Source organism: Mustela nigripes, chromosome 6 (assembly GCF_022355385.1).
Source record: "Mustela nigripes isolate SB6536 chromosome 6, MUSNIG.SB6536, whole genome shotgun sequence".
NCBI classification, from domain to species: domain Eukaryota; kingdom Metazoa; phylum Chordata; class Mammalia; order Carnivora; family Mustelidae; genus Mustela; species Mustela nigripes.
Genome location: NC_081562.1, coordinates 100,245,482 through 100,383,196, shown reverse-complemented (window position 1 = coordinate 100,383,196; position 137,715 = coordinate 100,245,482). Strand labels below are relative to the sequence as shown.

Sequence of the window (137,715 nt, the reverse complement as noted above, 5' to 3'; positions counted from 1 at the left end):
TATTTTCTTTTAAAGATTTTATTTATTTGAGAGGGAGAGAGCATGGGGGTTGGGAGAGCAGAAGGGGTGGGGGAAAGAATCCCAAGCAGACCTCATGCTGAGTGTTTGGAGCCCGATGCAGGGCTGAATCCCACAACCCGGAGATCATGACCTGGGCCGAAACCAAGAGTCAGACACTCAACCGACTGAGCCACCCAGCTGCCCCTGGTAGGTTTTCTGAAAGAATCGAGCTGAGAATCGGGCAGGCTTATCTTGGAGGCAGGGAGGCAAGGATAGGCAGGCTCAGTTAGCCAGGGGAATCTATCCATTTCAGGGAGCCACAGTGGGGAGGTGTTCCTGCCTGATGCAGAGCCCCTCTTGCTCTCTCTCCAGTGGTCTCCATTGAGGACCCCTTTGACCAGGATGATTGGGCTGCCTGGTCGAAGTTCACAGCCAATGTAGGGATCCAGATTGTGGGTGATGACCTGACAGTGACCAACCCAAAGCGTATCGAGCGGGCCGTGGAGGAAAAGGCCTGCAACTGTCTGCTGCTCAAGGTCAACCAGATCGGTTCGGTCACTGAAGCCATCCAAGCGTGAGTGTCCTCTGGCTCTTCCTGACCCAGCAGCCCGTTGCTACAGGAAACCTCCGGCCAAGTGCTCCCAGCCTTGTCCTGGCACAGAGGCTGAAGAGAGTGGGGAACCTGTAGTCACTTTCCACCCCATGCTTTTTGGCCCTCCCAAAGAGCTTTGTGCCAGACCAGTGTTGGGGCTGGGAAGGGAGTACCCTGCATGAGGGGCTGGGGGTCAGTGCTGGTGTGTGGCTGCAGGTGCAAGCTGGCGCAGGAGAATGGCTGGGGGGTCATGGTGAGTCACCGCTCTGGAGAGACCGAGGACACGTTCATCGCCGATCTGGTGGTGGGACTCTGCACAGGCCAGGTGAGTGCAAGGGAGAGCTATGTGCAGTTGGTGGGTTCTGGTCAGGTGGCTGGGTCTCTCTCTTCACGTGTTTTTGGGTGTCAGGGGAATGTCAAAGGAGTGTTAAGTTTTCTTATAGGAGACGGAGGGGGCAGCCACTGAGCTGCTTATCTTTGGGCACATTTCAGATAAAGACTGGAGCCCCGTGCCGTTCGGAGCGTCTGGCTAAGTACAACCAGCTCATGAGGTGAGGATACCGGGGAGCTGGGAGCCCAGGGCCCAGAGGGTTAAAAGCTCTGTTTGCTCACCATCCCACTTCCAGCACCCAGGGCCTGGAAAACAGTAGCTAGCCAGAAAATACTTATTTTGGAATGATGGCTTTACTGATCAGTGGCTCCCATAATCATGTGGGAATGCCCATGCTTGGGCCAGGACATCGAAGCAGCTGCTGTGATGGATTTGGAGGATAGGGGGCCCCCCTGGAAAAAGAAGCAGGATCCTCTCTGCTTCCCTGACTCTTTCCTCTCTGGCTCCTCTCTCTCAGAATTGAAGAAGAGCTGGGGGACGAAGCCCGCTTCGCTGGACATAATTTCCGCAATCCCAGTGTGCTGTGATCCCTCTCCTTGCCCGGAGACTAGGAACCCCTTTGCCACTCTCCTGGAACCTCCTTCTTCCTGTTCTGCTCTGTGACATCTCTCCCCGGACCCCCTGCTGACCTGCTGCACTCTTCCTTGGCTTGTCCAGCCCCAGCTGTGTGCTCTTCCCTCTCTGGGTTCCACACTCTCCACTTCTCTGTCCTTTCTATTCTCTCTCCTCAAAAACTGGCCATGGAACTGAGGATTATAAGGGAGTCCATGGAAGAACAGTCAGGGTCTGGGAAGGGTGCATCTGGGTCGGTTGGTGAGGCGTGTCGAGAGGGGTTGTATGTCACTGTGTGTGTCTCTTCCACCTGTCTTCCATGTTGTGTAGGAGTCAGGAGGCGCGGCCAGCCAAGGTGGAGGGGCATGCTGGCGGCATGATCGTGCCTTGCCCAAGCTCTTAGTGGATTATTTATTCATTTATTTATTGTTCATTTGTCTTAATCAATTCCTCATTTCTCCCTAACTCCAGTATTCAAACCTGGCCTGACAGGAAATGAGTGTGTGTGTGTGTGTGTGCGCGCGCGCGCGCAATGTGGCCAGAGATTCGGGGATGGCCTGGGGCTGGGAGGTCTTGCTGGAATGGGAAGGGTAACAGAAAAGGGCCTTGCTCATCAGCTCCTTTGTGTCCACCAGCCCTTAACTGAAGCTGGCTTGGTCCAGAGGTAGGGCTGTGGGCCTGGGGGCTCTTTCCCCTCACTCTCTCCTCAGCCCCGGCTTCCCTGTTCTTCCTCCAGCTGCATCAGAGAAATGTCTCACTCCCCTGTGCCACATTCCACAGTTGCCACCACCTCTGTGGTGTGGAAATGAGCACCACCATTAAAGTCTGAATCACAGTGCTTTGTTGTGTCTGAAGAGTCTTACTCTAGTCCGTTTGAGAGGAGAGAAGATGGAGCACCCGGAAGTTGGTGAACCTGCATAGCAGAGCTGGGGAGGACCCCAAAAGAGGAGGAAACCGAACAAGTATGACTAAGATGATGGCACTGGCTACCCATCCCTGGCCAGGTGGGGACCCTGCTTCCCCTGCCTTGCCAGCAGAAGCCTGGCCCCAGGACCGAGGCAAATGAAGGGTTCTCAAGTCTGGAGTCTGAGCATTCCTAGAAGTGTCAAAGATTTTGTGCGTGTGCGTTTTTAGGAAGAGGGGTTCAGAGTGTTCTCAGATTCCTGTAGGAGACCAAGCCATGGACTAGAGAAGTTCCTATCTAGGCCTCTCCTCACGGGCCATTCCGAGCTGCACCAGCACTGAGTGGGCATCACCTATGAGATGGGGAACTAGGGAGAGAAGAGTGGAAGAGTAGAACCAGAGGACACAGAGGAGGGTCTGAGGAAATGGAGTCTTCTGGTAAACTGGGGAGTCAGAACCACAAGTGCTGGGTTGGCCTGCATAGGGCCCCCACGTGCTGCTGGAGACCCACTATCACTCTTCAGCTCCAAGGGGGCCCTGACTGACTTTGACTGGGGCCCAGCAACCACCCAGGGGGAGAAACCCTCTCCTAGGGCTGGGACACAGAACAGTCCCAGCATGTAGGGGCTACACATGGGGAGTTGTGGCCACTAGAGGGAGGCAAGGTTCCGCTGGACGCCATACTCACTCTGAGCTAGGGGTGGGATGGGAAGAATTTCAAGGTTGTCCCCTCTGTGGGCCTCCTGAAGTGCTTCTGCTCTGAGTTCTGGTCCTGTGCTCTCTGCCACTCTGCCCAGCTCCAGGACTAGAAGAGGATTTGTTCCTGTATGGGCAAGACCCATTTCTCTGTTCTTCTTTCTGTGTCACTGACACCTCAGCCATTTTCAGTTCAAAGAGCTTCTTGCCCCTGTTCCTCTATGCCTCTTAATTTCAGTGTGGACATCTCATCTTTCCATTTTCTCCTGTCTCCTGTCACCCCTTTCCATTTCCCTTGGGGCACACTGTACTTTTCTCTGGGCCTCTCGGTTTTCTCTGGGGTACATGATAGCCATCTTTCTTCTCCAACTCCTGGACTGACCAGGACTGTTTTGGACCTCTGCCCTTTACTCCCTCCTTGCTAGGTGGCCTTCTCTGGCAGCCATGCCCACCCCTAGGACCCCCCCTCCCCCGCTCCCGCCAGGTACCCGGTTGGATTGGGTTACAGCTAGTTGTCTGGGCCTCCCAGGCCCCTCTCCCCACTTTCCCTTTGTGCCGTTGCCTAGATACCAGTGGGTTGTGGGGGGCTGGGGCCATAAAGGGAGCTGGGATGTGTGTTGGTGGGGCGTGTGTGTGTGTGTGTGTGTGTGTGTGTGTGTGTGTGTGATGTACCCCAAAGCTGAGTGGGGAGTCTGGTCCTCAGGTCAGAGAGGAATTGGAGGTGGTAGACCCTGGCTTCTCTGATGCTTCTTATCTTCCATTCCTACCTCTGCCTAAATTTTTCTTTTAGGTTCAGGTGTGTCACCATCCTAGCCTATCCCTCAGTGGTTAAAAAATAAGAGAGAGCAGTTCAGCCTAGAAGGGAGACCGGGAAGGGCCTGGGCCATGGGCCCAGTGGGAGACTGCACTGGGAAGTGCAGAAAGAGAGGAAATGCAATGGAGAGTGAGGAGGAGGAGTCTTGGAACAAAGTTGTGGGGGTGGGGAGAAGGAGCTGGGGCCATTCTAGGGCACTGAGGAAGGGAGGGCAGGGATCAACGGGGAGAAGGAGATAGGGAGCTGGCCTGGTCTCTGGAGGGCCCTGAGGGATAAAAAAGGTGGGCATGGGGTAGAAAAGTGAGTGGCCAATACAGAGGCTTTGCAGAAGAGTGGTGATTCACTGCTAGGCCACAGAAGCCTTCTGGCTCGGGTTCTCCAGTGCTTTAGAATCTGTTAGAGCTTTTTGGTAGTCCCAGAACCTGGCTGAGCCTGGCCCAAGGAAATATGAGGCAAAACCCACTGAGTTGCTACAAATCCAACCTCCTTCCTTTCCAGAAGCCTGGTGGGAGCCTACCATTCAAGGCCCATCCTTGGCCTCTAGCTGGCTTGCCCCCTCACATGCCCTACTCCCACCCCCAATCTGGAGAATTAGTAAAGGCTCCCAATCCAGGCTCCAGCTCCAGCTCTTCCAGTTTCCCAGCCCGCCTCCCTCCCATTCTCTGGCCTTCCCAATCTCAGCTGCCAAAAATCACCCAGTGTCTTGGTGTCCTTTGTCCTGGGAGATGTTGCTGTTTGGTGTGGGGCCAGGGAGACAGCCCAGAAGAAGACACTGGTGGTGGACTGGTGGGGGTGCTAGCTTCAGGCTGCAAGACTGGAAATGGCTGGCCGGCTGACAGGGGGAGGGTTGAAGGAAGAACCTGTGGTCTGGGGGTGGTGGGGATTGTCTCCACAGTAGGAGGGCTGGGATTGGGGGATCACGATCCCTAGAGATTTGTCTCCACCTTGAGCCTAATCCCCACTGGACCCCTTCCCTGTGGCCCAGAGTACAATCTGTGATGACTTGGAACAGGTTTGAGAAGGAAAATGGAGCCACCACCAGACGTAAGGGCCTGAAGATGGTGCCCCGCTCCTATAAATGAACCTCTTCCCTACACGGGGGTGCTTGCCCTCTCCCATTTCTATCACTTCCTTCTACTGCTTTCTTTCCCATCTCCACTCTGGTCTTTCCCATCTCTGACCTCCCTTCATACTGCCACCAAAGGCCTTGTTTATCTTACATTTCCTTCTAATCTTCTTTACCCACTTCCCCCTCTGCCCCCACCCCACTGTATCCAGCTTTGTCTAGCCAACCTAAACCCTCTTCAGTTCTCTTGGAAACCCCCCATCTCCAGAATCCAGCCATCCTGGTGTCTCCCCACCCCTTTCCCACCCAGCTCTACAGGTCCCTAAGAATATACCTCTGCCCCCACCTCCTTCATCCCTTCATAAGGTTCCTCACCTTTCCCCTTCTCTCCATGCTGACATCTCTGGACTTTCTCCAGCTTTCCATCATCACCCCCCACCCCTTCTTATGTTCTCTATTCTTTTCCCAACACCAATCACCTCCAAACTACTCTCTTCCAGAAACCCCATCCGCATATATAAATGTCTACATCTTTTCAATTTCTTCCCCTCCCCATGACCTCAAGCTTCCATCCCATTCTCCGGCATCATAGCCCCCACCTCTCCTGCTACGTGTCACCCCAAGCTTTAGTCACCCCTCCTTGTCACATATCTCACTACCCCCCAAAGCCCCCACGTAGCTCCATTTTCACAATGTACCCCTATTAGACCAATCTCTGCCACACACCCAACAACCTTCCACTTCCTCTCTGCCACAGACCCCCTCGGCCCCAAACTTCTCCAGTCTCCCCCCTTCTCTGCCCTTAAAACCGATAGCCCCTCCCACCTAGCCCTCTCCGGTTCCCCACATTCCGCCTCGGCGAACCCCTCCCCGCGCCCCAGCCCCCTCGGCCGGCCTCGGCCAACTCACACAGCGCCTCCCCCTCTCCGGATCCCCCTCTCTCCCCCCTCGCAGCTTGCCTCGCGCTCCCTCCCTCGCGTCTCCCTCCTGGCCCCTCTCTCCTCCGTTCCTCCGCGCTCCCTCCTTCTCCCTCTTCCTCCCTTCTCCCATCCCCCTCTCCCAAGCTCCCTCCCTTCGCCGTCCGCTTTCCTGTGCGAGTCGCCGGACGCGCCGCCCAGCCCGCCCGCAGCCCCGCGTCGGGCCGGGGCCTCGGGCCGGGACCCATTTAGGGGGCACCGCTGGCTTCGAAGAGGGGCTAGGAGGGGGTGAGGCGTGGGGGACGACAGCCCGGGAAGGGGCGGGGGCCGCGGGCGGAGGCCGCCTAGGGGGGCCGGGGATCGCGCGAGTGCGGGCTGCGCGGGGCGGGCGCGGGCGGCAGGCGGGAGGCGGCGGGTCAGAGCCCAGCGGAGGGCCGGCCGGGCCGCGGGGGCGAGCGGCGCGGCGGGGGCGGGCGGCGCGGCCCGGGCATTCCGGGCGGCCGTGGGGGGGTGGCGGGCCTCAGGAGGGGCTGAACGAGAGCGCGGACCGGGATCTGCTCCGAGGGGCAGGCGGGCGATCGGGGCCAGGTGGGGGAAAAGGGGGGGGATGGGGGCCGCCCTCCGGGGGGGCCGGGGCCGTCGTCGCCGCCGTCGCGGCGGCGACTGAAGCCGGGAAGAGGAGAGGGGGGCGGGGGAGCGGCGGCCGCCGCCCCCCGGAGGCGCCGGAGCCCCGAATCTCGCTCGGAGCCAGCCAGCCGTCCCGAGCTACCACCAGGTAAGACCTGCTGCCGTCCCGGCCTCGGGCCCGCCCGGGTTCTGGCCCGCGGCTCCCCACCCCCCACCCCTCCCAGTTCCCCCTCCCGCCGCCGCCGGCGCCTCCATTTGTTATTTTCCCGACCCGGTACCCCCACTGCGGGCTCTGCCCGGGCTGAGGCTGGGGTTGGGGGGGTTCAGGGGGTGGGGCCGGACCCGGAGGAAGGATGGGGGCCCGGGCACCCGGAGGACCGGGAAGGTGGAGGGAGGTGGGAGGGTCTCTCAGGAGGAGGGCTGATGGGGCAAGAGGGTAGCCAGGACCCCGGGACCAAAAGAGAAGCACCGAGGTGGAGGGTTGGCAGAGGAAAAAGGTGGGGGGGATGCCCGCGAGGGGGCTTCGGGCGAAGGCAAAAAAGGAATGGAGATATGGCAGCGAGGTGGGGCATTAGGGCTCCAGGAAAAGGCCCAGAGCCCGGGTTTCAGAACTCGGGGTTGGGGGTGCAAGGTATAGAAGGGAAGTGAGAAATGGGGAAGGGGTGTGGTAGGTGGAAAGAGAGGATTGTAGCTGATGAGGGAGAATGGAACCTGGGGAAAGGGAGGCTCTGAAAGGGCCGAGGAGAGGTCCACCTTCAAGAAGCAGCAGCAGAGGTGTTATTGGGTGGAAGTGGGAAGTGGATGCCTTTGTGATTCGATTTTCTTTCGCCCACTTCAGGTCCCCTCTGACCTTGTTTTTCCAATCCCAGCCACAGTTACTTCTTGGAGAGGAGCCCCCTGGGGTGGAGTAGTGTGGTCCCCCTAGAACTAATGAGGAGGAAGATGGGACCATTGAAGGAAGAGTTAGGGAGAAAGGGTTTCTGGGAGGGTGGAGAAGGAGGAGAGAATTGAACAATCTTATAGGCACTCCAGGCAAGTTGTGACCACCTCCCTCAAATCCCCCTGGAGCTGTGGTTTCTGTGGAGGGGGTCGTATCTTCATTTCTGTTCGGATCTCAGAGATTGCTCTTTGTGCAGCGTGCTTGTTTCCACGGGGCAGGCACTCTCCAGCTCCCTTCCTGGAGGGTGCCATGGAAGGGTAGGAGTTGCTTTGGCAACTGGAGGGGGAGTGGCTGGTAGATGGACTCCTGGGATAGACTCTTGAGGGGCAGGTTCTACCATTTTGTTGCCATAGTAGTGATCCAGTGGGATGTCCTATAGGTGGGGGTTCAGGATTTTGATGGACCTCAGCCTTTCACTTTCTCGTTGGGACTCTTGGTTTGTTCTGGAAGGTGTTTCTGGTGCGGCTGGTGGATGGGAGGTTCCCCAGGGGGTCCACCCACCTTCCATCCAGTAGTCTGTTGGAACAGGTAGACATGTTATTTTCAGGTCATAGGTGTTGCTCCCGGTTCCTTCCCCTAGGCATGGTGAGAGCATGGGAATGCTCCTGTTGAAGTTACACCATCTTTCGGTAGTTCTTTCTGGCCTCTGCCTACCTTATTATTAGGAACTTTTTGTATTTGGTAGTCCTTTTGCTTCTTTGCACTGATAGTCTGACATTTTCTTAAGCTTGAGTCTCCCTGAGTCTCCCTCTCCCTCTTTCCCGGACATCATGATAGTGACCCCTGCCCTCAGCTAACCTTCGACCTTCTATTTCCCTGACTTTGTGGGAGGGACTGGGCTCTCCAACCAGCCCATCCCTTGTGAGGGTGGCCCAGGGGAGAGGGCAGTGGAAATACTCTGGAACAGGAGCCAGGATAACTGGGTCTAGTCCTCACTGTACCTCTAACTGTGGCCTTGGGTCAGTCACTTCTCTTTAAGTCTTGGCTTTGTTGTAAGATGAAGGGGTTATAGATAAGATGATTTCTGAGGCCCCTCTGACAACCTGGCATTCTAAAAAGGCTTAGCTTGGTGCATTGTTCTCTAGGAGTCACTTTGGACTGGTTTGTTAGTCTGGCAGGTCTGGGCCAGCAATCCTGAAATTCACCCTGCAAGCCTTTCCCAGAAAGCCTTGTGTCTCGATTGTGTATTCCCTCTGACGTCCTTCTCATATTTCTCCCTTCTTTTCCTGTTCTTAGAGACTCTTTCCCTTTTTCTCACTTTTGCATCTCCCCAGTCTGGTATTTGTCATTTTTCTTTTGCAGTAAGGCTGTGAAGGGGAATGTGCATAGTGTGTTGCCGGATACACAGTAGGTGTTCTTGAAGTATTTGTTCCACTGACAGGCTACTAGGGCAAGATGGAGTATAGCTCACCTTGATGCTAAAGCATGCTCTAAGTTCAGAAACATCATGTACAGCCCAACCCTAACTGCTCTCCCCTTGCCACTCCTTTCCCCCAGGATTACCTACACTTTTATGACTGCTTTTCTCCTTCAAAGTTACTCACTGATAATTTTATCAGATTTTATCTGTTTAAAACAGTGGCAGTAGGGGGAGGGCATACTTATTGCTGTATTTTTCAGTTCCATTCATGCATTTCTCTGAGCTTTTGGATCTCCTTGCTCTAACTGACTTGGTGAATGGATTCTGAGATTGGGGTGAGACATGGGGACTCTCCTCTAGTGGGGCTGGCAAAGACACACCAGTCACAAATAGTCATCTTTGCTGTGCTTTCGTTGAGTTTGTTTTCCCCTTCTCTTCTGTTGGGTTTTGTTCTTTGGATTTTGAGGGGGTTTGACAATGTCTTAAAACCCATTTACATAACAATTCCAAAATGTGGTACTAGTTGTAGTTGAAGAAAGATGGCCAGTTTGCTGGGCAGAGCATGGGTTTTAAGTTCAGCAGACCTGGAGCTGTGTCTCAGCTCTTTGTGACTCTAAGTAAATCATTATTTAAGTTTTCTGTAAAGGTTAGGTTCACTCCTCACGGCCTGTCTCAGTAGAGTTCAGCGGAGATGAGTAATAAATAATTACTCTGTATTCCTTGGGAGAAACATGCTATCGACTGTGAAAATGCCATTTACCTAGCCAGGCCTCTGCCTCAGTAATAAGTGGCTAAGTTTACCCTGTTCCTATCAAAGCCAGCAGCATTTTATTCGAAAGACCTACTGAAGTGAGTGGGCTTACAGGTCAATGGCAAGGACAGAACAGAGCACCCATATATATGTGACACCAGTGGGAGAAAACGGTGGGAAGAGACTGTTTTTGCTCTCAAAAGACTTCATGGTCAATAATATGGAAGAGATGTGACACTTAGCTAGAAAAACAAACAAGTGTGAGTGAAAATAGCTGGCTGTAGATAAAGGTACAGATACAGACAGGTGGTGTGTCTCTGTCAAAGCCAAGTGGGGGTACAGACTCAGAAACTGGTAACTTTGTATTATTGTATTATGTGCTCACTGATCCTCACTGCTTGGGTTGGTAAAGTGAAAGTCCTGACTTTCTAGCCTAAGGGAACCCAAGCACTAGACAGGGGGCCTCAGGGGGGCTCCCAGAAATGAAGTTCTGCACTTTGGGAATACCCAGGTTTGGGCTTGGGATTGGTAGGACTGTGTGCCTTTGTGTTAGAGAACAGGACATTCTTCTCCCACCTACTCTGATGTGAAAAGATTCTTTTCATATCTCTGGGACTGATCTGAGCCTTCTGAGAATTCTCCCCCCTCCCCCCCTCCCCAGCTTCTGATGAGACTATAGCAAAATCTAGAAGAAACAGCATGGGCTTTGAAGTCAGGGAGACGTGGGTTTGATTCTGGTGCTGTCACAGGCTTCTGTATATTCATCACACAAAGTTGGGCAAATCACAATCTCAATCTTTGAGCCTCAGTTTCCCCACTTGTATAATGGAAACAAGAATACTGGAGGGTTGGTTATAAGTATTCAGTGAAATTGTAAGGGCTTGACATAAGACAGCACTCAGTAAATGACTTACTATCACAAATACCTTTTTTTTTTTTTTTTTTTTTTAAAGATTTTATTTGACTGGGGTGCCTGGGTGGCTCAGTCATTAAGCGTCTGCCTTCTGCTCCGGTCATGATCTCCGGGTCCTGGGATCAAGCCCTGCGTCCAGCTCCCTGCTCAGTGGGACGCCTCTTCCCTTTCCCACTCCCGTTGCTTGTGTTCCCTCTCTCACTGTCTCTGTCAAACAAAATCTTAAAAAAAATTTTTTTTTTTGAGAGAGAGAGCACAAGCAGGGGGAGTGGCAGGCAGAGGGAGAAGGAGAACCAGGCTCCCTGCAGAGTAGGGGGAGCCTGATGTGGGACCTAATCCCGGGACTCTGGGATCATGACCTGAGCCAAAGGCAGATGCTTAACCAACTGAGCCACCCAGGTGCCCTGAGCTACATATCTTTATGCTTCCTGGTAAGGTTCTGTGGAACTCATGGACACACAGGTATTCCTAGGTATCATGAAGGGTAAATAATGTGACCTCACAGGTCCATCTGAATTTTCTACTTTCTCCAGAGATGAAAGAGATGATGTTGCAAGCAAAGTCTGCTTCACTTGTAGATAGCCTGGGTGGCCCGCGGGGCAGGCCAGCAATGTCTTGGAAGCTTGTGCCTCCTGGCCCAAAGGCCCAGGGCTGGGCTGCGATAAGCTCAGTGATATCCCCTTCAGACACTGTTCCCCAGTTTGGAGACTCTGGTGGTCTCTTCTAACAGGCTTCACTGAAAACAGATCCTGCAAGTTCCAGGTGCCTGCACTGGACACTTGGGAGATCCTGCTGCCTGCTTCCCAGACCACAGCTGTGGGGAACTTGGAGGGGAAGCAGAGAAGTTTCTGTATTCAGCTGCCCAGGCAGAGGAGAATGGGGTCTCCACAGCCTGAAGAATGAAGACACGTCAGAATAAAGACTCAGTGAGTAATAGCTGAAATTAGAGACCTGAATGATGAAGGTTGGAGGAACTAGGGCTGAGGGCCTGGAGAAGTAGAACAGAAATAAGACACACCATGAAGTTAGGTGCTTCCTTCCTTCTCCCTCAGATGTCAATGAGGAGTGGACGGAAGAAAGAGGCCCCTGGGCCCCGGGAAGAACTGAGATCGAGGGGCCGGGCCTCCCCTGGAGGGGTCAGCACGTCCAGCAGTGATGGCAAAGCCGAGAAGTCTAGGCAGACAGCCAAGGTATTCTGTCCTTGGGTCCTCCCACAGGATGCCCAGGCACTGGAGCTGAGGGTGTATGTGTGTGTGTTGTGGGGGAACTTCCTGTCTGGCAGAGGGTGATGGTGGAGGCTTTGGGAGGTAGAAGACAGGGATTTTCTCTTTTTTCTCTAACAGAAGGCCCGCGTCGAGGAAGCCTCCACCCCAAAGGTCAGCAAGCAGGGCCGGAGTGAGGAGATCTCAGAGAGTGAAAGTGAGGAGACCAATGCACCAAAAAAGACCAAAACTGAGGTGGGAGACCCTAGCAGCCATCCTGATGCATTTTCTGACCACTGTTAACTGAAAATTTCCTTTCACTCACGATTCCTACTGTAATCTCACCTGGAATATGAGAGGCCTGGTGCTTATTAAAGGAGTCCTGTCTGTAACATGTCAGACAGGGATGTAGCTAGGCCACTAGATGACCAGGCAGGGCCAGAGGGGACTGGGAGTGTGGGGGATTCTAGGCTTTTTTCCCAGGTCCTGGTTTTCATGAAGGGGCTGGGGAGGAGATTAAAGGTGAGAGGTCTCAAAAGGAAAATGCAGGAGTGGTCTTTTTAAAAACCAGAGGTTTCTAGCATGTGTAGTTAATGGGATGAAAGATGAGAAGAGGGTGGATATAAGCTGGTGGAAGACCGGGATTTGGGTTTAGCTGTGGATGGGGAGAAGGTGCTTGAGATGGACACTTGAGGAAAGAATGGAGTTTCCCAGGGAGGGAAAGAACACTGGCTGAGAATGTGGGGAGAGGGAGGGAATCCCCACATGGTAGGTGGGTTGAGCAAGAGTATTCATCACATGGTACAGTGGTATGTTGGGAGAAATGATTTTGTGCAAGGGAGGCCCCAAATGTAGGGGGAGCAAGGAAAAAGAAAAAAAAACTGGTCCTCCTTCTTCTGCAGCAGGAGCTCCCTCGGCCACAGTCTCCCTCTGATCTGGATAGTTTAGATGGGCGGAGCCTCAATGATGATGGCAGCAGTGACCCTAGGGATATTGACCAAGATAACCGAAGCACGTCTCCCAGCATCTACAGCCCTGGAAGTGTGGAGAATGACTCCGACTCGTCTTCTGGCCTGTCCCAGGGCCCAGCCCGCCCCTACCACCCACCTCCACTCTTTCCTCCCTCCCCTTCACCGCAAGACAACACCCCCCGACAGCCAGAGCCTGGCTTTGAGCCCCATCCTTCTGTGACACCCACTGGATATCATGCTCCCATGGAGCCCCCCACATCTCGAATGTTCCAAGCTCCTCCTGGGGCCCCTCCCCCTCATCCACAGCTCTACCCTGGGGGCACTGGTGGAGGAGTTTTGTCTGGACCCCCAGTGGGTTCCAAGGGGGGAGGGGCTGCCTCTTCAGTGGGGGCTCCTACTGGGGGTAAACAGCACCCCCCACCAACCACCCCCATTTCAATATCAAGCTCTGGGGCTGGTGGTGCTCCCCCAACAAAGCCACCTAACACTCCAGTGGGTAGTGGAAACCTGCCCTCTGCTCCACCACCAGCCACCTTCCCCCATGTGACACCAAACCTGCCTCCCCCACCTGCCCTGAGACCCCTTAACAATGCCTCAGCCTCTCCTCCTGGCCTGGGGGCCCAGCCACTACCTGGGCATCTGCCGTCTCCCCATGCCATGGGGCAGGGTATGGGTGGACTTCCTCCCGGCCCAGAGAAGGGCCCCACTCTTGCTCCCTCACCCCATCCTCTGCCACCTGCTTCCTCCTCTTCTGCCCCAGCCCCCCCAATGAGGTATCCATATTCATCCTCTGGTAGTAGCTCTGCAGCGGCCTCTTCTTCCAGTTCTTCGTCCTCTTCCTCTGCCTCCCAGTACCCAGCTTCCCAGGCACTGCCCAGTTATCCCCACTCCTTCCCTCCCCCGACAAGCCTGACTGTCTCCAATCAGCCACCCAAGTATACTCAGCCTTCCCTTCCATCCCAGGCTGTGTGGAGCCAGGGTCCCCCCCCACCTCCTCCCTATGGCCGTCTCTTAGCCAACAGCAATGCCCACCCAGGTCCCTTCCCTCCTTCAACTGGAGGCCAATCCACAGGCCACCCACCAGCCCCAACACATCACCATCACCACCAGCAACAGCAGCAGCAGCAGCAACAGCAGCAGCAGCAACAGCAGCAACAGCAACAGCAGCAGCAGCATCATGGGAGCTCTGGGCCCCCTCCACCTGGAGCATATCCCCACCCCCTGGAGAGCAGCAGCTCCCACCATGCCCATCCTTACGCCATGTCTCCCTCCCTGGGGTCTCTGAGGCCCTATCCAACAGGGCCCGCACACCTGCCCCCACCTCACGGCCAGGTGTCCTACAGCCAAGCAGGCCCCAACGGCCCCCCTGCCTCTTCCTCCTCTTCCAACTCCTCCTCCTCTTCTTCCTCTCAAGGATCCTACCCATGTTCACACCCCTCCCCTTCCCAGGGCCCCCAAGGAGCCCCCTACCCCTTCCCGCCGGTGCCTCCGGTCACCACTTCCTCGGCTACGCTTTCCACGGTCATTGCCACAGTGGCTTCCTCGCCAGCAGGCTACAAAACAGCTTCCCCACCTGGGCCCCCGCCCTATGGAAAGAGAGCCCCGTCCCCAGGGGCCTACAAGACGGCCACCCCACCGGGATACAAGCCAGGGTCGCCTCCCTCCTTCCGAACAGGGACCCCACCCGGCTACCGAGGCGCCTCTCCGCCCGCGGGCCCAGGGACCTTCAAGCCAGGCTCGCCCACTGTGGGGCCAGGGCCCCTGCCACCTGCCGGGCCCTCAGGCCTGTCATCCCTGCCTACACCGCCTGCAGCCCCTGCCTCTGGGCCGCCCCTGAACACCACGCAGATCAAGCAGGAGCCCGCTGAAGAGTATGAGACCCCCGAGAGCCCAGTGCCCCCGGCCCGTAGCCCCTCGCCCCCTCCCAAGGTGGTAGACGTGCCCAGCCATGCCAGCCAGTCAGCCAGGTGAGCCTCCGGGCCGGGGTGCGGTTGGGCCTGGAATTGGGAACGACAGAGCGAGGCAACGGAAAGAGCGGTGCGGGGGAACCCCACTCGTTTTCGTGGTGCTTTCTGAAGTACTCCAGAACTTGGCCTCGCCCTCACGATCTGCGTGGGCGGGCTTGGGGGCAGGGTCACCGCCGGGCCGATCTGGCAGCTCGCCGGGGCTAAGCGCGCGCCGTCCTCGCGCCTGGCAGGTTCAACAAACACCTGGATCGCGGCTTTAACTCGTGCGCGCGCAGCGACCTGTACTTCGTGCCGCTGGAGGGCTCCAAGCTGGCCAAGAAGCGGGCCGACCTGGTGGAGAAGGTGCGGCGCGAGGCCGAGCAGCGCGCGCGCGAAGAGAAGGAGCGCGAGCGCGAGCGGGAACGCGAGAAGGAGCGGGAACGCGAGAAGGAGCGTGAGCTGGAACGCAGCGTGGTGAGTGCGTCACTACATGCGCCATCCGCCTTTCTGGCCCTTTGCGCCGCGCAGGGTGGGTTGGGGGGGGCGGTCATTGCGTCCCCTTTCGGAACGGAGGAGGCACGGCAGCCCGAGAAATCGAGACGGAAGGATTCAAGCGGGAGGAATCCTCGCATTCCTGGGTCTGGGGGAGGACAAATTGAGATCAGAGTATCTGCAGATGGTAGGAGGAGCCAAAATCCAGGAGAAAGGGTTAGGGAAATTCCCGCTTAACTGAGTTCTAGTAAGGTGAAGCATTTTGATTTTCAGCTGGCGAGACAAATGAGTAGCTCAGGACCAGCTGCCTTTTTCCAGACCTGCCGTTTTGACACTGTTTTTCCCCTGTATTCCACAGAAGTTGGCTCAGGAGGGCCGGGCGCCAGTGGAGTGCCCATCTCTTGGCCCTGTGCCCCATCGCCCTCCGTTTGAGCCAGGCAGCGCTGTAGCTACAGTGCCCCCCTACCTGGGTCCTGACACTCCAGCCCTGCGCACTCTCAGTGAATACGCCCGACCCCACGTCATGTCTCCTGGCAATCGCAACCATCCCTTCTACGTGCCCCTAGGGGCAGTGGACCCGGGGCTCCTGGGTTACAATGTCCCGGCCTTGTACAGCAGCGACCCAGCAGCCCGGGAGAGGGAGCGGGAAGCCCGTGAACGAGACCTCCGTGACCGCCTCAAGCCTGGCTTTGAGGTGAAGCCCAGTGAGCTGGAACCCCTACATGGGGTCCCAGGGCCAGGCCTTGATCCCTTCCCCCGACATGGGGGCCTGGCTCTGCAGCCTGGCCCACCTGGCCTGCACCCTTTTCCTTTTCATCCGAGTCTGGGGCCCCTGGAGAGAGAACGTCTAGCGCTGGCAGCTGGGCCAGCCCTGCGGCCTGACATGTCCTATGCGGAGCGTCTGGCAGCTGAGAGGCAGCATGCAGAAAGAGTGGCAGCCCTGGGCAATGACCCGCTGGCCCGGCTGCAGATGCTTAATGTGACCCCCCATCACCACCAGCACTCCCACATCCACTCCCACCTGCATCTCCACCAGCAGGATGCCATCCATGCAGGTGAGGCTCCTACTACTTTCTCTTGGTTCCTGGCAAGTGATTGGGCTTTTATGTTCCTCAGGCCAAGACTTCCCTCCTCTAAAGTCTGGCATGAGCCTCTTTCTGGAGATTGCTCCCCTGATCTTTGGCACCCTGTCACCCCCCATCTTCTCATGCCCCAGCCTTGCCACAGGGACTGTAATAATGCACAACCTACCCCACTTCAGAGTCTAGCATTCCACACATGGTAGAGGAAACCTTGGAGGGAATGCTACCTTTCTGCCCTCAGACCACACCTCCCAACCCCCTTCACATACCTGTTTCCTTGCTCCTTTGGATTAAACTCTGTTACCATTTCTTGTGATCTTTCCTCCTTCCAAGTGGAGGTGTTTTCCCCATCTCTAGATCTACAGCCTTCCAGAAAGAGCCCTTATAGCTTTGGCTGGGGGTATCTTGGGTACTAATTTACTGTCCTTTTGCCATATTATTGTCCAGAACATTGCCAGATCTAACCTTACAGTCCTGGTCATTCTGGGCTCCCTTGTGCTTTCTCTCTTAACCTTCTGTATCTCTTCCTGTCTTACTTCCTAAACTTTCTAGTTCCCTCTATCTCCTTTAAGCCATCCATATCTCTTTCCTTTTCCTCAGACCCCTCTGACAAACTGTAATCTCCTGTTATTTGGCCTCTGTGTGTCCCTGTGTTCCTTACTCCAGTAAGGTCTTGTCCTGGCCACCCACCAGTCCCCTAGTTCTTCCTTTGCTCTTCCTTGTTCCTCACTGGGTCTTTCTGTGTTTGATTGTCCATCTCTTCCCGGCTTGGATCCATTTACCCACGTGCGTGGTTTTCTCCAAACTTGCCTTTCGGTGACACCTTTCTCTTTACCTTCTAGCCTCTGCCTCGGTGCACCCTCTCATTGACCCCCTGGCCTCAGGGTCTCACCTTACCCGGATCCCCTACCCAGCTGGGACCCTCCCTAACCCCCTTCTTCCTCACCCTCTGCACGAGAATGAAGTTCTTCGTCACCAGCTCTTTGGTAAGGATGAAGGTGGGGATGGGGAGGATCTGATGAGATAACGGCAGGAAGGAGGAGATTGGATGGTGGGATGGGCCTCTTTGGGATTGGGGAGGGGATGCAGAGGTACCCAGAGGAGCTGGGAATAGAAGGAGGGCTGAGGCCCTGCCCAAGAGAGGTGCGGGTTGGAGTGCCAGGCGGAGGTTTGAATCCTCTCAATTGCTGGCAACTTGCAGGACTGGCTTTTCCCTATAAGTGTTTTAGTCTCCATCGCCTCTGTAGCTAGCTGTCTCCCAGTCCAGAGTAAGTGCTCAGCATTCCCTCGGTCCTGTGTCTCCTGCCCTTCCTGCCCACAGCTGCTCCTTACCGGGATCTGCCAGCCTCCCTCTCTGCCCCAATGTCTGCAGCTCACCAGCTGCAGGCCATGCACGCGCAGTCGGCTGAGCTGCAGCGCCTGGCCCTGGAGCAGCAGCAGTGGCTGCACGCCCACCACCCGCTGCACAGTGTGCCGCTACCTGCCCAGGAGGACTACTACAGGTGCGTTGGCTTCCTGGGGTGCGGAGGGTCGGGCTGCGGGTTCCTGGGGGGGGGGGAGCCCCTGCCCCACTTTCCAACTCTGTGACAGGGGGCCTGGGCAGGGTTGACCTCAATCTCATGGCTCTGCTCTTCATCCCCTCTCCACCAGTCACCTGAAGAAGGAAAGCGACAAGCCACTGTAGGACCTGCCATCAAGAGAGCACCCATGGCGCCTGCATCTGGACCTCCAAGGCCTCCCTCCCAGCCCGCCCCCCAGAGCAGAGGAGGGAGGAGTGTTGCTCCTTTGCAGGGTTTCAGCAGCTGGGCAGAGGGAGGGAGGAAGGGACAGAAGAAGGCCAAGGCTCCTGTGGTAGGCAGAGGTGGGGAGGTGGCGTCGGGGTGGGGGCAGAAAGCGCACAGTATCTTGGACCAGGTCCCTTTTTCCTGTCCCCCTGCTTTCTTCCTCCCCCGTGCCCAGCCCTCGGTGGCCACCGCCCCTCCCCCGCCCCGTTGGTGTGATGATTTCATCTGTTAGATGTGGCTCTTTTGCGTAGCATCGTGTGCTGCCCCTGCCCGTCCCCAGTCTCTGTGCGCGCGCCCCTTCTGCGATGTATGCCCCTTGCCCCTCCCCCACATTAATAATTTATATATATAAATATCTATATGTCGCTCTTTAAAAAACATCCCAACCAAAACCAAACAAAAACATCCTCACGACTCCCCAGGAAGATGGCTGTGACTGGTTCTTTGCGGGCTCTGGGGGCGGAGTTGGGGGTGAGGTGGGGGTGAGCAGTGCCTGGAGAGAAAGCTGTGGAACAGGACTCCGTGGGTGTAGAGACGTGGAATCGCAGAGGAGCTCTCGGCAGGACGCAGGTGCTCCGCTGGAGCGGTACTGCGGAGCTATTCCCTCCCTGCCTCGCAATGCAGGGAAGTCCAGACGCTGGATGCCCGGGCGGGGTGCGGGAAAACAGGCACGCCTCTGATAGAGTCAGACCTAGGAAGCCGCTCAGACTTTGGAGGCCTTTCTGCTGCTGACCCCACAGCTAGGAGCCACCAGAGTCCAGAATTCTTTTTTTCGAATAGATTGAGAAAGGGTCATGAATTGGAGGTGCAGGGCCGTATTTTCATTGGGTTAAAGTGATTAGAACTCCGGAGTCATAAGTACCCCATGGTTTGAGGAGGGAGCGGGCGACCATTTCAAATGCCTAGAAAAGAATTGGAAGGCGCTACGCTGGTGCGCGCACTTAGCGTCACAAGGCCATTTTACGAGAGCACAAGAGCCGCCTTAGCTTTCAGCGTTCGTCGCTGCGAATCACTACGTTCTCAAAAACTGAAGGGGGTGTGACCAGCCGTCCTAGCCAATCAGCTTCGAGCTCATTTGCATAAACACCAATCCAATGTTCCCAAACTCTAGAAATGGGTAATATAAATGAGCTCCCTTCCCCCCCGTTTTTTCTTTTGAAAGTTGTAACGTCCTCCATCGCTTATATAGCAATAGGAATTAGAAAAGGTCACTCTGAGCTCACCCTCACCAATAGTGGCGTTCCTGGATACCCCATGTTCTCTCCAGGCTACTTCCTGCAGTGTTACAGCTCTTTTAGAATTTGTCTAGCAGGTTTTCCGGTTTTAACCGGAAGACCCTCCCTATACGGCGTTTATAACAATAGATCTTTTTTAGTTCTAGTGGGTTTATTTGTTCGGTCACTTTCGAATGTCCGGTGGTACGCGTCCTAAGTGATGCTCTCTTTTCGAAAGCAATTAGGTATTTGTGGCGTGCTGCGCTACGCCCCCCGGCTTCCGGCTGCAGCTGATGCTGCTTCCCTTCCATCGGTTTTGAGAGCCACTCTTAAGAGGCATCTCGTTTCTCCTGAGCATTTCCTTGGTTTCGCTGCACGTGCAGCTTTTGTTACCCTATGGCGTCCGCCTCGGCCCCACCCGCGGCCCTGAGCGCCGAGCAAGCCAAGGGTGAGAAGCATATTCTGGCCATCGCGTGGGCTTCCTGCTGGGGAAGGGTGCGGGTGGAGGGGACAGAGCGAAGGGTGTGGTTGCACCGCCGGGAAATGGGGGCACAGGGTTCCACCCTCTCTCCCGCAGGAGGGGTCCTAGAGCGAGGGAATCTGGGTCGAGTTTAGCGGGTTACTCTGGCTTTAGTCCACTAATTTCCTGCCCTCTTCCCTGCGTTCTCGGCCTGGGCCCGCCGGCCGTGCTTCGACTCCTACCCGGGGATGCGTCTGCGGTGCAGTGGTCCTGGCGGAGGTAATCCAGGCGTTCTCGGCCCCGGAGAACGCCGTGCGCATGGACGAGGCTCGGGACAACGCGTGCAACGACATGGGCAAAATGCTGCAATTCGTGCTGCCCGTGGCCACGCAGATTCAGCAGGAGGTTATCAAGGCCTATGGCTTCAGCTGCGACGGGGAAGGTGGGTCGGACGAGGGTTGGTGGTGGCGTGGGTCCGAGAGAGGGCGCTGGATCCCACTGGGTCCCTGAGCCGTCCGCCCTTGCCTCGCCACACGGAGGCAGCCACAATCCGATGAACAGTATTGGCCATAGGAGCCGCGGGTCTGTTCTGAACTTGTGCCAGGTGAAGTCCTAAGTGCTTTTTGTACTTAGCAGTAATTATATTGTTATCCCACTTTAGGATGAGGAAACAGACTCTAGTAGTAAACTAAGTGCTCGAGGTCACAGCAGAGCTGGAGCCGACCCCTCTTCTGATGAGTTCTAGTGGGGTGTCTGCATGGCAGTATGCTTCTGCAACCCCTCCAGGGGATTTTAGCTGTCTCTGTTGGAGGGCTGGCTGGTCAGTTTCCTTGATGAGATCATGGTGTTCCCCAGGGTTGCTGATTGATTCAGCCCGGCTGACCCAAGGCCATCCTGTGTTCAGGTTATAGACTTGGGGCCTTATGCATGTTCATACCACGGGTTCTTGTGAGTAAATTGCCAGAACGGTTCACCTGATCACGAGAGGCAGGGTGTTTAGGGGTATTTCATTCACTGTTTTGCCTGGTCTAGACCAGGAAATGGTGGATCCAGACTACCCAGGACAGAGGCCTGCTTGTGCCTTGTTTTGTTGACAGCTACCTGACCAGAGGGGTAAGAGCCAGTGACTCATGCTCGAGCTGCCCGCCCCCCACGTCTGGGCATACCTGTCCCCTGAGGGCGTGGCTTGATGCTCCACTTCCCCTTGCAGGTGTCCTAAAGTTTGCCCGCTTGGTCAAGTCTTACGAAGCCCAGGATCCTGAGATTGCTAGCTTGTCCGGCAAGCTGAAGGCACTGTTCCTGCCCCCCATGACATTGCCTCCCCACGGTCCTGCTTCTGGTGGCAGTGTGGCTGCCTCCTGAGGGTCGGCCCTCCCACTCGGGGAAGACCTTCATGTTCCAGAGGATAATAAACGTGCCTGTGACTTAGCCTCCGTGTCAGTCTTTTGTGACCCTGACAACCCCCACCTCCTGGCCCCAGGTTCCCTCTGCCATTCTAGGCTGCTTCAGCTCCCTGCCCTGATCCTTCATAAGCTCCTGCTGGGAACGACCCTGCCCCGGGCAAGATGGGAGGAAGGACATGCCCCTCAAAACCTTGGAGGAAAGTGGGGGGTTGTGTGGTGAGCCTGCACAGGTGCCACCTCCTTTGAGGAGAGGGGCCTCCTGGGCTGTTTTGGAAGCCCCTTAGCTTCTGGGAGCTGGGAGGCTCCCCCATTGGTCGGTGCTCCCTTGGCTGGGGTTACTTCCTGGTCTTTGTCCCCACCTCACTCCCCCTCCTTCCAGTGGCTCTGTCAACTCGAGCTCCAGGTGGAGCTCCAGGTGACTCCTCCCCTCCCAGGGGTAGGGGTGAGGACAGGCTGGCCCTGGATGATCCAGTGGGACTTGGGGGAGAGGCCTGCGGCTGTGGGCAGTCTGAGGCCAGCCCCTCCTACCTGTCCCTTCTCCAGGGATCATTAAACCAGGGGCCTGCTGCTGTGGTGTCATTGGCTTGGCAGGCTTCATTGAGGAGGAAGTTGCTGAGCTCCCTCTATTCCTCCTCACCTGTTTGGGCTGCTGTGCACAGCTGCGCCCATACTCGGCCCTACCCCTCGTGGCCCTCTGCCTGTGACTCCCCCGTTCATCTGGGGAGATGCTGTCCCATGGGTAAGTCCCGTCCCCCCCGGGTGCCACAGTCTCCTATTAGTTTGGGAGAGAGGTGCAGGGTGTATGCTCCCCGCTGGCAGGTGTGGGACCATGAGCGTGACCTGCTGCGTACCTGGCCTGGGTTTTCTTCCTGTCCCTGCCTCAAGATGTAAGGAGCTCCAGTCTCATACCCCTCTGCTTCCTCCTCCTTGTCTCTAGCACCTTCCCTGTGACAGACGCATCTTTCTTCTCTCTCCCTTGCTTGTCTCCCTTCACTCTCTGGTCCCCCTGGTCCCCTGCTTCTGCTGTCTGCTTACCCCAACCCCTGGGTAGCGCATATCACCTGAAACATACCCTGTCTGAAAGGCAAATCGGAGAAAACTCCCTGCTTCCCACGGAATTTCCTGATATCTGGGGTTTGCTCCACTTTCTTTCAGGGTCTCTTCCCTTCCCCCTCCCATGCATCATCCATGCAACAGACGCTATCGCGCATCCCCTATAGATCAGGTACTTAGTAAGGTGCTGACAATAATTTAGCGAAGAAGACAGACATGGTCCTTGCTCTCAGAAAGCTTCATTCCAGTGGGGGGCATGGACCCTTCATTCCAGTGGACACTTCATTCCAGTGTCCAGACGACACAGAGAACCCAATAAATAGGACTAATTTCAGATTTTCAGAAGTGTCATGCAGGAAACGAGACGGCTTCAGGTGCCAGCAAGTGTCTGGGGGTGCCAATGGCATTGTTAACTGGAGGGATCCAGGAGGGCTTTCCGGAGGAGGGGACAGGAGCGCCGAGAGCTGGATGATGAGGCAGAGCCAGCCATGTGGTGCCCATGGGCAGAGGCCCTGCTGTGGGCACACGGGACCAAGGACAGGGTGCAAAGAGAAAGCAGGGGAGAGGGAGGCAGAGACCTGAAACGGCATGTGCGGGCAGGATGGTGTGTCCGTGTGTGGGTGTCTGCCCTGGGCCAGGGACACGTGTAGATGGATGTGGATGGTGAGGTGTGTGTAGTGGGCCTGTGTATGCAGATGCGTGTGTACTCATCTGTGTATGACGAGCAGGGTGTGCGTGTGCAGGACCGGAAGCTGATCTCGCCTGTGCATGGCCATTGATGAGCTTGTTTATTGGATGTGTACTCTGCACTCTGGTGTTGTGTCAGCCTTTGAACTCCCAAAGGGAGGGGCCAGGCTGTGGAACCCTGGGGTGGATCTCCCTATGTAGCTCCTCTTTCTGCCCCTATAGCTCTGGGAGGGAATTCGTGGTCTTTCAGTGGGACTCAAAATCCAAGATGGAAAGGGTAGTCAGGGTTAAGTCATCCAATAGACAGACCAAGCTTCCCAGGTACCAGAAGGAAGAGGGAGGGGAGAATCCATTTCTGGGGGTGTGTGTGTGTGGAGAACTGATGTTTGATATTTGAAAAAGTAATAAAGTAGTCATCATAGGAAACAGAGACTTTAGTTGAGCTTTAACACTCGGTTATTATTTTGCCTTATTTTTTATTGAGGTAATAGCATACATAATGTGCATGAATGCTTACCGTGAGGGCTTAACCTGAATTAAACATACGGCCTGATGAACATCAAGTCTCATCCACCTGTGCACACACCAACCAGCGTTCCCAGCACCCCAGCTGTTTCCTACAAATTGCCATCTCCCAGGCAATTTATTTGTTTTCATTAAAAGAAATACATACCCATGCGACAACTTTCAAAAAGGGAAATGGGGGAAGGAAGACATCCGCATGGCCAACAGACACAGATGCTCAACATCGCTTATCCTCAGGGAAATGCAAATCAGACCCCCTGAGATAGCACCTCCCGTTTGTCAGGATGGTTAGAATCAGAGAGATGAGAAATAACCAGTGTTGGTGAGGATGTAAAGAAAGGTGCTGGTGGGAATATCAGCTGGCCCAGCCACTGTGGAAACTAGTATGGAGCTTCCTCAGAGAATTACAAGTACAAATACCAGGTGATCTAGAAATTCCGCTACTGGGTATTTACCCGAAGAAAATGGAAACGGTAATTCAAAAAGATATAGTCACCCCTATCTCATTGCAGCATTATTTACAGTAGCCAAGATAAGGAAGCAACCTAAGTGTCCATTGACAGATGAATAAGTAAGGAAGATGTGGGGTACATATACAATGGAATATTACTCAGCTGTAAAAAGAATAAGATCTTGCAATTTTTTTTTAAAGATTTTATTTATTTATTTGACAGGCAGAGATTACAGGCAGGTAGAGGCAGGCAGAGAGAGAGGAGGAAGCAGGCTCCCTGCTGAGCAGAGAGCCCGATGCGGGGCTCGATCCCAGGACCCTGAGATCATGACCCGAGCCGAAGGCAGCGGCTTAACCCACTGAGCCACCCAGGCGCCCCAGATCTTGCAATTTTTGACAACAGTGATGGATTGAGGGGTTACTATACGAACAAAAGTCAGAAACAGATCCATAAACACAGAGAATAAACTGATGGTTTGCCAGAGGGGAGGTGGGTGGGAGAGGGGCAAAATGGGTGAAGGCGAGTAGGAGGTAGAGACGTCCGGCTATGGAGTGAATGAACCATGGGGATGAAAGGCATGGTGTAGGGAAGATAGTGGTATTTAAAAAAAAAAAAAATTAAAAAGATTATTTATTTGTCTATTTATTTATATATATATTTTTTATTTATTTGAGAGAGACAAAGAATGAGAGCATGAGCAGGGGGAAGGGGGAGCGGGAGAAACAGGATCCCCGCTGAGCAGGGAGCCCACTTTGGGGCTCTATCCCAGGACCCTGGGATCATGACCTGAGGTGAAGGCAGATATTTAACTGACTGAGCCACCCAGGCGCCCCTTGCCAGTGGTATTGTAATAATGTTGATGGTGACAAGTGGTAATTGTGCCATGGTGAGGTGTGGCATACCACATAGACTTGTTAAATCACTATGTTATAACACCTGAAACTAATGTCATGTTGTGTGTCAACTCTACTTCAATTTAAAAAAAGAATAGGGGGGCGCCTGGGTGGCTCAGTGGGTTAAGCTTCTGCCTTCGGTTCAGGTCGTGATCTCAGGGTCCTGGGATCGAGCCCTGCATTGGGCTCTCTGCTTGGCAGAGAGCTTGCTTCCTCCTCTCTGCCTACTTGTGGTCTCTCTCTCTGTCAAATAAATAAAAAGTAAAAAAATTAAAAAAAAAAAAAAAAAAAAGAACAGGTAGAGGGATGCCTGGGTGGGTCAGTTGGTTAAGTGTCTGCCTTCACCTCAGGTCATAATCCCAGGGTCCTGGGACCGAGTCCTGAATCGGGCTCCCTGCTCATCGGAGAGCCTGCTTCTCCCTCTCCCTCTGCCACTCCCCATGCTCGTGTTCTCTCTCTCTGACAAATAAATAAATAAAATCTTAAAAAACAGAAAACATAAAACAGGTATAAGGGAGAAGTAAATGTCACTCCCAGATCTCTCCCCCAGCCACCTGGGGGAGGGATGCCATCAATTCGAGCTTTCTGTGTATCCTTGGTCGGGTTGCTTTTCTCTTGTTTTGGTTTGGTAGTGTTTGTGTTTGTATGTGGAATTACAGATGGGGAACATCACAAGCTTCTGGTGTGTAGGGCTCTCAAGGTCAACCAGCCCCGAGAATATGAGCCACAGGCAGGGACCTTAGCCCCCAGGGGACAGGCCCCTAGTCAGAGTCCTGAGCTCTGGCTGATTCGGAGCAGGCCCCTGGAGGAGAGCCTATGGCTCAGGCACAGGGTGGACAGCACCGAGGGGGCTGGCGGCTCTACTCCCTGCCTGCTTCCCTAGAGCTGCATCCCCTCGAGTTCTGCTCCTTGGCTCCACTGCCTGGCTAGGGCACGGTGTGACAAAGACTTGGGACAAGAAGTAGAAAAGGTGTGAGTCTGACAGCTGTGCGGCGGTCATTTTGTCCGTCCCTCTGTCCCAGCGGCTCCCCAGATATCTGTGTCGTGGGAGGTGAGAGCACCTTTGTATGGTTTGTAAGCACCTACTTGGCTTTGGCTGTTAGAAAGTCTCCCCTTGGGGCGCCTGGGTGGCTTAGTGGGTTAAAGCCTCTGCCTTCAGCTCAGGTCATGATCCCAGGGTCCTGGAATCGAGCCTTGCATTGGGCTCTCTGCTCGGCGGGGAGCCTGCTTCCCCCCCCTCTCTGCCTGCCTCTCTACTTGTAATCTCTGTCAAATAAATAAATAAAATCTTGAAAGAAAGAAAGAAAGTCTCCCCTTCCCTGCAACCCCCAGTGGCCCTGAGCTCCCAGCCTCCGTTTTTGGAAGCCCTCAGGGCCAGCACACAGTAGCTAAAGTCACTGGCTTTGCGAACCAGTGTGTGGGTGACATCCCAGCGCTGCCACGTACCAAATGGCCAGCCCTACATTCTCTGAGCATCAGGTTCCTTGTCTGTAGAAGGGAGAGAGGCACCAGCTTCGCAGAGCTCTTATGAGGAATAAATCGGCTAAGGCTAAGGCACGTCAGTGACATCATAGCACAGTGCCTGGCATGGAGTGAGACTCCATGAAATGAGACTTGTCACTGTCACTGTCATCGTGAGTGTGGAGTGTGGACCAGGGTGGGGGAAGAAGAGATGGCGTGTGACTGTGTGGGTTCACATTTATGAAGCATGGCCTTCGCCAGTAGGGCGCAAGGCACATTTGTGTCCGTATTCCGTGTGTCGTCACGCTTGGGAGTGCTATGCTCCTGAATCCGATGGCAGATGTGTGGGAAGTGGGCCCCATCCCCACCCCCCACTGCCACCCTGCTTTGCAGTCTCTTCTGCTCTGCTCTAAAACGAGAAGTACAGTGAGTTCCCCAAGGGGTCGGCCGCGCCCCTTCCTGTCCCCGCCCTGCTGGCTGCCCCCGGGCTGTGGAGTGGCAGCCCCAGCACCAGGACAGGAGGCCAGGACTGTGAGGTAGCCTGGGCGCTCCAAGCCAAGCCGCACTGAGCCATTAGCCAAGCCCCAGAGTGTTCGGCCTGCCGGGACTGCCCTGCTCACCTCACTCCCCTGCACCCCCAGGATGGTGAGGTAAGGTCCTGGGACCCACGGGACGGGACACAGGAGGCAGGGGCGTCCTGCGGCCAGAAGGGCCATCTCTTCACTGCTCCCCGGGGGCCTGCAGGTGGTTTCACCGAGACCTCAGCGGGCTGGACGCCGAGACCCTGTTGAAGGGCCGTGGGGTCCACGGGAGCTTCCTGGCTCGGCCTAGTCGCAAGAACCAGGGGGACTTCTCCCTCTCCGTCAGGTAAGGGCCCTCCATGCCAGCCTGGGCAAGTGTTTTGGCACCTCATTCCTGGTTCCCTTGTGGCAGTGCCTGCTCCCCTGGGCCCCCACTCTAGCACTGATGTGTCCCCCACCACTGTGTCTGTCTGTGCCCATCCCTTCCCTCTGTGTGTGTGTGTGTGTGCGCGTGCGCCCCAGCCCATCGCCCCTATGTCCCCACCTCTACTCTTGCACCTACTGGCCTTACCACCCGGTGCCCCGCAGGGTGGGGGATCAGGTGACCCATATTCGGATCCAGAACTCGGGCGATTTCTATGATTTGTATGGAGGGGAGAAGTTCGCGACGCTGACAGAGCTCGTGGAGTACTACACCCAGCAGCAGGGCGTCCTGCAGGACCGAGACGGCACCATCATCCACCTCAAGTACCCGCTGAACTGCTCCGACCCTACCAGCGAGAGGTGAGGGACTTGATGGCCCACTCCCACTGCTAGGGCTGCCCCACTGCCTTCCCAGAGCTCTGCAGGCCCCTTTCTTCCACGTGATCCCAGGCCCGTGTCTCAGGGGACGGACCTGCCACCCCTTTCCCTCAACCCCCCGAGAAAGCAGGGGCCATGGCCTTGCCCTTCTTCAGGGTCCCAGTTGGCTGGTGTCCCAGGCCCTCCTGGGGATGCAGAGGCCTAGTGGCTGCATCTGGTAGTAGGCCAGCTCTGTTGTTAGAAAGCTCTTCTTCCTTCCTTGGAGCTGAATCTGCACAGGAGGACATTTAATGTCTTGTCTGAGCAGCGCGGTGATGATGGGTCTGCTTGTGGGGGCTCCATGGGGCTTGACCAGTCCCTTGACCAGAACACGGAGCTGTGGAAAACTGTGTGACAGGTTTGCGCGTGCAAGGGGCCTGGTACCTGGGCACCGGGTAATACTGAAGGTGTTGCCCTCCTCCCTCCTGTCCCTCTCCAAAGACGTGGTCCCCGGGACTGGGCAGGCCGCAGCACGTATGGTCTCCCTATAGCATGGGTGGGGGTGGGGGACCCGAACCCTTGGGATCACATGGTGGCTTCTTTTAGCCGCTGTGTCCCAAAGACAGCTCCGTCAAAGTGAAGGGCAGCTGAATAATTCCAGGGCCATTGTTTTTCACCTTCCTGGGGCCAAGGCAACTTGCCTTATTCTGTATGTGTGTGTTGATTGTTGTCATGATTGTGACCCTGGGCTCTGCCAGGTTTCAGTCTATCTGAGAGGCACGCCGCTCAACCCACATCTTTGTTCCAGTCACTGGTTAAAAGTTGGAACTGGGTGAGGCTGAGGTAAGGGCCTCGTGGCCACTGGACGCCACTCTCCAAGCCAGCCTAAAGCCATGGATCCATTCCCTTTGGAGCCACCTCTTTGAGGAGTGAGGCCCAAGCATGGGTGACTTTGTTCATGGTGGCCCTTCTTGGTGGTGGCCCCTCTCCCTCTGGCCCTTTTCCTCTGCTCGGCCTGCCACACTCATGGGGGTTTGCCGCCCAGGCCCTCTTAAACTCTTCGCGTCCTCTCTTCCTCTTTGCCCAAAGTCAGCATCTGCCCTGCTACAGGGTGGGTTGATGGAGGCCCTAGAGGAGGAGCAGGAATGGATGGAGCTGAAGAGGGAAGAAGAAGCTGGGCAGACCCCCCACCGCCCAGGGGGAGCCTGAGGCCCAGAGAAGCAGGAGAAGGACAGAGCTGGAGGCGGCTGCAGGAGAGGGAAGGACTGAGGTAGCGGCGAAGGCTTAGCTGACTCTGAGAGGCCCTTTTGGTTCCCCAGGCCAGGATGCCAGGGTGCCCGGCTCACCCCTGACCCTGGGATTTTGTGTGGGAGGCTTTCTCCATACCTCCCTTTGTGTTCCTTGCCCGAGTAGCTGCCCCTCCTCCTCAGAGGGAATTTGCATTTGTCTTGCCAATGGCTAGCTCTCTGCTTGTGGTCAGCCTGATATTTGCATGGAAACTTCCTCATCCTGGCCCAGGGAGACCAGGGTCAGCCCCCTCCCCATTGCGGGGTGGGGGTGGGGGGAGCTCTGGTCTTCCCTGAGTGGTGGGATGGGGTGACCTCCCCTACCCGCCAGGTGCTGCTTCTGGACAGGGCAAGAGTGAGCTGGGGCCAGACAGACTGGCCCCTCTCACCTCCCCCCATCCCTGCGGTTGGAAAATGCCCCCTCCCCTGGTCCCTGGGTTGAGGAAACCTCACACCCTCACTTCTCACTCTCTCCCCAGAAGGAGTTTTGTGTTTTTTCCATCACGTGGTTTCCTGTGGGGCTGGGCATTGTGGGGCTACAGTTTCCTCCTGGGAAGGGGGTGTGCTTCGGGGAAAGGTCCTAGTTCTGCTTTCTGCCCTTCTGAGCCCCTCCGAGCCCCAGCCTCATCTCCATCTCTGGGCTACCCCAGAAACCCACCCCCCCCACTGTTTCCCACCCCTCCCACCCCCAGGGTTGTCTGTCTTCCTTGGTACCCAGGGGGAGTTGTCCCCATTGTGACTCCCTCGTGACTCCCATCTCCATTGCTCTTTGTGGTTTGGCCTCTGTATTTCTCTTGGTCTCCCTCCTCTTTTCCTAATGCAGTCCTGACTTTCCTGAGACCCTTCCTTGGTTTCTCCCCTACAGTTCTTCTGGGTATAGCCTGCCTTTCTGCCTCTGTCTTATGCTCTCAGAGGCAGGCCTGGTTAGAACTCCCAAGGCTTCCCTATCAGCTCAGGGCCTTGGGCCAGTGTGATCAATAAGCTTCAGGTTCCTCATCTGTACAATGGGATGGTACCTACCTCTCAGGATTTTCGTGAGAGCAATGGACCTAAACACCGTGGTGGATCTGAGGGGCACCTGGCTGGCTCATTTGGAGGAGCATGCCACTCTTGATCTCGGGGTTGTAAGTTTGAGCCCCACGGTGGGTGCAGAGATGACTTTAAAAAGATATATATATATATATATATTTTTTTTTTTTTTTTAAAGATTTTATTTATTTATTTGACAGACAGAGATTACAAGTAGGCAGAGAGGCAGGCAGAGAGAGGAGGAAGCAGGCTCTCTGGAGCCCGATGTGGGGCTCGATCCCAGGACCCTGGGATCATGACCTGAGCCGAAGGCAGAGGCTTTAACCCACTGAGCCAGCCAGGTGCCCCTAAAAAGATATTTTAAAAAAAATATCGTGGTGGATTTTTTTTTTTAAAGATTTTATTTATTTATTTGACAGAGAGAGATCACAAGTAGGCAGAGAGGCAGGCATAGAGAGAGAGAGAGGAGGAAGCAGGCTCCCTGCTGAGCAGAGAGCCCAATGCAGGACTTGATCCCAGGACCCTGAGATCATGACCTGAACCAAAGGCAGCGGCTTAACCCACTGAGCCACCCAGGCGCCCCAATCGTGGTGGATTTGAAAGCATCTAGCACAGTGCCTGGCCCTGTCCCTCTCTGTGAACATCTCTGCTCAGCGTCTGCCCCTGGGCTTAGATGTCCCTTCCCCTATGTTGCCTTCTCTAGGTGGTACCATGGTCACATGTCTGGGGGGCAGGCAGAGGCACTGCTGCAGGCCAAGGGGGAGCCCTGGACATTTCTTGTGCGTGAGAGTCTCAGCCAGCCTGGAGATTTTGTGCTATCCGTGCTCAGCGACCAGCCCAAGGCTGGCCCAGGCTCCCCACTCAGAGTCACTCATATCAAGGTCATGTGTGAGGTAAGGCAGCCAAGCTTTTGATAGGGCCTCCTGCCAGGGCTCCTGTCTATACCCCAAAGCAGGGGTGGTGGCGTGGGTCAGCCTGGGCTTCAGTCCAAGGCTGGGGTCCAGGGAGGGAGACTCAGATCGTGCGGAATGGCCTGACTTGGCATCCCTCAGGGTGGACGGTACACTGTGGGTGGTTCAGAGACCTTCGACAGTCTCACAGACCTGGTGGAGCATTTCAAGAAGACAGGGATCGAGGAGGCCTCGGGGGCCTTTGTCTACCTGCGGCAGGTGAGAGGGGCGGGCCTGGATGTCTCCTTCCCCTTCCTGAGTGATCCTGCAGACCCAGAAGCTTTTGGGATCTCAAGTTGCTGACTTCTTGCCCCCTCCCTGCCCAGCCATACTATGCCACTCGGGTGAATGCCGCAGACATTGAGAATCGGGTCCTGGAACTCAACAAGAAGCAGGAGTCGGAGGACACAGCCAAAGCTGGCTTCTGGGAAGAGTTTGAGGTGCATGGTGGGGCCATCAGAGTGACTGGTGTGGGGTCCAGACCCCATCCCTTCTCTCCCCACCCCTTACACTGGTCTGGCCCACCTTCCCTCTGGGCGTGGATGTCCCTCCAGGGGCCAGCACTTTACTTCTTCCTCTCGCCCCTCAGAGTCTGCAGAAGCAGGAGGTAAAGAACTTGCACCAGCGGCTGGAAGGTCAGAGGCCAGAGAACAAGAGCAAGAACCGTTATAAGAACATTCTCCCGTGTGAGTACCCTAACCCCAGGGCAGCCTCCATCCCTCCCCCTTCCCAGGCAGTGTCACTCAGGAGACTCCCCTTCCCTGAGCCAACCTCCCCTCATCTCATACAGTCTCTATCCCCAGCTCGAGGAGGGTCCACCTCCTCACCCAGCCTCCCCTCTTCCAGAAAGCCTCTGCCCCACGCAGTGGAGCCTCCCCATACCCCACGTCCACCATCCTCCTTCCTCTGAAACCTTCCTCCCTGCCCCCCAACTCCCCAGCTGCCCACAGTGCTCTGACAGCCTCCTGGCCTCAGAGACAAGACTGGCCTGTGAGCTTAGGAAGGGTCTGCCCCAGAGGCTGGTGAGTGCCTGGCTGACCCAGGCCCATCTCGTTTCCTCCCCGCCCACTCCCAGTTGACCACAGCCGAGTGATCCTGCAGGGACGTGACAGTAACATCCCTGGGTCCGACTACATCAATGCCAACTATGTCAAGGTTGGTGGTAACTGCTCGTCGAGGGAGGAGAGCCTGGGCCCTGGGGATTCCCCATTCACAGGGGCACTGGATCCAGAGTCACGTAGGCACAGCCGACATGTTAGGTGGTGTGGGGGGGGGATGCGGGGGCCCACAGGCCTGGGGTGCAGCTCTCTACACTTGCTTCCAGAACCAGCTGCTAGGCCCCGACGAGAACACTAAGACCTACATTGCCAGCCAGGGCTGCCTGGAGGCCACGGTCAATGACTTCTGGCAGATGGTATGGCAGGAGAACACCCGCGTCATCGTCATGACCACGCGAGAGGTGGAGAAGGGCCGGGTAAGGCCGAGTCCCGTGTGCCCCTGACTCCCACAGCCCTCCTTCCCGGGGTGTAACACCCATCACCATGAAATCAAAGAGAATCCAGGTGCCAGGGCAGAAGGGAACCTCAGAGGGCAAGGTCCAGCCCTTGTTGGGAAACTGAGGCATAGAGACCATTTTGGGTACACACTGTCTCCCAGATCCCTGCTTCCAACCTGGGGCTCTCCTGACCACCAGACCCAGGTTTTATTTTTCCAATTATTTTTAAAAAGATTTTATTTAGGGGCACCTGGGCAGTTCAGTCAGTTAAGCATCTGCCTTTGGCTCAGGTCATGCTGCTGGGGTCCTGGGATCATTAGCATCTACCTCCCTGCTCAGGGGTGAACCTGTTTCTCCCTCCCCCTCTGCTCTTCCCCTTCTCGCGCTCATGCTCTCTCTCTCTCTCTCTCAAATGAATAAATAAAACCTTAAAAAAATTGTTTTAGAGATTTTCTTTATTTGACACAGAGAGAAAGCATGTGAGTGGGGTCAGGGGGAGGGGCAGAGGGAAGAGCAGACTCACCGCTCAGCTCCAAACCTGATGCAATGCCAGGCTGGATCCCAGGATCCTGAGATCATGACCCGAGCCAAAGTCAAATGCTCAACAGACTGAGCTGCCCAGGCACCTTCAGACCCAGGTTTTAAATGGGCTTTCTTGGGACGCCTGGGTGGCTCAGTTGGTTGAGCAGCTGCCTTCGGCTCAGGTCATGATCCCAGGGTCCTGGGATCGAGTCCCACATCGGGCTCCTTGCTCCGCGGGGAGCCTGCTTCTCCCTCTGACTCTGCCTTCCACTCTGTCTGCCTGTGCTTGCTCTCACTCTCTCTCTCTCTTACAAATAAATAAATAAAATCTTTAAAAAAAAAAATAAATAAAATAAATGGGCTTTCTTCCTTAAAGTGTCTCAAGCAACATGCCCCTTCCCACCTGTCCCCATCCTAGCAACAGCCCTCCTGTCCTCTCTCTGCCTCCTAAGTCTCTGGAGTCTGCCCCTCATCCTCACCCTGCTGCCCAGCCTGGACTCCCTCCCTATAGGCTGCCCCCATTGACAGCACATCTCCCCTGGAGTCAGAGGGGTCCCCCTCAGAGCACACACGCTATGTCAGGTTGTGCCTTCTCTGAGAATCTTCCTGTGGCTCCCAGTTGTCTTCAGGATCCAGTCCCACTCTAAGAGCAGGCCTTCCAGGCCTGGTGGCTTCCCTGCAACCACCTGCCTCAGGTTCCCACGCCTTCGCAAGAGTGCACTTTCTGCTAGGAAAGGACTTCCTCTCTCTGCACTATCTCTGCCTAACAGACTCCTTGTTTTTGAACCCCAGGCTCAAATGCTCCCTCCTCTGTGAAGCCACCTCTGATTTCCACCATAATCTAGAGGGAGAATTAGTCTCTCCCTTTCTGCCGTGCTCCCCAGGGGGTCTGTTTCCCCTGTTCACCTGTCTCTCTGTGGATGGTGGAGGCCCAGGGGCATAAGCTGCGTCTTCCTCTTTGTTGTGGGCTGGGCTGCACCAGCCGGTGTTTACTGAGAGAACTGTAGGGTCAAGGGCTTTGTCAGGTCTCACCACCTGTTAGTGACTAAGCCAGGACCGGATCCACCTCGGATTCCAGGCCAGTTCATCCATTCATCCAGCTGATTGGGCCAGCACTGGGGACACAGGACCTTGAAAAGGGCCTGGAACAGGCCCCTGAACATCCTCACCTCCACTCTCCCTTTGCAGAACAAGTGTGTCCCATACTGGCCAGAGGTGGGCACACAGCGTGTCTACGGACCCTACGTGGTCACCAACTGCAGGGAACACGACACAGCGGAGTACAAGCTCCGGACCTTACATGTCTCCCCGCTGGAGAATGTGAGTGTCTTCCAGCTCCCTGCTCCCCAGGACCCCCTCCTTGGATCTGCTCTTGCCCGCTGGGGTGGGGGATGGGGCGACATGTGGGAACAGAGGGCACTGGCCCCATGCGCTCTGCCCAGGGGGACCTGGTTCGAGAGATCTGGCACTACCAGTACCTGAGCTGGCCTGACCATGGGGTCCCCAGTGAGCCTGGGGGTGTCCTCAGCTTCCTGGACCAGATCAACCAGCGGCAGGAAAGTCTGCCTCACGCAGGACCCATCATTGTACACTGCAGGTGAGAATAATGAGGTTAGCAGTAGTAATCAAAAGAGTCGCTGGCTGGGAAATACTGGGGACTGAGGGCCATGTGCTCTGGTAAACGATCATTTCCCCCCGTTCATGCACTCAGTGCTCGGCCTGATCCCAGCCGCCTCCGGGCTTCTGGATGGCTCCAGATCCAAGGCAGAAACTTAGCTTGTAGCAACGTTGCTGATGGAGCCTCTGCCTGGGGTGGGGAGCGGGTGGCTTCTGTAGAGACTTAACTGCATGGGCCACCTCCTGCAACCTTCCGGAATACAGATGAGCAAACACCCCGGTGACTTGCCAGCCAGCCCGTGGGAGAGTCTGCGCGGGTGCTCACAACAGACCTAGGTCCCGGTGGCTCGCGCTTTCTCACACGGGCTTACTCAGCCTGTATTTCTTCTTGGCCCTGGCACCTTCCATCTGGGGTCAGTGTGGCTCCTTACGTTTTCTTTCTCCGAATCTGTAGCCCTGAGGGTGCTTAGCCTTCTTCTCTCTTTCTGCCTTCCCAGCTAGGGAGTCTAGCTCGGCCTCCAGGGTGGTGCAGGGATGGGAGATGTTTTCCCAGAGGGGCAGCTGTATTACTAGCTCCATCAAGTTCTTGATCAGGAGCCCTTGTTCCTGCTAGGTGGTGGGGGTGGCCATCACGGAAGAGTGGGGGGCCCCCTCAGTTCTGAGGGTTAGAGTCCTGGAGATGGGCCTACCCATGTGGCCTGGTCTGGGTCGATGGGACCCTGCGGGTGCAGGTTCCTGGACAGAGACCAGTAGGTTTAAACTCCTGCTGTTCTGCTCACTGGCTGTGTGATCGCAGACAAATTACTTCACTTCTCTGACCCTCAGATTCCTCATCTGTAAATTCAGGATCTCCTATGCTTGCTGTGAGGATTCACTGAAACCCTGTCCCTGTGTCTGGAATGCAGTAATCTCTCCAGAAATGGGAGCTATTGATGGTTTAATAACACATCCAGGCCTGGAATGGGGAAACAGGAGCCTGTTTCATCTACTTCCCTTCCCACTCCCTCCAGTGACCCCAGGCTGAGGGCCTCACGCATCTTCCTTCTTCCCACCAGTGACTTTAGTCCTAGGGCAGGGCTGGGTGAGCTGAATCTGGGGGTGCCCCCTGCCTGTCATCTAAGGGACTCTGCAGGGGTAGGCCCATCATTAAGAAGGACCCTCCTTCTACTCCCCTACTACTTCTTGAAATCCCCATGGCCTTTATTTAGATGTTACAGGAAGGAAGTGGGTAAGGGGGGGTTATTTTTGACAACCTGGGTTTGAAATTAGTGCGACTCAGGCCACGAGCCTGGCAGCTCTGCCAAGAGGCAGAACTGGGGTCTCTGAGAGATCCTGAGGTTCCTGGGACCTGTGTGCCCCAGGATGTGGCAGAGGGTGAGGAAAGAAGGGAAACCTCATGCCTCACAGTGCCTCCACACCTCCCCATCTCCTCCCCCCAGCCCCCTTTGTGCCCTACTGCCTAGAAGGCTGCCCTTTCCCTGTCCTCAGGGTCTGAAGAAACAAAACCCTCTTAAAAGCTCTAAATAAAACTTTTGAATGGTGGGGAGGGGGGCTTGACAGGGAAGGCCTCATTCAGGCCAAGGGTTTGGGAGCGAGCTGGGGGAGGCCCAGAGTGCCTGGGGGGCAGGCAGGATGCTGGTGGGGCTTGGGGGGGGTCCTAGATCTTCCAGAGTAGGGAGTAGCCCCCAGCCAGCAATGAGGAAGTGAAGCAGGAAGTAGGGGAGTGAGGTGCTGGGAAGAAAGAAAGGGGGAGCAGCATGGGGGGAGGGGGTGGGATCCAGCCTGGGGGCACTGGAGAGCCAGGCCCGCCTACAGATCCCTGGGCTGAAGCGCTGAGCACAGGTGCACAAGTTGGCTAACTTCTACCTCTGGCTAGCGTGCCCGGTGACCCTGGACATGTCACCTCCTCTCGCTGGAGCCTCCGTTTCTGCCAGAGCTGAATGCTGGGGCTCCCCTTTCCCATGGAGGCATGGCCTGGGCCTCTGATGGTGCCCCCTTCCCTCCCCAGCGCAGGCATTGGCCGCACGGGCACCATCATTGTCATCGACATGCTCATGGAGAGCATCTCCACCAAGGGTGAGGGTGACTTGTGGGGGATGCAGGTGGGGGAGGGGGCTGGGTGAGCAGCCCCTCGGTGTCCACCCCTTTCTGGGCCTGGGGTCCAACTGCCACGCCTGCCCAGGGTTGGACTGTGACATTGACATCCAGAAGACCATCCAGATGGTGCGGGCTCAGCGCTCGGGCATGGTGCAGACGGAGGCACAGTACAAGTTCATCTATGTGGCCATCGCCCAGTTCATTGAAACTACCAAGAAGAAGCTGGAGGTCATGCAGGTGGGTGCAGCAGGGCCTGGTAGGGCGCTGGGGGGTTGTGGGTCTGGCCATATGCTGCTGGGACCACGGCCCTTCCACCCCACCTCTGCCCACAGTCCCAGAAGGGCCGGGAGTCAGAGTACGGGAACATCACCTACCCCCCAGCCATGAAGAATGCCCATGCCAAGGCCTCCCGCACCTCCTCCAAGTGAGTGACCCCTGCCTGCCACCTCCCTGCAGCTGCCCGTCCCTCCTCCCTGCCTGGCCTTCCACAGGGGCCGCTGTTAGGGAGGCCTGGGTTCAAGTTCCAGCTTGGCTCTTACTACCTGTATGAGCAAGTGTTTCCCCGAGTGCCCTCTCTGTGGGGCCTGTGCTGGGCACCGGTGGTGTTACTAATGTGGGAGATGCAGCCGCTCCCCGCAGGGAGCTTCTGGTCTAGTGAAAGGACTGTGACCCGCTCTCCTCTTTCAGTTTGTTCATCTGTGAAATGGGGGGAGACAGGGGGTTTGCTGGTGCTGGGGCACCGGCCCTGTCTCCTGACCTGTGCCAACTGCCCTCACACACTTGCCCACCACACCTGCAGACACAAGGAGGACGTATATGAGAACTTGCACAGTAAGAACAAGAAGGAGGAGAAGGTGAAGAAGCAGCGGTCGGCAGACAAGGAGAAGAGCAAGGGTTCCCTTAAGAGGAAGTGAGCCAGGGTACGCTCCCCACCACCACTCCCTCCCCGCCCCACTCCCCCAACCCCCAACCTTCGGGCTCCTGCCTGCCCTGCTCCCAGTGTTCCCTGGATCCAGTGCTTTCCCCTGGAGGGATGGGGTGGCAACTACCTCACCCTGCTTTTCCCAGCCTTTCCAGACCCTTCTTGTACCCCTTCTGGGTTCCAGGCACCCTCTTACTCCCTTCTCCCTGCAGCCTCAGGCCTGATCCCCGCAGAGGCCTCCATGGACCAAGCCACAGCCGGAACCTAGGAGCCCGCCCCCATTCTATTGTAATTTAAATGGCTGCGTCCCTACTTCCCTCTTGCTGATGTGTATATAGCCCAGCAAGGCCTCAGGCGGTGCTGGGGCCCTTTACTCTTGTAAATAAAGCCCTTAGGATTACTGTGTGTGGGGGTCTCTAATTCTGAATGCTTGGATGGGAGGGGCTCAGAAGGGGACAGAGAGGGAGGTGAGCAGGGAGCCCTGTGTGTGTGTGTGTGTGTGTGTGTGTGTGTGTATTTTCACATTAAAGCTCAGCCTTCACGGTCAGACCCTGTTCTGGACACTGCTTAACATAGGAGTGTGGCCAAGGGCTGGGCTCCTCAGTCTCTCCTTCAACGTGGAGACTGATCAAAAGTACAGTGCAGGGGCACGTGGGTGGCTCAGTGGGTTAAAGCCTCTGCCTTCTGCTCAGGTTATGATCTCAGGGTTTTGGGATTGAGCCCCGCATCGGGCTCTCTGCTCAGCAGGGAGCCTGCTTCCTCCTCTCTCTGACTGCCTCTCTGCCTACTTGTAATCTCTGTCTGTCAAATAAATAAATAAAATCTTATAAAAAAAAAAGGTACAGTGCAGGAAATACAGTCAATGGTATGGTAATAGTTGTGTGGTGACAGGTGGTGGCTGCACCTGTTAGGAGCATAGCCTGCTGCCCCAACTTGTGGGGATCACTATGTTGTACACCCAAAACTGATGTCATATTGTGCCAACTGTACTTCCATTTTATTTTATTTATTTTTTATTTTATTTTATTTTATTTTTTATTTTTTTAAAGATTTATTTATTTGACGGACAGAGATCACAAGTAGGCAGAGAGGCAGGCAGAGAGAGGAGAAAGCAGGCTCCCTGCTGGGCAGAGAGCCTGATGCAGGGCTCGATCCCAGGACCCCGAGACCATGACCTGAGCCGAAGGCAGAGGCTTAACCCACTGAGCCACCCAGGCGCCCCTATTTTTTTTTTTTAAGATTTTATTTATTTATTTGAGAGAGAGACAGTGAGAGAGAGCATGAGCGAGGAGAAGGTCAGAGGGAGAAGCAAACTCCCCATGGAGCTGGGAGTCCAATGCGGGACTCGATCCTGGGACTCTAGGATCATGACCTGAGCCGAAGGCAGTGGTCCAACCAACTGAGCCACCCAGGCGTCCCTGTACTTCCATTAAAACAAACAAACAAACAAACAAAAAAAACATATCTGGGGCACCTGAGTGGCTTAGTGGGTTAAGCCTCTGCCTTTGGCTCAGGTCCTGATCCCAGGGTCCTGGGTTCTCTGCTCAGCGGGAAGCCTGCTTCCCCCCTCTCTCTCTGCCTGCCTCTCTGCCTGTGATCTTTGTCTGTCAAATAAATAAATAAAAATTAAAAAAACCCCACATATCTATACAATAAAATGGAGCGGGAAGCTCCTGACGGCAATCCTTGTCAGGGACGAAGGTCGCAACCAGCAACAATAACTCATTCCAGACTTGTCATGGGTCGGGGCACTGTTTCAAAGACTACACATTCAATCTAGGTGCCTGTGCAATTTCCACTGCACTGCAGTGGAAACTGAGGCACAGATCGACTACCCATGACTTGCTCGCAGGCACAGAACTGTTGAGCAGTGAGGCCGTCTGCCTCCAGAGCACATGCTCCTGGAGCGACAGCTGGGGTCCCCCTGAATGGACACACGTGCAAGCCTCCAGCCCTGACTTCCAGATCTCAGAGCTCAGGAAGCGCAGTCCTAGCTCCTGCCACCCCCGCCCCTCCTTCCGCAGGTTCCTGGGGGCTCCCGGTGGAGCGTCTAGCTCCTCCCTTCTCCATAGCCGCCGCCTCCACCTTGAGCTCCTGACCGACCGTTTTATATTTGCCCCCTCCTCCCTGTCCTGTGTCCAGGGTGAGCCACCAGAGATTCTGTCCTTGGGCTGAGGCTTTCTCTTGATTGGCCCGTGAAACCTGTGAGGGTCCCTGTAGCAGGAGAGGCCGAAGGACAGTCCTCCCTCACGGTCTTTGGCATGTGCTGTGTCGCCAGGTGTCCAGTGTGTCCCAGACACTGGAGCCGTCCTGGGGGCATGGTGTGGGCACGACAGTTCCCATCGCTGTGGAGCTAGGAGATGGACCCAGAAGCAGGCCATGGGGCCGCAGATACAATATGGACGGTGTTAAGAAGGAAGCAAACAAAGGAGACAGAGTGAGAGGGGGAGAGGAGAGCTTGGATTGGGCCACACAATAGGCCCTGGAGCCCTTGGCCTCCTGGGGGTGGGTGGGGCATCACCTGTGGGCCTCAGGGCTTCTCTCCCAGCAACGGCTAGAGCTGCACAAAGAAAGGAGGGTCCCACCCCTCTAACCATCCCAGGGCTAACTGCCTGTGGGCTGGGACTTGCACCCAGGGCATTGAGGTGGGTCCAAGAACAGCTCTGCCCTGAAGGGGCACGGCCCAGCCCTCCCGCCCCCACTGAGCCCCACTCCCGCCATACCCCTCCCCCACAGCAGTGGCTATTTCTCCCCTCAGGACGCCTGTGAGGTTTGTAATGGGTAGGCTCCGTGCTGGTGCTCCTGGCCAGCTCTGGCCTCCCGGAGGGGAGGGCTCCCCATCACTAGGGCTGAGGACAGGGGGCGCCCCGCTGAGCCCTGCCTTCTCTTCAACAGGCAGGGATGCCCAGCAGAGGCTGAGCCCTCGCTGACCTCAGGGATCTCTGGCCCTGGGCCAGGTGGGAGGCCTCAGAAGAAGTGGGTAGCCACGGGGAGAGGCCAAAGGAGCTGGAAGAGAGCCCCTCTCTTTTCTCGTTGTAGACCGGGCTCCCAGTGTAGGCCCAGGGGCAAAGGAGGCAGGTGGGAGAGAAGGGACGTGTGGAAAAGGGTGGGAGGCCTAGCGAGGCCTAGCCAGCGCCTCAGAGGAGGCGCCTAGGGCTGGCCACGGGAGGGAAGGGGTTAAGGCCGTGGGGGGGCAGCCTATGGCAGGAGGACACACCTGTGCGCAGGGGCGGCGGGCGGGGCCCAGGTGAGGAGCCTGCGCTGCCAGGCCGGCGGAGAAGGAAGGAGGAAGAGTGGAGGCTGGGGCAGGCGGGCTCTAGGCCTTTGAATCTTGGGCCTTGACTCCCCTTCCTCTCCTCAGCACTCACTCTGTGGGGGGCAGGCGGCTCGGTGACAGGTAACTGGCCACTGGGAGAGGGAGTAGGGGGACGACCTAGGGACCACAGAGCGGGGCTGAGGGCCGATGATGAATTAGTGTGTGTATGGGGGGGTGCAGGACAAGCTGTGTGGGCTATGGGGGAAGGGGCTCCAAGGCAGAGAACAGGTGGGCAGGGGCCTGGGTCTCCGGGGCTCCGCAGCTCGGGGTGGGACTGGTGGCGGGCTGCAGGGCTCACCCGGAAGTGTCTCGAGGGACTCGGGTGGTGGGGGGATGGGAGCCAAGGTTCTGCAGCCTCTCCACAGGGAGCCTGGGCGGAGGACTGCCAGGCCCGGAGGTGGGCAGGCTGGGTGGGGGCCCCCGTCTTACCCAGCAGTGTTTGGGTGCTGGTTGGGAGTCTCTAATACTGCCGGGTAATGATGGAGGCCCCTGTCTCCGTGTCAGCGACATCTATCGCCTCAGGACCCCCCCCCCCCCCCCCCCCCCCCCCGGCCGCCACCCCCCCCCCCCCCCGCCCCCCCCCCCCCGCCGCCCCTCCCGATGGCTGCAATCCCCTCTCCGGAACCTCCCCACACACTGTGGAAGCCCCTTCATCTTGAGTGAAGGGTGCTGCAGAAGAGGTGGCTGTCGGGTTGGCTGGCTGCCCACTGAAGGGACACAATGGCCCTGAGGCCCCCCCCCCCCCGCCAGTGGGATTTGTCATCTGGTGGATCCAGAACCCACCGCTAACCTTGGGCTTGGCTCGCACACTCTCAAGAGACCTCACCTGGCCTGAGGCCAGGGTCCCGGTAACAACGGGTCAGCTGTGGCCGGGAGCCGCGTGTCCGCCGGCTCTGGGTCCGTCTTCCAGCACAGTGTTGGATGGTCTAATTGTGAAGCTCCTAACACTGTCTGGTAAAGATGGCCCCCGGGCCGGCTCCCTCGGCAGTGACCTTCAGGGAACCCTGAAGACCATGGAGGCCTCCTGAAGAACCACCTCTGACCTTTACCCCTCTGGGTGGGGGGTACAAATACTAGAAAGGGGGAACAATGGGGAGGAGACAAAATGGCTGCCCCTGGAGCCGCAGCAGGATTTGGAAACATAGTCCTTCACTGGGTACCTGCATTCTCTTCCCGCCTTGGGAAGGGGAAAGAAATAAAGTGTGCCTAGGAACTCGTGGCGGACGGATTCAGGTCACTTGACCTGTCTTTGGTCTGGTTGTCGATTTCGTCTTGGGCTCCTAGCTCCTGAGGAGTGGGAAGCCATACGTGCTTCATCTCCCTGTCCCTTTTACGACACTAACCTGCAGAGCAGGGGAACATTAGGTAATCTAATTTTCTTCAACGATCCAGGATCCAGGAGAAGCGGAAGACGAATCCCTAACCTGGAAGACTTATGTCCTCCCCTACCATGTACTCTAATTCCTGCACATATTTTTGCCCCCAGTGCTAATGGTTCCCAATGTTCCCCGTCTCCCTATAAAAAGAAGGAATGGGAAGCTGTGGCTTCGTTTCTCTGGTGCTTGAGTTGTCAAGCTGTGTCTTGGGACCAGTATGAGGTAGCCGGCTAGGAACTGAAAAGGGGCACCTGATCTGTTCGGAGCCCAAGGCTACCGGCACAAAGAGCCTACCTCCATAGGTAAAACCTTGTTCTACAAACAGCTTCTCACACCTGGAGACTGAGAAATCAGATGTGGGTAGCCCCCAGCAAGGAACATGATCCGCTAGGCTTTTGGAGTCCCTCTACAGGCGCAAATAGCTTCCCTCACAGCTACATGGAAACTTGTTACCAAGGAAGCAGCTCGTGTTGGGGTCATCAGATTTTTTTGGTTTGGCTCAGCAAAGCCACAGCTGCTCCAGCCTTGAAAAAGGAAATGTTGGTGAATAAACGCTGGTGATGTGGTAGAAGTGGAGGGTGGAGTGAAAAGGGCAGCTGGGCCATGGGATCCGAGGACCTGTTGCTCCCAGTTTGGGTCCTGTTTTGGATTTGACTCAGCTGGGCTTTGAGGGTGAGCATTAGGGCCTTCTGGCCCTTAACGCTTTCTTAACCGCCATGGTTAGAACCTTTGCGCCCCCTGCTGGCAGATACAAAGACCCAGGCGTGCGTGATCTGAACCCACGCATGCGTGCCTCACCTCATCCAGCTCAGACACAGGACGCAAGGAGACTTCAGTTTAAGTAATAAAAATTTATTGAGAATTCCTGGGATGATGGTTATCACCTCCCGACCTGGAGGGAGGAACCAACACTGTAGGCAATCACTCCGAAATCACACCGTCCCAACACCTCCAGCCAACACAGGGAGGAGCAGTATCACTGCTCCAAAAACTGGTCAGGCTTTGTTCATCCAAGAAGGGTTGGGAGGACAGATGCAGGAGGGACCATCACGTGATACTGGGGGTGGGATGGGGGATGTGCTGGACCCCAAGCTGGCTCCTAGAAAACCAGGGGAGGAACCAGATCCACTTCTTCTCCGGGAGTGGAGTTCCTGGTTACCAAGCTCATTTCTTACCCTTGATGAGGCTGTCACTGTGGAAATGGGACAGACAGACAACACGATTAGAGAACATAAATGTGAGAGGCTGAGCACCTCTGGCCACTCCCTCCTCCCTGAGGGGGCGTGTGTGATGCAGTGGGGAAAGAGGAGCTACAAGACCCCAGAGAAACAAGGAGGTGTCAACACCTTACCTGCCCCTGTGGATACCAGGTCACCAGACGATGGGGAAACAAAAGAGAAAAGAAACGCACCGGTGATTTGACAGTTTCAGACCCCACCTGCTCTAAATCTCCTTTGCTCCCAAGAGAAAAAGACAAATGCGTGGAAGCCAGGAAACTCACTCTGAGAAGAGGCTGGTTCCCTTGGCCATCACCACTTCCCACCTCTCCTCTCTAGCATCCTTCCACGCCCTTAAGCAGCAATTTTAGGGCTTCTGAATAGAGTATGGGGTATCGTCTTTCACTACTTATCAGGACCAAACGTCACAGCTCGAATGCTTTTGACAAGAATAATCCTATTTGATCCCATAAAACCCAATCTTAGGAGAGTCAAGCTAGGGACTGTCAACCACCCACATTTGTAACTTTGGCTCAGAGGGGGTCTTTCAAGCAACCAGACTCTGGTCCCATGCTCTGTGACACCCCACTGTATCAGTCCCATGTCTTACCGGGTGAAACTTTCATCCTGGAGGTTCAGGACGAGGTTGTCCGCAGTGAGATAGATACGGTTCTGTGATGTGGCAATCTGTAGGTCCGGAAATAAAAAACTAGATGCTAAATAAAATACTAGATGGCTAGTATTCACACCTGGACCCCAACCTTGCAATTGAAGAACCACTGATCGAATACACGTGGGTTAGGAACACGGCTACAGCAACGAGCGACAGCCTGGTTTCTGCTCGCAAAGATCCAGAGCAGCGAGCCGACTATGATCTATCAGCACCATAACAGAGGCAGAAAAAGGCCAGGAAGCCCACAGGAATCATGGGTGATGGAGGAAGTGTGTTGGAGAAGCCAGTTTGAGTTGAAACACCAATGAGCAAGATTCTAATCCCCTCACTCCCAACGTGTTTTCACTTAAAACGATTCTGGACTCACAGCTGCCTTTCGGGGAACGCGGTGCTCCCAGACTCACCGTTTTGGAGATGTTCTGGGCTGCTCGGATCTTGCGCAGTTTGATATAGCCAGGGTTCTTACTCAGGGCTTCTCCCAGGTGAGCAGGTTGGGGTTAAGGGTTCACACAAAGTCCAGTCGCAGCCCCCTGGGGCCAGTCTTAATACTGCAGCCCTTCACCGGGCTGTCAGATCCAAGGTTGCGCTCAGATACCTCGTGCCTGGTCCCACCCGGTCCCCACCTGTAGGCCTCCCTGTAGGCAGCTGCCAGAAACTGGAGGCAGCAGCAGAAATGAAGGCAAGGCCGGCAGTGCTATTGATCTGCCTTACAGTGAGGAGCCAGGCCTCGGGCACCCCACTAAGATTTCAGATCCCATTCCAAACCTCCCACCCCCAGGGAGCCAAGACCAGACAGCACGGAGTCGCATTCGCCTTAGTGTCATCAGCCGGCCCAGGAGGGAGAAGGGGGAAGCATCACGCTCCAGGGACTGGGCAGAGACCTCTCTCTGCAGCAGGATATCATTCTGGCGGCCTCAGCCTCACCCTCCGCCTGCACGATCTTCTGCCGCTGCTCCTGTTTTGCTTTTTCTACCAAAAACTGGGCTCGCTGGGCCTCCTGCTGAGCTGTGTTGGGAGAAAGTGGGGGGTGGTGTCACAGATGTGAGGTCTCAGGGACCCCGTTCTGCCTCCTGCATTTGCAGAAGCCCTGGCTCAAGTCCTCCTGTAACTCACCCACTTGTTTGGCTTCCACAGCAGCTGTGTACTCTCGGCTGAAGCTCAGCTCCGTGATGGCCACGTCATCCAGGATAAGGCTGAAGTCCTTGGCCCTCTCTGTAAGCTCCCGCCGGATCAACAAGGATACCTGGGGGTCATGGAGGGGTGATATGAAGAGACTGGAGAACTGGAAAAGAGGGCGACTGCTGTGATCGTCTGATTATCACAGCTCCAGAAAATGGCAGAAAACAATCCTTTCTTGGTTCTTCAACTAGAACACCTGAGTTGGAAGGGATTTGGTCCAATCTTTCTAGTAGGTCACAGTGACTCATTTCCCACTCTCCCCAACCTATGTACCTCTAGACCTTGCTAGTGTGAGAAAACACCATGCTTCCTACTGCCTGAGCACCCATCCTGACTTGCCCTGTTTCCCACAGTGGCCATCACTGCAGCTCTGAGGTGAAAAGGGATCTAGGGTCGTGATCCTTTTCCAACAAGCTGCTCTTCCCAATATGCACTGCTTCAGGTCTAGGAGGGAAGGTGGGAAGCCACGTATATGGTGACAGCTCAGACCTGGGCCCGCTGGGTAATCAACTGTGACGCATTGAACTTGGCCACCACACTCTTCAGCACCTCGTTGACGATGGAAGGCAGCACTCGCTCCTCGTAGTCTAGCCCTAGGCGCTGATACATGCTGGGAAGCTCCATGGCATTCGGTCGAGACAGCACTCGCAAGGAGATGTTTACCATCTGCAAATCTGAGAGAGAGGTCAGCAGAAGCTGGCCAAGGCTCCAGGGTCCTCACCTGGCCTTTTAGCCAACCACCATTCTCCAAGCGTTTTCTCCTCCACATGCCGCTCTCTACACGGGGTGCAGCGCTGTGCAAGGTGACAGGCCAAATGTAGCCTCTTCCATTGTAAAGTGCTGTCGACTCACCAGCTCTCCAACCAGTAGAGCCGACCTCTCATTTTTGCTTCTGTCCTGTGTTCAACCTCTACTGTAGGCTCTCTTACACTGCATGGTAATCACCTGCCTTCTTTATGAGACTATATGGACTTGAAGATAAGGATTGTGTTTTATGAATTCTTTATCCCCAGGGCCGAGGATTCAGGGAATGTTAAGCCATGTGCACTAAAAACAGTACAGCACAGGTGAGCTACTTGAATTAGTGTGTACATGCCTGTGTGTGAGAAAAGGGACTGGGGAATCTCAAAGACACAGCTTCTACGGATAGTATAGAAGGGAACAGGTGCTCCAGTGAAAAGTGGGACCAAGTCTGCCCAGGACAGGGGGCAATAGTGGACAGAATCAATCAAGCAGTTAAAGAAGACAAGGCTTACACTAAGGCTTTGATCTAGCCAGTGAATAAGAAAGGACAAACCAAAAAAAAAAAAAAAAAAAAGAAAGGACAAACAGTGCTGTCACTGAACTTACATTAGCGGGGCGACAGTTGATAGGTATGGGTGAACACACAGTGTGTCAAGAAAGTACTGCTCTGGGGGTGCCTGGGTTGCTCAGTTGGTTAAGTGGCTGTCTTTAACTCAGGTCACCATCCCAGAGTCGTGGGACTGAGCCCTGCATTGGGTTCCCTGCTCCTCCCTCTCCCTTCTGCCTCCTCTCTGCCTACTTGTGCTGTCAAATAAATAAATAAAAACTTAAAAAAAAAAAGTATTGCTTTGGGGCGCCTGGGTGGCTCAGTGGGTTAAGCCGCTGCCTTCGGCTCAGGTCATGATCTCAGAGTCCTGGGATCGAGTCCCGCATCGGGCTTTCTGCTCAGCAGAGAGCCTGCTTCCCTCTCTCTCTCTCTGGCTGCCTCTCCGTCTACTTGTGATTTCTCTCTGTCAAATTAATAAATAAAATCTTTAAAAAAAAAAAAAAAGTATTGCTTTAACCAGAAGCAGGTACTTTTATTACAATTCTTTTTTACAGATTTGGAAACCAAGGCCCAAGAGATGTGACACTATCCTCTTGCCCCTGGATCTCCTGCCAGGCTCCCTTGCTTACTGTATGTAGACATCTGCTACGGACTACCAAATGACCAGACCTACCTTTGGAACCTGTAGGGGAGGAAATTTTTCGGGGTCTGGCCCGAATGTCATAGATGATGGGGTACTGGAACCAGGGGATCCTACAGGGGAGGGAACAGGAACAGGTATTAGGAGCCTGCAGTTCCATTAGTTTTGCCTGGTATTTCCTCCCCACGTGTTTCTTGGCCTGTTCCACCTCTTAATAATCACGGACAAGGAGAAATTCTTTTCCTCCTCTGGAGGAGAGGAGTTTGGGGGAGCTCCCAATGTCCAGGAGAAATAAAGGGCAGCGCGGAGTTCTTTGAAGTCCTACTGCAGCCACTGGTGGGTTGGCTTTCAAGGGTAAAGGGTCAGGGTCAGTCCGCTGGGCCCGCCATTACCTGAAGTGAAGGCCCTCGGCCAGTATGGTGTCCTGCTGCACGCCACCGATCCGATTAAAGAATATGGCTCTGTGTCCGCCTTCCACTGTGAGGAGAGGGGTTGGGATCAGGCTAAAACGCTGCTGAGAATATGTACTAGCCTCTGGTGGGGCGGGAAAAGGGAGTGGGTGTGCGCGGGGCCCCGGCGGGACCGTACAGGGAATCTGGGGGGGACGAGAAGAATCCGGAGAGCTGGTAGAGGTTGCTCACCGGTGAACACGGATTCGCGGACGCCGTAGGCCACAGCGCCGGCCCCCAGCAGCAGCTTCAGCGCCGTGCCCATACCCCGGGGCCCAGAGGGCAGCCGTCCCGCTAAGTCCTTCAAGTTCTGGGCCATGTCCGATCCTGAGGCCAGCGACACCACAGGTCAGAAGCCGGTGCCGGCCCACCTCGACCCCACTCCAGTTCAGAGATCACACCCTTCACACGAGGGTCCGGGGCGCAAGGTGCTCGCGGGAGAAAGGGCACCGGAAATGGGCTAGCGTCTAAACCCGCCCCATCGCCCACAGCGGACCCGAACTTCGCGCACAGGAATTACGTATTCGGAAGTTCCCGCCCCCTTCTGGAACTCTGCCCTTCCAGAGGAAGCGAAGAAGCTTCAGTAGCGCGAAGCTGCTAGCTGTTGCCATTTCCGAGTGCCCACTTTCAAAATGGCAGCAGGAAGAAAGTTTAAGATTAGGACCAGCCGGAGGTTTAATTTAAGGACCTTAGCGCAATTTCCGGTCCGGTGGCAAGATGGCTGCGCCCAATGGCAGATTCCAACCTCGTGAACGGCGCGGTGGGGAGCAGGAAGAGGGCTGGGATGCTGTGGCTCCCAAGCGGCCCCGACTCGGGGCGGGAAACAAGATCGGAGGACGAAGGCTTATTGTGGTGCTGGAAGGGGCCAGTCTGGAGACTGTCAAGGTAATTTGGGACAAGGAAGTGGAGAAGTAGATCGATAGGATTGGACCCCGAGGGTTGAGCGTCAAAGTGGATGGGGAGGCAGGGTGAAACATCGTCTTGGAGGAAGAGTGGCGTAGTTTACTGTCTCTTGGTTTAAGATCCTGGCTTGGCATCACTCTAATTCCATCCTTCTTGAATCCCACCGCAGCTGTCCCGTCTGGCTGCCTATTGATTTACTAGGATTCTGTGATAAAGTCATCTAAGGGGAGGGGAGAGGAGATTTGTCCATCGGGTCGTCCCATATCTTAAGACAAGCTATTAAACAAAGGAGAAAAGTAGTTGGTGCGGCTCAGTTCGCTCAACCCTTTTGCTTGTCAGGACTTTGTGTTTTATTTCGTTTACATGTGATTGTTGGCCACCCTCCTTTAGATTTACTATCCACTTGGAAACACTGGGTCATATTATCTTTTAAGTCTTTTTTTGTTTTTAACCGTCACGCGGCCGTTTCCTGAATAAATCAGCAATTCCATATCTTAAAAGTGCAGTGTTCTCAGTCTCTTGATTTCTCTTACCCTTTAGATCTAAACTTGTCCAGTGAGTAAGCCTAGAAAAAATAGCCCTGGTTTATAAGTCATACTTTGGTTTTAATCTTGTTATTTTTTATTTTTTATTTTTAAAGATTTTATTTATTTATTTGACAGAGAGATCACAAGTAGATGGAGAGGCAGGCAGAGAGAGAGAGAGAGAGAGAGAGAGAGAGAGAGAAGCAGGCTCCCTGCTGAGCAGAGAGCCCGATGCGGGACTTGATCCCAGGACCCTGAGACCATGACCTGAGCCGAAGGCAGCGGCTTTAACCCACTGAGCCACCCAGGTGCCCCAATCTTGTTATTTTTTTAAAAAGATTTTATTTATTTATTTGACAGAGATCACAAGCAGGCAGAGAGGCAGGCAGAGAGAGAGGGAGGGAAGCAAGCTCCCTGCTGAACAGAGAGCCCAATGAGGACCCCGGGATCACGACTGGAGCCAAAGGCAGAGGCTTTAACCCACTGAAGCCACCCAGGCAATCCTTAATCTTGTTTTTTTATACTTAAGCGTGTGATCTTGATTCAGAAAACGATTGTCCTCAGTTTATAAGGTGGGGGTTAATACTTTGAGAGTGCTTTGGATGTATTACTATTTTTAAATTTATTTTTATTGGCCTTTCCCATCTTTTTTTTTTTTTTTTTTTTAAAGATTTAATTTGACAGAGATCACAAGTAGGTGGAGAGGCAGGCAGAGAGAGGAGGAAGCAGGCTCCCTGCCGAGCAGAGAGCCTGATGTGGTGCTCAATCCCAGGAGCCTGAGACCATGACTTGAACCGAAGGCAGAGGCTTTAACCCACTGAGCCACCCAGGCGCCCCTGGAAGTATTATTTTGATAGTAATGTATGCTGTGATTCTTTTCCATCTTTACTTCAACCACTTTTACTATACTAAGCTTCCAGTCTAGAAAGCCTGCCCCCCCCCCCATTTTTCTTAGGTAATGATGTTTCTAATTATAGGATCTGATACTCATCCCTCACTTAATTGCTTGTTGTATTTCCAGCCCATTAATTCTGGGTGTCATGTAAACACAAGGGGCTCTTGTTTCTTCATATGTTCAGTGGGGATGATAGTATCTACCTTACTGGGTTGTTGAGGGGATGAAAGGAGATAGTATCAGTAAAGAGTTTAGAATAATGTCTGTCACTTGGAATTACTACTATTGTTATCGATTCTAGGTTCTTTATCAAGTTGGTAAGCATCTGACTCTGATTTTTGCTTAGGTCATGATCTCAGGGTCATAAAATGCATCTCGCTCCACACTGAGCATGGAGCCTGCTTAAGATTCTCTCTCTCCCTCTCCCTGTGTCCCAACCCCTCCCATGCCTCACTTATACAGTCAAAAAAAAAAAAAAAAAAAAAAGAAGTTGAAAAGGTCATAGCCAAATTAAAATTCTTACAGCATGCTTGAAGAATTTGGTCAAATTGTCATTAACGGTATTCCGGGGGTGACTGAATTCACAGCTAGCTGACATCTGTACTGTTCTCTTTTCCTTCCCTTGTGCTGCTACCTTGTTGTGCTAGCCTAGCTGGGCCTCTTCTCTCCCATTTTGTTCCTTATATTTGAGACTCACTGGCCTTTGTTAAACTCTGTGGAAGCACGAAGTTCTCTGATATCTTAAGGCCATTACACATAATGTTCTTTTTTTTTTTTTTTAAAGATTTTATTTATTTATTTGACAGAGAGAAATCACAAGTAGATGGAGAGGCAGGCAGAGAGAGAAAGGGAAGCAGGCTCCCTGCTGAGCAGAGAGCCCGATGTGGGATTCGATCCCAGGACCCTGAGATCATGACCTGAGCCGAAGGCAGCGGCTTAAACCACTGAGCCACCCAGGCGTCCCCACATAATGTTCTCTTAACGGAAGCCCCCTTTACTCAGTTCTTTGCTTCATTAATTCTTTTTTTTTTTTTTAAGATTTTATTTATTTATTTGACAGAGAGAAATCACAGGTAAGCAGAGAGGCAGGCAGAGAGAGGAGGAAGCAGGCTTCTCGCGGAGCAGAGAGCCCGATGCGGGGCTCGATCCCAGGACCCTGGGATCATGACCTGAGCCGAAAGCAGAGGCTTTAACCCACTGAGCCACCCAGGCGCCCCGCTTCATTAATTCTTAATGTTCATTCATTTAACAATTATTGAGTCTAATTTTGCTGTTCATTCTTCAATTACTAGTTTCAATATTATTTCTTCATAGAAGTGACTCCCTTCCTGGTATAAATCAGGCCTTCCTGTTTTATTTCTTCATTTTATATTTTTAAAAAGATTTAATTAATTAATTAATTAATTTGACACAGAGAGAGAGACACACACAGAGAGAGAGATCACAAGTAGGCAGAGAGGCAGAGTGAGAGGGAAGCAGGCTCCCTGCTGAGCAGATAGCCCGATGCAGGGCTTGATCCCAGGACCTTGAGATCATCACCTGAGCCAAAGGCAGAGGCTTTACCCACTGAGCCACCCAGGCACCTCCGGCCTTCCTGTTTTAATTCTTTAGTGAACCCAGTGGTTCACTTTTCTTTTATAATATTCATCAAAATTTGGTTGTCGTTTCATGTCTCTTCTACTAGAAGGATCCATGAGGGCAGGGAATAAGGTTTTAAAAATTCTTATATCACGGGGCACCTGAATGGCTTAGTGGGTTAAGCTCACTGCCTGCCTTCAGTTCAGGTCATGGTCTCAGGGTCCTGGGATCAAGCTCCATGTCGGGCTTTCTGCTCAGGAGGTAGCCTGCTTTCCCCTCTCCCTCTTCCTGCCTCTGCCTACTTAAGATCTCTGTCAAATAAATAAATAAAACCTTTTTAAAAAAAGCTTATATCTCCAGTACCTGTTATAGGAAATGAATATACATATGTTCATTCTCTGATTACTCTAGTTAGTGGTTTTCAGGCTTATTAACCACAAACCACAATTTAAAAAATTACATTGTGAGCGGGTACACACAGGCAACTGTAAGATACCAGAAGTTTCATAAACCATTGCCTACCATGGTTACTACATGTACCGTTTTCTCATTAAAAGAACAAAACCCGGGGCGCCTGGGTGGCTCAGTGGTTAAGCCGCTGCCTTCGGCTCAGGTCATGATCTCGGGGTCCTGGGATCAAGCCCCGCATCGGGCTCTCTGCTCAGCAGGGAGCCTGCTTCCTCCTCTCTCTCTGCCTGCCTCTCTGCCTACTTGTGATCTCTGTCTGTCAAATAAATAAATAAAATCTTTAAAAAAAAAAAAGAATAAAACCCCTAGTTATAACTACTGGGTAGAAACTGGGTTATTCTATTCAAGAGGTGCTTCTTCTTTGGTAACTAAGATTGTCCCATGGAGGTGGTTCTTGGTCCTTTGTTCTTTTCCTGTGTTTACTCTGACGTTTTTGTCATTTCAGTTAGTTAGTTACATATCTGAAGTTGTTCCCGGACATATACCAATGTTCTGTTGATGCACAGAAAATATAGCCTTTCAAATCTGGCATTTCTATTTAATGGTATGTTTTTAAGACTTTTTATCGACTGTTTTAACACTCCTTGACTCCAAATTGCAATTTGCAATTATTTCTTTTAGCTGCTATAGATCAGACCGGATCTTTAGTTTTGCACTTTTAGCTGCTGACTTTTCTAGTGTACACAAGAGTTCCCAGGATAACATCCCACCCTCACTCATGCCCCTGTTATTCCAGGATTATTTCTGGCTTTGTGCTTGATACTTGAGGAACATGTGGTTTCATGTGGAACATGTGGTTTTATATAAAACCACTGTTCTTCAATATACTTTTTTCGTTTTTGAAAGAGTGCACAGGTACCTGGTGAGACGGGAGGGGCAGAGGAAGAGGGAATCATGACTGGGGCCAAAATGAAGAGTTGGACGCTTGACTGAGCCACCCAGGTGCCCCTCAGTATACATCTTTATCCATTCATCTATTAAGGGACACTTGAGTTACTTCCTAATTTTGGCTATTGTAAATAGAACACTGAAATAAACATACAGGGCTGCATAGATCTTTTCAAATTACTATTTTCATTTTCTTTGGGTAACTACGGTAGTGGAACTACAGGATTGTATGATACTTGTATATTTAAATTTTTGAGGAATTCCATACTGTTTTTTCCACAATGGCTGCACCAATTTACATTCCCACCAATAGTGCACCAGGGCTCCCTTTTCTCCACATCCTTACCAACACTGAGTTCTCGCCTTTGATACTAGCCATTCTGGTATTGTGGTTTTGATTTGCCTTTCCCTGAAGAGTGATGTTGAGCATCTTTTCATGTGTCTATGGTCCATCTATAGGTCTTTGGAAAAATGCCCGTTCAGGTTCTCTGCTTATTTTTGAATCGGATTGCTTGTTTTTTGGTGCTGAGTTAGGCAAGCTCTTAATAGATTTTGGATATTCACCCCTTATCAGATTTGTCATTTGCAAATACCTCCTCCCATTCCCAAGGTTGCTTTGTTGGTTTCCTTTGTTGTGCAGAAGTTTAGAGCATGTCAAACCACAGGCTATGTCCTTCTTTCCTTTTCCCTCTAAGAACAGTTATGGTGGGAGGGGAGAAAGGGTCAGTGGCCACATAGTAACCCCTTGAAGGGCTTGATGGGTTCCATCTCGAGTTTCTGATTCAGGAGATCTGGAACAGACCTGAGAATTTGACTGTCTAACAAGTTCCTAGATGGTGATTATGAGGATGCTGATTTGGGGACCACACTTTGAGAACCACTAGTCTAGGTAAAAGAAGGTTATGTTACTTTCTGTCATGGTCCCTGTTCTTTAGGTAGGGAAGACATATGAGCTACTCAACTGTGACAAGCACAAGTCTGTGTTGTTGAAGAACGGACGGGACCCTGGGGAAGTGAGACCAGACATAGCTCACCAGGTAACTCCAGGGACAGAGCTGGCAACCCCCTGAACCTCTGGGCAGAAGATCCAGCAGCTGCTGCTTCTCTTCAGTCTGAACTAAGCCTCAGTTTCTGCCTCCCTCAGAGTTTACTGATGCTGATGGACAGTCCCCTGAACCGAGCTGGCTTGCTACAGGTTTATATCCACACACAGAAGAACGTGCTGATTGAAGTGAACCCCCAGACTCGAATTCCCAGAACCTTTGACCGCTTTTGTGGCCTTATGGGTGAGAGCTTTAGGACTTAATATTCGGAATGAACCCTGCGTTAGTGAAGAAGGGAGGAAGGGGACATGGGATAAATGAAATGTGAACTTTTTAAGAGTGGGGTGGGGAGTGGGGAACACGTCTGACACAGAACAGGGAGGGGCTCTTGATTACCTTCCCAGGTGTGCATGGGTTCCTGGCTGAGTGAAGAAGGGAGCTGGAACTCACTGTCATCCAGCTAGTCCTATGCTCAAAGCTGCTTGTTCAGAACATTTTTAGGACCGTGGTGTGGATGTGAAGGACACTGGGAGCCAACCTTAACTATGGGTTTTTCTGGTTAGATTTCTGGGTAGAGGAAATGGGGTCACCACCTAGCTCTGAACTCTCTTTCCCCTCTCCCAGTTCAGCTTTTACACAAACTCAGTGTTCGAGCAGCTGATGGGCCCCAGAAGCTCTTGAAGGTGAGGTATTGGTCCCCACTGGTTGGGGGTTCTGAGACTGTTTCTGGGGCTGATTCCCCCTCCCCCCTTCTTTCTTTAGGTAATTAAGAATCCAGTATCAGATCACTTTCCAGTTGGATGTATGAAGATTGGCACTTCATTCTCCATCCCAGTCGTCAGTGATGTACGAGAGTTGGTACCCAGCAGCGACCCTATTGTTTTTGTGGTGGGGGCCTTTGCCCATGGCCAGGTAAGATCCGGGCTCAACTCTTGGATTCCTCATAGAGCTAAGGCTTCGTATAGAATTCTAAGAACAGCTGGCATTTTTTGATGATCTTGGGAAATACAGGGTGAGAACAATGCTGGGAGACCAGTGGGGTCTCCTTGTCCTGTCTTAGGCTATATCTTTTGAGGGCCACTGGCATTATTTTTGACAGTGACAAGTCAGGACCTTCTTTATCCTTTGTACAAATTTGGTATTAAATAGTTCTGCGAAATACTAGCTCAGCTGTGTTTTTCCTGCCCCAAAGAAGGGCTTCCCCTATTAAGAGAGTGACAGCCAGCACACAGAAGTCTTTCTCTCTTTTAGGTCAATGTGGAGTATACAGAGAAGATGGTGTCCATCAGCAACTACCCCCTTTCTGCAGCCCTCACCTGTGCAAAACTCACCACAGCCTTTGAAGAAGTCTGGGGGGTCATCTGACAGTAGCGCCTTGTTCTGGGACAAAGACTGTGGCCATCCCTCCACCCTGCTTTCAGCTCACTGCTCAGAGGGGAACTTCTTGCACTGAGACAGTGGGGGCTTGGGGACGGGAGGCTGTACATTTGCTATTTGTTTACCCTATAAATACTGTTCTTGTAGACCTGGCTGTTCTTTGAGGGTTTCTGAAATGAGCAGCAGCTAATGGTGTGAACTGGCGACTCTCCTCAGCCTTCAGGAAAAGAGGTGAGGTTACAGTGTTTGTAGCCGGGTTCCAGGCAGGGCCAGGAGCCAGCCCTGCCTACTTCAGCTATGGGGGGCGGGCGCAGAGAACTGTCAGTAAGAAAGCAGTCAGCAGGGCTAGCAGTGAAAAACTGAACAAAGAGAAGTGATTTTATCTGGTACAGTTCCAAGGTAGAAAAAAGTGGAGCAGGTGGGCCTGGTACCCTCCCCTCCCCCCCATGGGGGGGGTTGGTGGTAACGGCACATATACAATCAGAGTAAATTGGCAGAAGAAAAACACAATAGATTCTGGCTAGAGGGGGAGAGATAAGGCAACGTGCATGGGGGAGCCTGGAGGGGAGACACGGGCCCTCTGCTCCTCCCACCAGAGCTTCCCCTCTGGCCCCAGGTGGAGGCGTGGCTGGCTGCAGTACCAGAGTCTTCCCACCCCCTGGCTTCTCTGTTCTGTGCTCTGAGGCGCAGGAGTGCTGTGGAAAGGGAACATCTCTGCACCAGCCCCGCTCTAGGCCACCTGCAAGAGAAGAGACTTGATGGGCAGGCTGGTCAGAGGCCCTCCTTCTAGTGCCTGGTCTACAGCCCTTCCAGCTTCTATCTGGCAAGCCCAAGTTCGAGGAGTCCATGCCCCACGCTGGGTTTCTGAGAAGCCAGGCTACCTTGGGATTTACTCCAGATGTCCCACACTCCCTGCCTGTTAGCCCCAATCTAGTGCTCTGTCCTGTCACTTGGTAGTTTAGCTTTGCCATTGCGGTATTTACTCACCGGGGAAACAGATTATCCCATTTTCTTTAACTTTTCTTTCCTTGGCACCATTGCTTTGTGAACATAAGGCAATATGAAGAGTAGGCTCGAGAAGAAGACGTGGCCGAGAAAATACACGGATTTGTACACCTGGAGGAGATAAAGGCCACTGAGGTAGACACAGGGCAGGGATTATCCTTTACTGCCTGAGCTCTCAGTGACATCTCCTCCCCCGTCCTTGCCAGTAGGCCCTCACTTACCTTCAACCATTTGTCCCATGTGAAGAGACAGAAGGCAGTCATTGAGTAACCCATGAAGAGCCAATGGATGGTCTGCTGCACCAAATAGTAGAAGGGTTGGAGGACAGTAATGGAAGACAGCCTGCTCAGGGCTGGGCTCTCCTGAATGAGGCTGGCAGCCTGGGGAGTGAGCGGAGAGGTCATCAGTGTCTGGCCCCTTCTCATAGTCCCCGTTCATACACCACCCTTCAGGCCTACCTGTCTCTCCACAATAACAATGAGGAATTCCATCTGGAAGCAGACCAGGTATCCTGAGTGTAGTCCATGCCAGAGGGCCAAGAAGAGCAATGAGAGTCCCTGGGATAGTTCTTTATTTCCAAGGAACTTGAGTCGTTTGAAGAAGTAACTAGAGAAAAGGGTGGGTGGGGATGAGCCTCAGACCAGTCTATGCACCGCTGCCATCTTGCCTCTGGCTTCCTAGCGCCCCGAGGTGTGCAGTGGTGGTGGCTGGCTCCTGCTTGGGGCCACCCCAGTAAGGGAGGCAGTGCCATCGGATTAGCTTTAGAGATGAAAGGAGAAGTTCCAGCTCAGTTTGGTGACAGAAAACAGGCCTCAAGCTTAGCCAGGTGAGCCGGGACAAGCCACTCTGTCAATAGCTGCCCAGGTACTTGCTGCACACTTATGCCTCGGGCACAGGGGTGCGCAGGACAGACCAGCTCCAGCGCGGCTCCCACTGGTGCACTGGGGACAAGTTAACAATGCCAACGAGGAACATAAAACCAGTGGGTAGCAGAAGTAGGATTAAAACTCGAGGCACTTCTTAGGGTGCTTGGGTGGCTCAGTCGATTGAACATCTGACTCCTGATTTTGGCTCAGATCATGATCTGAGGCCATGAGATTGAGCCCCGTGTTGGGCTCTGCTCTGGGCATGGAGCCTGTGTAAAATTCTCTCTCCTTCTCTTTCTGTCCCACCCCACCCCCCCCCTCTTCCTCTCTAAAAAACAAACAGAAAACTCAAGGCATGTCTGGGTCTTGCTTGTGTCCTGTCCTACAGATATGACAGGAATGGGTTCTGGGGGGATGGGAGCGGGGACAAAACTATATGAGTGTGTGGGTGTGAGGATGACTGGAGGTTTTCTACCCAGATGGGAAAAGAGGACAGTACATCTGTACCTTCAAATCTGGGAAAGCAGAGGGAGGAGGAGCTAGGGCCCAGACCTCCCTGTCAGTGGCTTACCGGGCCACCCAGGCATTGGTGTTGATGTTGAACGAGGCGATGGTGCCAGTGAAGCGGGGGGTTGTTTCAAAAAGCCACACCTTCATGTTGGCACAGGCATCCCACTGTGCCTTTCCATGTTCGTCAAAGCCATTGAAGCCCAGCCCCGTCAGAATGCACACTCCTTCCTGAGGAAAGGAGCAATTCCATGAGCGTTCAAGCTACGTTCCTTGCCACAACGCCCCCCCGATTGTTGAATGAGGACCCATTTTCATTTTGTGACTTACTGTGACCAGCCAACAGGTGACATATTTGTTCAGCACAAACTTGCCCCAGAGCAGCATGTACATGCAGCGGAACCAGAAAGGGTGGTTCTTGAGAGAGGGAAGAACAGCCGCGCGTTAGGGATGCTCCCCGGGTAAGGCAAACTTCCCTCAACGTTCCTCCTCTCCGCACGCGTGGCTGACTGCCACGCATCCACCTGGCAGTCTGCTGGGTGGCCCTTCGCACAGGCTAAGTAAAAGGAAGACGTAGGGAACCCAGCGGACATCCATTTGCCTTTCTCTTTGGAGAGTCCCAGAAACAGCCTCTTCCCTAACTTTCTAAAGTACCGAGCATTTGGGACACCAAGTACTAAGGGACTTTTTAGATATCCATGGTCAATGTTAATTTAAGAGACAAACCTACCCAGAGTGCGTAGGGAGCTGCTGCAAGCCTTTCAGCTGGGCAGGAGCAAAAGCCAGCACTTCCCCCTCCCTCGGTTTTTGAATTCCCTAGAAGCCCCCAATCTATCAAGAGAAGAAAACAGGCTGGAGAGGACCGGAAGCTACTAGGCTCCAAGGAGTCCCTGGCTGCAATACGTCAAGCTACGAGCTGCTCCCGAGGGAGGGGAGGGGCTGCTCAACGTGCACCTGGCACAGCCCTGTGCCCGCGAAGGTCGTTCAGTGCTGGCTGATGAACATGTCCCGGCCCGGCTGGCATGGACACACCAACTCTCCCAGATCTAAGAGCAAAACCAACATGCATTTGTCGATGGTGTTACCCACTTCTCGCCTAGCTACAGGGATCCTTGCCAGTTCATTTCTAACTTGGACGCGGCCATGCGGCTGCTGCACCAGTCACCACTCACTTCATAGTCTTCAGTGAGGAGATAGTCTTCTGTGATGTGGGGGCTAAGCACAGTGTAGCCCACTAGGTAGACAAGGCCCAGACTCAGGCGCCTGAGAGCAGGTATGGTGCTGGAAAGGAACAAGCAGGGTCACAGCGGGCAGAGCCTTGTCCCTTCACCCTCTGACCTTAATCACGCAGAGGAGTGTTTCAGAGTGTGTGGGACAAGGCGCTCTTGGTGCCAAGCCAACAGTCTGTGTCAGGGAGAGGCAGCTCGACGCATGGCCTCGCCGGTCTTCTCTGGCTACACTGGGCCTGAAGGGCCAAGGTGGAGGACAGGAGAATGCCCGATTCTCAATCTGCTCCTTCCTACCCTGGCTGAATCAAGGCTCAGCCACAGGCCAGGCAACTTCTCAGGAAAGGGATTTTCCCAGTAACTTCAATTTTCTATTCTGATATGTGTATGCGTGTGTGTGTATGTGTGTGTACATACATATATACATATTTTCATATATTTAACATCCCTGCCCCCCAAAAAACGAGAAAATGGGTTTTGAAGGTAGGGACATGGCTGCTCAGGCAAAATTCTGTGGCATAAAAGTGAATTTTTATGTCTGTACTAGAGGGTCAGAATGGATGGCTGGAAGTAGTGTTAGCTGAAAAGGACCTGCTGGCCACAACGAGCAGGAATAGAGTACCCATTTCAACAGTCCTGCGCCTGCTGTGGCCCAGGCCTGTGAGCCAGGGCCACACTGGAGAACTCGGGCAGGGCTGGCCTTCTGGAAGTCGTCTAGAAGTGGCTTTGTATAAGGTGAGACACCTATACAGAGGTCTGGACCAAGAGGGGGATTTACCTGTTTGGTATCTTCCCTGGTGTGTCAGTCAGCTGTCCCTGCACCAGCTTCATGTAGTGGTTCATTGAGAACTGGGGTCCTACCAAGAAGGCCCCATAGAAGTAGGAGAAACCAGCAACTTCCAGCAGGGAAGGGACACCCCGTATGGCATATTTCTGTTGCTCAGAGGACAAGGAATTCTATGCCAAGAAGAGAATGAATGGTTCAGGATAGCCTTGCATCTCCCCTCAAGAGCCAGTCTATGTGTTCCCCACCCTTGAACCCACAAAACCGGGCTTCTTCAGACAGCCGTCTCTTTGAGGGCATGGTATGGGGAAGAGGAGCCACTTCACATGGAAATGAAGGGTAACTTAGCAACAGTTGACTGCTGCTTTTCCAAATGCCAGGCTGGCACTGATCTCTGGACTTTGTGCATGAGCGGGGTCCGGGGAAATTAGGTTTGTTGATCCTTGCTCAGTGCTCTCTGAACAGAACTCACACAGGCTGGGCAGGGGCGAGAGGCTCTGCTCCTGGCATCTGGGTGCAGTCTTTTGGTAGCAACAGCCTTTCTCCTTCCCTCTGGTTACATTCCTTAACCTCTCTGCGGAGGAATGGGTACTTACCTGATCCTTCCCTCCGTCAAAGTAGTCAACAGCCAAACCTGAGCAGAGAGAGAAGGTGTGGGTAGAGCAGAGGGAGGGCACTGAGGATGTGGCCTGTGGACTGAGTGTAGCCAGGAGCAGACCAGAGGGCACCCAGAGCAAGAAAGTTTATGGTGGGATGGGGGAGGAGCCTAGGTGTAAATGGGGAAGGCAGTGAGCCAGCACTCACCAATCAGCTTCAAGGTCAGGACACAATGTGGCATTGTCCACTTGATATCGTAGTTGCCAGTGGCTGTGTAATAATATCCGGCAAGAAGGTAGGCCTGGTGCAGTGGGGGTGGTGAAGGAAGAACTTAATTCTACCACCTGCTCCTGCTAGGGTTTATTTTCTCCCTGCTCTGAAACCCACTGTATTCTTTCATTTTTCCTTTATCCTGATCTCCTCCTTAAAGGCTTATTTATGTACCTAAAAATGAAAGAAACTGAACCCACAGAGGGAAGAGACTTGCTCAAGGCTTCTTGGCAAAATGAGGGCAGAACGGAGAATTCAGAGCTTAGAGTCCATGGCTCATTTCAAGCTGAATTCCTGTCTTGCCTTTAAGTGACACCCCTCATGGCCAGCCAGCTGGGCTAAGCCCGGTCAGCACCAAAGAACCCCAGTGTCCCAGCCCTGTGCAAAGGGGGGTTAGCTGGTGTCCCTCCTTGGACACAGGTAACATCTCAGCCCTGCCGTGTGCAGATGAGACACTTGGTGCCTGTGAAAAGTGACCTCTCCGAAGTCAGGCTGCTAAAGTGATGCCGGGAGAAAGGACTAGAAACTGGATCTCCTAGTTCACTTATGCTGCACCACAGTCACCTCCCTGCTCCCCTAAATCGCTGTCTGCTGTAGCTGCGATCTGAGCAGCCCGCCATCAGAGCCTGCCCAGGGGGTGGCGCGGTTACCATCTGGAAGCAGTAGGTAGTGAGGACGGCAGTGACTGTGCGGCCCATTAGTCGGAGGATGAGGAACTGAAGCACAATGCAGAGCAGGGAGTGGTAGAGCTGATTTCCTGCAAGGCAGAGGGGAGCGCAGTTTAGGCTGTGGTTGTTGGGGTTGTTTTTTTTGCATTCCCACCCTTCCTGAAACTTCTAAACACAAGGAGAATTTAAAATTTACAGAAGAAACTTGGGTGTGAGGATTTTTTCTTTGAAAAGAGACTCATGGGGCGCCTGGGTGGTTCAGTGGGTTAAGCCTCTCTGCCTTTGGCTCAGGTCATGATTTCAGTGTCCCAAATCAGGCGCTCTGCTCAGCGGGGACCCTGCTTCCCCAGTCTCCGCCTGCCTTTCTGCCTACTTGTGACCTTTCTCTCTGCCAAAGAAATAAATAAAATCTTAAAAAAAAAAAAAAAAGTAAAAAGAGACTCCTATTTTGAAGGAAGGGAAGGAAATGAATTGTATCAATAGAAGGGACTGGCAGGGAGTTACTGAGTTTCTGAATGTTTGAGCTAAAGGGGTGCTGCTGATGAGCGGACAGTGCCGGCGAGAAAATGATGGGGTCCAGCCGAGGTAGCCGCTCTCAAAATATCATCTGGGAGAGGAATGTCCGGAAGAGGCGAATTAAGCTGTTCCTGCACACACGAACCCTCTTTCAGCAAGCACACCATTATAACTTCCCTATCCATTGGATTCTCTGGAGAAATTCTGTTCAAGTCTGCTCCTTCCTGGGTTCTGGCCAATCGCGATGCCACTGCTGAGTTTACTCACCAAAGTTAAAATAAGCAATTGAGAGGCCTGTGAAGGTGTGGAAGAGATGGATGAGGTAGGTGTCCTTGAAGAAAAGGTAACGCCGATAAAACACAGCCAAGGGGTAACCTAGAGGGGAAAAAAATCAGTGAGAGGGTGAACCATTCCTGATGCCCTCCTGGTTTTGTCTTAGAAGTTTAGCGGGCATGAAATGCAGCCCAGAGTGGAAAACCCATACATTCCCCGGAGTGGAAAACCCATACATTCTGTGGACATCGGCAGAGACGGTAACGGCATCCCCAAGAATCAGAAGTCTCTTTGCAAATACAACTTTAAAACTGAAGATAGGAGTTTTACATGGAGTCGGTACAAAACTGGGTCCCCAGACTAGGTGTTCCTTATAGCCAATTAAATATTGTTAGGAATTTTATCTTGTGTTGTTCTAAATGATTCAAGGAATTATTTTGAGTGCCCAATGATGCCCAGGGACACTATTTTACACCTTTATGATCTATCTTATTTTATTACCTCATCTGTTAGCAGAATAAGATCAGCTTACTAAGAGGACAAAAGTAAATTCATGCCAGGCTGCAAAGTCGGATTCCTGCCTACGTATACATTTGCGTACTCCTCACCTACTGAGGTCTGGACATCAACTGTGTTATGACTCCGTGTGAATATCCTGGAAAAATGTTATCTACAGCTGTGGTCCCGGCAAGATCCCAGGGCCATGACTGAACTACAAGGGCTATCTCGGGCTGGGCTGAAAGCGAGCAAAAGACAGCTTGCTGGATTAAAAAGGGTCAATAACATTTGGTATTCCTCAACTACAATGAGCCTGTTCCGAGGTTTTGCTACATGTTCCTAGTCAGTGTTCTAGCAAGAAGTCTGGCTCCCGTGCTCGGCAACACCCCTATGGCAGTAGTGTGTGTGTGCAAAGAACTAGAATCCTTGCTTCTTTCTGGAAGGACACCTCACCTATCCCAACACTGTGTAAATAGTGTTCATGGATTACAGTTGCTGCAATTCTTGATGTCAAATTATAGACTGCACTTAATTTTTCATGGGCAATATGGTGGGGAGCTTGGTGACCTCCATAATGCTCAGGAAAGTGTTATACCCAGAGAAAATGCTCAATTATTTATCAGGTGAATAAGAAGATAGATAATTGTGTTACATATTGGCCTATGTGCTTATAGTCTGTTTTCTCATACTTCTTTACTTACCAACCCGGCCTGGGTACTTATGTATCCTGTTTGTTATTTTATGTTTTTTCCCCCCCTCACGTAACAGTGTATCAACTATCTGATCTCCTTGGTGCCAAGATCTGCCCATGTTCTTGGACTGCTGTTCTCACTGTGGGCTAGGCATTTTATCAAATTTACAGCTTTATGCAAGTAGTTAATTTTACAGATATCCTGTGTATCACCGGCTCATTCATTCAACACAGGTTTGTTAAATGCCTACTGTATGTCCAGTATTCTGCTTATAGAACATTTGATGAGGGAGGAGGTGGCATGGAACAGTTTACTTTCTCGCTAGCTGAGATGAAGCGATATAGGATTACTAGCTCAAGGGAGAGGGAGGCATCTATGATCCCTTCACAGTCAGACGAATGAGCAAAGAAATAGGATTGAGTCTCATTATATATCACATGGGCAGAAATTTGGCAGGAACCAGAGCCAGGTACTAGAAAGTATATAGAATAGGGTCTGATAGCCTTAAATCTTTTGCTTCTTATTTTATTTTAAAGATTTTATTTGACGGAGAGAGAGCATGCACCCAAGGGGGCAGGGGTAGAGGGAGAAGCAAATTCCTCACTGAGCAGGGAGCCTGACGACAGTGGCCTCTGTCCCAGGACCCTGGGATCATGCATGACCTGAGCTGAAGGCAGATGCTTGACTGAGTCACCCAGGCGCCCACAGGGGTATAAATGAATAGAAGCAATAAACAGGGTAGATCTCAGGATGCCTGGGTGGCTCAGTTGGTTAAGCATCTGCCTTCAGCTCAGGTCATGATCTTAGGGTCTTGGGATCAAGTCCCACATCAGGCTCTCTGCTCAGTGGGGAGTCTGCTTCTTCCTCTACCTGCCACTCCCCCTGACCGTGTTCTCTCTCTGACAAATAAATAAAATCTTATTAAAAAAAAATAGGGTAGATCTTAAATATCTAGAGTACTGATGAGTAAGTTCTACACAGCCAAGAGTTTACCTTTAGGCACGAGGACCTTTGATCAACTGGAAGCCCTAAAACCATTTCGAATGTTTGAAATTAAAAACAAAACAAACAAAAAAATAAAAAACACAACACACACTACTCTGCTTCCTGAAGTGTGAATATAATTTAATATTTTCTTGGGGATCTGGGCCATAATTACTCTAGAGTACAGTCATGACCTACCGAGGTATGTAAACCTGCTTGCTCTCACTCTTGTGGGCGCTCCACGGTCCGCATTCTGAGTTCCTTTCCCTATGTCTAATTTACCAAAGCGTCCCTTAGAAACCATAACTATGTTTTAAAGGTGTTAAAAAAAAGATTTAAGAGCAAGAGTCTTGTGTGCTTTCCTTACAGATGCAGGGCACAGGCCTGGTAACCTTTGTCCTGGCCCCTCAAGGCCCTTTTCTCTAGTTTTCAGGTATATGCGGGAGGTGGATGGGGGCTGCTGGGTTCCACAAAGGTAACTGAAGGGTTAGTGCATGCTAGTAAACACAGAAGATGGAGCGGTTGGCAGGAAAATGAGAAGGCAGGAGGCCAGGTTACCAAAAACACAGATCATCACGGAGAACAGCAAAGCCCGGGGTGAAGCCACAGAGAGGAAGAAGGAACTGTGCGGGGTGAGTTGCTGAGACAACCCAGAGCTGATTTTAAGTGTGTAAACACCAAACCTTGGTCTTGGCTGCCGCTCAGCTCAGCGGGCTCTGGAGCCTGGCTGCCCGGCAGGGATGTGCTGTTTTGAGGAGAGTGTTATCCTACAAGCTGTTTCTGAGTCTTAAGGCTTTTCTGTGGGAGCCAGTGCTTAATATAACGGCTGTAGTCCCCAGAAGAATCTTTAAAAGCCAAAGAAAGGGCGCCTGGATGGCTCAGTCGTTAAGCATCTGCCTTCGGCTCAGGTTGTGATCCCAGGGTCCTGGGATTGAGCCTTAGATCCAGCTCCCTGCTCAGCGGGAAGCCTGCTTCTCCCTTTCCCACTCCCCCTGCTTGTGTTCCCTCTCTCACTGTCAAATAAAATCTTAAAAAAAAAAAAAAAAAAAAAGAGCCAACGAAAGCACCTCCTCACTCATTCCCTGCCCTCGAGTCTGATTTGGTAGGTCTGAGGGAAGGTGATGTGCAGCCAAGGTTAAGAAAGACTGCTTTAGAACGCCTGGGTGGCTCAGAGGGTTGGGGCCTCTGCCTTCGTCTCAGGTCATGATCCCAGAATCCTGGGATTGAGACCCACATCGGGCTCTTCTGCTCGGCGGGGAGAGTCTGCTTCCTCCTCTCTCTCTCTCTCTACCTGCCTCTGCCTACTTGCGGTCTGTATCTGTCAAATAAATAAAATCTTTAAAAAAAAAAAAAAAGAAAAGAAAGAAAGACTGCTTTATAAAAAATCCTAAGGCAGAGCAGCAGTCTGTATTAGGTTCTGAGAATAAAATTCTAAGCCTGTTGACTAGGGGTTATGGTCTTTTTTAAACAAACAGAGGTTTGTTTTATAAAGTTTTTTTTTTTTTAAAGATTATTTATTTGTCAGAGAGAGCAAGAGAGAGCACAAGCAGGGTGGGGGCAGAAGGCAGAGGGAGAAGCAGACTTCACACTAGCAGGGAGCCCAACACAGGACTCGATCCCAGGACCTTGTGATCATGACCTGAGTTGAAGGCAGACACTTAACCAACGGAGTCACCCAGGTGCCCTGTTTTTTTTTCTTTTTCTTTTTTAAAGATTTTATTTATTTATTTGAGAGAGAGAGAGATCACAAGAGAGGTGGGGGCGGGGGAAGCAGGCTCCCTGCTGAGCAGAGAGCCCGATGAGGGGCTCAATCCCAGGACCCTGAGATCATGACCTGAGCTGAAGGCAAGGCTTAATACACGGAGCCACCCAGGCGCCCCCAGATGTCCTGTTTTATTTTATTTTATTTATTTTAAAATTTATTTATTTGACAGACAGAGATCACAAGTAGGCAGAGAGGCAGGCAGAGAGAGAGGAAGAAGCAGGCTCCCTGCTGAGCAGAGAGCCCGATGAGGGGCTCAATCCCAGGACCCTGAGATCATGACCTGAGCCGAAGGCTTTAACCCACTGAGCCACCCAGGTGCCCCCAGATGTCCTGTTTTATAGACAAATTTATAGCTTCATGCAACTAGTGAATTTTCTAGATATCCTGTGGATCACTGGCTCATTCATTCCTTTGAGAAATGTTTATTCAACACCCACTAATAACAGGTGCCCTGTTTATGAAACATACAAGAACTTGCTTGGCTATTCTGTATCCGTTTCTTCTTTGATTATTGTTTTAAAGAGGGGGCTTCAGAAACTTATCAGAAGATGCAGAATGCCGATCTAACAAACATGCTAAACCCAAGGATCCCTAACTAGAATGGGAATGTTCCAACGGCAAAAACTAGGGCATCCAAAATACTGTGAACCTCAAGGCACACTGAACTGGGTCCTCGTCAGAGGCTCAAGGAGTCTTGGAGTATCCCAGCAGCATTCTCCAGCTAGTCACTGGATGTTTACTGGGGTCCAAGTGCCAGCTGAGTCAGAAACTGGGATCTGTCACGACCTAGATGGCTCATGGCATTCCTGATTCTCTGTATACTAGCTGTGAAATACTCATGAATCCTACAGGTTCCAAAGTTTCATTTGAAGAAAGAGAAATGAGCTGTTTACATTCCAGTCTGATACATTTCTTTGACCTTTCAACCTATATAGCTATTTCTGGGATCTGGAGGAATAGGATATGATCCTGTTTGATCAGTCAGTAGTTCATATGACCCCGGTGAAAAGAAAATACAGCATTTTTGGCAAGTGTGGGGGAGAAGAAAGGATTAGACAGAACTGCTGTGTGTTGGCTTAGCCCGACACTAACACCAAGTTTTGTCAAAAGAGACAACCACCTCAAATACCATGCGGAGGGCTGACATGACATCCACAGCGCACCGCAGGGGTGTTCAAACATTTTGGTCTCGGGACCACTTAAGGCTCTCAAAACTAACCGAGGACTTCAAATGACATCGTCAGTGTGGATGCTATCTATTAATATCTCCTGTGTGAGAAAACAAAACAAAGAAAAATGTGAAGTATTTAATTACTAATTCATTCAAAAACAGTAAACGGAAGACATTGTAAGTAACATACGTCTAATGAAAACAACTCTATTTTCCAAAACAAACCAATAAAACCATTTAATGAGAAGCATGGCACTCTTTTACATTTTTACAAATTTCTAGCCTTTGTCTGGCTCAGTAAAAGATAGCTGGGTTCTCAAATCTGCTTCTGCATTTAGTCTGTTAATATGTTGTTTTGGTTAAAACATATGAAGAAAATCTGGCTTTACACAGATATACAGTTGGAAAGAAAATCTTAATAGCCTTTTCACATTATTTTGAATATGATTCTTTGATGCCATACCAAAACTGGACAAGTAGTTTATTAAAGGTTAACCTGCAAGCAAACTGGTTAACTTTCCATGCTGTTACATTAAAATCCATTGGCCCCTCATGTGCTTTTTTAAAGATTTTATTTATTTATTTGACAGACAGAGATCACAAGTAGGCAGAGAGGCAGGCAGAGAGGGAGGGGGAAGCAGGCTCCCTGCTGAGCAGAGAGCCGGATGCAGGGGCTCAATCCCAAAACCCTGAGTCCACGACCTGAGCTGAAGGCAGAGGCTTAACCCACTGAGCCACCCAGGCGCCTCCTTTCATGTGCTTTTAATGAATCTTTTACCCAGGCGTGATTTTTTTTAACACCATGGACTGGTCATTTGGAAAATACTGGTTCACTGAGTTAGGCAGATCTCCCAAATATTGACCTCTGTTGTTAGAATACGATATCAAAAAAATCCTATTTCTCAATATCACCACTAATTTCCAGCAGCCAAGTCTTTATATATAGAGAAGTTGTCAAGCTCCTGGTGATGGATATAACTTTACCTGTTCCAGTCCCCAGACTCTGGGAGGCACTGGGGTTACTTTCTGTCTATACGGACTGTCTACTCTGGGGATTGAATACAGATGGAGTCATATAATATGTAGACTTTTATGTCTGGCCATTTTCACTTAGTATAATGTTTTCAAGGTTCATTTATGTTGCTGCACATATTAATTCTTCATTAATTTTTTTTTTATTTGAGTACAGCTGACACACAACGTTCTATCAGTTTCAGGTATACAACATAGTGATCCAACTCATCTCCACATGAAGCTATGCTCCCAGTGCATTACTCTTTATGGATGAATATTCTTCTGTATGGATACACCGTATTTTATTTATCCTCTTAATAGCTGATGGACATCTGGGTTGTTTCCACTTCTTGGGTTTTACTGAATAAATGGGACATTTGTGTCCAATTTTACGTGTGAACATGTATTTTCTGTTCTCTTAGGTATATATATATCTAAGAGTGGGTCTCTCAGTCCTTTTACCCTCTATCCCTGCACCTCAAGTTGGTGGTGTAGACCAGTTTTTCAAATTTCCCATTTGTTATGGACCAAATTTCCCATCTGTTGTGGACCAATACAAAGTCACAGGCTACAAAAGTTCCTAAATGTTTGCTCTCACTTTCTCACCTTGCTTTGACTGGCAAAGGGTGGCTGGCTATAATCTGAATAGATCGTACTGACGACTATTTTCTATTTCAATGAAGGCTGTTTTTCTGGCTCCTCCTAACTATGGCTGATTTCCAGGATTTGGTGTTGACCCTGCACCTTGTTGGTGACACTGCCTCTCTGGAAACTGCACTACTCTCCTGTGCCTTAATAGGATGTTCATGCCAAAGACAAACACATCTTCAGCTTTAATCATAACTTCTCAAGTTTCAGTTCCCCATTTCCTACTTCCTGGTGGGGCATTCTTAGTTTGGTATCTCATGCCATCTAAAACACGGTCTTTAGGAAAACACGACTTCCCGCCTACTCAGCCTTCTCTTGGCTGCTTTTTTTAATTTATGGGGCTACCATTCCCCAGGTTACACAACCACATGCAAAAGCCTGAAGGTGTCTTGTCTCCTTCCTGTCCTTGGGTCTCTGGACATCACTCTTTTCCAATGGTTCTCGCTAACGTCCACCCCTCCTTTGCTTTCTGTACTATGTTCAAGCATAGTACAGAAGGCCTTCAAGCACTCGCCTTTGAACTCCTGCTGCACTTGAGTGCCGGCTGTGACCTCCCACTTGATCTCTCCCGAAGCCTGAGGCTGCCAGCCACCCTCCACCAGAGTACTCTTCTTTCTACTCCTGCTCAGAAAACAGTGACCCCCAAATGACTACTCACCAGGGGACCAGTCCCTAAGCCCAAGACTCAAGGTCTATCTTCTAAACTACATTTCTAGTTTCTCTGCTGCAGCTAAAACCGATCTGCTAGTTTTTGCCCCAACATGTCTTACGTCTTTTGTCTCTAGACCTTAGGTCACACCAATCCCTTTATGTGGAACACCTTCTCCAACCACTCCTCTACCAAGTGAGGTCCTACCCGTTCTCAGAAAGACAGCTCAAGTGCTTCCTTCTGTATGGCTACCCTCAGACCACAATGAACCCATGACCCCCTGTATTATGGATTCATACCTTATATACATGGCACTTAGTAGGACCAAGACTCGTTTGGCAAATCATTATATATTAGAATATGCCACTCCTTACATTTTTGTTTTATATTACACTTTTTACCTGTTCAATCTCTTTTCCTCAAGGCCTATGTCTTTGAATTTCCCATAGCACACTAACCTATATACTTGATTTTTTGTTTGATTGATCAACAGTAATGGACTCAAGCATCAGTTTCCTCATCTGTAAAATTGGGGATAGTACCTGCCTCAATGAGTTTGTCTAAGGACTAAAGAAGACAATGCATATAAGGTAGCTAGCATAGTGCTAACTAACTATTGTAGGTGGTCAAAGACTTATACAAATACACATTCGCAGAGAGTGAGAGGGAGGTAAATGGGGCAAACTGTTTTCCAAACACCTTCTTTCACCTTCCTGCTAATGGACTTTACCACCCCTTGTCTCCCCAGACCCTTACCACACTCCTTAGCTCAAATTTCTCTCTATTTTTTTTTTTTTTAAAGGGGCACCTGGGTGGCTCAGTTGACCTGCCTTCGGCTCAGGTCATGTTCCAGGGATCCTGTGATTGAGCCCCGTGTCAGACTCCCTGCTCAGCGGGAAGCCTGCTTCTCCCTCTCCCACTCCCCCTACTTCTGTTCCCTCTCTCGCTGTGTCTCTCTCTGTCAAATAAATAAATAAAATATTTAAAAAAAAGTTAGTGGGAAGAAAAGCAAGCCTTTTCTGAGAAATTCTGGGGCAAATGGGTATCAGAGCTTCTGAATCTAATCTTCATTCCATGTGACAACCAAATGACTAAGGGATTTCCTTTCCATCTGCATTTCAGAAGAAGATTCATAGCATATTTACTTTATAAGGATACTGACTTTGGCTTGTTAAAGAGCACTCTTTCCAAAATGCAATGCTGAATAAAGGCGCTGGATGGTTGGAAGAAGGCGGACTTTGGAGTGAAGACAGATCTCGGTTTGAATCCCCATTCTGCTACTTACTAGCTGTCATCTCAGGCTGGTTGATCGTTAACCTCGTAGTCCTCAGTTTCTGTTAAACTTTTTGCTCCTCAGCACAAGGAGTATCTAGCTTAGGGCTTATATATTAAGCCTGGTATATATCAGGTGCTCAGTAAACGCGAGACTGCCCCACACCTGCTTTAGTGGTGAGGGGCTCAGCGATCTTGTCCAGTCGCACCCGTTTGCCGATGTCTCCCAAATTTTCATCTTCAGCCCAGACCTCTCCTCAGGACCCCACACTGGTATGGACTACTCAACACTTCGAGAAGGCACATGCCTAAACAGATACCTCAACTCCAACAAACACTGCTGCCTTACCTTCCTCACTTGAAGCTGCTCCTCCCCTTGGCCGGCCCCATTTCAGCAAACAGCAACTTAGCCTTCATTCCCTTAGGACTGAAACCGTGCAACCTTGCCTCCATTCTTTTTTTTTTTTTTTTTTTTAAAGATTTTATTTATTTATTTGACAGACAGAGATCACAAGCAGGCAGACAGGCAGGCAGAGAGAGGGAGAGGAGGAAGCAGGCTCCCTGCAGAGCAGAGAGCCCGATGCGTTACTCGATCCCAGGACCCTGAGATCATGACCCGAGCCGAAGGCAGCGGCTTAACCCACTGAGACACCCAGGCACCCCACTTGCCTCCATTCTTGACCTGCCCCCCTTCTGGCCTCAACCCAATCAGTCCATAAATCCTGTCTGTCTACCTTGAGAGTAAACCCAGAATCTGGCCACCTTGACCCCTGGTCCAAGCCAACACCACCTCTGGCCTGTGTTACCATATAGCTCGCTGCCTGACTCACCTCTCGCTTCTACCATAACACAGCACCCGCAAGGCTTCTATTCTAAGTTAGATCAGCTCATTCCTCTGCTCGAAACCCTCAGAAGGCCTCCAACCTCGCTGAGGAAAAGCCAAAATCCAACCAGAACCTATGGGATCTGTTTGCCCTTCCCAGACCGAGCTTTCTCTGACTCATCTCCACCACTCTGCCCCAGCCAAAGCTCTCCCTTATACGGGTAGTCGGGCAGGTTCAACCCAGAGCCGCCACCTTAACAGGTTCCTTGCCTGAAATGCCCTTTGCACAGATAAGCTCAAGCTGTTCAGGTCTTTACTAAAATGTCACCTTATCAGTGAGGCCTTCCCTGACCTTCCTAACTAAAACTGCACATGCTTCCCCCCAACCTTCACCCGCCACCAACACATACTTCCTGTTCTCTGCTTCACTCTTCCTTTTTCCCCTTTGCACTTATTAACTGCTTTTTTACACACGTTTTATTTATTTACCAGTCTTTGGAAATAGGAATTTTTGTCTATTCACCCCTCGCGCCACTATGCCAGGGCTTAGCACAAATCCGGGTACAATAAAGGTCTCAAAAATATTTGTTGAATGGGTGAGAGAACGAAAGGATGAATGAGGGAATATTCTATTCTCTAGGCTGTCAATAAAATATTGATTAAGCAGCCATTATGTGGTCAGCACTGCATTAGGCCAAAAGGGGGCTGTGGCAGAATTAGAAGAGGTTTTTTAACTCTTAAGGAGCTTTTTAGAGGGGGAGAGAGAAAAGGGGTACCAAACACTGATGTTCACTATTTGCTACACAAAACAGCCAATGCTAGAGAAGTTAGAAAGGAGAGAGAGCAATAAAGACCAGAGCAGTCAGGACGAATTAGTTAAGGAAGACAGTAATGTGGACACGTGGAGGTAGGAAAGAGCCTGGACGAGTCACTTCAAGAGGGGCCCGCTAGCAGAGGGGTAATACAACCTAACAGAGCAGATAGGAAGGTTTGGGAAACTGGGCAGAGTCTGAAACTGATACAAGAGGAAAAAAAAAATCCATAGGATTGACTGGATGTGGGAGACAATGGAAAAGGACAAATTGAAGATGAGTGAACCACTGTGACAGTCTTCCAGAGTTTTGCTGGAACGGCTCCTAAAATTGGAACAACTCTCTATCCCCTGTCATATTTTTAAGTCACCATCTGTCATTGATAAGCTTAAACAAGAGCAAATGATGTTTTGTTTTTTTTTTTTCCCCTAAGTCCGTTGAAGCTGCGCTGTTCGTACACATGGAAAATGTCTGGCCAATGGCAGGCTAATCGGCTCAATCAGACTTCCTGTCGAAAGAGGTCTAAGCTCATTTTTAAGTTCCGATAAACATATTCATATGTTCCCCTCAGAATGACCATCTTATTTCTGAATTCTAGTTTTAAGATGGGTAGATACAGTTGCTGCGAATTTGTCACCTAGATAAGACAAGGGCTGCTCATGCTGTATGTTAATTATACTTAATAAAAATAACTAAGGGGCGCCTGGGTGGTCCGGTCGGGTAGGTATCTGCCTTTGGCTCAAGTCATGATCTTGTGGTCCTCGGATTGAGAGCCCTGCTTCCGATTCTCTGCTCAGGCAGGGAGCCTGCTTCTCCTTCTCCCTCTGCTGCTCTGCCCGCTTGTGCTCCCTTTCAAATAAATAAAAATCTTAAAAAAAAGAATAATTAAAAAAAATAAGGGGCTGCTCCTCTTTGCTTTACTTTTGTGGCATCCTGTGAGATTTTTATACTGTGGGGCAACTTACTATGCCTTTTTTCTCCTTGTCTAAGGCCTAAAGGGTGACTTTAAGGTAGTTGGGAAAGGAGCGTCTTTGGAGGAGTCTCGAGCTCATCTGTTTTAGACAAGAGCACATATGGAAGCCGCAAATCTAGAAACTGATTCCTTATCCATGCTCACGTACCCCGTGGAAAGTCTTTGTGTATCCCTAGAGTACACATATCCCAACATGAAGACACCTGGCCTTGAGGTTTCCCTTCTGGGAAGTAAAAAAGAAGGCAGTACTACTGACAGAGACACAAAGACTGGAGGGGGAAGCTGGCTCTGGTGGTGCTGCTGCTGGTGAGAGCTGGAGCCCCGGAAAAAGATAAGCTCTCCCCGGGACAGGCCATGAAACACAGGTGGGCCAGGGGCCGAGTCTTAGAAAATGCCTATAATTCAAGGCAGTGGAAGCAAAAGAAATGGAGATAAAACAGGAAAATAAGGAGGTAAATCAGGTTGGTGGAAACGTGAGAAAGGAAAAAGTATTTTAGCAGGAAAGGAATTTAATCACATCAGACCTTACAGAGCCCAGCGAGGGTGAGGAAGAGGATAAGGTCACTGAAGTCACAGTGACGTCATTAGGAACTCGGCAATGGCAGCAGCTTGATGGATGTGGAGACCAGGAGAAGGTGGCCAGTTAAAAAGGCAGTGAGCAGGGGCGCCTGGGTGGCTCAGTGGGTTAAGCCGCTGCCTTCAGCTCAGGTCATGATCTCAGGGTCCTGGGATCGAGTCCCGCATCGGGCTCTCTGCTCAGCGGGGAGCCTGCTTCCTCCTCTCTCTCTCTCTATGCCTGCCTCTCTGCCTACTTGTGATCTCTCTCTGTCAAATAAATGAATGAGGTCTTTAAAAAAAAAAAAAAAAGGCAGTGAGCAGAGTGCCTGGGTGGCTCAGTGGGTTAAAAAGGCAGTGAGTGGATAAAGGGGAAATACAGGCCGGATATGAAGGCTATCAGTATGAGAAGTTTGGCAACAGACAACTGGCCAGAGAGCATGGCCGCTGAGTGAAGGGAACCATTCCTCAAACAGAGGCATTCTGTCCACATGTGTTTGCTGGAAGAAAGCAGTAGAGTGGAAAAGAGACTGCATATGCCACAGGAGCAATGATTTACCTCAGAAAGGAGGAAAGAACCCTGGCTCTTTCCCTGAGGCTGGAAGGCCAGGAGAAGAGGCCAGCAAAGAAACATGGAAGGCAGAGGCTGAAGTTCATGAAAAGAACCTTAATCTCCGGGGCACCTGGGTGGCTCAGTGGGTTAAGCCTCTGCCTTTGGCTCGGGTTGTGGTCTCAGGGTCCTGCTATTGAGCCCCGCATCAGGCTCTCTGCTCGGCAGAGAGCCCGCTTCCTCTCTCTCTCTGCCTGCCTCTCTGCCTACTTGTGATCTCTGTCTGTCAAATGAAAAAATAAAATCTTAAAAAAGATCCTTAATCTCCTCAGTGAAAGCAGTGATGGGGCCATTCTTGGGAAGAACAATGTGACCGGGGGTGGGTGGGTGGACAGGAAACACAACCCATTCCAGGGGCATCGATCGCCCAGAGGTGAGTCTCTTCTCCTTCGGAAGGTTAGTGAAAACCGCAGGGGGCAAGTCCACAGCTGTGGAACATTTCTCCTTCTCCAGAAGTTCGAAATTCTATAGGAATACAGGGGAGTGCTCAGACTTCTGACTGAAAACAACACTGCCAGTTCACGCCTATCCTTGTCTGAACAGGATCTGCTCCAGCTGGGGCACTGGTGGATGGCACGTCTGCCCTACGAGAAGTTTCGCAGAAATGATTCCGAGCAATTTAACTGGTAAGTAACTTCATTATATGAAAACAAATAAATCATACACAACAGAACTTGCAGCTGGCCTGTATCTTAAAGACACAACATGCGACCTCAACGGTGTTTGTCTGAACAGCCACTGTTTGCTAAGGATGCTGGAGCCCAAGAGCACATTTCCTGCGTTTTCCACCAGGCCTACATGGGAGAAAACTTAAAGATTTTATTTATTTATTTATTTGTCAGAGAGAGAGAGAGCGAAAGAGCACGCGCACAAGCAGGCAGAGAGGCACGCAGAGGTGGAGAGAGAAGCAGGCTCCCTGCTGAGCCGAGAGCCTGAAGTGGGACTCCATCCCAGGACCCTGGGATCATGACCCAAGCCAAAGGCAGCAGCTTAGCCGACTGAGCCACCCAAGTGCCCTGGGAGAAAACTTAAGAAGCTCCACTTGAAATCTATGCTTTTAGGGCACCTGGGTGGCTCAGTTGGTTGAATGGGGACTGCCTTCAGCTCAGGTCATGATCCTGGAGTCCCAAGATCAAGTCCTTCATTGGGCTCCCTGCTCAGCAGGGCGGGGTGGGGGTCTGCTTCTCCCTCTGACCCTCCCCCTCTCATGCTCTCTCCCTCTCTCTCAAATAAATAAATAAAATCTTAAAAAAGAAAAAAAATAAATCTATGCTTTTACGTCCTTTTCTCCAGATTCAGAGGAAGATGTCTCTCCCTCCTCTTTAAATATCTCCTCCTCCCCTTGGAATTCTACCCATCTCAGTCTTTCCGCAGAACTTCCCTTCCAGTCTTTCTTGCTAGCTTTCTTATTCTTTCCTTCTTCCTTTATTATTGTCACTGACACCGGTTAGTATCAAGGAACATTTACTGAATTCTTACTACACGTCACGCACTGAGTTAAGCACTTTACACACATTATCCCACTTAATCCTCAGAACTATTTGAAGTAAGAAATAATATTATTGTCTTCAGTGTCTGAATGAGCAAAAACACATCAAAGCAGTTAGATAACCGGTCTGTGCTGATCAGCGAGTAACTGACGCAGTTGGATGCTAACCTCTGGTTTCACCTCTAGGTCCATGACTTAAGCAAGCCCCTAGCAAATGACCTCCCCTACCTTCAAACAGCACAGGCTCTTGGTTTTCCCCTTCTAGCCACCCGCCCACCTCTTGTCCCTTTGCTGCTGCTTCTGGCTACTGTTCAGTTCCACTTCGTCCTTTTGTTAATCTCCTAGAATCATTGGATAACTCATTGTCTCTATTTCTCTTTTTTAAAAAATTTTCTTTATTTGACAGAGATCATCAGTAGGCAGAGAGGCAGGCAGAGAGGGAGGGGGAAGCAGGGTCCCCGCTGAGCAGAGAGCCCGATGTGGGGCTCGATCCCAGGACCCCAGGATCATGCCCTAAGCCGAAGGCAGAGGCTTAACCCACTGAGCCACCCAAGCACCCCTTTGTCTCTATTTCTTGTCTATCCCTTTCTTTTTCAGCCTTCAGCTCTGCTTTTAAGGACTGTTTACTGACAAGATTATGTCAACTCTTTGGAATTTCTAGTTACAGATGGCTGAAAAAAACCCCATTTCATCCTTATTTTACCCGGATGTTGTAATTTTTCTAGACTATGGAAGGTTATCATGGATAATGGGTATTTTGTTTTGGGCAATACTGAAAGGCCATATTGGAAGTACCTATCAAATTTCAGTCAAATTTTTCTAAGAATCCCAGACCAGAATATAAAACAGGACTGCTTTTGAACCTGGCTTATTTGTAATTTTTGTTTGTAGTTAAATTTTATCAAGTATTATCCCATGAAAATTTTATCATAATTACTTCTACTTTGAAGATCTGCCACTAAATTCTTTTTCCATCAAAAGTGGAAATTCCTTGTGCTAAACAACTATGTAGAGAAAAGACAGACATGGAAATAGGAAGGACACTGCCTGACCCTGTCTAGTCAATGTATCGGTAACTGATGAGGCATTTACACTGAGTTACTGATCACTCTGTATCCGGAAGAGTGTTTGTAGATTACAGATATTTAGGTGAGAATGAAGCTCTCACCTTTGGAATTTGTTCAGAACTGGTTCTTTGTTTCTCTTCACCAGATTAAGCTTATTGACATTATGGGCAAGGTGCCAACACACCTTCCACCCTCTGACAATCTTGTATAGCTCGGGCTGAATCATATGCTGAATGGTTATTCACAGGATATATGGATTCTTAGAATCTGAAGCAATCTTAGAAATCACTGAGTCCAAAACCTTCATTAGATAAGACACAGAGGCCCAGAGCGGATAGCTAACATGCTCAAGGTTAAGAGAGAACAGCTCAAGTTAGAATCCACATCACCTGACTTCCATTCTGATATTCTTGCCACATGCCTTGGCACTTGGCAGTGACCTGCGAGTGAATCACTAATAACTACCTGTGTGCTTTTAAAGCTACAATCTACTTTCAAGCACCTGGTTGCAGACACAGGCACACTCATGTTCATGTTTGCTTATCCTCCTATCTAAAAACAACTATATAAAACTACATTTTCTTCATAATGATTTATTTATTTGAGAGAGAGACACACACACACAGAGAATGAGCAGGGGGATGGGCAGTGGGAGAGGAAGACCTGTAGATTCTCCACTGAGCAGGGAGCCCAATGTGGGGTTTGAGCCTAGGATCCAGAGACCACAATCTCTGAGCGGAAATCAAGAGCTGGACACTCAACTGACTGAGCCACCCTGCTGCCCCCCGACCCCCAAACTACATTTTAATGTTAAATCTAGGTGCTCTCCTGTACTTGCTTTGTTCATTCGATTCTTGGGGACTCCCAGTCCCTATCTTCATGCAGTGCAGTAAGAATACAGCAGTTCTTTTCTGAAAGTCTCCTCCTGCTGAGTATCTCAAATATTTTGACAACTCTGACATAGGATTGAAGAAAACTGGGACAAGTGATCAAAATGTCCTGGGGATAAAAGAACAGAGGGACATTTCAAAGGTAAATGAGTGGATGGCTGTTACTTGTGAGAAAGAACAAAAAAGGGTTTTCTATGAAGGTTAAGAAATACTAGTTTTTTAGTCATTTAACCCAACCAAACCACCTAAACGAGCTGCCCCAAAGTCTCACCAAAAGTAATTCTTTAATTGCTCCATTTAAGTCAAGTGCTCTCAGTAAGAAGCAAGGCCATCTGAAGCTCACAGACACACACGCTGGCTAACTGGTAAAACGGACTACAGAAGCTGAAAAGTTATGACACGATGCAAGTGTTGTTTGGTGTCATGCCACAGGGAGTGAGAGACACGGAGGTTGTCACTAGCTTTTTAGTCCCGGAGTTAGCTGTCCATCATGGCGAGCCCTCCTGAGCATTTCAAGTCTGACTAGACAGCAACAGGGACATCAAGCACGTGATCTGCAAGTCTGAACATCTGGTTATAGTATTTTTCTATACTACTAGTTTGTTCGAATGGTCACGGAGTTAGTTACTTTAGAAAACTGTTTTTTCCTAAATCTTAATCTACATAAATTTACAGACCGAAGGAATGTTAAAGCTCAAAGAGTCTGCTGACTGGCATTTCTCCCTTGCAGTGGAACAGGGACAAAAGCTGTTCAAGACTGACTCTGAAGTGCTTTAAGGTACCAAAATGCCTTAACAAGCAAAGATAAAATGATACTCCCGTCACCTGTATTCAGTACACTTTTTTTAAAAAGGTTTTTTCACTTTTTTTTTTTTTTAAGATTTTATTTATTTGACAGAGAGAGATCACAAGTAGGCAGAGAGGCAGGCAGAGAGAGAGGGGGAAGCAGGATCCCTGCTGAGCAGAGAGCCAGATGCGGCCCGATCCCAGGACCCTGAAATCATGATCCAAGCCGAAGGCAGAGGCTTAACCCACTGAGCCACCCAGGTGCCCCAAAACTCTTTTTTTTTTTTTTTAAAAGATTTTATTTATTTGTCAGTGAGAGAGCACAAGCAGGGGGAGTGGCAGGCAGAGTGGCCAGAGGGAAAAGTGGGCTCCCTGCTGAACAAGGAGCCCAATATGGGACTTGATCCCAGGACCCTGGGATCATGACCTGAGCTGAAGGCAGACGCCTAATGGACTGAGCCACCCAGTCCACTTTTATCACATTTTAATTCTTTGTAAATTAATACACCATATGGTGACAAATTCCAGCCAGATTATCTGATCAACCAGAATATCCCTGGGCTCAGAAATCAGGAGTAATCTAGTTCAGAAATTCAGCTCTGCAGCAGGGGTGAACAGATCCCTTAGATCTCAATGTGTTCAACTGTGAAACAGGGAAAGTGCTAGCCGTATCTGCAGGCTGTGGTACAGATTAAAAGAGAAAATACCTGTAAAAGTGTCACACATGGGTGTCCTTGAGGCCACTTTAAAAATATTGACATTTGAGCAAATATTTTAAATAAGTCTATCTATACCGAACTTAAACTTCGAGGCTTCTTTTAACTGGCCTGGCCACTGCCCACCTCATGATTAAACTAAATTAAACCTATAGCAAGTTTCAAAAATAAAGGTTTGTAAATTGCACCTCATACTCCCAGGAAGAAGCCCAATGGCCACAAAACTACTAAAGCTTCTGCTTCAAGGCCCTTCCTTTGCAGAGGCCCCTTTTAAGGCCCTGGGGGGTTGGGGCGGTGGTGGAGGCAGGAGCTAAGGACCAGTTCACATGGTCATATGTATCCGTGAAACTTATAAGCTATTTTTGTATCCTTTTTCCTAAAAAAAGGTCCCCACGATTATATAAGCTTCAGGTCCCAAATCCAAGATTTGGATCTGGGATTTAAAAAAAAAAAAAAAAAAAAAAAAAAGCAACCACCATAACAAAACTAGGCACTGGTCAGAAAATCCTTCTACTCCCAGGATCCCATGGGTACAGGGCTTCAACCAAGGTCTTCCAAATGACAGGCATACTCCCCAACTAAGTTCCAGTGGGGGTTCTGGGTGGGGGTGGGGCATTTGGCAGCAGGGGGTTCCTGGCTGTTGGTGGCTACACAGGCCTAGGGAGGGGTGAGGCTGAGAAGGCTCTGACAGGATTGAGACTGGTAGGCAGGAAGAGCCAGCTGGGGCGTAGGATGCAAGGGTGGTATGTGGGAAGCAAATGTGGAAGAGAAGGGGCACAAAGACTGTCAAATGTAGACTTTGGGTACACTGTCACCCCTAGGCAAGTGTATGGAGTAATGGATTGCCTACAACCTCTCTTCCTTGCTCAATAACAGTCTGACACACAGAGGCTGAAATGCAGTGTACATCAAGAGACTATGGGAGGCAAGGGAATGCTGCCAGAGCTAGAGCGAGGAGAAGGGAGGGAAGGGGGGGCCCCTGGGGTGGGGGTGGGATGAAGTAGCCTGTATTGCATATGCTAAAGCAGTATGTTTCAGACAGCAGGGGCATCTGTTTAAGTCCAAGAGAGAGGAGAGGATTGCAGAAATCATCCAGCAGAGATGTTTATCACCTGGGAAAATAGGCCCTTTCTGGGCACAGTGAGAAGCAATGGACTGGCTGGGCTCCCACAGCACCCCCCCCCCCATGGGTCTGCCCCTCCTCTTGCCTCTTCTTTTCCTTTTCTGCCCTTTCTGTTCCTGTTTTCTTCTCTTCCTTCCCTTGCACAGGCCTGAAGTATCTTAACCCCCTTATTAAAAAGATTTTATTTATTTATTTGAGATAGTGAGGGAGAGAGTCAAAGGGAGAGAGGATGAGCAGGGAGAAGGGGCAGAGGGAGAGGGACTCCCAGCTTAGCACAGAGCTCCAGGGACTCAATCCCAGGACTGTGAGATCATGACCGGAGCTGAAGGCAGACACTTAACCTACTGACCTGCCCAGGTGCCCCCTCTCCCCGATTTTCAATGCTTTCTGGATTTTACACATTATGGGTTCTCTCTCAGTAATGCCTAGCTAGTATGCAGTAACGTGGGTTTTCCTCCCCTTTTAATTCATGGCACTGGTCTTCAGTGGAGAAATGCCCTTTGCTCCTGTTGTGACTTGATCTGGCTAGGGCTGCCCAAGGGTTGCCCTGTCCCATTGGCTAATTAGCTGCTCTTTCTCCAACCCTCCCAAATACTTGTCATGAGAATTTCTCTCTTGTGTTTAGATTTGCCAAATCTAATCTTTGTAAGTACAAACAAGGTGAGACTTTTTCCTTGGGCATTTTGGCAAATGAAACAATAAATGCTTTCTTACAGTCAAGATTCTAACAAGAAAAATAACAGCATTATACCCTGTAATTGTCCTCATGAATCTGAGCAGGTGTAATTGTTGGGTTCTCACTCTACCTGAGATCATACATGGTCCCTCTTTAGTCTTTTTTTAAGTCTAGAATTCAGTGAATTTTAGTCTGTTCACAATGTTGTGCAAGCATCCCCAGTGTCTCAATGCCAGAACATTTCTATTCCCCGGACAAGAAACCCCATCCCTCCTAGCAGTCACTTCAACCCTTCTTTCATCCCCTGGCAACCACAACCGCAAGCCCACCTTTTGTCTTTAAGAAATCTTCTTATACTGGCGTCGCCTGATTGGCTCAGCTGGTTGAGCAAGGAGTTTCAGGACTGAGTCCCCCATTGGGCTCCCTGCTCAGCAGGGGTCTGCTTCTTTCTCTGACCTCTTCCCTCTTGTGCTCTCTCTCAAATAAATAAATAAAATCTTAAAAAAAAAAATTATTCCGGGGACGCCTGGGTGGCTCACTAAGTTAAGTGGTAGCTTTTGGCTCAGGGCTCAGGTCATGATCCTGGGGTCCTGGGATTGAGTCCCACAACAGGCTCCTGGCTCGGTGGGGAGCCTGCCTCTTCCTCTGCCTGCTGCTCCCCCTGTTTGTGCTCTCTGTCTCTCTGACAAATAAATACAATCTTAAAAAAAAAGGCAGGGGGGGGGGCGCCTGGGTGGCTCAGTGGGTTAAAGCCTCTGCCTTCGGCTCAGGTCATGATCCCAGGGTCCTGGGATCAAGCCCTGTATCGGGCTCTCTGCTCTGTGGGGAACCTGCTTCCCCCTCAATCTCTGCCTAATTGTGATCTGTCTGTCAAATAAATAAATGAAAACTAAAAAAAAAAAAAAAAAAAAAAAAGGAATGTGCTTATTCTGGGCATTTCATATAAACAGAATCATACCAAATGTGCCCATTTCTCAGCCTGACATTAACATAACAAAAACATTAGGGTAACAGTTTCAAGGTCCATCCATGCATCCACCTGTTGGAGAACAAATAGTTGTTTCCACTTTTTGGCCTTTATAACAATGCTATCAACATTTGTGTATAAGTTTTTGTGTGAACACACACCTTCAATTCTCTTGAGTATAGAACTAGGGGTGGCATGGCTAGGTCACGCTGTAATTATTTAACTTTGAGACACTGCTCAACTGTTTCCCATGGTGGCTGTACTGTTTTCCATTCCCATCAGTGACCCATGAGGGTTCCAAGTTCTCCACAGCCTCACCAACACTTGCTTATTTCATTTTTTTTTTTTTTTTAAATAACCATACCAGCAGGTGTGAAGTGGTATGTCACTGTGATTTTAATTTTTATTTCCTAAATGACTAATAAGCTGAGCATTTTTCTGTGTGCTTATTGGCCATTTGTACGTCTTGCTTAGACAAGTGTCTGTCCATATCCTTTGCCCATTTTTTAATTGAGTTATGACTTTTTATTACTGAATTATAAGAGTTCTTGACAGATTCTGGGTACTAGATCCTTATCAGATATATGGTTTACAATTTATTTTTAATTCGATGGGTTATCTTTTCATTTTCTTGGTAGTATCCTCTGATGTACAAAAGTTGGAAATGGGGGCGCCTGGGTGGCTCAGTGGGTTAAGCCGCTGCCTTTGGCTCCGGTCATGATCCCAGAGTCCTGGGATCGAGTCCTACATCGGGCTCTCTGCTCGGCAGGGAGCCTGCTTTCTCCTCTCTCTCTCTGCCTGTCTCTCTGCCTACATGTAATCTCTCTCTGTCAAATAAATAAATAAAATCTTTAAAAAAAAAAAAAGTTGGAAATGATCTACTTTCTATGTCGAGCATTTCAATACTAATTGAAGATTTGGGAAGAATTTAAAAAACATTTTAAAATTATATATTTTATTTATTCATTTTTTAAAAAGATTTTATTTGTTTATTTGAGAGAGAGTGAGAGGGGAGAGGTCAGAGGGAGAAGCAGACTCCCTGCTGAGCAGGAAGCCTGATGCAGGACTTGATCCTGGGACTCCAGGATCATGGCCTGAGCTGAAGACAGTTGCTTAACCAACTCAGCCACCCACAAGCCTTATTTTTTAATTCTTTTTTTTTTTAAGTAGGCTCCACACTCAGCATGGGGCCCAATGCTGGGCTTGAACTTACAACCCTGAGATCAAGACCTGAGCTGGGTCAAGAGCCAGTTGCTCAACCCACTAAGCCACCCAGGCACCCCTAAAAATTACATTTTTTTTTTTAAAGATTTTATTTATTTGTCAGAGAGAGAGGAGCGAGAGTGAGCACAGGCAGACAGAGTGGCAGGCAGAGGCAGAGGGAGAAGCAGGCTCCCTGCCAAGCAAGGAGCCCGATGTGGGACTCGATCCCAGGACGCTGGGATCACCACCTGAGCTGAAGGCAGCTGCTCAACCAACTGAGCCACCCAGGCGTCCCTAAAAATTACATATTTTAGAATAAAAAAATACTTTATAAAACCAAAGGGTAAGACTTGAAAAAACTGGGAGCTTTTGGTGATCTGATGACCTAAGTCCCCATAAACAATTATGTCAGGTTCTTAGTATAAATAATATAAATGCATGCCATCTAGTTCCCAGTTTTGCTTTTGTTTACTACTCTTTAGTTTTTCATTAAAAAAAAAATTATTTAAAAATAATCTCTATATCCAACATGGGGCTTGAACTCAACCCTGAGATCAAGAACTGGATACTCTACTGACTGAGCCAGCTGGATGCCCCTGTTTATTACTCTTTCAGAAGAACCAACAAAGAATTTAAAAATGGAATCAGATTATCCTTTGGCTAGAGAATGAGGATTTCTAGAAGCAGTTAAAACAGCTCAACGTTTTTTGTCAGGGCCCCAGTATATTGGTACTCGAACTATAATCAATCTTTCCCCCTTTTGTTGGAGGTAGACACCATAGGAGCCTTACAGGGCACAACTCCAGCTGGCCTGCTTGCTGGCTTCCAAACTGAAGTTTTGTATTTATGGACAGCGATCCAGAGCGGTGTCCAGGTCCATCTGAGTTTAGAATTGCTACCACAGCAGAAATCGGAAACTTCAGGAGCTAGAAGGCACTGACCAGGTCTACGGGGATGCCACTTCTCATTACAGCATACACAACTATACAGTGATCAGAACTTTAACCTCCTGGGATCTCATATCCTCCTCAGATCTGCACGCGACATGTGCGCATGAATCCTTTTTCTTTTACAGTGAACTGCCTGCAAAATTACTATCTCACTGTTCATAATTTTATGTAGCAGTATAACTATGTAGGCTTTTCTTATGAAAATGCCATAGCAACATGAATACTTGGTATTGAAAGCATCTTTAATGGACAAAAGCTTTTTATTTTGCATTTAAACTTAGCCTATGCTTGGACTGGGGGCATTTATTTACTTATTTTTTGTTGTTAAAAGATTTCATTTATTTATTGACAGAAAGAGAGAGAGCAGAAACAGAGGGAACAGCAGAGGGAGAAGCAGACTCCCCACCGAGCAGGGAGCCCGATGTGGGACTTGATCCCAGGACCCCGACCTGAGCTAAAGGCAGACGCTTGACTGACTGAACCACCCAGGTGGCACGCCCCAGAGTGGGGCATTTACATAGTCACCTTGTTAACTTCATGTGAGCCAAGAACAAAACCTGGGTCTGATCATTTTTTGGCATGATCTTCACCCTGCTTTCTGACAATGTCCTTATAGCTAGAAAGCAGTAACATTCTACCAGAAGCCTCTATTACTAACAACTTTGGTACACATGGCACTTAGAATACTTCATTCAAGGTGTCTGGAATTTAATGAATCTCGCTTTATCTTCAAAGCCAGTGCCTGAATAGAGAGGAACTTGGATTTAAAAACCAGTCCATTTTAAGCCCAAAGGCAATTCTTACCCAGAAATTACTTATCTTTATTTTTAGTGTCTTACTCTCTACCTCCCTTCTCATTTTGAAAACAGGCAGAAATAAAGACACATGCAACATCTTTTGGGCTGCATGAATCATGGACAGGCTTTGAAGGTCTCTAGGGAACTACTGAGGCATCACCACGAGAACTCCAGGGGGTGGTCCTAAATCTCCTGGCCACTGACTTCAGCAGTTGCTGGGAAAATGTCAACACAGAAACACACACACACACACACACACACACACACACAGAGACACCCCTACCTTAAACAGTCTATGTTTGAGAAGGGCAGTTTGCCTAGAACAGCTTTTCCTGGCAGCTGCAACTAGGCCACCTCATTTTTGTTAAAGCTACAAGTCACAGTTTATATTAACTGTATTCAGAAATGTGAGTCAGTCGATGAAGAGAAGGCTGGAGTGCTCGAGGTAGGTGACGCAAGCCAGAAAGGGAAAGATGGAACTAGGAGTCCAAGCCCCTTATGGAAAAAACTCCTCCATATTTAACCTTCTCATCAAAAGTGTGAAACAGACAGCGGAGGTAAGGATATGAGTTAGAAGGTAGAGATGACAATGATATCATTGACATAATAATATTAACAGTAACATTCAGTAAGAAGAATGTATTTGAAGAATAAGTGATGTTAGCAAATGGCATTTCTAACAAGTTCCTAGGACACAAGCCAGGAGATGCTAGGAGGTACTCATGCTGCTGGTCCCAAGACCACGCTTGGAAAGGGAGGGATAAGTATTTATTAAGGGAAGGAAGGAACAATTATTTAAAACTACTTTGGGGACGGGGGATGCCTGGGTGGCTTGGTCTATTAAGCATCTGCTTTTGACTCAGGTCATGAGCGCAGGGTCCTGAGATGGAGCCCCGAGTCGGGAGCCTGCTTTTCCTTCTCCCTCTAACTGCCGCTCCCCTGCTTGTGCTCACTTGCTCTCTATCAAATAAACAAAAATCTTAAAAAACAAAACTACTTTGGGTCAAAGGTTTACACATTTTACCTCATTCAGTCCTACTGAGCTTCCCAATTTGCCTTCCCCACTTTTCTAGGACAGAGGAGAATGAACACATCTGCGCCACGGGTATGACTGAGTGATTCTCTGGATGTTGGGCATTTCTTTGACGACTACACTATTTTTAAAAATTCACATAAATTTCGCACTCTTTCCAAATATTGCTTGTTATGAATTAAATCCAATTTAAGTAACTATTAGATAAACTGCTTAATGCTTAACTTCAATCCTTTAGTGAAACTGCCCTTTGGGAACACGAGGAAATGGATGGCTGAAGTTTAATAATTAGTCTATGGTGACGCAACTAGTACATACTTAATCTGAACACAGTCTGTACCTGGGCCAGCAGGTGTTGGGAAGACAACGCACATCCCACTCTTTTATTCTGCCATTTTACCCCCACCTACCCGAAAGGTCTATTAGGTGTTTCTCTCCGACTCCTATATGGGTCCTCTATTGTTCTAATCAAACTGGACCACCTGCTGTTCCTCAGATTCTCTTACTTTTCCTGATCTTCACATGTATATTCATTATTCTTCGTAGCTAGAAAGATTCCTCTCTCATTTCTACCTTACTAGAATCTTCTATAAGGTCCAGCTGAAATACCATTTCCTTTTTGAAGGCCAGTCCCATTTTTGAAAGGCTGCTGCAATAAACACCTCCAGTGAGTTCTGATGGCTGCCCAGATAGATTTAAGGTCAGTAGATATATAATTATTTTTGTTGAATTAGGTTGGGCATATAATCTCATGGGCCCAAATTTCCAGATGCCTCTGTAAATGAATGATTCTATTTGACATTAAAGTTATAATGGCATTCAAAACATGAAGTTTTGGGGCACCTGAGTGGCTCAGTTGGTTATGCATCTGCCTTCAGCTCTGTCATGATCCCAGGGTCCTGGGATTGAGCCCTGCTTCCCGCTCTCTGTTCAGCAGGGAGTCTCCCTCTCCCTCTGTCCTTCCTCCGTGCTCTTGCTCTCTCTCTCAAATAAATAATCTTTAAAACACAAACAAACCAAAAAACAAAACAGAGCATGAAGTTTTGTGCAATGTAAGATACCGAAGTACAGACAAAAAGGAGATGAAAGAATGTATTTAAAAGAAGTTGCCAGGGGTGCCTGGGAGGCTCAGTCCACTGAGTATCTGGCTCCTGATTTCAGCACAGGTCTCTTGTGAGAATTATGAGATGGAGCCCCGTGTCAGATGTGGCACTAGGCGTGAAGCCTGGTCAGGATTCTCTCTCCCCATCTTCCCCACTCTCCTCTCTCTCTAAAAAAAAAAAAAAAAGAAAAAAAGAAATCTTCAAAGACAAAGATTTATATTATGACAAAATCTATGGCTATGAATTAGAATAAAGTCTCAAAATGTAGACTTTACCTAGACTTTAAGAATTGGAAGAAGGCTTGAAAATCATCTATGGTCAGAAGTCACGTTTGTTTGGTTAATGCTGTTTAATTTCCATCTATCTTGGCTTTGGTCTCTTTATATTGTAATTTCAGTGCTACTTGAAGAAAGCTTTTTGCACTGAATAATAGATTTAGTTCCCAAGGGCCAGACCTGACTGGTCTAAGGGGAACTGAACTGCAGGACCTACTTTGATTTTAAAGGTTTTTAACCTTAGTCATGCTAACCTGAACCTCTGAGGAATGAGTCCTTACCCCACCAAGTGCAATTTCTTCCTTCCTTCCTTTAAAAAAAAAAAAAGAAAGAAAAGAAAAGGTTTATTTATTTATTTGAGAGAGAGAGAGGAGGGGCAGAAGGAGAGAGAATCCTGAAGCAGACTCCCTGGTGAACGAGGAGCCCAAAACAGGGCTTAGTCGCATGACCCTGAGACTATGACCTGAGATGAAATCAAGAATAAGACACTTAGGGGCGTCTGGGTGGCTCAGTCGTTAAGCATCTGTCTTCAGCTCAGGTCATGATCCCAGTGTCCTGGGATCGAGCCCCACATTGGGCTAAGCTTCTCTCTCTCCCACACCCCTGCTTGTGTTCCCTCTCTCGCTGTGTCTCTCTGTGTCAAATAAATAAATAAAATCTTAAAAAAAAAAAAAAATCAGCCTCTTAACCGATGGAACCACCCAGACACGGCCCAGGTGCAATTTCTGATCAGTCTAACAGCCAAGCCACAGTCATGGCCAACACTAGAGGAGACCACTCAGACTAAGCAGGTGGCCATCTAGTCCATTTGGCCAGCTCCAGCTTTGGCCGCTGAGAGGTATTTCATGTGCTGACTCCATCTTGGCTTACCCACGTAAGTGAAGAGAACAGGACACCAAGGGCATTTATCTTTTCCACCCCCACACTCTCTTTGCAATCCCAGTGTGATCAAGAGCAGGGACTTTAGAGCGGGGTAGAAATAGGTTTGACCTCTGACAAGTTACTTAACCTCTGAAGGCCCCAGTTTCCTATCTGCACAAGGGTGAGGATAACAGTACTTTAATTATCTCATGGGTAACCTGGCAGGCGTAGGTGGGGTATGTTGAGTACTTCAGATGATGTTGTAGGCATACCAGTCTTTCATGAATGTCAGCGATTGTTACTACAGGCCAGGTGTGGTGAATGTTAACATACTCTATCAACAAGAATTGTGTTCTCTGCTCTTTGTACATGCCTCTCCATGGTGTTTCAAGCCCTCCCTGGTTCCATTATGATACCAACACTGACTCCTAAAACCCTATTCTGTATTCCAACTTCTCTCCTGAGCTCAAGCTTGGGTTTCGTAACTCTTAAGACACCTGGAGGTGGCCTGGGAACCTAGAGCAAATCCAAAACAAGACCACTGCCTGGCAGGGCACAGTATGGGACGCTCCTCTGGACCTCTCTGCATTTCTGAGATATCATTATCTTTCCAGCAGAAGGACTGAGCGGGTTATTATTTTTATTTTTTTTTAAATTGCTTCTTCATCCTCCATTTAATCAGCGGCCAAGTCATATAGTCACATGCTCACTTAGTCAATAAATACTTCTTGCCTTTTTCAGAAGCCAGGTATGGTGTTCCACTCTGGGAAATACTGTGATGGGCAAAACTGACATGATTTCTGCTCTCATCCACAAATACGGAATCACTAATGGGAATATACACGTGAGAGGAAATTTCAGTGGGTATGAGAAAGTGCAACAGGGACATCATACAAAATCAGAGTCAGGGGCTCCTGGGTAACTCAGATGGTTATGTGTCTGCCTTCAGCTTGGGTGATGATCCCAGGGTCCTAGGATAGAATCCCACATCTGGCTCCCTGCTCAGCGGGGAGCCTGCTGCTCCCTCCCCCTTTGCCAAACCCTCCCCCTGCTTGTGCTTTCTCTCTCTCTGTCAAATAAATAAATAAGATCTTTAAAAAATAAAATAAAATAAAGTAAGAGTCAGGAAAGAACTCTCAGATCACAGGAAGTGACAATCTGAACTGAGACCCCAAAGATGAAAGGAGTCTGTCAGGTGAATAATGAATGAAGAACATTCTGGGTAGCTGCATTAGCAGGTACAAAGGCTCCAAGGTAGGAAACCACTTAATGCCTTTCTCTGAGGAACTGAAAAGAAGGCAGTGTGGTTAAAAAGTTGTGAGCTTGCTTGAGATGAGGCTGGTAAAGCAGGCAGGGGCTCACTAGCTGTGTACGGAAGGAGAGGCACCGGATCCGACCACTTTCTTAGGGGTGGAGGGAGGGGCAAGAACAGAATTAGAGAACAGTTGGGAGGCTACTCCTGTGGTTCTGGTGACAGATGGCCAGCGGCTGTGGCGAAGGAGAAAAGGGGATGTATTGGAGACACAATTTGGAGGTGGTATTGACAGGACTTGGGGACTGGGATGTGGGGAGAGGCTGAAAGGGAGGTGCAAGGCTGAGTCTTAGATTTCTGGTGTAAGCAGCTATATATGCAAGTGTATACAGAAGCTACTTTTCAAAAGATTCTGCGTTCCTAAAATACCTCACATGAGATCCCTATTTTCTCCTCTTGGTGCAACCACCTTGTCTCCAAGTCCATATAACCATCTGGATCATTGTTCTTTCTCGCTGGCTTCCCTACTTCCTGTCGGTGTCTGCTTCAAATCACCCCATGCTGATAATCACCCCATTATTTTCCCAGTACAGCTCTGGTCATATTATTTCTCTTTCAAATACCTCCCACGGTTCCCTATCACTGACTTAATTAAGCACGAACCCCTTGCTTTGGCTCTCCAGGCTCTATGATCTACCTTTCCAGTCTTCTTTATTTTTTTTTTAGGGGGGGGCGAAGGAGAGGGAGGGAGAATCCCAAGCAGTCTCCATGACAGGCGCAGAGTCCAACGTGGGGCTCCACCCCAGGACCCCAAGATCATGACCTGAGGAGAAATCAAAAGTCGGACCCTCAACCGACCGGGCCACCCAGGTGCCCCTTTGGTCTGATTTCCACCGCTTCTTTATTTAAGTCCTGTTTTAGTGCCAGTGGACTACTTCCTGTTCCACCATGTCCACTCCACGTCTACCACTCCAACGCCTTTGCTCACGGTATTCTCTTCCGTCTCACCATCTCAGTCTGCTGGAACCTTATTCAGCTTTCAAAGTTCATTAAAGGTCCAATCTCTCAATCTCATACAGCTTTGTAATTCTCTTATGGCACTTAGATTTGTCTTTTATTGTGGCTGTTAGAGTACTTATCTCTGGCTCATTCCCTACCCCCAAACTGTAGACAATACTTTGGAGTGCCTGGCTCTGATTACTCATACTGCAGGGTCCATTGTAGGGTTTAACTCTCAGTAGGTACCTTTGCTTGAATTTACTTGTAACAACTCGTGTTATGGATGAGGGAGCAGAAGGCTAGCTGAGGACAAAGCACAAGCAGACACCCCTCAAGCTCTCCCCTCTCCCCACTCCTGGGTGGGATAGGTGTAACATTCCTCCAGGAAACTTCCAGGTATCTTAATGCTAATGTTTCGCTTGAGGTAAAAACAGCCTTAGCTTGATAATAGCAATGCAACCAGTGTCCAGAGCGTCTTCTTTAGTATATCAAAGTCCTTTTGGACACCTCCCATTTTCTCTACCTCTCCCAACTCCAAGTATATAAATGGCCACTCTTCACAACCCAGGTGCCGAAGTTTTGGCCCACAGGTCCTGTCCCTGTGCTTTCATAAAATCACCTTTTTGCACAAAGATGTCCCAAGAATCCTTTCTTGGCCCTCAGCTCCAGACCCCACCAACATTCCAGAACTATATCATTAAGTATCCTAAAGAGTAGTAAGACCCCAGGTGTTGAAGGGGATGTTATTTTCAACACCATAGCAAAACACCATAGCAAAATTGACCTTCCATCAAATTCCTTGTGATCTTACAAAAGACAAACATACATGCATCTCTTTAATGGAGTTTTCTGGATGTTTAAAATAATCCAAGGCAGTGGTACTCAGAAACTTATCCTTTCCTTGAAGTACTGACTATAAAAAATTATGGCGTCTAACTCAGGGTTTTTCAAACTACTTGTAACCGATTAATAGGTCCTGAAACTAATTTAGTGGGACAAAGCAGTGCTGAAAAACAAAACGGAAACTAGCTACATACACAGCTTTATAAGGATAAAGAATTTTCCCTGAAACTTTTGTTTCATATATACATATATATATGTCATGATTTGTTTCATATATATATATATATATATATATATGTCATGATTAACTATTTCTCACCATGGGTTACAGTCACAAAGGTTTGAGAGGAACTGCATTAATGATTTACTGCCTACCCCAAGATGAGTACACAGAACTTGAGCAGGAAAAGTAAGATGTTAAGAAAATAGCAATGAAACTGTCTAATTAAAAGTTATTCACACTTAAGGGGCACCTAGGTGGTTCAGTCTGTTAAGCATCTGACTCTTGATTTTTAGCTCAGATCAGGATCTCAGTGTTGTGAGATCAAGCCCCTTTCTCGCTGGAGCATAGAGCCTGCTTAAGATTCTCTCTCTCCCTCTGCCCCTTCCAACTCCCCACCCCAAACACTCTCTCTCTAAAAAGCAACAACTCCTAAAAAAAAAAAAAAAAAAGATATTCATACTTTAAAATGTGAATGTCTGATATACCTAACTCTTCCCTTGGGGTGTCTGTAAGTGCCTTTAACCCACATTAATTGTGAATTAATAGAAAGTGGGTTAGAATCATTTTGGACTATAGGCCTTCTTGGTACATCTGACAAGGATTTCCTCTAGTATCCCCATTACCCAAGACAGCAGGGGTTCTGGAACCAGGAACTCCACTGCTGAAAGGCTACGGGTCTCTAGGTTACAATACGCAGAAATGGTAATACCTTTGTAAGGAAAACATTTACAACCAGACTGCACTCTTTCTTCCATGCACATGTCAAGCCTATCAGTTTCTGTCTGCATGTAGATATTTAATCCATACCTAGAAAACACAATCCTATATATCAATGCGGAATGGCTATGCCTGATAACAGGCAACAGCACATGGAAGATAGGAAGGGGGGATCTGGGAAATGGCAGAATGGCAAGGGGGTTCAGGAGTACAGTAGATGTTTTACACCAAGTGTTTATCGCTTGATGACTGGTGGTGATGGGAGGAGAGTAGAGGGGAAGGATATGGAGAAAACAATTTCCCAGTCAGCTGTATGCCCCCACGATAGCACAGCAGTAGCTCCCCAGGAGCGCACAGGCAGTATTCGATCACATCAGCACAAAACGGACAAATTCCAAGCCCTAATTTCAGCCCTAGCTCCATTCAACAGGTTGCCCCTAATAATTTGTTGCTACTTATGTTACATTCTCAATTTATAGTGGAGGAATCAACAGTGAGCTTCCAAATGAATGAACATAAACACTCTTAAATGCCAATTACAACACCAACAAATAAGTGGGTGAGAAACAAGTCTCAAGGAGTAGAAGTTCAAAGCTGCTGTGGTGTGAAGAATTCTAGATTGGGGTTTTGATAAATCTGGGTTAGATCTGAGAGATACTGAGGTGTCTTTTGCCTTTTACACTTCTACAAGGGAGGGAAAAGGGGACCTTTAGTTGGAAGAAAGGAAGATCAGCTTGGTTTTATATGTAAAAAGCAAGTAACAATTATAGCAGCTGCTAAGGTTATTTAAATATAAATGAATGCCTCTCACATTATCTAGATCTAGTTAACACCCTTAGGTGATATCATATTCAATGTTTCTACTGACTACTGGATACATTCCAAACTTCTTTCTGGCATTTAAGGAATCCCACATCTAACTTTTATCCCCAACTTCTCATGACTCTGATCTCTAATCTCTTGTCCCAGTCCTGTTCGCTTCATTCTTCCCTACCCCTACTCTCCTAGCTGGAAGTCCCATAACCTTCATAAAACCTTCCAACTACTCAAACGTTTATGCATCAGCTCTTGACCTTTGAATTCCTACAGGACTTTACAAGCTGTCCTTCTAGGTAGGCATTAGTGTCCTCATTTCATAGATAAGCAAATTGAGGCCCAGAGGGGTTAAGGAACTCGCCCAGGGTCCCACCGTCCACCAGCAGCAGCAAGGCTGGGTCTGACTTGCTTGCCTTCCCAAGTCCACACTTTTTTCCCCCTCATTGTGCCATGCTGCTTCCTTGTATTAAAAAACCAAGGAGGAAGGATGCAGCAAAAAAGCCTATAAAGCAGTTATAATTCAGCTTGTTGTGACATAAAGTCAGACACATCACATCCTTTGAACCATATGGGTAATAAACGCTTAGAGTAGCATAGTTTTTAAAGGGCGTTGTCAGTCCTGTTTCCCAAGCCCAGTATTAAAATGATATCCCAGGATAAATGACAGGTGAGTAAAGTTAAGAAGGGGGGAAAAAGCAACAAGGTATAAGAAGAAAACATCAGAAACAAGACAGAAAAGAGAAGTAAGTGTAATATAAGCTGGCAATGCAGAAAAAGACTCCGAACATGCAAGGACAGAATTCGGGGCTTAGGGACCCACAAAGCTAATACCTAAGTTAGGGAGCCTATCCCTACCGACAAGAAGCGCGCATGTGTGAGAGTTGATATTAATAACAGACAGCAGTACACATGGACAAAGAGTGGAACTCAAGAGAGAGACAAATAAGGATAGGTCGTGGGGACATAGGGGAGATCATGGCATAATGAGGGGCCAGAAGGGTACAGCAGGGGTCACAGAGAAAGGTAAAGAGGTTCAGAGGGCACGGCGCCCCTAGACTCGAGGAAAGACTTGTCTTCCTCTCGATAGCTGGTCGGCGTGATTGAAGATTCACATCCGCACCCCACAAAGCCTTCCTGGGTGGCTCCGGAAAGTGAGGGGGGGGTCACGTCCCCATTCCCCGGGGACTCCGCGAGGGGGCGGAGCGAGGCAGGAGGGTCCTTACCCATAAAGATGGAGATGATGAGCCGCAGCGCCTGTTCCGACGCGCCCAGGGACGTCGCCAACTTGTTAAGGCTCAGCTCCTCGAAACCAAACCGCAGCACCTTCGCCAGCTCCGCCACCGTTCCCACGTCCCCCTCAGCTGCGGACGCCATCTTTGCTCCGGGCGTCCCCCAGGGACCCCCCAGCTCCGCGCGCCCCGAATGTGGGCACAAGGCTGTAGCTTCACCCCCAATTCCGGCCGGGAGCCCGCCCACGGCGTGCGCATTGGCTGCGGGCCCGCCCAGCGGCTCCAGACTCCCCCGGCTATTGGTCGGCCTGAGAAGGGGGCGGGGCCTAGGGAAGCAAGGTAGGCAGAGGGCGGGTCTGAACGTTTGTAAAGCAAAGGTGACTCCCGCCGAGAATGAGCGCGGGGCGGGTCGGGGGCGGGGCTTGGAATCGGGAACTAGAGTTGCGATTGGAAAAGACTAAAGCCGGCGGCGAGGTGATTGTACAACTCGGTTCTAACTGCTTGGGGGAGGAGTCGGTGAGGGCGAGTGTCCTGCCGGCTCGTGCGCTGCCTTCCCATTGGCTGAGGCGGGAGCAGGCGAGAGTCGGGACGGGGGGGGGGGGGGGTCACCCGACCGCGAGGTTACTCTCGGTCGCCGGCGCGCCGGGGTTACTGGGGCATGTAACGGAGAGGGCGGGAATTCCTGGAGCGGCTTCGCGAGCGCCTCCTAACGGCAGCTCCGGGCCGTTCTCAAACCGTTAGCACGCCGCCTTCACTGCGCATCGCTTTATGCGCAATCTGCTGTGTTAAACCCTCACCTTTCCCGAGAGGCGAGGAAACTGACGTATTCCGTTTTAGTCTTTGTTGGTTTTATTGACAATAAACGAGTTTGTCACTATGTAAGTAGTGCAGGTTCATGGTAAAGGTTCAAACAGTTTAGAGACATAAAGTAAGAAGAGCTCTTTCCTCCCACCTTGCTTCCCAGTCTTACTTCTTACGGGTAACCACCGCTCAGATTGCACTAACGAAAATGTGCCGAGCCCTTCGCGTTTGCCTGCGACTGTGCTGGGCTCTGGGGAATATAATGATGAATCCAAAGCAGTGGAGTGGGCATGCTGCACGGTCATAGTGTTAATGCATGTGTAATTGAAAGCAAAAGTAAGTGCTCTGAAGCAAAGGAGCAGGGTACTATAAGAGTATGTAACAGAAAACCGAGTTTCTTGTAATAACTGGAATTTGCGGAACATTCTTGTACATTATAGCTTATACTTCTGTAGCACTTTGCTCCTCACAAAGCATTTATAACCATATTATTTCACTTAATTTGGCTGTGAAACAGGATGTTAATTATGATTCCGTCTCATGGGCAGAGGCTTGGAGAAGTTAAGGAATTTGCTAAGTTCCTTTTCCAGTAAGTGGAAGAGACAGAATTTAAACTGAAATCTGTTAAATTTCACTTTCCTCTCCCCCGTTTTTAGGAAAAAAATTAAAAATATGAAATATTCAGAACAGCTGAGAATAAGATACACCCCCCCATTAGGAAACAAGTATCTGGTATACAATTGAGGAGCCTAGTATATGCCTACTCCGTGGCATTTCCCTCCTTCCCTTCTCAGAGGTCAAAACTTTACTGACGTTGGTATTTATCGGCCCCATTCCTATTTTTATATCTTACATAATGTGTACATCTAGAGAGAATATACAGTAAGTTTGCATGCTTTTAAATTTTATATCAATGGGATTACAGTGAATGGATCATTTTGCAGATTGTTTTTATGCTTATCTTTATTGAGATATAGTCGTGTTTTCACGTGTAGTTCGAATCCACTCATTTACAGTGATGTAATATTCCACTGTATGATCATACTACTTAGCTTTTCGTGGTCATGTTGAGGAATACTTGGGTCATTTCCTATTAATTTGTATATTGTTTTAGGACAAGCATTGTTGCAGTGAGCATTCTTTAAGCAAGAGTGAGAGTTTCTCTAGGACTGTGACTTCAAACCTTTTTTTTAATTAACTGAGATCTCCTGTATGAAACACATTGCTATCCAGTAAACACACATATTCATACACTAGACAACAAACACATATAATACTCACACAAACATACCCACAATACACACGGCCATATTGATACTTTCTACTCTATTTTAATTCATTAAAAAATTGCTGATCAGAATCCACTAACTTGATCAATACCTACTGGTAGTTCGTGATCCTCACTGAGGAAAGACTTCCCTAGTGTTTGTAATCAGGAAGGGAATTATGGGTTGTACTTATGCACACTTTTAACTTTATTAGATTTTGTTGAATTGAAGTGTCTGGGTAGATGTTATTTAAGACCCTTAAAATATCTGACTTGCTGAATAAGTAAAATATATTTGTTAAAGCATCTTGTCAACTGGACCTTGTCTAAAAATGTAGAAAGTTGTGGGATGCCAGGGTGGCTCAGTAGCTTAAGCAGCCGACTTGATTTCAGCTCACTTGAGCCACGCCCACACACCCACCCATAGGGCTCTGCAGGGGAGTCTGCTTTGGATTCTCTCTCCCTCTTCTTCTGCCCTCTCCTCCCTCTCCACTTGCACACACATGCACACATTCTCTCTCTCAAATACATAAACAAGTCTAAAAAAATGTAGAAAGTTGTTTTTTGTTTGTGTCATACTACTGGATAACATGTCTGCCCCTTCTCTGGCTTCTGGTGTTCCAAGAGAAGGGTGGGCATGGGACAGAGGCTGTGTCTATGTTGACACAACAGGTGCCTATTTTCCTTTCTCCTCAAGTGTTTGGTTAGCCACATTCTCTTCATTCCTTCCCTTCTCTTTACTGCAGTCTTGGTGGTATGTCTTTCTATTTCTCCTTTCCTCCTTCCCTTCCTTCTTTCCTTCCCTTTGGCTCCTTGATCTCTATGATCATCAGTAGGGTTTCTCATCTTAGAACACCTTGGCTTTCTCTGAAGTTACTGCCCTCTTTTTCTTTTTCCTCCCTACCATAATTTTGTGAAAACAACCTTGCATTCTCATCATGGCAGAGATGGTTGGTATTTACTCGGCTAACACATTAACCCACTTGTCTTTACTCTCATTAAAATTTGGTATTCATTTTCACCATTTATAAAACTAATCACCCAAAGACCACCACTACTCCTTAATAGTTATATTTACTTTCTCTACTCAGTCTCAGATTTTTAATTTCCAAGAGCTCTTTTTTTTTTTTTTTAAATGCTGGAATAACTTCTTTCTTTCCAGCATTCTTTTTTTTCTTTTAAAAAGATTTTATTTTTAAGTAATCTCTACACCCTACGTGGGGCTTACACTTAGAACCCCAAAATCAAGAGTTACACACTCCACTGACCGAACCAGCTGGGTCCCAGCATTCTTGTTTATGTACACAATCTGCTACCTTAGCCTCCTGAGAAAAAATTAGGGATTTTGGAGGAAGATTGATTTCTTTCTTTCCTTCCTTCCTTCCTTCCTTCCTTTCTCTATTTGTCATTACCCTTCGATTCCTTGCATTTTTCCTTTTTCCTCTGGATTTTTGTTTTCTTTTTGTTTCTTTCATATATTTTACGGTGATGATTGTCCTTCCATATACAAACAAGGAATCTCAAAGTTGACTGGGTATAGGGATGACTAATATATATGTGGATTGTATATATGTGATTGGGCTCGGAGCCCTCCTTTTGGTTGAGAAACTCCCAAATGTCAGCATGTGGAGGGTTTATTCTTTAGGATTCTACAGTTTCTTCAGAGGAACTGGCCAGTCTTCTGCCAGGAAGGCATGTACCTGTTTTTAGCTCCATATCTCTCCTTTGTTCTTTGGAATGCCTACTGTTCCAGAGTCCAGAGTTTCTCATATCCATTTTCTCAGATTATAGCATCAACTATCTGCCTGCTACTGGTAGGGTTGGGTATTTACCTAATGGTGACTGGTCGGGGAGGGGGTTTGAGTCTAGGCTTTCAGGCCTCCGACTTGGCTCCTGGTCAACTACTGCCCTCTGCTGTATCATCTATCTCCCTCCCCCCACCATCTTTCCATTCTCCAAAAATGTATTTAAAAGATTCTCCTGAAACTGGGTTGCAGGGGTGCAAGAGCCCCCAGTTCTGGGGGTTCCAAACAGACCAGGTTGAGCCACCTGCAGCTGACAAAATCCAAAGGCACAGAGATGAGTGGTGGTGAAACCGGAAAGGAATTTATTTCAGTGAGGCCAGAGCTAGTCAGACACAGGCTAATGTCTCAACGACAGTCTCCCAAGTGCTGAAGCTACTTCTAGGCTTATATAAGGCAAATGTGGGACAAGGGTCAGTCGGTACAAGCAGGTGAGCAATACAGGCCGGGTCAGTCATTACCTTGGGGTCAATCACTGATGGTTGGTTTGCTCCGGGCTCAGGGGGTTTTGCTTGAGGGGTTAGTTTTGGTTCTCATCACAGGATGTATTGTTCACAGGGTCTTCTGTCTGAGTTAAGAGATAAGCTGGGAAGAAGAACTTAATCAGAAAGTTTGAGGTTAAAATGGAAGTAGCTGAAGTCCTCTTTCATCTTTACTTTGTTCTTATAGATTTATATCTTTCCCCTTCTATCCTTCACTATTATTTTACAGGATCTTAGGTAAGTCAATCTGCCATCTTTATCAGCAGCCTCCTTCTTTGATTTAAAAATGTTTTTTCTGGGGTGCGTGGGTGGTTCAGTTGGTTAAATGTCTGACTCTCGGTTTTGGCTGAGGTCCTGATCGATCTGGGATTGAGCCTCATGTCTCAGGTTCCATGCTCAGTGGGGAGTCTGCTTGAAGGTTCTTTCCTTCTGCCCCTTCCCCATTGCTCGCTTGCTCTCAAATAAATAACATCTTTTAAAATATATATATTTTTCTAGATGGTCTACTTTAAAAAAATACTTTTGAAGATTTTATTTATTTATTTAGAGAGCAGGTGGAGAGGGGCAAGGCGAGAAGGAGAGAGAGCATCTCAAGGAGGCTCCTTGTTAAGCACAGATGACCACACAGGGCTGATCCTACAACCAGGAGATCCTGGCCCCAGCCAAAACGAAGAGTCGGATGCTCAGCCGACCAAGCCACCCAGGTGCCCCTAAAAAACACTTTTAGGTAACCTATTTTTCTAATAGTTTTAGATCTTTAAAGAACATGCTTAGGCAGCTATATTACTCTGTTCTACAGACAAACAAAACCAGTAGGATCTATTGATCTATCTATCTTTCTATCTATCTGATCGGCTCATGTGAATATGGAGTCTGAGAAGTCCCAAGATGTGCAGTCAGCAAACTGGAGACCCAGGAGAGCCAATGGTAAATGGTTCTGAAAGCCTGAGAACCAGGAGAGCGAATGGTGTAAGCTCCAGTTTCAGTGTGGGTGGGAAGGCAGGGGAAGACTGATATGCCAGCTTGAAGGCAACCAGAGAGAGCAAATTTTCCCTTACTCAGGCTTTTGTTCCATTTAGACTTTGAAAGATATGGATGAGACCCACCTCCTTTGGGGAGGGCAATCTGCTTTACTCAGTCTACATATTTAATCTTTAATCTCATCCGGAAACACCTTTATGGACCCAGAATAACTTTTAACCAAATATCTGGGCATCTCTAGGCCCAGTCAAGTTGATATATAAAAGTAACCATCACAAGTCTATCTCTTGTCACCTTGGCATCCATATTCATCTCCTTAAATCATACTTATTCTCCAAATAAAGACAACAGCAAGGTCATATTTCTACCTAAAACAATAGAACAATCCTCTGTACTACTGAGAACACACCAACTTCTTCACCAGAAGAGGAGGTGAAGTTATTGAGTGATGTTTTACTCTTCTCCTTGATATCTCATAACTTAAATACATGATGTAAAATTTAAAATACTTAAAAACTATGATATAAGAGAAGGAAGAAACCAAAGATTCTTGTTATGTATATATTTATAACAAAATAAGGAGGAATATTCATGACAATTACAGTCTGTTTCTGTAACTGGTCACGTGGTTATAGCTGTTATTTGTAACTACCTTCTGTTATTTATTCTGTATTCTCTTTGCCTTCAGCAAGCACCTCAGTTGGTTCTTTATCTGGTGGAATTGAAATAGGAAAGATGATCGGGTTCGAAGCTGACCACCAAGAAAGAATTCTTGAGATGTCTTTGGTGCAAAAAAGGTGGTTTTATTAAAGTACGGGTTTTGTTAAAGGCAAAACCCAGGGTACAGTGGCCTATCCAGCCTGGGGGAAGCCATGGGCACAAGTTAGAGCCACATAGTCATTGGGTCCCATTAGGAGACAGTCATCCAATTCTGGGCCTCCTTTAACTGCAGCCAAGATAACAAGGGCTATTCTGTTTTGGAGGGCCGTCTTTTGAACTAGTGTAATAAAAGACAGGTCCATGGTTACTTTGTAGGGACCCAAGGGAATCCAAATCTAGGGACAATTTCTCTTAGCAAAGTTTTTGTCACCTCTGTGGCCTTTTTACCCAAATAAGTCTCCTGGTGTAAACCCTGTATTACCATCCACTGCTTATTTTTAGGTATAAAGATCTTTCCTTCATTATTAACAAGTCAGTCCTGTGCATTTTTGAATATCCTTGTTCCTGGGCTAGGTGAATTTCTTGGTCTGAAGAGACTGGACTTATGGATTTTACTGGAATTAAGACTGGTAAAAGACAATATTTGTTGATTTTGTGTTGCCTTCTTGGCTGCACGGTCTACTGAATCGTTTCCTTTAGAGTCTAAGTTCATATCCTTTGTGATCATGGTATCTCCCCTGCCAGGTAAGTATCAGGTCATATCCTTTGGATGTCCTTTGAGGTGAATTATGACTACCTCCTTAGGTAAGTATACAGCCTCAATAAGAGTCAAAACAGTTCAGGCCCATATTTGATTGGGGAGTTATGGGTTGATAATAATCCCCTTTTCTTCCAAATTGCTTCATGACCATATAGGACCAGGAAGCTATACTTGGTGTCAGTATAAATATTGATTTTTAAGGCTTTGGCAATTGCAAAGCACAAGTGAGCACTATAGCATACTCAGTGTTTCTTATTCCCTTTTCCATGGAACTATAGCCATCAGTAAACCATCTGCATTTTCAATGGGGGTATCTTTTAAAGCTGGTTGAGTAGAATAAACAAGATCAATAACCTCTGAATAGTTATGCTCTAAAGACATATGGTAGTCAGGTCCAGGCATAAGGTAGCTAGGTTTAAAGTTTGACAGGTTTTGGGGTGCTTGGGTGGCTTGGTCATTGAACATCTGTCTTGGGTTCAGGTCATGATCCCAGGGTCCTGGGATCGAGCCCCGCCTCAGGCTCCCTACTGGGCAGGAAGCCTGCTTCTCCCTCTCCTACTCCCCCTGCTTGTGTTCTCTCTCTCGCTGTTTCTCTCTCTGTCAAGTAAATAGATACAATCTTTAAAAAAAAAGTTTGACAGATTTTAAGTATTATTTCAAACATATCTTTTAAAAATTTTATTTATTTATTTATTTGACAGACAGAGATCACAAATAGGCAGAGAGGCAGGCAGAGAGAGAGGGGGAAGCAGGCTCCCCGCTGAGCAGGGAGCCCGATGGGGGGCTCGATCCCAGGACCCTGAGATCATGACCCGAGCTGAAGGCAGAGGCTTTAATCCACTGAGCCACCCAGGCACCCCTATTTCAAGCATATCTATAAGTATAGCCTGGTATTTAATTAGCCAGTCTCCCATCATTCATTGGTGGCCTTTGGTCTCTAAGACACTCTGGCCTTATGTGAAGTCATTATAGTCAGGGACTGTCCCATAGTGAGTTTTGAGGCTCTTTCTACTAGGAGGGCTCCTCTATGCTTAGCTAAAGCCTTTACTTGCAATTTTATATCAATGGAGGTGACTTCCAGGATAAACTTGACTAGGGAGAAAACCACTGAGAAGCCTTCTTTGTTTGAGGTCCAGCCTTAACAATGCCCTAATTACGAGGAATCACTGGCAAGTGGGAGAAGACTCATCTCGAGAGACAAGGGCATTCTCAATCTAATCCAATCATAAAGAAAGTGGGGTCATCCATTACCTCCACAAGTCCACAGTTAATCCCATAGAGGGGGCATGCTCTGGTTTAAGGAGCAATTTTGTCATCCCCCAGCCACACAGAATTGGTCAAGGTGATAGCTGAGTTTTACAGTTACAATGTTGGGAAGGGTTATAGAACACTTCTGTAGTACTCCTTGATTTATTTTGTAACAAGAGTACTTTTCATCATCAGACTACTGTTATGTGGTATAATATGGCTTTGCAACTCAAACAGAATTACCTGATGCTAGCAAAAATTATACTGATATGATATTGATGGCCAACTGTTTTGGGAGAGAGAATTACAACCACCACAAGATGTAATATCTATGGAAATTAACTGGCTGGAGAAATGGTTACAGGTAACAGAAAATTTAATTACCATTTTAAACCAATCAACTCAAACATATCATAACCATAGATAAAGAAGATACTCAAATTAAGTCAAGATTATCGGAGCACCCGGGTGGTTCAGTGGGTTAAAGCCTCTGCCTTCGGCTTAGGTCATGATCCTAGGGTCCTGGGATGGAGGCCCACTTTGGGCTCTCTGCTCTGCGGGGAGCCTACTTCCTCCTCTCGCTCTGCCTGCATATCTGCCTACTTGTGATCCCTGTCAAATAAATAAACAAAATATTTTTAAAAAATTATCGAAATTCCTGGAAGGGATTTTTTTTAATTCATCTTTTGCCTTTCTAATCCTGTACCTATTCCCTATTGGTTGCTTCAAATATTATTAATTGGATTTTTATTACTATTTCTGTAGCTATGTTATGAATGTTACAAAAAGGCAAAGGGAAGAACTCACCACAAAGCACATGTACAATGTTTGCATGACAGTTAGATCTCATTGAAAAAAAAATCAACTGCAATAATTCCTATTAAAAGCCATATTGTTAACCCTGTCCCTACCCCCACATAGACTCCTAGGCCCCCTCAATCAGGCCTAGCATCGAGGGACATGATGGACCCATGGCAGATAAGGAATCACCCTGACATTAAGGGACAAAACAATGATCATCAATGCTTTCTGCCAGAAGATTATTGATCAAAGTGGGAGGGGCGCTACAGGGAAGCAATGAGAAAAAAACTGTCTAAAGGCCCTGATGTAAGGGAGGCCATTTTTTTATTTCTTTCTAAGTCAACATGACTACATAAATTTTGTTTAAACCAAAAGCCTGATTTAAGGCCTGCCAAGCGTCTGCTTTACAAATGAGCAGCCTGAAGGAAAGCCTCCTGTCCTTAACGATGTCTATCAATGCTTATTCCTATATTCTATGCCTACATAGCAATCTATAACTTTTTTGAGAGATGGTACCTCTGACATATTGATTTATGGCTCTTTATGTAAAAAATATATATATATAATCCTGTGAAAACCGTTCACTCCCTGGAGTACTTTCTCCCCTGTGAAGACTGTTTTCCAGGCAGCTGTCCTAATTTGGGCTCCAATAAAACTCTCTTCTTTCTTCTCATATTAGAGTTCTTTTGGATCAATTTATGTTGACAGAACGAATATAGCACATTGTGCTTTATAAAGTCATAAGTATGTGTACCTTTAATGTGTCAGTTTAGGTGGCATAGAGGGACCCCCCCCCCAATTGGCTTTACTTTATTTTTGTCTTTGTCCATTTGGACTGCTGTACCAAAATGCCACAGACTGGGTGGCTTACGAACAACAGAAATTTACTTCTCACAGTTTGGGATGCTGGAAGTCCAAGACCAGGGTGCCAGCATGGTTGGATGGGGGACTTCTTTGGTGTTACAGAATTTTTGGTGTTCTCACATAGGCCTGGGAGCCATCTGGGGTTTCTCCCCACCCCTGGGGCTCTTTTAAAAGAGAACTAAGCCTAAGAGAACTAAACCCTAAGAAGGCCCTTCTTCTTAGGGTTTTTCTATGTCGGGACTTTTCACTGTTTGGTCTACTGAACAATAAGTGAATTGGTGTTTTGCCAAGCATTGTTTATATTAGAGTTTAAAATTTTTTTTTCTTTTTAATTTACTGGACAGACAGAGATCACAAGTAGGCAGAGAGGCAGGCAAAGATAGGAGGAAACAGGCTCCCTGCGGAGCAGAGAGCCCGATATGGGGCTTGATCCCAGGGCTCGATCCGAGGATCCTGGGATCATGACCTGAGCCAAAAGCAGAGGCTTTAACCCACTTAGCCACGCAGGCACCCCAAGAGTTTTTGACAATAATGCTGATACCCTGTGTGTTGTAGTGATGGAATTCTCTTCCTGACGCCTGATGTTTCCTTATAGGAATCCTCCTCTAAGAAAGCTGAAATCTACCTGTGCTACAGAGCCCTAGGGAGATTGTAGCTTTCAGAGTTGAGTGCTTGGCTAAGGGAGGCAGTGTTAATTTGGCCAATGGCATTCCTCAATCAGGACCAAGGAGGAAATTGTTAAGGCTGACTGATCTGGAGTTCAAACAGCTTGTTCACAGGCTGGGGAGTGGCAGAGTCTCAAAAATTTGCTGCGTGGGTTTCAAGGTCATACACATATTGCAGGTAGGCTTGGTGGCATTGCCTGTGCCCTAATTCATGAAGTCACTGTAATCTGTTAGTGAAATTAAAAAGGGGAAGAAAAACTGGCATCAGGGCCTTTGGCAGAGGTACTGGTCCTTAAACTAAGGGCACAGGCTTCTGAAAACTTCAGTAGGAACTGCAGTTTCAAGAATCTACTGGAGGTCCTTTCTCTAGCTGAAACAAACACGGGGATGAGGTCTTTAGAGATTCCATAAAAGGGGCAAAAGGGAAACCATCTGTCCTCTACATCGTGGAGTCTGGACTGTAGGCAGAGCTCACCTATCAATGCAACATTGGGCACCAGAAGTTTGGAACCAAGGGGGAAACTGGAAATGAAATGTTCCATTCAGGAAGACCCATATGTGGTAAGTACAGAATGTCCAAATTAACCTTTTTCTAAATGATTTCTTCCACTTGTGCTTAAGTTCACCAGCTATGGATTCTGAATGGTTAGCATAAACCTAAGGGCATTAAGGTGAGGTCAAAAAAGATTTTCTCCTTCCCTCAGATACACATGAATTTATTCGTCAGTCTTTGGCAACATTAAGTATGGGTTTGGAAATATAATTTTAATTTTTCCTGGGATGTTTGCTTTGGGGTCTGGGGTTGGCTGTTTAAAAAAACCACATTTTGTGGTTGTGGGGCTGGTGGTGTGATATTCTTGCACCTCATGAACTCTTTGGACTTTTCAAAACTGGACTCGGGAAAGGTTGGCCTGGGAGCTAGCACAGTATCCGAAATCTTGCAGGACCTATCTCATGCAGATTTTACACCCTCGCGGTTGAACTCGCCAGAGGGTAACGCTGTGACTGCCAAGCAGCGGGGATAGGTACGGTGCCCTAAGCACGACTGGGGCTCGATGTCAGGCTCTCTGTCCTTGGTTAGAAATCAGGAGGCTGTACCTGCGCCCAGGCACACCCTCTGGGCCCACCAGGAACTTCTAGTTCCAGGTGCCGTCCTTGGGGCACACCTGAGATCAGGTGATGAACTTGGGGTCCGTTCTGAGCTCAGTGGTGTGATCACTGGGGGCGGGCAGAGTCCCCGCACGAAGGCGAAGACGCGGTGAGCTGTTTCCCTCTACTTCTCAAAAAGCGTCAAGGTGGGCTTGAACCCGCTGCCGGATGGGACGTACTCAAGGGGATTCAGGATCTCTCTTCTTCGTTCCTGGCGTCTCCTCCTGATGCATGCATGAACTGGTTGCACCGGAAGCCGGGAAGCTGAGCACCACCAGTCCCCTGAGGCGGAGGCCCCGCTGCAGCTCGTCCATTTGGGCGGAGTCCCGGACTGTTGTGCCTCAGAGAGAGGGCCACATTCTCAGCACCTTGTCCCGCGGGGAGGCCAGGCTGCCGGGCTCCCCGCTGGCCAGAGGACGCGCAGAGAAGGCCTGCACAGAGCTAGGGGCCACAGCCCAGAGCTGAACTGCGCACGGGGGTTGGGGGGTGGGGTGTGTGGCTGTAGGACCGGAGTGCCTATTGCTGGCATTTTTTTTTAAAGACTGTATTTATTTATTTGACAGAGATCACAAGTATGCAGAGAGGCAGGCAGAGAGAGAGAGGAGGAAGCAGGCTCCCTGCTGAGCAGAGAGCGGGGCTCGATCCTAGGACTTTGAGATCATGACCTGAGCCAAAGGCAGAGGCTTAACCCACTGAGCCACCCAGGCACCGCATTGTCGGCATTTCTTAATACTGTCATTTAATCTCACTGTTGAGCTCTGAGAATTATCTTGGTTAACAAGAATGTAATGCAGATGGGAATGGACGAGGTGAATTTTTGATCTTGGGTGCAGAATGTATTTAAAGTTAGTGCATTGCTCAGAATCATTTTGGGGGCTTCTGGGGCCTGGGTGCTGGAGGGCACAAAAGAGGAACAGCAGTTGGCCCTGGGTGAATGGAGTCCTAATTAGATTCCTGTTCTTTTTTCTCCTGGGTAGACTGCCACATCCTTAGCTGATGATATGCTTAATTATCAAATCTAACAGGTTAAAGAGGAAACGCGTGGAAGTGTTGGGGTGGGGGGAAATGTTTGTACCACCTCTGACAGAATTTTCCTGATGGACAGAGCTCCACCATAGGACTGTTGTGGCCACTCCATTCCATCTCTCACTTAGCCCCTGGGAGGAAGAGTGACTTATTTAACTGGTAAGGATGGGAAGAATAAATGGCGGGGGGGGGGCACCCTTACCTTGGCCCTTCTTCCTCTTGGGAGTTAACTGCCCACAGGGAACATATGTTCTCTGCTTGAGAAAGCCTTCCCTGCCTAGTACTGTCTGTGTCTAGAAGGGTAATTCTAATTCTGGGGTTTAATTAGCCACCATTTGTCTTTTACACTAGGCTACTTACTCTATCTTGGCTTTTATTGCCATTAAAGATAATATTTTGAGCTCCATTTGCTGCTTTTGTTTGATTTCTCACTTTCTGTAAAACTTGGAACAGAAAGAAGGTTGGTAACTGACATTGTGAATACGATATTTATGATTCTGAGTAACACTAGTGATTATTTTCTAAAATAGCCTTAGGAATGGGTGTTACGCGTAAGCAATTGAATCTTGGAACACTACATAAAAAACTAATGACGTACTGTATGGTGACTAACACAACATAATAAAAAATATTAATAAAAAAAAATAAAATTTCCTTAGGGCACCTGGGTGGCTCAGTGGGTTAAGCATTCTACTCTTGATCTCAGCTCAGGTCTTGATCCCAGGGTTGTGAGTTCAAGCCCTACACTGGAGCCCATGCTGGGTGTGGAGCCTACTTAAAAAAAAAAGAAAGAAAGAAAAAGAAAGAAAGAAAGAAAGAAAATAAATCTGGGGTGGGTGAGTGGTTCAGTTGGTTAAGTGTCCAACTCTTGATTTTGGCCCAGGTCATTGATCATCTCAGGGTTGTGGGATCGAGCCTGAGTGCTGAGTCTGCTTGTCCCTCTCTCTCTACTCCTTCCCTTGCTCTCTCTCTTTCTCTAAAATAAATAAATAAAAATAAATAAAATCTTTTAAAAAAAGTCCTTTTCATGTTTATACACATTTAATATTAACATGTAAATTACTAACTTTTGTTTGAATATTCACATTATCACATCAGCTGGGGTTCAGATGACCCTGAGGGTGACAATGAGCAACACCATTTTTATGACTCCCAATGATACTGAGCAGATTATGTAACGGTTTCAAGTCTGTCACTGTGAGAGGTCTTGGCTTGTGCTCTTGCTGAATGGGAGAAGGTGGCCAGGTCCAGAGATGGCATCTCATGTGTGATTTGTTGTCTTCTTGAGATTTATTTATTTATTTAAAAGATTATTTGTTTATTTATTTGACAGAGAGAGAGAGGCAGAGAGAGAGAGAGATAGAAGGAACACAAGCAGGGGGAGTGGGAGAAGGAGAAGCAGGCTCCCCACGGAGCTGGTTGCCTGATGTGGGACTCAATCCCAGGACACTGGGATCATGACCTGAGCCAAAGGCAGATACTTAACCGACTGAGCCACCCAGGTGCGCCTCTTCTTGAGATTTAGAGAGAAAAATAAAATATTGTCGTTGGACGGCAAAATTGAAGAGGTGAAGTCAAAACACATGTGAGGGTAGGAGGGAGTCACTGACTTTTACGGTGAGTGTTGAATTCAGAAGGCAAAGGAGAAGCAAGCTTTGGACAATTTGGTAAGATGTTCTCTACTCCCTGCCCCCTGCTATGTACTGAGGCATGCTGGGAAGCTCTTGAGGAGACCACTGTTGCTGCTGCTCTGATGGTGCTTGGAGATGACGTTGTTGTGTAAGGGCCTATTCAGCCAGAGTGGCCCCACCCCGGTTGAACTGCCGCACCAAGCACCCCCCCACCCCGCCCCAGGGAAACTTACTGAAAAACAAGTTCCCGAAACCAGTACCAGGTAACAAAGCCCAAATACGAGGGTGGGTCAGGCCAGGTGGAGGTATTCAATCAGTGGGGGCGCATACTGTCTCCTAGCTACCAAGGAGTATGGGTCCCACCCTTTGGGCACCTTTTGGGCACCAATTCTAACCAATGTGATAGGCTGGTTCACATTCTACTAGGGTAAATTGTAATTCAATTGGTGACCTAGCATGACTATGCAGCTTTCTCTGTGTGTTAGAATTTCATTGGCCACCTGTGTGTGGCCAGGCCCAACCACATGGCCTTTGCTCTATAAAAGTTAGTCTGTGAAACAGAGAGGCATCGTCCTCTCTGTAAGGGATGGCCCCGACTGGTCTGCTTGATGGTCAGTTTGATTTTTGATGCTTGGCGTGAAATAAAGCTTTGCTTGACCTTTGCTTTGTATCGGTCTTGCTCCTTTAATCACGGACCCATTATTGGGGGACCCAACAGTTGTTTATTGATGAAGAGCTTACTTAGCACTAGATACATGCTGATATATGTATATATCTAGATGTCAGGTTTCTCATCTAGTCATGGCTACCTTAGATCCTGATGTTACATAATTGCAGGGTTCTTGTCTCATGGAGTCAGAGAATGAATCTCACGGACACAAAAGGGGGAAGTGAAGTGACGGCTTGTTAAGTGAAGGTGAGAGCAGAAAGGAAAGAGAAAAGCTCCCTAGAGTGAGAGGGGTCCTGAATGGGTGGCCACTGTGGGCTGTCGCTGGAGTCTTTTATGGAGAGCTGACTGGAAAGACTGTGGCCTTGAAATTCTTGTGCAAGGACTGCTGACAACATCCTTAATGGCTCACTTCTCTGAGGTCTGGTCATTTTCTGCAATTACAAGGAAGCTGGTAACCGTCCCCCCTCCCCCAAAAAACCACCCTCCCTAACGTCCAGGACCAGGTGGGCTGGTTGGTTCTCTTACCTCTGATTTTGTACACGTCAGTCTTTCTCCACATTTGGGATTTCTGTGAGCCTAGTCTGGAGTCAGGGGCCTCCTGTGTCTCCCTGCCTAGACCTTAACCCTTTCGTTACTCACTGACAGTGATAGCTGTGTCTGAGGGAAGTGATAAGTACATATATATTTTAAGTGATACATATATATATATATATATATATTTTTTTTTTTTTTTTTTTTTACTTGTCAGAGAATGAGAAAAAAGTGCAAGTAGGGGGAGCAGCAGGTCAGAGGACAAGCAGGCTCCCCACTGAGGAGGGACCCTGATGCAGGACTCGATCTCAGGACCCTGGGATCATGACCTGAACTGAGGGCAGACACTCAACCAACTGAGCCACCCAGGTGTCCCTGAGAAAGATAGTATTATCCCCATTTTACACATGATAAAGCTGGAGCTTGGAGGGATTAAGTAACTTTTCCAAGGTCACACTCCCCAAAGCAGTGGTAAATGGTCAGAACTCATTGATTCATTTGGTCAGTCATTTCTCAGGTACTCATTGAATGTGTTGTATCAGCCATTGTTCGTAGTTGCAGGCAATGGAGACCAACTCTGATAGATTTGAGCAGATGAGGAATTTATTAGCGGGATCCTGGATTGATGGTTCACAGAAATGCTGGGAGCACTGGAGCACCAAGCGTGGAAGCTTCACAGCAGGAACAATGGTCAGAATATGGCTGCCTTGGGGCACCTGGATGGCTCAGTCAGTTAAACTTCTGGCTTCAGCTCAGGTCATGATCCCAGGGTCCTGGGATGTGGTGAAGACAGATGAATCAGACCCTTCGGAGACCTTACAGACTCATAATTCTCTTCCTTCTAATGTGCACATTTATTTGGCACCATAGTTTGCAAAACTCTTGCACTCTTGTTATTTTCCTGACAGCCATGTAAGGCAGGCAGAACGGATGTTATCTCTATTTTATACTGGAAGAAGCTAAAAAGTTAGGTTAAGGACCCAGTCCTCTGATTCCAGGCCCAGTGCTGGTGAGTCAACCAGCAAATAATTGCAAGGCATCTGGCTTCCCCACTCTTTTTTAAAAAAAGAGTCTATTTATTTATTTGAAAGAGAGAGAGAGAGAGAGAGAGAGAGAGAGAGAGAGATCGGGGGAAGGCTCAGAGGGAGCCCAACTCAGGGGCTGGATCTAGGACCCCAGGATCATGCCCTGAACAAAGGCTGACCCCTAACCCACTGAACCACCCAGGCGCCCTTCCCTCCCGACATTTTAATGCTCCCCAAATCAGGAGGCATCTTATAATCAATGGTATATCATAGTTTAATTGGCAGCTCCTTATTCCTAGTGGTGTGTAAACTAAGAGATCCTCTTCCATTGATAAGGTGTAGAGTCCTTGGAATGCGGTTGTTAGATAGGAGTAGGAAGTAAAGTAATAAGGGCCCTAAGGTGATCCAAGAGATCAGGTAAGACTTTGTGGGGGAATTGTGCAGCCTCCCATCCCTTGGTCCCTTTACAAGTCTGAATTCCAAAAGGCTTTTTTTTCCTCCCAAGTGTGGCACCAAAACTCATTTGTCAGCAAAAACTGATCCAAACTGTTGTGAAGTAATTTATAAGGGATACATAAATATAATATATAATTATAACCAAATTATAATTTTAATTATTCTACTTACCATGAAGATCAATATGTGTAGCTGCAGACATACTTTTAATTTTAAATTTATTTATTTATTTGACAGATGGCGAGAGGGGGAACACAAGCAGGGGGAGTGGGAGAGGGAGAAACGGGCTCCCTGCTGAGCAGGGAACCCGATGCGGGGCTCGATCCTAGGACCCTGGGACCATGACCCGAGCCGAAGTCAGAGGTTTAATGACTGAGCCACCCAGGTGCCCTAGCTGCAGAAATATTAATGTTTGATAATGGAGCATTATTCCAGCCTCTTGAGGGGAGGGAGGGGAGAAGGCATTACCAAATATTGGGGCCACCTATTGCTCTGTCTTTTTAAAATCTGTAAAATTCTGGATTTTGAAACCCATTTGGACCCAAGGGTTATGGGTAAGGGATTCTGGATTGCATCTGAACCAGGGCTTGACTGGTAGATAGAATTCAGATGTTTGGAGATGTGGGTTTAGGTCTCAGTCATTATCCAACCATTAAGTGTGCTTTAGGAGCAGAGATGACCCGCATTTTTTATAAGTACTCTCCCTTAAGTCATGATTCATACACTGTTGGAGGGTTGGACTTTCTGGGTTTGGTTCCCCCCCCCCCCACAGTACTAATCCCCTCCTTTTCCCACAAATCACCTGACTTCCCTGAAAACTCTAACACACCCTTTGGCTAGAAAAGAACATTGAGTAATTGGTGGAATTCCCCACTCTTTTCCATCCCTGGAGCCCTGGATGGAGGGACCTTGGGTTCGACCGAAGTATGCAGTTCTTGTTTCAAAAGCAGAGGGAGCTCCAAGATCAAGGCTGAGTTACCCTTTCCCTTATCATGGTCTCCCAGCCCCCTCTTTGTTTAGATCAGGGAATTTCAGACATGCACACTGGGATAGAGAATCATAGAACAGAACCGGGACTAAGAGGCCGGCGGTGGTTCCTGCAGAGGGAGCGTCCAGGCCCGGTGCTGCTCTCCCTGGGAGCTGGCAGGATTGCCCAGCATGCCCACTGGCACGAGAGAAGGGACCTACCCACTTGTTCCCGCCCGTTTCTGAAGGTAAAAACCTTAAAAATTGAAGAGCAGAACTTTGATAGAAGGAAAAAGAAAGGCAGAGAACTTCACATGGGAAGGATTTGGGCAAAGATGGAGGGCTGGAAGGAACAAAATGAAAGGGGGCAGAATATAGGCAACCCCTTTCTCTTAGGTTGCCCTTCCCTTCTGTCACGGTTACCCCACTACCTACCATCGTTTTCAGGCTTAGAAACATTTTTGGCAAGACTCTTTGCGAACTGTGGAAAGATAACTCATCTTTTTTTAGTAAAGGAAAATACCCCAAACCCTGGAAAATTAATGTAGGAAATCGAGGGGATACCTTTCCTTTCCTTTTGTGTTTCTTGTCATTCAGCTGCCCTTTGTCTCATTTCCCACCCAGCCCTGTCTCAGACCACTTCTCCCAGGCTCACTGCCTTCCCCTAGTAAAAGCAGCTCATCCCTCCATCTATAGTCATTGGGAGCACCCCCAGAAATGCACCATCATAAATGTAGTAAAGAGAGCTGGTGCGAAGTGATGAAGGGGATCTTTGCCAAAAGAGGAGGGACAAAGGTGCTAGATGGATAGTCATGATGGGGAAAGACTCCTGGAAACCTGAGTGGAAAAGGCGATACTATTTTGTGAGGGCAGGAGAGAGACTGGTAGAGAGGGGACAGGGTCACTGGTGAGGGTGAGGGAGGACAAGGAAAAAATTGGGAGAATGCGCTCATTTTTGAGGGAGAAAAACTGGGAGAAGATCCAGAGAAGCAATAGGAGAAGGAAAAGATTGAGTTTTAGTCTAGAAAATGAATTGAGGTAGAATCAGGGAGGGTGTGAGAGGACAGGCATCATGTGGTGATCGGTGTGTGGCTTTGTTTAACTTGTGTGTTACTGTTACAAGGTAACACTGAACCCCAGGTGACCCCCACCACGAAAGCAAGTGCCTGTGTTTGTTTGACAAATACAGCTAGCCCTACCGCCCCTGTGCTCCAAAGTCCATTGGCGCAGAGAGCCAGGACCTAGAGGCGTGCTGTTCACCAGGGATGAACAAATTTCCAGAGATGTGGTAAGTGATCACGAGTCTACAGAGATGTCTATGGTCTCTACTCCCTTTATCTTTTCAAGCAAACAGCTCATATCTGAAGCCCAGATTTTGGTTTGACCTAGGCCGTTTTGCTTTACCTCAGCCTAAGATTCTCCCATGTGCTGCTGCCATCCTCCCTTCTACCTAGTTCCCTCCCTCCCCCCACCCCCCTTATACCCATGACAAATGCTAGGGCACCGCACTAGTCTGCCAGTAGTACCTGGGTCACCCCTCTCTCCACATGTATTTTTTTTTTTCCAGGTCCTTTTTCGTATTTTCCCTTTTGGCATCAGTTTATGCTGAGCCTACTATGTATGGGGAGATCCTGTCCCCTAACTATCCTCAGGCGTACCCTAATGAGATAGAGAAATCTTGGGATATAGAAGTTCCCGAAGGGTATGGGATCCATCTCTACTTCACCCATCTGGACATAGAGCTGTCAGAGAACTGCGCATATGACTCAGTGCAGGTATATTATGATAAGCACATAAAGGACAGGGCTGGGGTGGTGGCGGTGAAATGTTCCATTTTCTCTGTCCCCTTCTCTGACCTTCTTGCTGAAATATTACCCTTTCTTAGCTTCCTTTTGACTCTTCTCTTAGATAATGTCAGGAGACTTTGAAGAAGGGAAACTCTGTGGGCAGAGGACGAGCAAGAATCCCAGCTCCCCAATTGTGGAAGAGTTCCAAGTCCCCTACAACAAACTCCAGGTGGTCTTTAAGTCAGACTTCTCCAATGAAGAGCGTTTCACTGGGTTTGCTGCCTACTATGTTGCTGTAGGTAAGGCTCAGCCTTCTCTATGTGCCTTAGTGATCCAGCCAAAAGATTAGAAGCAGAATGAACACTGAGTGATTCCGTGAATAAAGATTCTGGTCATGACTGTAATTCTTATGAAGTGTTGACTGGACTTGGGTCTTTCTATGAATTGCCTTTGTGAAATTTCAACACAAGATTATATCTCAGTGGTGATGATGATAATGGTAAAAATAGGTAATAAATAGTAATTTATGGAGAACCACTATACATTGGGCACTGTTTTAGGAATTTTACCTATATTCATTTAATCTTCACCTCAGTCCTTCAAAGTAAGTGTAATGATCTCCACTTAAAGAAAAGGAAAGTGAGGACCAGGGAGGTTAAGTAACTTGCCAAGAATCACACGGGGGATGCATCATATTCAAACCCACCCAATGGCAAACAAACCTTCAAATTTGGTGTGCTTCTACCCCTAACTCCAGGTTAAAGTGAAGTTAGAGGGGCGCCTGGGTGGCTCAGTGGGTTAAGCCTCTGCCTTCAGCTCGGGTCATGATCTCAGGGTCCTGGGATTGAGTCCCACATCGGGCTCTCTGCTCGGAAGGGAACCTGCTTCCTCCCCTCTCTCTCTCTCTGCCTACTTGTGATCTCTCTCTGTCAAATGAATAAACAAAATCTTAAAAAAAAAATAAAGTAAAGTTAATCATCTCATAAGGCCTAACTATTGTTTAGATTTGGCAGAAATGCCCAAATCCTCCAGAGTGGTGAATGTACTGATTGCTCTTCCCCTCAGAAGGCATCTCATCACGTTCAGCCTTTGGAGTGTTGTCTCTGGAGCTGGAATGCTCCATTTGTGAGAAAGGCCAAGGGCCTCTCCCATTGAGAGTTCCCTTATAGCCATGTGATAGTGGGACACAGCTCCACAATTGTATTTCAGAAGTGTAACGTAGCATATAATACCATCCTGAGATGTGATTCATCCATTCATGTTAGCGACAGGCCTTTCCTACTTCTTCTTACCCTTGTAGTTTTGGGTTGAAACTCATTCTTACTTCTAGGTCTTAGTTCCTGACCTCAATCTTTCTCTACTTTTTCTAGATATAAATGAGTGCACAGACTTCGCAGATGCCCCTTGTAGCCACTTCTGCAACAACTTCATTGGTGGTTACTTCTGCTCCTGCCCCCCAGAATACTTCCTCCATGATGATATGAAGAATTGCGGAGGTGACCTTGGCATCAAGTGGAGTGCATGTCTGTGGGATCTGGAATGGCTTGAGGCTTCAGTTACAGCTTTGCTGATCCTTCCAATTTTGACTAGCCTCAGCCTTGCTTTGGCACCTATCTTTAGTTACCCATAAGCTGGGGAGGAGCCACAAGAGTGGAGGAAGACAAGCCCACAGGGCCAAGTTAAATGATTGGAGAGGAGAGATGGATGACTGTGGAGAGTCTGCCTGGGACTGTTCATAAGCCTGAGGGGCTCTAACACGAGCAATGTGATGGAAGCCCCATAGGCATTGGGTATCTCTATTGATTTGTCTTGGGTGTAATTGTGGCATGTGGGCTCCAGTCTGGGATGGTCAGTTCATGAGAAGAGTCATAGAATGGGGCAGGATCTCCTTTGCTTGACTCTGTATTTGAGTTGTCTTTTTTTCTTTTTCTCTCTTAGTCAATTGCAGTGGGGATGTGTTCACTACACTCATTGGGGAGATTGCAAGTCCCAATTATCCCAATCCATACCCAGAGAACTCAAGGTGTGAATATCAGATCCTGTTGGAGGAGGGATACCAAGTGGTGGTAACTATGCGGAGGGAAGATTTTGATGTGGAACCAGCTGATTCAGAGGGCCACTGCCCTGACAGTTTACTTGTACGTGATGAGTGATTAGTTTTCCTCCCATCTCACGCAGAGATTTCTCCTCAAAGACAAATTCTCTTTCTTTCTGTCCTCTCTTTTCTTCCCCTCCTTCTTATTTGATGCTTCTTTTATTACCTCCTTTACTTTTATCCCCTCCATCATACCTCTTTCTTTTAGTCCTTTCTCTCTCCTGATTTCATCATTTTGTTTCTTCTTAGTTTGTTGCAAGAGACAAGCAATTTGGTCCCTACTGTGGTAATGGATTCCCTGAGCCACTAAATATTGAAACCAAGAGTAACACTCTTAATGTCATCTTCCAAACTGATGAAACAGGGCAAAAAAAGGGCTGGAAACTGCGCTACCGTGGAGATCGTGAGTAACCTAGAATTGGCTCTCTGGTGCTGTCAAAGTCCTCGGATGATGTAAAAATCCAAACAGGTAGTTTGTTATATGGCTAGGTATCCTGAGAGACTTAACTTCTTCTGCAAGATCTAAACCTGTCAGTAGTTGTAAAAATGCCCCAAACTCTAGGAATCCTTCAACTGGCTTGCAGGTGCAGACAACTTGGGGTGGCTAGTTGATGAATTGGTGGCTAGATGGATGAATTACATCTCAGGATGGTAACATCTCAAAAAGCTGTAACTGAAGCCTCAACTAGCCTCCCACTAACATGGCTGGGAGGATGGAAGTGGCTCAGTGACTCTTCCTGGAGGATGTCATGCCATATTATTTTAGACATCTCTTTTGGGATGTTAGGCACCAGGATTAAAGACTATTGAATGATTTCAGAAAGTATGAGGATGATATAAATAGAATTGAGATTCTCCAACTCTTTGGTAATTTTTTTTCCCCCTGTCCTTTCCAAGCAATCCCTTGTCCCAAAGAAGTTACTGCCAATTCTGTCTGGGAGCCTGAGAAACCCAAATATGTGTTCAAAGATGTGGTAAAGATAACCTGTCCGGAAGGATTTGAAGTTGTACAGGTAAAGTACCATTAGGGTCTTCTCCCTGATCCCTACATCAGGATGAGCATACTGGAATTGTCTAATGGTTTACTGAATGTCTTTGTTTGAGCAATTTAACACCTTTTCTGTAAACAGAATCCCTCAGGATCTTTAGTCCTTCCTTGTGAGTCATGGCCAGATTGACACTCTCCTTCTGTCTTAGTCTTCCTAGGGAAGGGGCTCTGATATGTGGGGCAGAGTTGTCTTTTAGCCTCAACTCCTGGGTGCTTTGGGTAATTCTGCTAAGATGTCCCCAAGCTTCTTGTGGTCAGGACTCCTCATTGATCCAAGGCCAGAGATCAATTTCATTTCTGATTTGATTTCCCATGTCTCTCCTTATAAATTAATGGTGATGTGTATTATTCTCCAGGGAAGTGTTGGCTCGACATCTTTCTATTCTACTTGTCAAAGTAATGGAAAGTGGAGTAATTCCAAACTGAAGTGTCAACGTATGTATTTTTTTTTTTTTAATGGGACTCTTTTTCCACCCCCTTTGGCGGGAATTAAAAGATCAGTTCATTAAGATTCAAATTCATGTTTTCCTCTTAGGCTTCTGAGAGAGTGGGTTGGATTTTTTTTTTTTGAAGATTTTATTTATTTATTTGACACAGAGAGAGAGATCACAAGCAGGGGAACCAGAAGAAGGAGAAGCAGACCCCCCCCATTGAGCGGGAAGCCCAGTGCAGGGCTAGATCCCAGGACACTGGGATCATGAACTGAACCGAATCGCTTAACCGATTGAGCCACCCAGGCATCCCATGGACTTTTTTTTTTTTTTAAAGGGAAGCCATCCATGAAGTGCCAGCCCAGATCTGGTCCCAGACTGGCTAGACTAGAGGTTTCTTTCAAAGGAAGAGGCTGGGGGATTGATAGAGTTAGTAGTGCCATAGAAGTCCATTCCTGGCCTCTTCAGAGGCCTCCACCAACCGCCGAAAAGCAGGTTCCCCCTTGTCGTTTTCAAGGGGCTATCTGAACTGGCAGGACTCAGTGGTCTGGGGAGATTCCTCGCAGGTGGGCTTGCAGATGTGGGGCGTGGGAAGGAGTGAGGGATGAAGCTGGGAGGATGGAGCTGGCTCAGTGACTCTTCCGAGAAAGAAGTGGCTGTCCTGACCATCACTTGCCTGCCTTCTTCTTCTAGCCGTGGACTGTGGCTCTCCTGAACCCATTCGGAATGGTAAAGTCGAAGATCCAGAACATACTTTATTTGGCTCTGTCATTCATTACACTTGTGAGGAGCCATATTACTACCTAGAAGATGAAGAAAGTGGTAGGTTTCTTTGATTAGAGAAAAGGGGAGAAAGAATAAGAGTGCTGGAGAGGAAACAGAACAATCTTTCTGGGTTGGAAGAGAGTTTGGAGGGAAATGGAGGCGATGGGATGGACTTTGTTTATCCTCTTGGCTTAGTCTAAAGATACAGTTTGCCTATGGGGATGGATATAGGATCTTCCGTAGGGAATCCACAGAGGTCACTGAGCTCAGCTTCCCAACTGTGGTGGGAATTCCTCCTCCAATAGCCATTTTCATGTGGTTACCCATCTTTTCACCAATTATTTAATGTAGAACTTACAGGAAAAATGCTTCCATTGTTAAGTTACCATACTGTGGGACTGGCCTTCTTGAGGGAGAGGCCTTGGTAGGATTAGGTGAAGGCCCGGATGAGACAAGATATGTACCACCTCATTGCTTGTAATTTATTATTATTTTTTAAAGATTTACTTATTTATTTTAGACAGAGAGAAAGAGCATGAGTGGGAGGGGCAGAGGGAGAGAAGCTGAGCAAGAGTCAAGCTGAGCATAGAGCCTGTCGTGGGGCTTGATCTCATGACCCTGAGATCATAACCTGAGCTGAAAACCAAAGAGTCAGACGCTTAACCAATTGCACCACCCAGGTGCCTCCCTTTTGATTTAATTCATTTTCCCACTTGAAGTATTTTTCTAATTTTTCACTGATTTTCCCTCTTCTGATTTGGGGACTGTTCCTTCCCCTCCCTTGGCAGGATGAAGGCCAGAGGGGTGGGGCAGAGGGTGTTCTTAAGATTCTCTTCTAGCTGATTTGATTGGGTCCCTTCCTCACATCCCAGAGGAGCTGGGGCTCTGCATGGAAGGGGGAATGGAAAAGAGGAGATGTGGTGGTGACTGTGTGTCCTGTGTCTCTTGCGCTTTTCCAGGAGAGTATCACTGCGCTGGCAACGGGAGCTGGGTCAACAAATTGCTGGGCGCTGAGCTGCCGAAATGTGTTCCAGGTAATCAGGGCTGTCTCAGGGAGGGAGTGTGGGTACAGGGGCCGGTGTGTGGGGTCACTCTCTGAAAGTCGCTGCAGTCTTCTTGGGAAGGCACTCAACAACCTGGACCTAACAGAGTCTATCTAGCTCAGTGAGGTGGAGGCATCACTGGGTAGTGGGCCTGCCAGGAGCTGGGGAATTCCTCTATCGCAATGAGTCAGGCCAACTGACGGGAAATAGGAAATTAGCCAGTGAAGGTATGAGATTCGGCGCCGGTTAGGTTTGGTAATCCCTAAGAACAGGACCTAAAAATTGAGAGTGAGGAATCCACACACAGAAATGAGACCAGCTGACTCGCCCAGTTATTTATTATTTTTAAAAAATACTTCATTTATTTATTTGACAGAGAGGGAGAGAGATCATAAGTAGGCAGAGAGGCAGGCAGAGAGGGGGTGGGGAAGCAGGCTGCCCGAGAGCCTGATGCAGGGCTTTATCCCAGGACCCCGGGATCATGACCTGAGCTGAAGGCAGAGGCTTAACCCAATGAGCCACCCAGGCGCCCGACTTGCCCAGTTATTATGTGCGTGTCTATCTGGCACCCAGATATGGAGCAATGAAAGAAACAAGGAATTGCAGACAGATCAGAATTGGATAGAAGGTTTTCAGGCAAAGCTGGAATATTAATAATGATTCTGGTAGTAACCACAGTGTTCTTGAGACCCAGGGGCTGAGCTAGTTAGTTGCATTTATTATCTCATTCCAGTCCTTGCAACAACCCTTTGAGAAATGAGTAGCCCCATTTCACAGAGGAGTGAACTGAGTACAAGGTCACAAGGTGAGCAGGAGGCAGAAATGGGCTTTGAACCCAGGTCTGTCTGGGTCCAAAGGCTTTTATGCTGACTTCAGAGTCTATCCAGGCTGACTACAGAGAGATTTTAGGTAAGCTGACTTCCTCTGGAATAAAATTCAGTTTTAGTGGTATTTGGTGATGGCAAGGTGGTGAAACCTGGAATCAGTGGGGCCATGAGATGAAAGAGGAGAGAAGAGAACCCTCTCTCTGTCCTCCTTTCTTTGGATCACTGGGAGGCACTCAGCTGCAGTTAGGACTTCAGCAAAGAAGGCGATAAACTCTGCATCTGGGCATCAGAAGACGGTGGCATGCTTGCCTCCTCCATCATCAGTGCAAGCAAAGAGTTTCCCAGCACTGTTTCCAGCTGGGCCCCTGTCCCCATGGGCCGAAGCTAGGATGAAGTGTGCCTCTAGAGGGGCCGGCCGTTCATAGTGTTGAGGCCCTAGCTCATCTGGACTCAGGAAGTCAAATGCTGTTTCAGTTAAACACGTCTCTCCCACAGGCCTGCCTGTGGCTTTGGAAAAGTGAATTGTTTGGTGATTACATTCGGGATGAATCCAATACTGAGATAGCTGACTGAATACAAGGTTGGCTGTATGGCCCTGGAGAATTCAGAAGCCTGGCAGGTTTTTGAGTTGAGGTTGTTGAGGCCAACAATTTATTTCTTGCTCTCTCTCCGCCTTGTTCTTCTTCCTTCCTAGTCTGTGGTGTTCCCAGTAAGCCCTTCAAAGGAACACAGAGGATATTTGGAGGAATCATCGCAGAGATTCAAAACTTCCCCTGGCAAGTCTTCTTTGAGAACCCATGGGCTGGGGGGGCTCTTATCGATGAGTACTGGGTGCTGACAGCTGCCCACGTTGTGGAGGGGAACCGTGACCCGGTCATGTACGTTGGGTCCACCTCAGTGGTCACCTCAGAACTGAGAAAAGCCCAGATGCTCACAGCTGAGCGTGTGATCATTCATCCGGATTGGGTATTCCTGGATGCCCCCGAAACGCGGAAGAACTTCGATAATGACATTGCTCTTGTGCAGCTTAGAGAGCCAGTGAAAATGGGACCCACTGTCTCCCCCATCTGCCTGCCAGGCACCTCTTCAGAATACAACCCCTCAGTGGGAGACCTGGGACTGATCTCAGGGTGGGGCCGAACAAAGGGAAGAGATCATGTGATCCTGCTCCGAGGGGCAATGTTACCCATCGCTCCCTTAGAAAAGTGCCGTGAGGTGAAAGGTAAAAATGTCAAAGTGGATATAAATTCCTATGTGTTCACGAATAACATGATCTGTGCTGGAGGGGAGAAGGGTGTTGATAGTTGTGAAGGGGACAGTGGCGGAGCCTTTGCTGTACGGGTTCCCAATGAAGAGACCCTCAAATTCTACGTAGCTGGTCTGGTGTCCTGGGGCCCCCAGTGTGGAACGTATGGAATCTATACCCGAGTGCAGAACTACCTTGACTGGATAACGAAGACAATACAGGAAAATAGTACCCCCAGAATGGACTAATGCATAGATGTGCTACATGGCCCTCCAAGGGCTATGACCAATCTGTTGGTGTCCGTTCTTTTTAATATTCCCATTATTTCACCGTGAATGAATGAAGACTTGGGAGTATGATTTAAATAGACCTTGATTATTGGGGTACCTACCTGTAAGTAGTGTTTGGTCATTACACTGTGTCGGTCATTTGGTGTGGTTGAATCTGTGGGGTCTTCTCTCCTGAGTACCAACTATGGATTAACAACATGAGAAGGGTGCTCCTATCTTAAACTGTACCGTAAGGACTCTCCTTTCCTGATGGTTATCTGGTGTTACAGTTCTGACTCTGAAATTTATGGTTGGGCATACCCTTGATTTTTTGTTTCCCTTTTATCTGTTTGAAGTTCCATTTACTTTATCATACTCAGTGTCTACTATCTCCTTCTAATAAATCATGGCTATACCCCAGTTCTGGCTGACTTGTCTTATTCCACATCAAGACCTGAGCCACAGAGAAGGGTGATGAAAGGCTGTTGTGTCGTGGCAGTTCAGGCATCTAGCCGCTCGTACTGCATTGTCATGAAAACAGGGAGTTCAGATTTCCTCCCCTCTTCCAGCTGAGATTTATTGTGGATCAGCATGGACACCACCAACACAAGTGCCATAGTTTGCTTTTGAAGTTCATGAGAAAAACCTGAGTCTCATTCAGAAGTCCACATACAGAATGGGCTGTTTAAGATCTTTAAGCATAACTATGCAGCCATTGAAAACCCCCGAAATCTTGCAATTTGCAGCGACGTGGATGGAACTAGAGGGTATTATGCTGAGTGAAATAAGTCAACCAGAGAAAGACAATTATCATATGATCTCCCTGATATGAGGAATTTGAGAAACAAGACAGAGGATCATAGGGAAAGGGAGGGAAAAATGAAACAAGACAAAACCAGAGAGGGACACAAACCATAAGAGACTCTTAATCTCAGGAAACAAACTGAGGGTTGCTGGATGGGAGGAGGGTGGGGGGAAATGGGCTGGTGGGTAATGGATAGTGGGGAGGGTATGTGCTATGGGGAGTCCTGTGAATTGTATAACACTGATGATTCACAGACCTGTCCCCCTGAACCAAATAATACATTATATGTTGACAAAAAAAATGTATATTAAAAAAAGATCTTTAAGTGTAAAATTTTGAGGTATAAGTTATTTTGAAGTCTCTTGAAAATTAATTTTCTTTTAATAAATTTGTATAATATAATATTTTTTGTATAACACAGTATTACAACTTAGTAAAATGAGAAAAAAAAAAGAAATTGAACATGCTCTCATCTGCTTTCCTCATGGTTTTGATCAGTTTGTCAGTCAAACAACAATGTCTTTTTTGAGTTAAACTCTGTGCCAAGATGTTACAGCTGAAAATTCTGGTGAGGATGCACCCAAAGGCTCTCCCTTCTATTTTTTTCCAAGGGAATGGAAATTAAAAAAACCCAAACTTATTCTTCACCACAAATTGATTAATAATGAAAAATGATGACATAATTGAGGGTAATTAGTTCTTGAACTGTGGACAGGAAGCCTCTCTAAGGCGGCAGTTGCCCCAACAGGGTGTCTTATGGAAGCCATGGACTGGGAGTGAGAGGAGACTCTCTCTGGTCTGTTGAGTGGGACATGAGGCTTTCAGAGAGCAGTTTTCACCAGAAGCCAAGAGGTGTGTATTTGGGGCCCTCAGGAAAGGACTTTGATTTTTAGTAAACCAAAAGGGCTACATTCAATGCTTGACCTTAGACTGGTGGTTAACACATGATAAAGTCAACAGAACTGTCATTGAAAGATCTGAAGAATCAACGGAGAATTATAATAAGGAATCTTGGAAGGACAGTGTCAAGTCAACCCAACAGCCTAAAGCCATTATTCCTTGACTGTGTACCTCATAACCACCTCTGTCTACCTGCCTGTCATTACATATGCAATGGAATTGGCAGAATAACCTGGACCACCATGTTTTGGGTGGGAGAAGGGTGATTCCTCTAGAGAAAAGAAGAATTAGAAAAATATTAAGAAACTTACTCATGCTGTAGAAACTGTCCTTTTAAAATAATTGAGATGACATGAAAAAATAACCTGGAATCAGACAAGCAATAGATAAAGGAAATCCATCTATGCCAGGATCGTCAGTCTCTATGGGTTACTCCTTTGCAGATGACCTGGGCATTAGTGACAGACTCTGCTCATTGTTACTGCCTTATGCAGCAGGATAGTTATGGTTAACTTCACTACAGGGTCATTTCCCTGAGTGAATGCGGAGAGGGGTTCTCGATGAATCATCCTCAGAGACTTCAGAGCCAGGAAGAACTCATCACCAAGGCCTAGAAGGGCTAGAGAATCATTCATTGTGACTTGAAGGATATCAATCATGTGGCTTTACGCCTCACTTGGGAAAGCAATGTGTGTCTGCTTCACCTGAAACTCAGGAAAAGACAACTTTCAAAAGTGGGTGAATTGTCACCTTTCTTTGGTCAGAAGAAAATGGACTGGTGGATCAATTTCTCATGCCAGGGAGAAAAGATGGTACCCAGGGGCTGAAGGACTTAATGGAAGGAATTGAATGGACCAGCACAAAAAACTCTGGCAGGATTTTGGGACCCTCCAAAGTCGCTCTTAGTGTGACAATATATTCTGTAGAAATGTGATGTTACACTTTCTGCATGCCTGTTTTTTTTTTTTAAACTAAAAATATGAGAAAACTGTTTTTTTTTCTTTAGCTCTATTGAGGTATAATTGACAAAATTATAAAATATTTTAAGTATTCAATGTGATGATATCCTATACACATATATTGTGAAAGGATCCCCCCCCAACACATTGATTCATCACCTCACATATTTACCCTTAAAAGTATTTTTTTGGGTGAGAACACTGTAAGTTCTAGTTCCTTAGCAAATTTCAATTATATAATGTAATGTTATCAACTGTAGTCACCTTGTTATGCATGAGTCCTCAGACTTTATTCATCTTATACCTGAAAGCTTTTACCTTTTTACCGACCTCTCCCTGTTTCCCCTACACCTCACCTCCTGGCAACCACTGTTCTACACTCTGATTCTATGACTTTGATTTGAAAAAAAAGTTTTTTGAAATTTCACATATAAGCAATACTGTGCAGTATTTGTCTTTGTCTGGCTTATTTCATTTAGCATAATGCGCTCCAGATTTGTCCATGTTGTCACAAATGGCAGGATTTCTTTATTTAAAAAGCTGAATAAGTATGCTGGGTGGCTCAGTCAGTTAAGCACCTGCTTTCAGCGCAGGTCATGATCTCAGGGTCTTGGGATCGAGCCCCCGCATCGGGCTCTCCTTTCAGTGGTGAGTCTGCTTCTCCCCCTCCCTCTGTGCTCTCTCTGGCTTTCACTCTCTCTTAAATAAATACTATCTTTTTAAAAACACGAAAAGCTGAGTAATATTCCATTGTATGTAATATACACTGTATTTTCTTGATCCATTCACCTCTTGACAGACACTTAGGTTCTTTCCACACCTTGGCTATTGTGAATAATGATGCAAAGAACATTGGAGTACAGATACCTCTTTGAGATAATGGTTTAGTTTCCTCTGAGTACATACCCTGAGGGGGTACTGCTGGATCATATCTATTTTTATTTTATTTATTTATTTGAAAGATTTTATTTATTTATTTGACAGAAGACAGAGATCAGAAGTAGGCAGAGAGGCAGGCAGGAGAGAGGAGGAAGCAGGCTCCCTACTCAGCAGAGAGCCCGATGCTGGGCTCCATCCCAGGACCCTGGGATAATGACCAGAGCCGAAGGCAGAGGATTTAACCCACTGAGCCACCCAGGCGCCCTGTATTTTTATTTTTAATTACTTGAAAAAAACTCCATACTGTTGTTTATAGTGGTTGTACCAGTTTACATTCCCAACAAGAGTGTACAAGCATTCCCTTTTCTCCACAACCTTGCCAGTGTTTGTTATCTTTTATCTTTTTTTTCATAGCCATCCTAACAGATGTGAGGTGATTTTTTTTTTTTTTTTTGTGGGGTGATTTTTTTTTTTTTTTTTAGGATTTTATTTATTTATTTGACAGACAGAGACCACAAGTAGGCAGAGAAGCAGAGAGAGAGGGGGAAGCAGGCTCCCTGCTGAGCAGAGAGCCTGATGCGGGGCTCGATCCCAGGACCCTGAGATCATGACCTGAGCTGAAGGCAGAGGCTTAACCCACTGAGCCACCTAGGCGCCCCTGTGAGGTGATTTTTAATTGTGGTTTTGATTTGCATTTCTCTGATTAGTGATGCTGCACACTTTTTAATGTACCTGAGGGTCATTTGTATATCTTTTCTGGAAAAATGTCTATTCAGGTCCTTTACCCATTTCAAAATTAGGTTACTTCCCTTTTTGCTTTTGAGTTGTATGAGTTCCCTGTATATTTCGGATACTAATCCCTTATTGGATATGTGGCTTGTAAATATTTTCTTTCATTCTGTAGTTTACCTTTTCGTTTTGTTGATGCTTGCTTTTGCTGAGCAGAAGATTTTTAGTTTGAGGTAGTCCCCCTTGCTTGTATTCACTTTTGTTGTCTTGGCTTTTGGTGTCAAATGAAAAAAGTCATCGCCAAGACCAATGTCAAGGAGCTTACCCCCTATATTTTCTTCTAGGTGGTTTATGGATTTAGTCTTATGTTCATCTTTAGGATTAAAGACCTTTTATTTCCAGTTGATTTTTGTGTATGGTGTAAGATAATGGTCTAGTTTTATTGTTTTGTATGTGATAATCCAGTTTTCCCAGCGTCATCTATGGAAGAGACCACCCTCTTCCCATTGTATGTTTTTGGCTCCTTTTTAAAAGTTGAATTGGCTGTATGTGTGGGTTTATTTCTGGGTTCTCTATTTTGTGTCATTGTGTCTGTGTTTATGCCAATACCATACTGTTTTAAGTACTATAGCTTTGTAACAGAGTTTGAAATCAGGAAGTGTGGTTTTGCAACGTTGTTCTCCTTTCTCAAGATTGCTTTGGATAGTCGAGATTTTTTGTGGTTTCATATAAATTTTAGGAATTTTTTTTTCTATTCTGTAAAAAATGCCATTGGAATTTTGATATGGAGTACACTGAATCTATAGATGGCTTTAGGTAGTAAGAACATTTTAATAATACCAATTCTTCTAGTCCATGAGCCTGGAATAGCTTTCTATTTATTTGTATCTTCTTTATTTTCTTTCATCAATGTTTTATAGTTTTTGGTGTATGTTAGATTTATTCCTGTTTTTTATTCTTTTTGATGATATTGTAAATAAGATTTTCTTAATTTATTTTTTTTAATTAAATTTTATTTTTTTAAAAGATTTTATTCATTTATTTGACAGAGAGAGAGAGAGAGAGAGAGACAGCAAGACAGGGAATACAAGCAGGGGAAATGGGAGAGGGAGAAGCAGGATTCCAGCTCATCAGGGAGCTCGATCCCAGGACCCTGGGATCATTCCTGAGCCAAAGGTAGATGCTTAATACCTGAGCGATTCAGGCATCCCTGTTTTCTTAATTTCTCATAGTTTGTTGTTAGTGTATAGAAACACAACTGATTTTTGCATATTGCAAGTTACTGAATTTACTGATTAGTTCTAACAAGTTTATTTTGGTGGGATTTTGGGGTTTTTTAAAGTATAATTTCATGTCATCTGCAAATAGAGACAGTTTTACTTCTTCCTTTCCAATATGAATTCCTTTTATTTCTTTATCTTGCCTAATTGCTTTGTCTAGGATTTTCAGTACTACATTGAATAGAAGTGATGATTGTGGGCATCTTTGTCTTGTTCCTGATTTTAGAGGAAAAACATTCAAATTTTCACTGTTGAGTATGATGTTAGCTATGGACTTGTCATATATGCCTTTGTTATTTGAGGTACGTTCTCTCTATACCCAGTTTGAGAATTTTTATCATGAAATGATGTTGAATTTTATCAATGCTTTTTCTGCATCTACTGAGATGATTATATGATTTTTATCCTTCACTTTGTTAATGTGGTATATTCCACTGGTTTGTGGATGTTGACCTATCCTTGCATCCTTGGAATAAATCCCACTTGATCATGGTGTATCATCCTTTTAATGTACTGCTGAATTTGGTTTGTCGATATTCTGTTGAGATTTTTGGATCTCTCTTCATCAGGGATATTGGTCTGAATTTTTCTTATACTGACTTCTCTGGCTTTGGTACCAGGGTAAAGCTGGCTTCATAAAATAAGTTTGGAACTGTTCCGTCTTCTATTTTTGGAAGAGTTTGAGAAGGACTGGTGTTAATTTTCTTTAAATGTTTGGTAGAATTCATCAATGAAGACTTCTGGTCCTGGGGCTTTTTTTTTGTTGGAAGGTGTTTTTCTTTTAATTACCAATTCAATCTCTTCGCTAGTAATTGGTATATTCATATTTTCTATTTCTTCATGAATCAGCCTAGGTAGATTGCATGTTTATAGGAATGTATCCATTTCTTCTTAGGCTGTCCAGTTTGTTGCGAGACTTTGTTCACAGTAGTCTGTTACGATCTTTTGTTCTTGTTATCATCTGTAATGTCTCCTCTTTCATTTATAATTTTATTTATTTGAGTCCTCTCTCCTTTTCTCTTGGTAAAGCTAGCTAAAGGCTTGTCTGTTTTGTTTATCTTTTCAAAAAACCAGCTCCTAGTTTCATTTTCTTTTGCCCTTTTTAGTCTCCATTTTATTTATCTCTGCTCCGACCTTTGTTATTTTCTCCCTTCAACTAGCTTCAGGCTTAGTTTATTCTTTTTCCAGTGCCTCGAGGCATACAGTTAGGTTGTTTATTTGAGCCCTTTCTTGCTTCTTAATGTAGGTGTTTATCGCTATGAACTTTCCTCCTAGAAGGGCTTTTGTTGCATCCCATAAGTTTTGTCATGGTGTATTTCCATTGTCATTTGTCTTGGGGTATTTTTTGATTTCTCTTTTGACTTATTCTTTGGCCTATTGGTTATTCAGAAGCATGTTGTTTAATCTCCACATATTTGTGAATTTTCCAATTTTCTTCTTGTCATTGATTTGTAGTTTCCTGCCATTGTGGTCGGGAAAGATGCTTGATATGATTTTAATCTTTTTTTAAAAAGATTTTATTTATTTACTTGAGACACACACACACACACACAACCACAGTGAGAGAGGGAACACAAGCAGGGGGAGTGGGAAAGGGAGAAACAGGCTTCCTGGGGAGCAGGGAGCCCAATGCGGGCCTCGATCCCAGGGATCCCTGGGATCATGACCTGAGCCGAAAACAGGTGCTTAATGACTGAGCCACCCAGGTGCCCCTGATTTTAATCTTCTTAAACGTATTAAGACCTCTTTTGTGACTTAACATGTGATCAATGCCAGAAAATGTATGCTTGAGAAGAATGTGTACCCTGTTGCTGTTGTGTGGGTTGTTCTGTCAATGTTTTTGGGATGCATCTGACCTAATGTTTCCTATTGATTTTCTTTAGGGATGATCTGTTGTTGAAAATGGGTACAGAAACTTATTCATCTTGGTCATATTCATGAACTCTGCTATTATATTTTAATGATGGTTTAAAAAATCATTTTCTTTTGAAATATAGGTTGATAGGAAGTTGCAAAGATAACATAGAGAGGTCCTGTGTAGCCTCCATCAGTTTCCTCTAATGGCTACATTCTATGTAACTATAGCACAATATCAAACCTGGGAAACTTATTTGCACAAAGTGTGTGTGTAGTCTTGTGTGAGATTGCAGAATTGTAAAATTATCACTTGAGGAGATTCATAATCACCAGTGCCATCAAGATACAGAACTGTTCCATTACCACAAAGAATTCCTTTAGGCTGCCCCTTTAAAGTCACACTCTTTTATTTTTAATTTTGTTCTTCAATTAAAAAGACAATTTTGAAAGATTCAGACTTTCTCAGTTGTGCTAAGAAGCCAAAGGAATAGGATTTCTGGTGTGCCAGTCCTTCAGCCAGAGAAAGAGGGCAACGAGATAAATGATGGAAGGCAATGAAATTGTGGCAACAGGAACCACAGTGGGGGGAATTCCAAAGGGGAGAGCAGAAACTTAGAGTGAGAGTTCCCTAATGGGTCTTGTTTCCTGGAGTGCAGGGCCTGTTTTACTACAAGGGAATATAAAGGACATAGGATACCAACAATGCCAGTAAGGCACTAGTTCTAATTTTAGTCACTTTATTCAGTCTGAACTCTAAACAGACTGTTTGCAATCTCTGTCTCCCTTTATGTTTAGCGTGTAAGCAAATTATTATTATTTTTTGTCCTCGCTCCTTGGAACTGACTGTGAAATATTTTTGGCATAATATGCTCAGGTTTTTCTGAGTATCCATTTATTCATGAGTAAAATAAAAATGTTTCTTGATCTCTTTTAGATCAAAAACAAGAGGATTTTTTTTATCTTTTAGATAAAAAACAAGAGGAATCTAAGCTTTCCAACAGGAAGAGAGAGAGAAAGAGAATGTCTAGAATAAAAATTTAGAGAAGCCAGGAAAAAAAAAAGCAAATAGTTCTTGAGTACATGGTTGAAAGACCCAGGGCAAAAAACCCAAAAAATCCTGCAATCACTAGAGGCCAATGTCCCAAAGAACTCCCAAAGGAGAGTCTCTAATCTTCTCATGGAACCAAGCACAGGTATGAGTGTGGGGAAGAGTGAACCTTAGAGACTGGCCAGAGGAACTCTGAGAGAGATTTCAGAAAACAATAATCATGTCAGTTGGGCCTAGGTGAACTCTACTTCCACTTTGGGAGTGTGTGATGGGGAGTCATTCTACTTGTGAAGGAAAAACATTCCCTCCTCCCCCAGCAATTTATGAAATTGTTTGTCTTAGGTGACCCTAACCTCCTTTGCTGGTCCTCAGCAGCTGGATCCCCTTTGGGCATCCTGTACTGTCCTCACTACCATCTTTTATCCTTCAGAGCAAATAGATAGAAATCAACTCATCAGGTTGACCTCTATTGAAAGGTTTGAAGGACTTCTGCTCCTTGTTAATGACATTTCAACTGCCAGCCAGAAATGGGGAGGAATTTCTTGAGTGTGGGGGGCTCAAAATTTTCTTGAGACCCTGGAAATCATACTACTTCCCTGTTCCTACACCTTTAATGATAGTAGTAATTTTTATTGCATTACATAAGACTGAGTGAAAGGTTTGCTGAGAGGGTAAAGGGGTAAAAAGCGTGATTCTCAGATCACAGTCACAGAGAAAGAATTTGCCCTCTGGTTATGGAAGTTAAAGCGGCAAGGTACCTGGAGGACATCTTCCAGCATAGCTTACAATAATGCCTGGCACTTTGCGAAGTCTGTTTCATGTACTTATTCATTTAACTCTTCAGTATTTGTATGAGATACTATCGAATGAAACTGGTGTGAGATACTATTAGAGACAAACAGGCTCAGAGAGGTTAAGCAGCTTGCTAAGTGACCATGGGTAGAAAGACACTGGGCCCCTTGACACAAGAGTGAATTCCCTGAGCTACCATACCCTTTAGCAACTTACTCAGTTGGTGACTGTCTTTCCCCCAAAGCCTCCTTTCTGTAGGGCCTGGCAGTATGACCCCTTCAGCCTCATTACCATATACAGACCATTCTCGTCTTTTCCTAGCCTCTGAGTGCTGAAGCTCATGGCACCAGACTGTATCATTTACATCTACTCATGGCTGTAGTCCTCTCCTGGAACCTGGCTCATGACTCACTGTCTTTCTAGCACTATCCCTGTCATGGTTTTTGGCAATTTCAAAATACAGAGACGTGAGCCTTCTAAAGCTTTGGCTTTATAGTTCCACAAATCTTCTCCAACGCTTTCATCTTCCATTTTACCCCAGCCACAACCCCCCATACTAATGCCTCGATAGACCTTTTCGTTACCAGTAACTGCAACCTTTTCTATTACCCCAACTTTGCATACCCCATTCTTTTGCCACCACCTCTTATTTGGCCAAGTCAATTCCTATAGGTCTACACTTCTTATATCCTAGAATACTGGAACCCTCAATACATCAACCCTACTGCATATTTACTGTCCATTACCTTCTCTGTACTTGATCTCCTCTTTACCCAGCTTAAATTCAATAGAATAGCTCTCTTGCATACAACCTGGTCTCCTGTGCCCTTCTATGGCTTCAATATATTCGCATGGCAAAATGAAACCTGCACCCTCTATGCCTTTATTGGTGCATCTGATAGGGCGAGAACACACAGCCCATCTCCTACAACTGTCTCACAAGGGTGAGAAGAACCATCTCATTTAATTCATGACCATGAGTCTCAAGTGGATCCTTAATGCTCCCAGGAACCAAAATTCCCTAATCTGTCCTCTCTCCCACTCTCCTTGGTGATGATTTCATTCCTTCTTCTTTCTCCTCAAACCCCCAAATCCTTCATGCACACTCTCAGCCAATAACCTTATTTTCTACTTCACCAGGACAAATGAAAAATTAGAGAAGAACCCCTGGTGAAATGCCAACTTCTTAGACTCTGCTTGCCTGTCTGTTGGCGTGGGTAACACACCCATGCTTCCAACTGGATTCTGTCTCTCCCCCACTTCGACCCTCCATCGTCATTTCCCCTCCCTATTATGTAATTCCCATCAGCCTATAGACACGTTCTTACTTCTCTAACTAATAAAAACAAAACAAAACAAAACATTCTTTTGGCTCCCGTTCTTCTAATAGCTTCCCCTATTTCTTTGTTCCTTCCTGCAACAAATTCCTTAAAATAACTGATTATACTTTCTGTCTCTAGTTCTTCTTCTTCCACTCTCTCTCCAACCCCAGTCTGGCTTTCGCCCCCCATCATTCCATCAGACTGTGCTTTTCTAGCTCTCTGGTGACCTTGGCATTGCTCTATTCCAGGATCAATCCTCAGTCTTCATCTTGACCCATCAGTGCCATTTGCTCACTCAATCAATTGATCAGTCCTTTGCCTTGATGCATTTTCTTTTCTTGGGTTCAAAATTCTGAACTTGGGGAGCCTGGGTGGCTCAGTGGGTTAAAGCCTCTGCCTTCGGCTCATGTCATGATCCGAGGGTCCTGGGATCGAGCCCCACATTGGGCTCTCTGCTCTGCTGGGAGCCTGCTTCCTGCTCTCTCTCTCTCTCTGCCTGCTTCTCTGCCTACTTGAGATCTCTGTCTGTTAAATAAATAAAATAATCTTAAAACAAAAACAAAATTCTGAACTCTACAGGTTTTCCTCCTACTTCGGTGGTCACTGTCTTAGTTCAGGCTGCTATGATGGAAGACTGGGTGGCAGTATCTTATAGTTCTCAAATCTGGGAAGTCCAAGAAGAAGGTGCTGGCAGATTCTGTTTTGGTGAGGTCCCTCCTCCTGGCTTGAAGACAGCGGCGGTGCTGCACACTCACTTAGCCTTTTCTTGGTGCCTGTTTGAGGTGAGAGATCTTTCTTTTCTTCTCCACCCTCATGACCTCACCTAAACCTAATTATCTTCTAGAACCCCAACTCTGAATACCTTCATGTTTGGAGTCAGGGCTTTAACGTATTGTAAGGACCTATTTAGAAACTGTCCCTGCTCTCCTTCCCCCAGGGGATTTATAGGTAGCAAAGTCCAGATACAAAGGTGGGTCAGGCCAGGTGGAGACATCTGATCAGTGGGGGGCATGCATACAGTCTCTCTGGTTACCAAGGAGTATGGGCCCCGCCCTTTGGGAGCCCTTTTGGCGCCAATCCCAATCAAGTTGTAATAGGCTGGTTCAAATGTCTACTAGGGTAAATTGTAACTCAATTGGTCACCTAGCATCACTGTGGAGTTTCCTGTGTGTGTTACAATCTCATTGGCCACCTGTGCGTGGCCAGGTCCGACTGCATGGCCTTTGCCCTTAAAAGCTAGCCTGTGAAACAGAAAAGGGTCGCCCTCTTGTGCAAGAGGTGCGGCCCCGAATGTTCGGTTAGATTCTTGATGCTTGGTGCAAAATAAAGCTTTGCTTGACCTTCGCTTTGTATCAGTCTCACTCCTTTAATCATTGACCCATTATTGGGGCATAACACGTATGAATTTTGAGATTCATATTTATTCCGTAATAGTCACACTTTCTGAGCCTCCTTAGGCTGATTTTTCCTGTTCTCTCAGACTTTTATAATGGTATGCCTCAGGGCATAGGCCTTGGTTCTTTTCTCTATCTATCTTCACTCCCTTGGTGCCTTTATTGGACCCCTGTGGCTTTAAACACCCATCTATTCCAATGACCAATGACACCAAACTTTGCATTTTTAGCTGAGACCTGTCCCCTTAACTCCAAATTTATACATCAAATAGTGTTTTCAGCATCTCTTTTTGGGTGTGTAATGGACATTTATTTTCTGAGCATACACGGTGAAGTTAGAGCAATTGTTTTAATCTCCAGTCAGTCTCCTAATTCTTATATCTGTCGGGTTTTGCTTGGTTTTGATGTATTTTTCTTCTCATTATGTATCATTTTTTCCTGCTTCTTTGTATGCTTCATATTCTTTGATTGGTTGCCAGACTTTGTGAATTTTATCTTGTTGGGTGCTGGATATTTTTGTAATTCTATAAATATTCTAGAGCGTTGTTCTGGGATTCCGTTACATTACTTGGAAACAGTTTGGTCCTTTTGGGTCTTGCTTTTAACATTTGTTAGATAGGACCAGAGCAGCATTTCATCTAGGGGCTAATTGTCTCCTACCCCTGAGGCAATACCCTTAGGTAGTATCCACTACCTAATGCCCATGAATTCAGTCTAGCTGGTGGGATCAGGCACTCCCCCCACCCTCTCCCCCTCCCTTGCTGATTGCCTGCTACCCTTCCATATAATCGTGTCATATATCTATCCTTGAATAGTTTTCTCACATATGGGTGAGAAAATCGTAGGGCTCTCCTGCAGATCTCTGGAGTTCTCTCTTTGTGGCCTTGTCTCTGATCCTCAGTTCTATGAACTTCAGGAGCCTTGGTCTCCCTGCACGCTTGGCTCAGCTTAGGGAGTCAGCTAAGTGCTACCTAGGTTTCTCCTTCCAGTACCTCTGCTTGGAAACTCTCTCGAGGCAGTAACCTGGGGCAATCATAGGGCAATCACTGTCCTTTGTTACTTGAAATTTAATGTCTCGAGAACTATTGTTTCATATATTGGATGTTTTTGTTGTTGCTGTTGTTTGTTTCAAGAAGGCAAGTAAATCTAATCTCTGTTACTCCATCCTGGCCCTAATATAATAGATTAAAATTCAACATGTGCAAAAGGGACCTCCTTAGGTTTTACATCAGATCAGCTCCTCTTGTAGTCTTGACTTCTCTCTTTTTTCTTATTCAGCTATCTCCAATATTTATTCCATCAGGAAACCTACTGGCTCCACCTGCAAATTTTATCCATAATATGACTACTTTACATCCCTTCCCCTGCTACCACTTGGTCTGAGCTACCATCAGTTCTTGCCTGGATTGCCGTAAATGCTTCCTAACTGGTCCTCTTTATGCCCTTTCCCACTTGCAATCTAATCTCAATTCAGCAGCCAGAGTGAGCCTTTGAAAATAGAAGGTCACATTTTTCTGCGTTGGCTGCCTCTGCAATTTTCTAATGAACCAAGCATATTCTTGCCTCAGGACTTTTGCACTGGCTGTTTCCTCTTCCAGGGACACCTTTTCCTAGAGCTCTGAATATCTAACTTCCTTCCGTCTTTGCCAAATGTCCACCTACTCAATGAAGTTACCTCTTTGAAAAATTTTTTGAAATTAAAGAATATTTTAATAGAGCTTCATCTCTCTATTTTTTGACTAGATAAAGCATCTATATGACTCAAAATTTGAAAGATCAAAAGAGCATAGAGTGATAACTTTTCTTCTTTCTCCTGCCCTCCCCTAGAAACCATCATTGTTTCTTTTATATCTTTCCAGCAATATTTTATGCCTATAAGAGCAATGAATACCCTCTTCTCCTTTTTATACAAATAGTAGCATTTTATACACAGTGTCCTGCTTTTTATGTTTTTCAATTAGAGATTGAAAGGCTACATTGTATTCTATAATATACTTGCAACTTTGGTACTAGACCTTTCAGAATTTAGGATTCTAATACTTCGCTATGATAAGCAATGCTTTAGTAACTAACCTTGTACCTGTGTCATTTATCTCATAGGTGAGACTGTCTGCGAGAAAGATTTCTAGAAATGGAATTGCTGGGTCAGAGGCATGTGTATTTGTGGTTTTGATTTTCATGTTGCCAAATTGGTCCTTATAGAGTTTGTACCATTTACTTTCCAACAAGTAACTCAAGACTGTCTTCTCTACATCTTCAGTATATTGTCATTGTCAACCTTACAGCTAAAAAGTTGGTATTTTTTTTTTAAAGATTTTATTTATTTATTTGACAGACAGAGATTATAAGTAGGCAGAGAGGCAGGCAGAGAGAGAGGGGGAACCAGGTTCCCCACTGAGCAGAGAGCCCGATGTGGGGCTCGATCCCAGGACTCTGAGATCATGACCTGAGCCCAAGGCAGAGGCTTAATTCATTGAACCACCCAGGCACCGCAAGATGGTGTCTTAATTTAAGTTTTTTTTTTTTTTTTCCCTATGCGTTAGCTTAAACCCCAGAGCTTAACTTTAATTTGTATTTTCTTTTCTGATGTCTATTCACAAGACATTGGTTTCAGCCTTATTATTATTATTATTTAAGATTTTATTGATTTATTTGAGAGAGAGACACAGCGAGAGAGGGAATACAAGCAGGGGGAGTAGGAGAGGGAGAAACAGGCTTACTGCTGAAAGGGGTCTCGATCCCAGGACACTGGGATCATGACCTGAGCCGAAGGCAGATGCTTAATGACTGAGCCCCCAGGCTCCCCTTAGCCTTATTATTATTATTATTTTTTATTCTGGCACACTTGAAGGATAAGCCGCACAGGACTTTGGAGGAGGGGAGCCGGAACCAGGAGGATCAGAGCAGTCCCTTTAATGACTACAATAAGGGACAAAGGACTCAGAATCTTAACTTTGCCAGGAACCTTAGAAATAGTTCAGTATTTTCATTTTCGTTTCTGGTTTTGTTCTCACCACTTCTGGCTCCTCCACCCACTCCATTCCAGTCTCCACTGGAATCCTGGAGGGGCTTCCCTTCTGAAAAATACTGAATTCCTGAAATCAGTGTGTGCTCCTCAAACATGCTGCATACCACTAGTGGATGCTTTTGTGTAGATTATACCAGAAGTCGTTTTCTGGTTGTTTCTGCCATGGCCGCAATCCTGAAGTCCGCAATCCTGACATCTAAAGTGCTCAGAGTGTTCTAATCAGGCACCAAAAGTTGCTTCGTGGCAAAACCTGACCCGATGGCTAGCTATTTAGAATCTTCATCTATCTCATACACTGTGAATATTCAAATGTTTTTCAGAAGAATTATCCCTCTGCTTTGTTGCCCTAGAGTGCTGCCCTAGACCTCGCCGGCGGACAGTAGGTAATAGATGGTATGTTACATTTCTGAAACCTGTAAGATCTTGATTATGAAAGGCACTTGGTCTGGAGGGTGTCAGATAAGGGATTGTGAACCTGCATTTGGACTTAAAAATTCTCAGTACTTGGGAAGGCTTTAACTCTGCTTGATCTTTTGAATTTTTTCTTTGTTTTTATTTTTTAATTTTAATTTTTTAGTAGATTTTATTTATTTATTTGACAGAGAGAGAGAGAGAGGGAGATCACAAGTAGGCAGAGAGGCAGGCAGAGAGAGAGGAGAAAGCAGGCTCCCCACTGAGCAGAGAGCCCAATGTGGGGTTCCATCCCAGTACCCTGAGATCATGACCTGAGCTGAAGGCAGAGGCTTAAACCACTGAGCCATGCAGGCACCCCTATTTTTTATTATTTAAAAAAGATTTTATTTATTTATTTGTTTGTTTGTTTAGAGAAAGAGCATGAGCAGGGGGAGGGGCAGAGGGAGAGACAGAGTCCCTAGCAGACTCTGGGCTGAGCACAAAGCTTGATTGGGACTCAATCTCAAGACCCTGAGATTATGACCTGAGCTGAAACCAAGAGTCTGGTGGTCAACCGACTGAGCCACCAGGTGCCCCTGCATTGGTCTTTTTTAAATTCAGGCCTGTGTATGTCAGTTCAGGTGAAGTTGTTCAAAT

General features: G+C 48.3%; 8 protein-coding genes, 1 long non-coding RNA gene, 2 other non-coding genes and 1 pseudogene across 14 annotated transcripts in view; 8 read left to right on the top strand and 4 right to left on the bottom strand.

Moving 5' to 3' along the window:
• Window positions 1-2,373, top strand: part of ENO2 (enolase 2) — an 8,559-nt gene extending 6,186 nt beyond the window's left edge. Inside the window, exons 9-12 of the mRNA XM_059403667.1 lie at window positions 373-574; window positions 809-917; window positions 1,085-1,143; window positions 1,441-2,373. Coding sequence (XP_059259650.1) covers window positions 373-574; window positions 809-917; window positions 1,085-1,143; window positions 1,441-1,510 — 440 coding nt within the window. The 3' untranslated portion in view covers window positions 1,511-2,373. The remainder of the gene's footprint in view (window positions 1-372; window positions 575-808; window positions 918-1,084; window positions 1,144-1,440) is intronic.
• Window positions 2,374-6,568: 4,195 nt separating this feature from the next.
• Window positions 6,569-18,424, top strand: ATN1 (atrophin 1). 2 transcript variants are annotated; one of them, XM_059403665.1, is made up of 10 exons: window positions 6,569-6,706; window positions 11,253-11,448; window positions 11,575-11,712; window positions 11,866-11,979; window positions 12,630-14,662; window positions 14,893-15,115; window positions 15,492-16,188; window positions 17,058-17,201; window positions 17,537-17,717; window positions 17,866-18,424. In XM_059403665.1, the coding sequence occupies exons 2-10, from the start codon at window positions 11,422-11,424 to the stop codon at window positions 17,897-17,899; spliced, it is 3,591 nt and encodes a 1,196-aa protein (XP_059259648.1). In that variant the 5' UTR covers window positions 6,569-6,706; window positions 11,253-11,421; the 3' UTR covers window positions 17,900-18,424. The 2 variants fall into 2 exon arrangements, with proteins under 2 accessions (XP_059259648.1, XP_059259647.1); XM_059403664.1 differs by having other exon boundaries at window positions 12,627-14,662.
• An 853-nt stretch (window positions 18,425-19,277) lies between these two features.
• LOC132021026 (U7 small nuclear RNA) lies at window positions 19,278-19,339 on the top strand. The gene has a single exon (XR_009405206.1). It is a non-coding gene; the product is annotated as a U7 small nuclear RNA (small nuclear RNA).
• On the top strand, window positions 19,311-21,101 carry C6H12orf57 (chromosome 6 C12orf57 homolog). The gene is made up of 3 exons (XM_059403666.1): window positions 19,311-19,661; window positions 19,939-20,115; window positions 20,884-21,101. Exons 1-3 carry the CDS (start codon window positions 19,610-19,612, stop codon window positions 21,033-21,035), a joined length of 381 nt encoding a protein of 126 aa, XP_059259649.1. The 5' UTR covers window positions 19,311-19,609; the 3' UTR covers window positions 21,036-21,101.
• Window positions 21,102-21,682: 581 nt separating this feature from the next.
• Window positions 21,683-37,771, top strand: PTPN6 (protein tyrosine phosphatase non-receptor type 6). The gene is made up of 17 exons (XM_059403663.1): window positions 21,683-21,815; window positions 26,541-26,797; window positions 26,892-27,014; window positions 27,257-27,451; window positions 30,467-30,656; window positions 30,816-30,932; window positions 31,040-31,153; window positions 31,303-31,399; window positions 31,789-31,868; window positions 32,038-32,187; window positions 33,919-34,050; window positions 34,173-34,327; window positions 36,356-36,423; window positions 36,530-36,681; window positions 36,777-36,868; window positions 37,244-37,364; window positions 37,579-37,771. Exons 2-16 carry the CDS (start codon window positions 26,790-26,792, stop codon window positions 37,356-37,358), a joined length of 1,788 nt encoding a protein of 595 aa, XP_059259646.1. The 5' UTR covers window positions 21,683-21,815; window positions 26,541-26,789; the 3' UTR covers window positions 37,359-37,364; window positions 37,579-37,771.
• Window positions 37,772-42,894: 5,123 nt separating this feature from the next.
• On the bottom strand, window positions 42,895-47,947 carry PHB2 (prohibitin 2). Of its 2 annotated transcripts, none has more exons than XM_059403661.1 (8): window positions 47,700-47,947; window positions 47,451-47,535; window positions 47,092-47,171; window positions 45,677-45,801; window positions 45,062-45,191; window positions 44,850-44,953; window positions 44,353-44,430; window positions 42,895-43,962 (listed from the first exon to the last, which is right to left on the bottom strand). In XM_059403661.1, exons 1-8 carry the CDS (start codon window positions 47,824-47,826, stop codon window positions 43,882-43,884), a joined length of 810 nt encoding a protein of 269 aa, XP_059259644.1. In that variant the 5' UTR covers window positions 47,827-47,947; the 3' UTR covers window positions 42,895-43,881. The 2 variants fall into 2 exon arrangements, with proteins under 2 accessions (XP_059259644.1, XP_059259643.1); XM_059403660.1 differs by having other exon boundaries at window positions 45,617-45,801; window positions 47,700-47,946.
• Window positions 44,516-44,779, bottom strand: LOC132021051 (small nucleolar RNA U89). The gene has a single exon (XR_009405229.1). It is a non-coding gene; the product is annotated as a small nucleolar RNA U89 (small nucleolar RNA).
• A 147-nt stretch (window positions 47,948-48,094) lies between the features above and the next one.
• Window positions 48,095-55,329, top strand: EMG1 (EMG1 N1-specific pseudouridine methyltransferase). The gene is made up of 6 exons (XM_059403662.1): window positions 48,095-48,392; window positions 53,699-53,800; window positions 53,908-54,049; window positions 54,431-54,489; window positions 54,569-54,718; window positions 55,058-55,329. Exons 1-6 carry the CDS (start codon window positions 48,225-48,227, stop codon window positions 55,169-55,171), a joined length of 735 nt encoding a protein of 244 aa, XP_059259645.1. The 5' UTR covers window positions 48,095-48,224; the 3' UTR covers window positions 55,172-55,329.
• Window positions 55,330-55,535: 206 nt separating this feature from the next.
• On the bottom strand, window positions 55,536-94,634 carry LPCAT3 (lysophosphatidylcholine acyltransferase 3). The gene is made up of 13 exons (XM_059403659.1): window positions 94,371-94,634; window positions 61,890-61,997; window positions 61,089-61,195; window positions 60,376-60,469; window positions 60,168-60,205; window positions 59,566-59,744; window positions 58,734-58,842; window positions 57,892-57,978; window positions 57,626-57,792; window positions 56,647-56,794; window positions 56,410-56,568; window positions 56,171-56,299; window positions 55,536-55,922 (listed from the first exon to the last, which is right to left on the bottom strand). Exons 1-12 carry the CDS (start codon window positions 94,519-94,521, stop codon window positions 56,183-56,185), a joined length of 1,464 nt encoding a protein of 487 aa, XP_059259642.1. The 5' UTR covers window positions 94,522-94,634; the 3' UTR covers window positions 55,536-55,922; window positions 56,171-56,182.
• Window positions 94,635-104,790: 10,156 nt separating this feature from the next.
• Window positions 104,791-109,175, top strand: LOC132019898 (uncharacterized). Its single transcript, XR_009404872.1, has 3 exons — window positions 104,791-105,268; window positions 106,962-107,041; window positions 108,591-109,175. It is a non-coding gene; the product is annotated as an uncharacterized LOC132019898 (long non-coding RNA).
• Window positions 105,566-106,570, bottom strand: LOC132020182 (glutathione peroxidase 1-like; annotated as a pseudogene).
• Window positions 109,176-112,235: 3,060 nt separating the features above from the next.
• Window positions 112,236-122,092, top strand: C1S (complement C1s). Of its 2 annotated transcripts, none has more exons than XM_059403657.1 (12): window positions 112,236-112,409; window positions 113,351-113,449; window positions 113,729-113,936; window positions 114,070-114,247; window positions 115,319-115,444; window positions 115,887-116,086; window positions 116,293-116,446; window positions 116,941-117,056; window positions 117,448-117,526; window positions 118,216-118,344; window positions 119,247-119,321; window positions 120,852-122,092. In XM_059403657.1, exons 2-12 carry the CDS (start codon window positions 113,427-113,429, stop codon window positions 121,649-121,651), a joined length of 2,088 nt encoding a protein of 695 aa, XP_059259640.1. In that variant the 5' UTR covers window positions 112,236-112,409; window positions 113,351-113,426; the 3' UTR covers window positions 121,652-122,092. The 2 variants fall into 2 exon arrangements, with proteins under 2 accessions (XP_059259640.1, XP_059259639.1); XM_059403656.1 differs by having other exon boundaries at window positions 113,285-113,449.
• Window positions 122,093-137,715: the final 15,623 nt, after the last annotated feature.

Bases quoted from the DNA above. Each gene is read 5' to 3' on its own strand.
- ATN1 (XM_059403664.1), top strand. From the start codon at position 11,422: ATGAAGACACGTCAGAATAAAGACTCA. The intron at 11,713-11,865 runs GTATTCTGTCCT...TTTCTCTAACAG, and splicing joins AGTCTAGGCAGACAGCCAAG to AAGGCCCGCGTCGAGGAAGC. The intron at 11,980-12,626 runs GTGGGAGACCCT...CTTCTTCTGCAG, and splicing joins CAAAAAAGACCAAAACTGAG to CAGGAGCTCCCTCGGCCACA.
- C6H12orf57 (XM_059403666.1), top strand. From the start codon at position 19,610: ATGGCGTCCGCCTCGGCCCCACCCGCGGCCCTGAGCGCCGAGCAAGCC. The intron at 19,662-19,938 runs GTGAGAAGCATA...TCTGCGGTGCAG, and splicing joins GAGCGCCGAGCAAGCCAAGG to TGGTCCTGGCGGAGGTAATC. The intron at 20,116-20,883 runs GTGGGTCGGACG...TTCCCCTTGCAG, and splicing joins CTTCAGCTGCGACGGGGAAG to GTGTCCTAAAGTTTGCCCGC.
- PTPN6 (XM_059403663.1), top strand. The intron at 32,188-33,918 runs GTAAGGCCGAGT...CTCCCTTTGCAG, and splicing joins GAGAGGTGGAGAAGGGCCGG to AACAAGTGTGTCCCATACTG. The intron at 36,682-36,776 runs GTGGGTGCAGCA...CTCTGCCCACAG, and splicing joins AGAAGCTGGAGGTCATGCAG to TCCCAGAAGGGCCGGGAGTC.
- PHB2 (XM_059403660.1), bottom strand. From the start codon at position 47,826: ATGGCCCAGAACTTGAAGGACTTAGCGGGACGGCTGCCCTCTGGGCCC. The intron at 45,802-47,091 runs GTAGGTCTGGTC...CCTCTCTCTCAG, and splicing joins CTCCCCTACAGGTTCCAAAG to ATTTGCAGATGGTAAACATC. The intron at 43,963-44,352 runs GTGAGTCTGGGA...CCGGACCTACAG, and splicing joins CCCAGAACATCTCCAAAACG to ATTGCCACATCACAGAACCG.
- EMG1 (XM_059403662.1), top strand. From the start codon at position 48,225: ATGGCTGCGCCCAATGGCAGATTCCAACCTCGTGAACGGCGCGGTGGG. The intron at 53,801-53,907 runs GTAACTCCAGGG...TGCCTCCCTCAG, and splicing joins GACCAGACATAGCTCACCAG to AGTTTACTGATGCTGATGGA. The intron at 54,719-55,057 runs GTAAGATCCGGG...TCTCTCTTTTAG, and splicing joins GGGCCTTTGCCCATGGCCAG to GTCAATGTGGAGTATACAGA.
- LPCAT3 (XM_059403659.1), bottom strand. From the start codon at position 94,521: ATGGCGTCCGCAGCTGAGGGGGACGTGGGAACGGTGGCGGAGCTGGCG. The intron at 61,998-94,370 runs GTAAGGACCCTC...TTTCCCCTCTAG, and splicing joins CATCATCTCCATCTTTATGG to GTTACCCCTTGGCTGTGTTT. The intron at 60,470-61,088 runs GTAACCGCGCCA...CCACTGCACCAG, and splicing joins CTACCTACTGCTTCCAGATG to GCCTACCTTCTTGCCGGATA.
- C1S (XM_059403657.1), top strand. From the start codon at position 113,427: ATGAACAAATTTCCAGAGATGTG. The intron at 113,450-113,728 runs GTAAGTGATCAC...TTTTTTTTCCAG, and splicing joins AACAAATTTCCAGAGATGTG to GTCCTTTTTCGTATTTTCCC. The intron at 117,057-117,447 runs GTAAAGTACCAT...ATTATTCTCCAG, and splicing joins AAGGATTTGAAGTTGTACAG to GGAAGTGTTGGCTCGACATC.